The following is a 144,179-nucleotide window of genomic DNA, read 5'->3' as shown; positions in this document are numbered from 1 at the left end:
CTGATGTGTCCATTATATTATATGGACGAACCCTGCTTCCAAAGCCTTCCATCCCTGTGGGAGACCCGTTGGCTAGAGGGGGGTCCCCGTGGGAATCCCGTGGGCCAGAGGGGGGTCCCTGTGGGAGTCCCGTGGGCCAGAGGGGAATCCCCGTGGGAGTCCCGTGGGCCAGAGGGGGGTCCCCGTGGGAGTCCCATGGGCCAGAGGGGAGTCCCCATGGGAATCCCGTGGACCAGAGGGGGGTCCCCGTGGGAGTCCCGTGGGCCAGAGGGGAGTCCCCATGGGAGTCCCGTGGGCCAGAGGGGGGTCCCCGTGGGAATCCCGTGGGCCAGAGGGGGGTTCCGTGGGAATCCCGTGGGCCAGAGGGGGGGTCCCCATGGGAATCCCGTGGGCCAGAGGGGGGGTCCCCGTGGGAATCCCGTGGGCCAGAGGGGGGTCCCCGTGGGAATCCCGTGGGCCAGAGGGGAGTCCCCGTGGGAATCCCGTGGGCCAGAGGGGGGGGTCCCCATGGGAATCCCGTGGGCCAGAGGGGTGTCCCTGTGGGAATCCCGTGGGCCAGAGGGGAGTCCCCGTGGGAATCCCGTGGGCCAGAGGGGGGTCCCCGTGTGAATCCCTTGGGCCAGAGGGGAGTCCCCGTGGGAATCCCATGGGCCAGAGGGGGGTCCCGTGGGAATCCCGTGGGCCAGAGGGGGATCCCCGTGGGAGTCCCGTGGGCCAGAGGGGAGTCCCCGTGGGAGTCCCGTGGGCCAGAGGGGGGTCCCCGTGGGAGTCACGTGGGTTAGGGGGGATTCCCGTGATCCCCGTTCCCGTGCAGACCTCTGCATCTTACCTCCTCTTTTGCAAAGGTGTGCTAAACGCTAACACGTGCATGTTATCCTATGGATGTGTTAGCGGTTAGCGCACACATTGATTTACCGCATGCCAAATCTGCACTAAAACGCATAGCGCGCTTTTGTAAAAGAGGGCCTGAGCCTCGTTTCATTTATGGAGCAATTTACAAAGCTGTTATAAGCAGCTCATGTGGTGGATGGTTTGTGCAGGGCTTTCAGAATTGGGCAACTTACTTTATAAAAATAATATACGAGAGTTAAGAACATAAGAATTGCCGCTGCTGGGTCAGACCAGTGGTCCATCGCGCCCAGCAGTCCGCTCACGCGGCGGCCCCCAGGTCAAAGGTCAGTGCTCTAAATGAGTCCAGTCTCGCCTGCATCCGTCCCAGCCAAAATCCTTCTTTTCTTGGTAGGACTTGGGTATGTCTCTTACTTACAGGCACCTTTATCGAACAGGTTCCCAACTGTCCAGGGGGAGCCCCAGCTAGTCAGGTTTTCAGAATATCCCCAATGAATATGTATGAGCTTGATTTGCATACCAAGGGTTTCCCCCAGGAAAGGTTGGGAAAGTGTGGCACAGGGGTCAAAGCTACAGCCTCAGCGCCCTGAGGTTGTGGGTTCAAACCCACGCTGTTCCTTGTGACCCTGGTCAAGTCACTTAATCCCCCCCCCCCCCATTGCTCCAGGCACATTAGACAGATTGTGAGCCTGCTACGATAGACAGGGGAAAAATGCTTGAGTACTTGAATAAATTCATGTAAATCGTTCTGAGCTCTCCTGGGAGAGGAGGTTCTTCCTGCCAGGAGGTTCTTCTTCACCCAGAGAGTGGTGGACACATGGAACATGCTCCCAGAGGTTGTGATAGGGCAGAGCACGCTACAGGGATTCAAAGAAGGATTGGATAAATTCCTGAACGATAGGGGGATTGAGGGGTACAGATAAAAGTAGAGATAGGTTAGGAAGAGTATAGATAGAAGAAAAAGGGGGATCATAGGGCTAAGTCAAGGAACACCTGACAGGTCGTAGACCTGCTGGGCCGCCGCGGGTGCAGACTGCTGGGTGCGATGGACCTCTGGTCTGACCCAGCGGAGGTAACTTCTTATGTCTTATGTTCTTATGAGGCATAGAAGGATGACTAAAAATTACGCCAGATGTACACCTGGCAGGGCTTCCGCGTGTGCGGATCGCCGGACTAGATGGACCGAAGGTCTGATCCGGAGATGGCGCTTCTTATGTTCTTATGTAACAACATAGAAAATTGAATAACTAGTGTGCAAAGTGTCTGTCTCTGGTAACCAGAGCTGGTGCTTTGATGTCACAATGCCTCATTCCACCAATAAGAGCCAACCTCATCAGTGATGTCACAATGGCTTCATTGTCCTAGACTTGGCTCACTTTTGCTCCAGTTTGATTTCTAGAGTGGTGCAGTGGTTAAAGCTACAGCCTCCTTATAGATGCCATCTTATGACAACCATAGACCTGGCATAAGTGGATACATCAATGCCAACATACACATTAGTATTCTATAACAAAGCTTTGGCACCAATTGGTGGCACTGAGGGACCCAACTTTAGACGCTTAGTTAGAGAATTGCCCTCTACCTGAGGCCATGGAGGATTAGGCGACTTGGCCAAGATCACAAGGCATTTCCTCGAAAGTTGAACTCCATTGGCTGCAGCCACTTCCTAACCACTAGGTCACGCAATGAACAACAAACCGTGTAATGATTGATGAAAAGCTGCAGTGTGATTGGCTAATAAACTTAGCCTGTGATGTATCACAAATCTTTAATTTAAGCATCGTCGAGAAAATCAACAAATGCTTTCCTCGTTCTAATAACATCAAGACCCTCCAGGGCAGGCTTTACCTTTAGACTTTCCATCTTGGTTTGTCTTAGGCTGGTTTAATAATACACTAATTGCAAATTTACAAGTATATTTTGTGACAGGGTCGCTGAGGTATAATGTAATTTTAACTGTAACAAGAACATTGTTACTTATGAGCAGAATAAGTTGCACTTAACCCGATTACTTTTGAACGAACTGAGGATGTAGTGAGTGAGATAAAGCGACTTGCCCAAGGTTAAACGTGGAGCGGTGGTGGTAGGTTATATGAATTTATGTCACATATATTCTACGAATACATAATTCAATGCACTAACTTCTAAACCAAACTGTTCTTTTAGCACTGCTGTATCTGTTTAAAAAGAAACAGCCCAATGCAGGCACCAATTCTCTAATCTAATCCACAATTTATTAATCACACTATACCAAAAAGGTTCAAAGCGATTTACACTCAAAGATGCCTACGAGAATTATATGTAGGGTCAAAGGCATATTCCAGACACTCTCCTTCTCCCTTTCATTCTCACTATTCCCCTCTCTTTCTATTTTTAAATAATGTTAAACCACCCGTTTCCCTTGGTGACGGGACTAAAGCGCACCAGACAATCGCGCGCGGACAAAGGAGCTCAGACAAATGCGCACTGGCCATCAGCGCGCCGGATTAAAAGTTAAATTTAAAGCGCTCCGAGGGGTTGTGTGAGGGGAACCCCCCCCTTTGCTTAGAAGTGTTGGTGCTGCCATTGGGAGGGGGGGGGGAACCCAAAACCCACCACCACCACTACTTAGAGAGGAAACTGTAATTTTTCCCTAAAATAGGGAAAAATTACACTTTCCGGTGTAATGGGGTGTTCCCCCAACCCCCAACTGGCAGCACCATCATTTCTAAGTAAACTGGGGAGTTCCCCACACACCCCTTGGAACACTTTAAATTTAACTTTTAATCTGACGCGCTGACGTCCTGCGCTCATTTGTCTGAGCTCCTTTGACCTTGCGCGATTATCCCACACGCTTTCATCTATGTATTGTTTCCCTTCTCTGCCATGTCCTGTCAGTAGTATCTTGTGGTTTGTATTGTAATTTCCCCATTTTTACTTAAATTTTAAATTTTGTATGAGATTAACTGCTGTGGTAATTAAAGCGGTATATCAAGCCTACATAAACTTGAAACTAAAAATCTATGGGACAATACAAAAACAATCGATAATTAAAATATCATCATAACATGAAAATTACAATAAGTCATATAAAAAAGTTTTCATATGTTTAAAAACCACTGGGAGGTTTTAAACCACTTTTCTTCACGCAGAGAATAGTTAAACTCTGGAACGTGTTTGCCAGAGGTTGTGGTAAGAGCGGATAGCATAACTGGTTTTAAGAAAGATTTGGACAAGTTCCTGGAGGAAAACTCCATATTCTGTTATTGAGAAATACATGGAGGAAGCCACTGCTTGTCCTGGATTGGTAGCCTGGAATGCTGCTGCTCTTTGAGATTCCAGAATCTTGTTACTCTCTGGGATTCCGGAATCTTGCTATTCTTTAGGATTCTGTATGGAATGTTGCTACTCTTTGGGATTCTAGAATCTTGTTACTCTCTGGGATTCCGGAATCTTGCTATTCTTTAGGAATCTGTATGGAATGTTGCTACTCTTTGGGATTCTAGAATCTTGTTACTCTCTGGGATTCCGAAATCTTGCTATTCTTTGAGATGTTGGAATGTTGCTACTTCTTAGGTTTTGGCCAGGTACTAGGGACCTGGATTGGCCACCGGGCGAACGGGCTACTGGGCTTGATGGACCATTGGTCTGACCCAGTAAGGCTATTCTTAGGTTCTTAATTGATATCCGTCCTAATATAAACTAGGATGAAATCACTGCAGGGTCTCATAAGTATCCAAAGTGAGAGAAGAGTTTGGATATTTAAAAAAACCACTACAAAATGTCACCTTTTCTTCACATTGTAAGTCTTTTCTCCCAGTGGACGTTATCACAACCACCAACATATTCCTTGTTCAAAGAGGGCTCAAATCACATCCAAGCCAGCTTCTTCTCCATGTCTAATTTGAAAGCAGATGCTGGGCTGCTTTTTTGAGCAGACGTGTTGGTTCTCCTTTAAAGCTGTTTTACTTTCGACTGTGAACTCCTACCACAAACCCATTGTCAGTAAATGGCCTGTCTACTGGGGATTGATGCTGGAGAGCTCTTTCACTGTCTTTAATTGAGACAGATGACATCGGCGGATTTTCTCCTATTAAGCTTTTTCCAGAAGAAACAATGTTTCAACATGCTTTGTTTCCCTTTCAATGCCGTGAGCAGTCAAATCCTTTCAGTGGAAGTTGAGAGGACCCTAAAAAGGATTAGTATAAAGAAACAGCTAAAAAAAAAAATGGTATTGTGAATGTCAATGTTTCTTGTTTCTTGCAAAGTTCCAAACTCTCAAAGACACGTATAATTTCCAAATGTCTGTAAAAGTCACGAGTGTTTCAAATTACACCTCCCTGTCTTAGTGAATCAGCACTCTGCTGACCCTTCGCTCAGCTTGTCTCCCATTCCATGTCCTTGAGTTTCCAATTTATAACTGTCTCTCCCAAGTAATTCACATTTCGGTAGGTGATCGATATGCGGCGTGGTTCTGTGCAAGGTTCTTAGGTAACCGCCTTTGGCTGGCACTGGGAACACACAGAAAATGAGATGTGACACCTGCCACGTGGGGGGTCACAATGGGTTGTAAATGCATTTTGTTATGCTCTCCCCAGGGGGGGGGGGAAATAATTTAAGGTGGAAAGCTTGCATACCAACTGATGCCAGCTGGTTAGTATTGGTTGCATTTTTATAGGGGGGGAGAAGGGAAACAATATTTTAGTTGAAATGCAAGAAAGGTTTGGACAATTTCCTGGAGGAAAAGTCCATAGTCTGTTATTGAGAAAGACACGGGGAAAGCCACCGTTTGCCCTGGATCGGTAGCCTGGAATGTTGCTACTCTTTGGGGATTCTGCATGGAATGTTGCACTCTATGGGGTTCCGGAATCTTGCTATTCTTTGAGATTCTGTATGGAATGTTGCTATTCTTTGAAGATTCCGCATGGAATGTTGCACTCTATGGGGTTCCGGAATCTTGCTATTCTTTGAGATTCTGTATGGAATGTTGCTATTCTTTGAAGATTCCGCATGGAATGTTGCACTCTATGGGGTTCCGGAATCTTGCTATTTTTTGAGATTCTGTATGGAATGTTGCTACGCTTTGGGTTTTGGCCAGGTACTAGTGACCTGGATTGGCCACCGTGAGAACGGGTTTCTGGGCTTGATGGACCATTGGTCTGACCCAGTATGACTGTTCTTATGTTCTTACGTGAGCCGTGTTCTTACGTAAGGCTGTGGGTTCAAATCCCTCGCTATTCCTTGTGACCCTGGGCATGTCACTTAATCCCCTCATTGCCCCAGGTACACTAGATAGAGTTTGGGACAGATAGGGGAATATGGTAAAGTAACTGAATGTAAATCACGTGGAGGGGCATAATCAAAAGAAACGTCTAAGTCCATTTTGGCCTAACTTAAGATCATCCAAAGTCAGACACGGGAAAAGGTCCATTATCAAAAAATACGCCCATCATATTTTTTTTTTTCAAAAATCATCCAACTGTACGTCCATCCGTCTGATCATCCAGACCGCTAAGTCATCCGTCTTTATACTCCATTTTCGACCGAAATTTGTCCAACTCAAAAATGCTTAGAAAAATACCTTTTGGGCATGGGAGGAGCCAGAAAAGTAAGGGACTGGACACCCAGACATGGCAACAGAGTAGTGGGGCACCTTACAGGGCACTGCTGTGAACTTCACAAAAAGGGTGCCACATAAACATCTCACTACAGCTCCCTTATAGGTCATGGTGAGCCCCCCAAAACATCCCCAGAATCTACTAGACCCACCTATCTATGACCCCAATAGCCCTTATGGCTGCAGGAGCCACTTATATGCCAGTACAAAAGGGTTTGGGTTTTTTTTGGGGGGGTGCACATTTTTCACCATGAATGCAGTGATTAGAGTGGCTTATGGGCCTGGGTCCTCCTCTCCATGGGTCACTAACCCACCCCCAAGACCACTTAAGCCACCTCTGTTCAGCTCTACTAGGCTTTCCTATGCCAGGTGCTGATGTTCTGGAGGCAGATATGTAAAGTTGTTATTACGTTTTTTATGGGGTGGGGGGGTCAATGATCACTGGGGCTGTGTGTGGGGGTCTGTATTTTGTGTCTGCAGTGTTTATCTGGTCACTTTGGATACCTTTTGTGGACTTAGACCTGGTTTAAGATGGTCACAACATCCAAGTTCCGCCTAGGCAGTGTTGTAAAACCTTTGGTTATACATGCAGTAGGACTACGTCTAGGACGGCCCACGTCCTGCCCAAATCCCGCCCTCACCACTCCTCCTAAAACACCCCCTTTAGCTCTGGTCGTTCAGCAGCACTGTGAAGGCCTAAGTCATTTTGAGATACATCTAAAACCCTGCTCGATTATCGTCACTTTGACATCTTTTGTTACTGATCGTCCAAGTGCCGAATTAGGCCGGTTTTTAGATGTTTTTCTGTTTCGATTATTATTATTATAGAACAATCTAGCCATTGTGACATCACTAATGAAGTTGGCTCTTAGGCATTGGTGGAACGAGTCATTATGACATCACAATCTCAGCTCTGGAATGTTGCTCTCATTGGGGTTCCGGAATCTTGGTATTCTTTCAGATTCTGGAATGTTGCTACTCCTTGGGTTTTGGCCAGGTACTATGGAGCTGGACTGGCCACTGTGAGAACGGGCTACTGGGCTTAATGGACCATTTGTCTGATCCAGTAAGGCTATTCTTAGGTTCTTATGAAGGCAGCAGGAAAGAGATGGGATTTGGTATACTGCCTTTCTTTGGTTACAATCAAAGTGGTTTACATTACATATATATATATATATACTACCGACTCCAGTATTTGATTATTGCAATTCATTGTATCTTGGCTTACCCAAATATGTGATGCAGTGGCCCCTGTTCCTTCCTGACCTCCCCTTTCCTTGTACCTCTTTAGTTTTCCCGGCAGAAGCAGCATCACAAACTTGCTGTCCATGTCAGTGTCAGCCCTCTCTGATGTCACTTCCAGGTCCCCCGCCTAGGAAGTGAAATCAGAGGGAGAGCCGGCACGACATGGGCAGCAAGTTCGTGATGCTGCTCATGTTGGGAAAATTAATGAGGTACGAGGAAGGGAAGAGGGATGCGCCGGGGAGGGGGGGGGGGAGTTCATGAAGGAGCTCGGGGTGGAGAAAAGGGTGGGGGAAGGGTTCTACCACCCAGGCACCGCTCACCCTCACTATAGAAACATAGAACATAGAAACATAGAAGATGACGGCAGAAAAGGGCTACAGCCCATCAAGTCTGCCCACTCTGCTTACCCACCCCCTGTCTATGCCCTAATGACCCAATTTCCTTATCTTGACCCTCGTAGGGATCCCACATGGGTATCCCATTTCTTCTTAAAGTCTGGCACGCTGTCTGCCTCGATCACCTGCACTGGAAGCTTGTTCCAATGATCAACCACTCTCTCTGTGAAGAAATACTTTCTGGTGTCGCCATGAAATTTTCTGCCCCTGAGTTTGAGCGGGTGCTCTCTTGTGGCCGAGGGTCCCTTGAGAAAGAAAATATCATCTTCCACTTCGACACGTCCCGTGAGGTACTTAAATGTTTCGATCATGTCTCCCCTCTCCCTACGTTCCTCGAGAGTGTAGAGCTGCAATTTGTTCAGTCTCTCTTCGTACGAGAGACCCTTGAACCCCGAGATCATCCTGGTGGCCGTCCGCTGAACCGATTCAATTCTGCGCACATCTTTACTGTAATGTGGCCTCCAGAATTGCACACAGTATTCCAGATGAGGTCTCACCAAGGCCCTGTACAACGGCATTATGACTTCAGGCTTTCGGCTGACGAAACTTCTATTGATACAACCCAATATCTGCCTTGCCTTAGATGAAGCCTTCTCCACTTGATTGGCAGTTTTCATGTCTGCACTGATGATTACTCCTAAATCTCGTTCTGCTGAAGTCCTAGTTAAAGTTTCTCCGTTCAAGAAGTACGTCCTGCATGGATTTCCGCTTCCGAGGTGCATGACCTTACATTTCTTAGCATTGAAGCCTAGCTGCCAGGTTGAGGACCAACTTTCCAATGTAAGCAGGTCCTGCGCCATATAATTCTGTAAACTGCATTCACTTACTATATTACATAGTTTGGCGTCATCGGCGAATAGTGTTATTTTACCTTGAAGCCCTTGAGTCAGATCCCCTATGAATATGTTGAAAAGGAGTGGACCCAGGACCGAGCCCTGCGGCACTCCACTGGTCACCTCCGATGTTTTAGAGAGGGTACCATTAACCACCACCCTCTGAAGTCTGCCACTCAGCCAATCATTGACCCATGCAGTTAGTGTCTCTCCTAACCCCATCGATTCCATCTTGCTTATGATGCACTGCCACTGATGCAATACATGCTCTACAAATTGTGCAAAATGTGGCGACCTGGCCTGTGAATTATAGTGTGAGCCTCCAGATATGAGTGTATTACACCAATTTTGTGTAGTTTACAGTGGCTGACTGTTGTCCGGTGTGTTGCATTTAAGAATTAAGAACATAAGACTAGCCTTACTGGGTCAGACCAATGGTCCATCAAGCCTAGTAGCCCATTCTCACAGTGGTCAGTCCAGGTCCCTAGTACCTGGCCAAAACCCAAGGAGTAGCAACATTCCAGAATCCCCAAAGAGTAGCAACGTTCCATTCAGAATCAGAATAGCAAGATTCTGGAATCCCAGAGAGTAACAAGATTCTAGAACACCAAAGAGTAGCAACGTTCCATGCTACCAATCCAGGGCAAGCAATGGCTTCCCCCATGTCTTTCTCAATAACAGACTATGGACTTTTGTTTCAGGAACTTCTTTCTTAAAACCAGCTACACTATCTGCTCTTACCACAACCGCCGGCAATGCGTTCCAAATCTTAACTATTCTCTGAATGAAAAAATATTTCCTCTTGATGAATTTTCCCCCCGCCCCCTCCCCCCCCTTTAGTGATATAACTTTCCAGCTTCCCCCACCATTTCTACAATTTGTCCCTGGAATTAACTTTAATTGATGTAAAGCTCTTCAAATTTTCAGATAAGGGCATTCTGTAACACTTAAGTGGATTCAGTTCTTCCAACAATTCACAATGACTTTCAAACACCAAGGAAATGAGCGGATTAAGAAAGTATACATTATTAAATGGAACAGTCTCTAGAGCAGTATCCATTTCCAAATAATTAGCTTAAAGAAACGAAAAATCTCAACAGCTAAAATACCGTAAACCCTCCACCAAAAGGAATTGATTAAGACAATAATACATCTTACGGGATGAGGAACTAATAGGCAGTGGCGTACCAAGGGGGGGGGGGGGGGGGGGGGAGGTCCGCCCCGGGTACCAAGCCCTGAGGGGGTGCTCTCGGTCCGGTCCAGTTCCTCCCCCTGCGCCGGGTGTCGCGTCTGGAAACAGCCTGCAGCAAGATCGCGATGCCAGAGATCGCGCGATCTTGTTGCAGGCTGTTTCCCCAGGGCAGTAGCGTACCAAGGGGGGCGAGGGGGAGGTCCATCCCGGGTGCCGCCTTAGGGGGGGGGGGTGCACAGCTGGCCCGGTCCCTATCGCGCTCCTACCCTCCCAGCGAAAGCAGCATCGGCGCCATTATCGAAAAAGGTAATGGCGCCAGGCCTTGGAGCACCAAGGCAGACCGCTTCTCCCCCCTCCCAGCCGAAACCCCGCTGACCATCCTATCTCTCCTCCCCCAAGTGAACCTTTCCGACCCTCCCAGCGAAAGCAGCAAACCTCCCTCCAGTAGTGTCGGCTTTATCCTCCCTCTGCCGCATCACTGATGACGTCATCAGTAACGCGGCAGAGGGAGGAGAAAGCCGCGAAGGAGGTTTGCTGCTCTCGTTGGGAAGGTCGGAAAGGTTCACGGGGGGGGGGGGAGATAGGAGGGTCAGCGGGGGTTCGGCTGGGAGGGGGGAGAAGCGGACTGCCTCGGTGCTCCATTACCTTCTTCGGGCAGCAGCAGCGTTTACAATTCGCTGCTGTTGCCGGCTTCAGGCCTTGTTCTCTGCCTGGTCCTGCCTACTTCCAGTTTTCATGAAGACAGGACCCGACAGAGAGGAAGGCCTGAAGCGGGCAACAGCAGTGAATTGTGAATGCTGCTGCTGCCCGATGAAGTTCAGGACATCAGGACATCGGGGAAGGAGCAGGGAGAAATCGGCTGCTGGCTTGGGGGTGAGGGTAGGGAAAGAATCGTGGAAGTGGAGAAATCGGCACGATGGCTTTGTGCGGGCTAGGGGGAGAGAGAAAGAAAGGAAAAAATAAAGAGGGGGGGGCAGGGGGAGAGAGAAAGAAAGGCAGAAATAAAGAGGGGTCAGGGGGAGAGAGAAAGAAAGAGGGGGACCAAGGGGAGAGAAAGAAAGGCAGAAATAAAGAGGGGGTCAAGGGGGAGAGAAAGAAAGGCAGAAAGAAAGAGGAGGGCCAGGGGGAGAGAGAAAGAAAGGCAGAAAGAAAGAGGGGGACCAAGGGGAGAGAAAGAAAGGCAGAAATAAAGAGGGGGAACAGGAGGAGAGAGAAAGAAAGGCAGAAATAAAGAGGGGAGCCAGGGGGAGAGAGAAAGAAGAAGGACCAGAAGAAGGACCAGAGACTCATGAAATCACCAGACAAAAAAGTAGGAAAAATGATTTTATTTTCAACTTAGTGATCAAAATGTGTCCGTTTTGAAAATTTATATCTGCTGTCTATATTTTGCACTATGGCCCCCTTTTACTAAACCGCAATAGAGTTTTTTAGCGCAGGGAGCCTATGAGCGTCGAGAGCAGCGTGGGGCATTCAGCGCAGCTCCCTACGCTAAAAACCGCTATCGCAGTTTAGTAATAAGGGAGGGGGAATATTTGTCTATTTTTGTATAGTTGTTACTGAGGTGACATTGCATAAAGTCATCTGCCTTGACCTCTTTGAAAACCCGCGGAATATAAATGATAATTAACATTTTCTCTGCGTACAGCGTGCTTTGTGTTTTTAAAATTTTATTGTTGGTAGATAATTTTGACTTGGCCACAAAGGTAAGGGGGAGGGAGGGAGGGGAACTGCTGAAAGACATCTAGTAATCCTTGCAGGCTTGACTGCAGGGAATTATTTTTGTAAAATCATGTTTTGTTATGTGACTGGCATTATCTAGACTTTAATTTCTATGAATGAATAGAATGAAAATGATATAAAATTACTTGCTTGTTTTTATGTGCGTGCGCTGAAGGAAAGTGGAGAGAGAGTGGGCTGAGGATGCTGAAGGGAAATGGGGAAGAGAGTGGGGAGAAGACGCTGATTTATAAATTGACAATTGTACAGAATATTGTTTCTTTTTATACTTTAATATAAACAATTCAAGGCTTGCGTGGATGGAATCAGGTGGTTTGCGGGGATGGGGACCGAGCTTACGGGGATTAGTCCAATAAAATGGTATTTTTTTATTTCTCATTATTTGTTTTATTTTTATTTGTTAATTTATAAAGTGGTGATTGTTATGTATCAGTTTTTTCAAATTTACATCTACTGTCTTTATATTTTGCACTGTATTAGAGGACATGTGTTACTGTTTTTTGTGGTGTTGCATTGTATCCAGGGTCTGGTTTCTTGGCGGATCAGTTTAACTTTTGTCTACATATTTCTATTTTTAGTTTGTGATTATTCCATTTTGGGCGAGGGTGTATCTCTGTTCTGTGTGTTCTGAAAAAGACATAGTTTTCAGTTGGCATTGACTACAGGACCAATTGACTGCGGGATCTGGCTTGTTTAGTTTTGCAATGTATGTGTTGGTGTTCTAGTGCTCACTGCAATGTTTAAGATGCAGCCTTTTCCTAGGTACACTCTTGTGGTGCGATATGTAGATTGGTACTAAAAATCATATTTTTCATATAGATGGGGGGGGGTGTCAAAAAATGATGGGCCCCGGGTGCCACATACCCTAGGTACGCCACTGCTAATAGGTTGCTTACAGGGACAGTATCTATCCCCTACTTGTGGATTACTCTGAATCTGCTTTACAGGGATCCATAAAACCTGTTGATAAGAAAAATATAGGGACTGAGGGCCAGATTCTCAACACTTTAACTCAGTCGCTAAACTGATTTCCGACGGTTTAGCCTGCATGCATTTTAGCGGTGGATTATCGTGGTCTTTAGTGAGCTTTCTAGCAGTCTCTGACACTGCCGTGCAATTGGGCTCTTCAACATCAAAATGAGCACTCTGGTGGATTATTAAAAATATCTGTTTTAAACTATTGTACCCTTATTTTTATCAATATTGTACTTTCACCTAGAATTTTGATAGATGTGTAATCAAATTTTAAATAACTATTTTGGCCATTCTGCATTTAACGATTGCTTCACCTCCCGAGCTACAATACATTAAATTCGACAAACTCAGAATTGTAGTCCCCTGGCCCCGCCATGTCAGCTAGAGCCTAGGGGGTAGGCATGGACCTCCATGCCCCCTTTTAGGGTCACCTGACTCAAAGCATCGCCACTCACCTGAGCTCACTACCAAATAAACGCTCATCTTCTGATGAGCCGAAACCTTGCAGCGCGGGATTTGCGCAGCTGTGACCGCTCCAAGCACCACCTCCCATACGAACCCAACTACATGGGGAGGGCGGGAGGGAAAGCCTCAGAGGCAAGAGTCCTCATACTCCCACCCATCATGCCCTGTGCCTCCTCCAACAACCAATCAATTCTAAGCAGACCGGCGGGAAGCAGAGTTAGGCCTCGCATTTCCCACCACCCCCTTTCCTAACACTCTCTCCCCAATCACCTCACTAAGGTGTCTCCCCACGGGTGACCAACACAGGCCATCTAATCCATTGTTACAGTCGCCCATCGAGACTAGCCCTTGGGCTCCTAAAAACGTTGCAGTTCAGACAGCACTAACGCAAGCTTTCTTGCATCAGCCCATCAGCCCCTCTGTCACCCCCAAGCAGGTCCGGCTCCAAGGGTTATGGCATCCTGAGTCAACTTTGATGGCAGTGCCCTCCTACCCCAAGCTTAAGCTTCTCCCCCCCCCCCCCTCGGTCCAACGTTTTTCCTCTTCTCTCTCCAGCCCCTAATCTGGCACTGCTCTCTCCCTCCCTTCTCCTTCCCCCTCGTACCTCTCCACGGTACCTCGCATGCACAATAGGGGCTGCTTTCAGCATTTGCAACAGAGGGAAGACCCAGTGCTGGCAGGTGTTAAAATGTGTAACGCATTGATGGGGCAATTAAGCCTCTGTGCTGACAGACTGAAATTTAAAAATGCAGCTATTTGTATCTGCTTTCATGTAAGTGGAAGTGGGCAAGAAATGTCGCAAAGCTTTTTGTATGTTTTATAAGGAAACTGTCTACTCTAGATATAGATGGTATATAAATTTTAAAAATAAAATAGAAATCCATCATTCATCTGCTTTAAGGGTACATCATGGATCGGAAAGAAAAAATTTTTATGATCTCGGGCTACACCGTCTAAGCCAGGGGTGTCAAAATCCTTCCTCGAGGGCCGCAATCCAATCGGGTTTTCAGGATTTTCCCAATGAATATGCATGAGATCTATTTGCATGCACTGCTTTCATTGTATGCTAATAGATCTTATGCATATTCATTGAGGAAATCCTGAAAACCCGACTGGACTGTGGCTCTTGAGGAGGGACTTTGACCCCTGGTCTAAGCGTTATTCTGTAAATTTCAGAATCCCACACTTTCCCTCTTTTACAAAATCTTGGAAGCGGTTTTTAGTGCTGGCCGGCACGCTGAATGCTCTACGCTGCTCCCGACACTCATAGAGTTCCTACCTTGGTACCATCCGCAAAAAGGCACACTTTTCCTTCTAACCCTTCAGCAATGTCACTCACAAACATATTGAACAGGATTGGCCCCAGCACTGAACCCTGAGGGACTCCACTAGTCACCTTTCCTTCCTTCGAGCGACTTCCATTAACCACCACCCTCTGGCGTCTGTCCGACAGCCAGTTTCTGACCCAGTTCACCACTTTGGGTCCTAACTTCAGCCCTTCAAGTTTGTTCAACAGCCTCCTATGAGGAACTGTATCAAAGGCTTTGCTGAAATCCAAGTAAATTACATCTAGCATATGTCCTCGATCCAGCTCTCTGGTCACCCAATCAAAAAATTCAATCAGGTTCATTTGGCACGATTTACCTTTTGTAAAGCCATATTGCCTCGGATCCTGTAACCCATTAGATTCAAGGAAATACACTATCCTTTCTTTCAGCAACACTTCCATTATTTTTCCAACAACTAAAGTGAGGCTTTCCTAGGGTTACCAGACGTCCGGATTTGTCTGGGGGACCGGACAGCTTTTCAAAACCTGGCACTTTATCCAGGTTTTGAAAAGCCGTGTCGGGTATGTGTGGCCGGCACGCAATGATGCCATGCACATGCATGCGCATTACATTATCACGTAGCGTCCGCGCATGTCTGGATTTCCTCCCTGCCCGATATGAGCAGGCGGGGGGGGCGGGGCTAGGGGGAGCTTGTGGGGCAGGATTAGGGTGGGGATGGGCGGAACTAGGTGGGCCTGGGGATGGGCCTATAGTTTCTCCCTTCGTTGCTCCAACTAAAAGGCCACCTTTTCGAGGCTGCTTTTAAGTGCTCAACATCACTCATTTGTATACTACCCATGTCTGAGAAACTCCCTAAGTCTGTACTTGTCCTGTTTGTCTGTTTGATTAGATTGTAAGCTCTACTGAGCAGGGACTGCCTCTTGAATGTTTTAATTTACCCAGCAGCACTACAGAAATGATAAGTAGTAGGAGTAAAGAGGATGAAAGGGTAAAGAAGTCAGATGCTGGCCATCTGAGGAGGATAGGAAGGGAAAGAGGAGATGCAGGACTAGAGAGGTTAAGGACCTTGACCTTCCCAAGGGGCACAGGACACGGCCACTTCTTTACTACTATTACATACATACAACTAGTCAAAACGGCAACGCCTCCACAACTCAGCAGCCAGACTAATTTTCCGACGAAGCAAATTCAAGTGCGTCTCCCCTCTCCTGAAAACTCTACACTGGCGTGATGGTCCACAAGGCCATTTACGGCGACAACACCACAGGACTGAGCTGAGAAATCACTACTGCACACTCTTTTCTCATCGCCAGACCACAGCAACGTTTCAAACTAACGCCCCCTCCCCCACCACCCCATCCTGCACGGGTCATTCATAAGAAACTACATGAATCCACATTCAAGGACCCAAGCCCTGGAACAACCTCCCACGCCATCTACGACAAATACATTCATACTGTATCTTCAGGAAGAGGCTAAAGCAGGGGTAGGGAACTCCGGTCCTCGAGAGCCGTATTCCAGTCGGGTTTTCAGGATTTCCCCAATGAATATGCATTGAAAGCAGTGCATGCAAATAGATCTCATGCATATTCATTGGGGAAATCCTGAAAACCTGACTGGAATACGGCTCTCGAGGACCGGAGTTCCCTACCCCTGGGCTAGGGAATGCTGTAGGACAGGGATAGGGAACTCCGGTCCTCGAGAGCCGTATTCCAGTCGGGTTTTCAGGATTTCCCCAATGAATATGCATTGAAAGCAGTGCATGCAAAGAGATCTCATGCATATTCATTGGGGAAATCCTGAAAACCCGACTGGAATACGGCTCTCGAGGACCGGAGTTCCCTACCCCTGGGCTAGGGAATGCTCTAGGACAGGGGTAGGGAACTCCGGTCCTCGAGAGCCGTATTCCAGTCGGGTTTTCAGGATTTCCCCAATGAATATGCATTGAAAGCAGTGCATGCAAAGAGATCTCAGGCATATTCATTGGGGAAATCCTGAAAACCCGACTGGAATACGGCTCTCGAGGACCGGAGTTCCCTAACCCTGGGCTAAAGACTCGCCTCTTCTCCCCAAACACATAACGACGGCCCTAAGCAGCCTATATTACCTTGACCGGTGTTCACACCCTTCAGTAAGACTCTTGTCAGGAATCTACCACATCCTATTGTGAATCTTATCCATCTTATCAACCTTACTATAAATCTATTCACTTTTATTGTAAACCACACGGAATCCCAGTTGAAATTTGCGGTATAAAAGAAATTGTATGGTATGGTAAAGTTTGCCTAGACCAGGGGTAGGCAATTCCGGTCCTCGAGACCTAGAGCCAGGTCAGGTTTTCAGGATATCCACAATGAATATGTATGAGATGGATTTGCATGCACTGCCTCCTTGAGCTGCAAATCTATCTCATGCATATTTATTGTGGAGATCCTGAAAACCTGACCTGGCTCCGGCTCTCGAGGACCGGAATTGCCTACCCCTGACCTAGACCATCAGCTACCCTTGGGCTGGCCTTGGAGATTGGTAGAAGGATCAGGTTAAATTAGGGACTCATATACTGTATTTTGTAATTATTTGTTCAGAGAAACTGTTTTTTATGTTTATTTAATGTATTTATTAGACACCTTATTATAACGCAATTATGTAAAGCAACTTGCATGATATGATTGTTTTGTTTCTCATAGTTTGATGATATATCATTCCGTGTATTATAGCATGCATTGTATGGGCTTCTGACGCAGACAGACAAGCGTAACGAGAAAGTAAATAAAAGGTTTTCATTTTGAACGTTTCCTAAGGGATATTAGTCTCTCTGTTGGAAAGAGTCAAGACCTAAGTGGGAAAACACCTGTTCGACGACAACCAATTTTAAGGTCAAAATTCTACTTTTCTGGTAAGCGCTACAACACATCTCAATACTTGAATTTTGTTCCAACCTAGCGTCTTTACTCCCTCAAAGTACAACAAGAATGCTTGGGACAAGTACATAAGAACATAAGAAGTTGCCTCCGCTGAGGCAGACCATAGGTCCATCCTGCTCAGCGGTCCGCACCCGCGGCGGCCCATCAGGCCCATTGCCTGAGCAATGGTCTATACCTATCTATACCCCCCAATCCCTTTTTCTTCTAGGAATCTATCCAAACCTTCTTTGAAACCATTTAATGTTTTCTTGTCTACAACAGCCTCTGGAAGCGCGTTCCATGTGTCCACCACCCTCTGAGTGAAAAAGAACTTCCTAGCGTTTGTTCTAAACCTGTCCCCTTTCAATTTCTCCGAGTGCCCCCTTGTACTTGTGGCGCCCCTTAATTTGAAAAATCTGTCCCTGTCTACTTTTTCTATGCCCTTCAGGATCTTGAAGGTTTCTATCATGTCTCCTCTAAGTCTTCGCTTCTCCAGGGAGAAAAGTCCCAACTGCTTCAATCTGTCGGTATATGGGAGATTTTCCATTCCCTTTATCAGTTTGGTTGCTCTTCTTTGTACTCCCTCAAGTACCGCCATGTCTTTCTTGAGGTACGGCGACCAGTACTGGACACATTTAGGGTTCCTTTTATCAAGCTGCGGTAGGTGGTTAATGCGCGGAATATCGCACGTTCAACCGCCTCCCGTGCTAGTCGCTAACGCCTCCATTGACAAGGCGTTAGTTTTTTGGTGTGTCGCAGGGATTAGCGCGTGATGAAATGTCCAACGCGCTAACCCCCATAGCGCACCTTGATAAAAGGAGCCCTTAGGGTTACCATATGGCTCCATAAAAAGGAGGGTGGATTGATACATCCTGGTTTTACTTCCATTGCTTTTCGTGGAAGTAAAACCCAGATGTCTCTCTGTCTGTTCTCACTTTTATGGAGCCTTATGGTAACCCTATGTACGTTGACTCTCTTAGAGAGAGGAGGGCATAATGAATTGCATGGATCGGCAAACTGGGTAGGCTGTTTGGTCAATTTGGTCTTTATCTGCCTTCATTTTTCTCCGTTTCCTAGTTCCATAAGAATTGCCGACTGCAATGTGTACCCTGAGATCTACTTCACAGTGAAAAGAAGTGTCACATCCATTGCTCGCCTTGACAGATAAATGTATTAATGATATTTCCAGATGAGCTGGTTTTTCTGAGAATGAAGAGTCTGTAGTGGAAAGTCAGCATTTTCCGTCCCGAAGTAAATCACTTCATAAAGATGAGGCTCTGGGGCGGTGAAGGACATGAGCCTTAAATCCCTAGTTAATCAGTAACACAGATATATAATGCTCACGCTATTGATCGATCGAAAGCAGTGCCTAGGTTTGCTGTTTGAAGCTACTGTTGACAAGCGTCTTCCAAATAAGAATGAAAAATCTTAACTCTTCGAAACTGCGCTACAGCTGAATATTCTTATTAAAACCTGTTACCATGACAGAAATATATAACATTTGGCAGCTACAAAACCAGCTGAAGTGTGCAGGCACAAAACCAGGAAGTGTTAGGGAAATCGAACTTCTACGTAGGAATTTACAAAAGGCAATGATTTTCAGTATGTTTTACTTTGATTGGTTCTATTATTTTTAAATCAAATAGTGGCTTCCTTTTTTGATTTCATTCCTTTATTCGTTTTAATTTTTTAAAAAAGTATGACGTGCATCAGAATTTTCTAACGACTGCGAATTGATTTTAACGTGTAAATTCACAAGTTAACACAAGCTAAATTGGTTTAGCACACCCTAAGGCAGCACTTCTATAAATTGTATCAGATTATGGCACGGCCGCAGTTCTGGTCGCCGTATCTGAAAAAAGATAGAGCAGAATTAGAAAAGGTACAGAGAAGGGTGCCAAAAATGATAAAAGGGATGGGTCGACTTCCCCATGAGGAAAGGCTAAAGCGGCTAGGGCTCCTCAGCTTAGAGAAGAGACGGTTCAGGAGTGATATGACAGAGGTCTATAAAATACTGACTGGAGTGGAAATGGTAGATGTGAATCACTTGTTCACTCTTTCCAAAAATGCTAGGTCTAGGGGGCATTCAATGAAGCTACTAAGTAATAGATTTAAAACAAACTGGAGAAAATATTTCTTCACACGTGTAATAATCTCTGGAATTCGTTGCCAGAGAATGTGGTGAAATCAGTTAGCTTAGCAGGGTTTTAAAAAGGCTTGGATAATTTCCTAATAGAGAAGTCCATAGGCCATTATTGAGATGCACTTGGGAAAATCCACTGCTTATTCCTAGAATAAGCAACATAGAATCTGTTTTACTGCTTGGGATCTAGGTAGGTACTTGGGACCTGGGTTGACCACTGTTGGAAACAGGATACTGAACTTAGTGGACTTTTGGTCTGTCTCAGTGTTCTTATGTGAGTCAAGTATAGGACAATCGAGCCATTGTGACATCACTGCTGAGGTTGGCTCTTAGGCATATGACATCACAATCTCAGCTCTGGAATGTTGCTACTCTGAGTTTCTGCCAGGCACTTGGGACCTGGGTTGGCCACTGTTAGAAAAAGGATACTGGGCTTGAGGGACCTTCAGTCTCTTCCAGTATGGTAACTCTTATATTCTTATATTCTTATGGCATCAAGATTTAGGGGCACTAATGCCATACGTTGAGTACAAATTCTACAAGATGCCATTATAAACTATTAGTGTAAGTGAGCGCTGGTGAGCTGAAAGGTAGGTGCCAACAGTTCTGCCAAGTCAATGGCACTTGTAACTGTTGGCGCCTGTGTGCCCCTTATAGTATTCTATTTGAATATCTGAGCGATGAGCCCTTGACCCGACCATTCTCGCTATGCTAATGTCCCCTCGCACTTACTAGAGAAGCAACTTTTGTGTGCATTTTATGAACTAGTGACTAAATCTTACCCATTAATGTCTACCCAGAATTGGTATTAATGGGTAAGATTTAGTCACTTAATGTGTAAGGGCTAGTCTCGATGGGCGACTGTAACAATGGATTAGATGGCCTGCGTTGGTCGCCCGTGGGGAGACACCTTAGTGAGGTGATTGGGGAGAGAGTGTTAGGAAAGGGGGTGGTGGGAAATGCGAGGCCTAACTCTGCTTCCTGCCGGTCTGCTTAGAATTGATTGGTTATTGGAGGAGGCACAGGGCATGATGGGTACACATTAAGTGACTAAATCTTACACACATTAATACCAATTCTGTTTATGTTTATTAAAAACTTTCTATACCACATAACAGCCTAAAAAAGGATCCAAGCGGTGTACAATATACTGTATAATATACATTCATTTAGAAAGGAACTCCATTTAAAAATAGGATAGAAAAGAAAAAATAGCAAAAGTTAAAAATTAATAATAATTTTTTTCCTAAAATACGTAGCAGTTAACATCTCCACGCGGCATCCACTATTCAGGCAAACTGGGAAAATCCCTTCTCTTCAAAATCACAGGTCTTTGGAACGACCTCACCACCCCGCTGCGGAACCTGAGCTCCCTTCAATTATTCCGCAAACAACTGAAAACCTGGCTTTTCAGCAAATTGTAGCTCTATCCTTCCCCCCTTTCTCTCCCCCCTTCTACACATAAGTTCATGTAATCCTTTTTCTTCTTCTCTACCCACTATTTTAAGTTCTTGTAAACCGTGTCGAGCTCCATTCTCATGGAGATGATGCGGTATATAAACTTAAGGTTTAGATTAGATTAATAATAATTCTAATAAGAATTCTAATAAAAACAATCAAATCTCAGTAAACCATAATTAATACATACAGTTAAAAAATTTTCCATATCAAAAATTAATCATTATATAAATACAGATTACAGTCCCAAACTCAATTATTCAATTTGAGAAAGCCAATTGAAAAAAATGTGCTTTTAGGTGTCTTTTAAAGTTTATATATGACTAGTGTTTAAGCCCGTTACATGAACGGGTGCTAGAATAGATGTGTAGAATTTCTTTCTTTTTATTTCTCTCCCTGCCCCCGTCTATCTTTCTGCCTCTGTCCCTGCCCCCTTTACTTTCTTTCTGTCTCTCTCCCTGCCCCTTTACTTTCTTTCTGTCTCTCTCCCTGCCCCCTTTACTTTCTTTCTGTCTCTCTCCCTGCCCCCTTTACTTTCTTTCTGTCTCTCTCCCTGCCCCCTTTACTTTCTTTCTGTCTCTTTCCCTGCCCCTTTTCTTTCTTCTACAGAGGCACAGAGTTTCAAGTGTGCATGTGCGGCTAGGGTTTTATTATTATAGATTCTTCTTTGCTCAAATCTATGGGCAAATTATTCCATAACCGTGGAACTAGATAAAAGTACACACAATCTCTAGTTGACGCAAGATGTGCCTTCGAGATATGAGGAACGTCTTGGGGCATAAAATAACATCAAGTTAGAAAGATATGAAGGCTGCAGCTCAAATAATGCTCTTTGTGCCAACATCAAGATCTTAAATTTAATCCTGAATTCCATTGGTAACCAAAAATATATGCACGGCCTAATAATCTAATCGCAGTGTTTTGTATTTATCCACATAAGTGGCCCATATCTTTAAAAAATGGTGTGAACAGATGGGTCCTGATTCTATAAAGTCTTCCTAAAGTTAGGTACCGATATTGAGGCCAATTCTATAAAACTTAGATGCCCGCTATAGAATCACGCTTAGCGCTACTCAGCATCCCCAAATTATGCCAGGGATTTCTTCGCCTAAAACTATGAGCCTTTCTCGGAGCCTGACGGTATCGAACTCAAAAACACGTCCATGATCTGACCCTAACCACGCCTACTTTAGTGTAGGCACTTTGGGCTTGACGCCTACTTTTTAGAAAATCAAGTTTATCAAGTTAGGTGCCTAACTTTCAATTACGTCCAATTAAAGTTGACTGTGAGGTGTTGAGCGCCAGTATCAGCACTGATTTAGCCCATTGATCAAGTTAGGCGCCAACATTGGCGCCGAACTGTAGGAGGACTTTATGGAATCAGGGCCATGGTGCCTAACTTTAGAGGCACCACATAAAATCAGTGGGTGTAGTAAGGGTTGGCGAGGGGGGGCGGTCCGCCCTGGGCACCATGTTGGTTGTGACGCCAAAACTCCTCCTCCTCTCCACCGTCCCGCCTCTTCCCATTCCTCCCCTCCACGTGCATGACCCCCTTCCTTTCCCCCATACCTCTAGTTGAAGTTGTTGCTCGCGTTGGTCACTTCCGGGTGCTGTGCACAGGAAGTGATGTCAGAGAGAGAGCCGACGGGGTCGTGAGGAGCATGTTGGTGGCCGCCGTGAGCAACAACTTCAACTCGAGGTACAGGGAACAGAAGAGAAGGGGGGTGCGTGCGGCAGGCGGGATCAGGGAAGGAGGGGGGGAGGGAGCACACACAACAGGCGGGATCAGGGAAGGAATGGGAGGGCAGAGACAAGGGCAGGGGAAGGGCTTCTGTAAAGGTGTTGCAATACATGAGTTAGTTTTCTGAGATGGTTTTTAATATAGACACATTTATACCATAGTCAATCATCCTACGTATATACACATGTAATGCCAGTATCATGGACAGTCGACTCCACCATGGTCCCGTTTTTTTTACATTAAAGTCAATGGACGTAAACTCCAGATAATTGCAATTCTGATAAGCACACAATCTGCTTATGCGCACTGATGTCGTAGGTCCCACCTGTATTTTTTCACGTAATGTTCACTCCGGTTAAAAGCAATCATGTAGATGAGCTGCGTGTTTCGGAACAGCAGTCTAGGCCTGGCCATGTGTTTGAACTTTCGGAACTGCACCGTGGCGTCGCGTGGACAAAAATCATTGTCTTTGGCTGAATGTGACCACCATGCTGATGTCAGATGCCGCTTTGGCGTTGTTATTACAGTACTTGTACATAAATTGGAAGGGCCTGTCCCCTGAGAGTAGTGTACTCCAGGTCCATCTGCAGTTGCTCACGTATGGTCTCCCAATAAAAGTGATAGTGACCTATACACCACTTTCAAACGTAGCGAAGCTGTTGGCTTCAAGGTGCCTGCCTGTTGAATATGAAAGCAACACAAAACAAGGGATAATCGCAAACTTCAAACGTGATTACAGGTCACTCGTCCTAAGATATGTGATGGCAGTGATCGATGCAAGCACAGAATCCTGCCCCCGCTCTACTGATCTCGCGAGAAAAATTGACAGTGCTCGACTCTCTTCACATGGTACTCCGATTAAGTGCACGCTCCTTTTAAGCGCACGTGGCAAACTGGTCCGAGGGGCTTGCACTTAAGTGGAGTCGACTGTACTATGTTCATACTAAATCTTACTTATTTGCACTCCATGCTTTAATGAAACCATCTCCAGTCTACCTTTCTTTCTTGAAACTTCTTCCCCTTGTCCTCAAGAGCTGATTCCACCTAACAGTTATTTGACCTGAAAAGACGAAGTCCTTCCTTTGGTCTACCAGTCTCTATGCAATGAATTCACCCATTGCAGATTTGGAACATAAGAATTGACGCTGCTGGGTCAGACCCGTGGTCCATCGTGCCTAGCAGTCCGCTCACGCGGCGGCCCTCTGGTCAAAGACCAGCGCCCTAACTGAGACTAGCCCTACCTGCGTACATTCTGGTTCAGCAGGAACTTGTCTAACTTTGTCTTGAATCCCCTATAACAGCCTCCGGAAGAGCGTTCCAGTTTTTTACCACTCTCTGGGTGAAGAAGAACTTCCTTACGTTTGTACGGAATCTATCCCCTTTCAACTTTAGAGAGTGCCCTCTCATTCTCCCTACCTTGAAGAGGGTGAACAACCTGTCTTTATCTACTTTGTCTTTAGTCCCTGGAGGGTGTTTCCCCCCTATAACAGACTCCGGAAGAGCATTCCAGTTTTCTACCACTCTCTGGGTGAAGAAGAACTTCCTTACGTTCGTACGGAATCTATCCCCTTTCAACTTTAGAGAGTGCCCTCTCATTCTCCCTACCTTGAAGAGGGTGAACAACCTGTCTTTATCTACTTTGTCTTTAGTCCCTGGAGGGTGTTTCCCCCCTATAACAGACTCCGGAAGAGCATTCCAGTTTTCTACCACTCTCTGGGTGAAGAAGAACTTCCTTACGTTCGTACGGAATCTATCCCCTTTCAACTTTAGAGAGTGCCCTCTCATTCTCCCTACCTTAAAGAGGGTGAACAACCTGTCTTTATCTACTTTGTCTTTAGTCCCTGGAGGGTGTTTCCCCCCTATAACAGACTCCGGAAGAGCATTCCAGTTTTCTACCATTCTCTGGGTGAAGAAGAACTTCCTTACGTTCGTACGGAATCTATCCCCTTTCAACTTTAGAGAGTGCCCTCTCAATCTCCCTACCTTGAAGAGGGTGAACAACCTGTCTTTATCTACTTTGTCTTTAGTCCCTGGAGGGTGTTTCCCCCTATAATAGACTCCGGAAGAGCATTCCAGTTTTCTACCACTCTCTGGGTGAAGAAGAACTTCCTTACGTTCGTACGGAATCTATCCCCTTTCAACTTTAGAGAGTGCCCTCTCATTCTCCCTACCTTGAAGAGGGTGAACAACCTGTCTTTATCTACTTTGTCTTTAGTCCCTGGAGGGTGTTTCCCCCCTATAACAGATTCCGGAAGAGCATTCCAGTTTTCTACCACTCTCTGGGTGAAGAAGAACTTCCTTACGTTCATATGGAATCGATCCCCTTTCAACTTTAGAGAGTGCCCTCTCATTCTCCCTACCTTGGAGAGGGTGAACAACCTGTCTTTATCTACTTTGTCTTTAGTCCCTGGAGGGTGTTTCCCCCTATAACAGACTCCGGAAGAGCATTCCAGTTTTCTACCACTCTCTGGGTGAAGAAGAACTTCCTTACGTTCATAAGGAATCGATCCCCTTTCAACTTCAGAGAGTGCCCTCTCATTCTCTCTACCTTGGAGAGGGTGAACAACCTGTCTTTATCTACTAAGTCTTTCCCCTTCAGTACCTTTGAATGTTTCGATCATGTTATCTGAGTAGCATCAAATGACTAGGTATTAGTCAAAGAAGCAATAACAGCTATCAATAAAAATGCATCCCTGCTAAAAAGGAGCTTGCAAATTATATTGTGGCACTTTCTAAAGCCTTAAACTGTGTACAGACACTGTGATGACTCATTCAGCAGCGGCGGCGGAAGGAGGAAGGAAGGCTCGAGCAAAACCGAGGAGCTGAAAGTGTTTACTGTTGCCAAGGGATTCATCTGTGGAACAGAAATTAGCGTCTGAACTAAGAGGGTAAATTACCGCATGAACTGAAAATCATTATCCCAAGTCTAGTTCAAAAACACAGAACAAAGAGCATTGAAGGGTAATTAAGCGTACCGGTTAGTTACTGTAAATGCTGAAGAAAGACGGAAATTCAAGTCCCTGTCACGTCGACTAATTCATAAATACCTGCTTTTATGTTCATTTTTTGGGGCCTGATTGATGAACTGAATTTTTCTGGGATTTTTTTTGGGGGGTGGGGGTTGCCGTAGGGATGGAACAGGCCTTGCTACATAAACTCTTTGATTTTTAACAGTGACTGGATACCCTGAACAAACTCTGGCAAAGAGTTTGGCCCTTAGCGTCAGAAAACGTGTCTGAAACCAGAGGCAACAGCAGCAGCTCAAAGAAGAAAGCAAAAAAGAAAAAAAATAAAGTCCTTCAGAGATCTTTTTCTATCTTCAATAATATTACTCGCTTTCTCCATGACTACCAAAGCTATTTTGCCTTCATACTTTCCCTTCGGCAAGGCAACTTAACCATTACCGCATTTTCACTCATATACCGCGCACCCGTGTAAAACGCGCACACGGGTATAGCGCGCGGGAAACTGTAATTTATGTAAAGAAATTTTTATATAGCGCGCACACCCGTATACCGCGCATGCTGCCCCGACTCTCCTTTTGCCCGCCCCGACTCTCCTTTGGGCGGGACCGCCGGAAGAGGAAGCAGCGCATACGCAGGGCTCAGAGAAGGGGCGGGACCGCCGGCAGAGGAAGCAGCAGGACAACGGTAGGCAGCTTCACAATGATGGGGGGGTGGGAGGCTGTGGGGGTGCGAGCGGTCCTTCGGGGTGGGGGTGCGGGTGCGAATGCGAGTGCGAGCGGTCCTTCGGGGTGGGGGTGCGAGCGGTCCTGCGGGGTGAATCGGACTTCGGGGGGGGGGAACTATGTAAAAAAAAATTTGGACAACGCGCTCACGAATATAATGCGCATGGTTATACTCGGTTTGTAAAATCGTGTATAACGCGTGCGTTATATGCGTGAAAATACGGTAGTAAGTATGGGGGGGGTGCGGTCTTCCTCCTGATTTTCACACACACCCTTCTCACTCCTCCCCCTGCCGCTCACGCACCCCTTTCCTTCCCCCCATACCTTTTAAACTTTGGCACGAGCAGCCATAGCTGCTCGCGTCGGCTTCAGCGCTCTCTCTGACATCACTTCTGGGACCTGCGCCATAGACAGCGATGAAGATAAAAAGGTACAGAAAAGGGGCGCATATGGCATAGGGGGCAGGGAAGAGCACGGGAGAGGAGCGCCACCCCCCTCCCCCGCTTCGCCAATGTCTGGATCCCTCACTGTAATATGAATACATCTGTAAACCCACACAAATGTGTGAACGCCAGTATATTAACCCCTGCCCTATAACGGGCAAAATCAATTTCATCATCTCCACCCGACCCTCCCGCCTGATTCTTTCCAGTTGACAGGACAGACGGACAGCGAGACCCTGATTGCATAAATGGCGCCTAGCTCAGTAAGCGCCATTGGAAGTGGCACCGTTTGTAGAATCACATCTTACTGGCGACTTTCCCAACACAGGCACTGGTACGTGTCATAATGTTAGGCATCAGTATATTTTATTGGTGCCTAAGACAGAAACCTACCGATGCCTAAGAGGCTCATAATCAAAAAAATATAAATGTCCAAAAAGCATCCTAAATCGGCACTTGAAAGTCCTAAAACGCCAGGACATTTAAGTGCCGATAATCGAAACAGCCTTTCTGGATGTCTAGCGAGGTGTCCCAGCCTCTGTGCATCCAGAGCTTGAGATGAGCATGGTGGAGGCATGTTATGGGTGGGCTTTGGGCATGCCTAAGGGCAGGTTAGACTTGGACGTCTTGCAGCAATAATCGAACGTTTTGCAAGATATCCTGGATGGAACTTAGACATTTGGAACTAGACCTCTTCCTTCTTTTTCAGGTTATACTCCTCTCTATGCCCCTCTTCTGGTGTTGTCATATTGTTTCACCACCTTGAAATAAGAACATACAAATTTAAGAGCTGCCCTACTGGGACAGACCAAAGGTTCACTAAGTCTAGTATTCTGTTTCCAACAGTGGCCAACCCAGGTCCCAAGTACCTGGCAGAAACCCAAAGAGTAGCAACATTCCAGAGCTGAGATTGTGATGTCATAATGCCTCATTCCACCAATGCCTAAGAGCCAACCTCATCAGTGATGTCACAATGGCTCAACTGTCCTATACTGGGCTCATATGAGTTACCAGACTGGGACAGACCGAAGGTCCATCAAGCCATGTATTCTGTTTCCAACAGTGGCCAACCCAGGTCCCAAGTACCTGGCAGAAACCCAAAGAGAAGAAACATTCCAGAGCTGAGATTGTGATGTCATAATGCCTCATTCCACCAATGCCTGAGAGCCAACCTCAGCAGTGATGTCACAATGGCTTGATTGTCCTATAATTAGCTCACATAAGAACATAAGAATTGCCATACTGGGACAGACTGAAGGTCCATCAAGCCCAGTATCCTGTTTCCAACAGTGGCCAACCCAGGTCCCAAGTACCTGGCAGAAACCCAAAGAGTAGCAACATTCCAGAGCTAAGATTGTGAGGTCATAATGCCTCATTCCACCAATGCCTAAGAGCCAACCTCATCATTGGTGTCACAATGGCTTGATTGTCCTGTACTTGGCTCACATAAGAACAGAATAATTGCTATATTGGGACAGACAGAAGGTCTATCAAGCCCAGTATCCTGTTTCCAACAATGGCCAAGCCAGGCCTTATGTACATAGCTAGATCCCAAGTAATAAAACAGATTTTATGCTGCTTATCCTAGGAATAAGCAATGGATTTCCCCAAGTCATCTTAATTATGGCCTATTGGCTTCTCTTTTAGGAAAGTATCCAAACCTTTTTTTTAAAACATTGCTAAGCTAAGTGCTTTCGCCATAGTCTCTGGCTACCATTTCCAGAGTTTAATTACACGTTGAATGAAGAAATATTTTTTCTATTTAGTAGCTCCATCGCTTGCCCTCTACTTCTAGTATTTTAGGAAAGAGTAAACAAGTGATTCACATCTACCCTCTCTCATATCTCCCCTGAGCCATGTCTTCTCCAAGTTGAAGAGTTCTAGCCGCTTTAGCCTTTCCTCATAGGGAAATCATCCTATCCCTTTGATCATTTTTGTTGCCCTTCTCTGTACCTTTTCTAATTCCTCTATCTTTTTGGGGATGTGGCAACCAGAATTGCGCACATTATTCAAGGTGTGGTCTCAGACACTAGCGCTCTGGGGTCTCTATCCTGGAAAGTGCAAATCAGACTTTTACCTACTACAGTATTACACATGACTGATGTACCAGGACCAGAAAGTCTGTCAATCGAAATGTTCATAATCAAGGTGGGTCACGAAAAGCAAAGCAAATATAACCAGTAACAGTGAAAAAAAACATGATTGAAACGGTAGGTCCAAAAACCTCAACTTCCTTTTGAAGCAGGATAAATAATCAGATTCCACGTGTGTGTGAGCTGGTAATGAGTTACATAACCTCAGGCTGGCAACTGAAAAGGTGTGATTACAGGTCATGGCTAAATGTATGTGTTTAATAGAAGGAACCTGACAGCAACCCTGTATCAAAGGAATGTCAAGCCAGAGAGTTAAAATGAGGCTCCAAGATATCTCTAAAAAATAAAAAAAGGTCTTCTCTTTCTGTGACCTTCAAGAGGAGAGCAATGTCACTGAACGTCCCCTGCCAGGCATCAGTTATCCAAGGCAAATCTTCCAAATAAGGATCACAGTAATGGTGTCTTATATACCGCTATCAGAGCGGTTTACAAAAAAATTACTAAAAGCTTACAAAGAGTAAATGAAGAGAAAAGAGTGAATAAGGATGAGAAACTAGAAATTAAAGACAGCGTTACAAGGCATTGTGCGTTGAGGAAGGCTCATTTCTCAAAGAAGAAGGTTTTCTCATATCAGCCGGTAGGCCCTTCCAGATTTTATGAAACAGTATTTAGAGAAAAATCTTTTTTAAAAAAATGATATAAAGATTGTTAATTTGTGCTCACAGTCAAGCTATTTTGAAGGTTTCTTTAAGGATCAATGAGTGAAACCTCCATCCACAAATAAGCCTATAGAGATTGGAATGATCTTTTGGTGTGGATCTCTGAGATCCTTTTTCCTTCGCTTTAGTACCATCTGCTACAGTATAAACCTCTTTCCCAGTATCTGGTATTGTTATTGGTTTATGCACATTTTCGCCAAATATATTGAGGCCCCATGTCAATTAGCGGAGTCTTCTCTACTGGCTAGGGCACCATGCCAGGTTTATGCCACCCTCTGAATTATGCCACCCTAGCCATACTTCTACTCTACCTAGCAGTAAGGCCGGCCCTGTTCCATATTCAAATTCTTGTCACGTGAAGGCACTTCCAAGCAGCACAGAGCACTTAGGTGCATTTTATCTGACGCAAGCACACACCAGCAAATAGGGCTGGAGGTGTAGTACATCTGATCGATTTTCATAGCATTCTGTTTGCGAGGAGCTCATTAAACTAAAGGTGAACAAAGCAATGGGGCCGGATGGTTTACATTCGAGGGTACTTGAAGGAACTTAGGGAAGTTCTGGTGGCTCCACTGGGTGACCTTTTCAATGCTTCTCTAGAGTTGGGAATGATATCGGAGGACTGGAGAAGGGTGGAAGTAAGGAGGACTGGAGAAGGATGGAAGTAAGGAAGAAGTAGGGAACTACAGGCTGCTAAGTCTGACTTCTGTGATAAGTAAATTAATGGAAATGCTTTTAAAACAGAGAATAGTGACATTTCTGGAATCCAGTGGATTACAGGATCTGAGGCAACATGCATCCAGTAGAAGCAGGTCTTATCAGACAAATCTGTTCAATTTCTTTGACTAGGAAACCAGAACATTGGATAGAGGAAGAGTGCCAGATGTGGTCAGTTTAGATTTAAGCAAAGTGTTCCACACAGACATCTTATAAATAAACTGAGTGCCCTAGGTATGGGCCCCAAAGTTTAGGGCTGGATCAGGAACATGCAGAGGGTAGTGATCGATGGAAATCGCTCTGAGGAAAAGAGTGTTACCAGTGGTGTTCATCAAGGTTCGGTTCGTGGGCCTGTTCTTTTTAACATTTATTTAAGCGGTATTGCTGAAGGGCTGTCTGTTTTAGACTTGCCTCTTTGCAGATGATACCAAAATCTGCAATAGAATAGACACCCCTGATGGTGTGGATAACAGGAGGGAGGACCTAGTGAAGCCTGAGGAATGGTCTGAAATTTGGCAGCTAAGGTTTAATGCTAAGAAATGCAAGGTCCTGCATTTGGGCTGCCATACCCTGAGGGAACGGTACAGTATAGGGGATGAATATTTTTTGTTCATGAAAGAGGAGAAGGACTTGGGTATGATGGTATGTGATGATCTTAAGGTGGCCAAACAGGTTGAAAAGGCAACGACGGAAGCTAGCATGATACTTGAGTGCATAGAGAGAGGAATGGCCAGTCAGAAAAAGGAGGTATTGATGCCCCTGTATCTGGTGAGACCTTATTATGCACAATTCTAGAGACCGCATCTTCAAAAAGATATAAACGGGATGGAGTCAGTCCAAAGGGAGGCTATGTACGTCATAAGGCATATGGAGACAGACTTAGAAATCTTAATATATATACTTGACCCTCGTAGGGATCCCATATGGGTATCCCATTTATTCTTAAAGTCTGGCACGCTGTCTGCCTCGATCACCTGCACTGGAAGCTTGTTCCAATGATCAACCACTCTCTCTGTAAAGTATTTCTTCACAGAGAGAGTGGTTGATCATTGGAACAAGCTTCCAATGCAGGTGATCGAGGCAGACAGCGTGCCAGACTTTAAGAATAAATGGGATACCCATGTGGGATCCCTACGAGGGTCAAGATAAGGAAATTGGGTCATTAGGGCATAGACAGGGGGTGGGTAAGCAGAGTGAGCAGACTTGATGGGCTGGAGCCCTTTTCTGCCGTCATCTTCTATGTTGCTATGTTTCTATGATGGGTCATTTGGCCTTTATCCGCCATCATGTTACAATGTTTCTATAATCAGAAAGTTCTATGACATCACAATGCAGGTGTAAAGAGCCTTAGCCTATAGGAAGAGGAGATGCAAATGTTAAGAGCCTTAGCCAATAGGGAGAGGAGGAGAGAGTGGCTGCTGCAGACACCAGAAAGTATTTCTTCACAGAGAGAGTGGTTGATCATTGGAACAAGCTTCCAGTGCAGGTGATCGAGGCAGACAGCGTGCCAAACTTTAAGAATAAATGGGATACCCATGTGGGATCCCTATGAGGGTCAAGATAAGGAAATTGGGTCATTAGGGCATAGACAGGGGGTGGGTAAGCAGAGTGGGCAGACTTGATGGGCTGGAGCCCTTTTCTGCCGTCATCTTCTATGTTTCTATATGTTTACTTTGGAGGAAAGGGAGGACTGGGGAGATATGATAGAGATGTTTAAATACCTTCATGGCATAAATACGCATGAGACAAGTCTCTTTCAATTGAAAGGAAACTCCAGAGAGGGCATAGGATGAAGTTATGAGGTGACAAGCTGAGGAGTAATCTAAGGAAATACGTGGAATAGTCTCCCAGTAGAGGTACATAAGAACTGCCACTGCTGGGTCAGACCATTGGTCCATCGTGCCCAGCAGTTCACTCACTTGGCAGCCCCCAGGTCAAAGACCAGTGCTCTAAATGAGTCCAGCCTCACCTGCGTACATTCCAGTTAAGCAGGAACTTGTCTAACTTTGTCTTGAATCCCTGGAGGGTGTTTTCCCCTATGACAACCTCTGGAAGAGCGTTCCAGTTTTCTACCACTCTCTGGGTGAAGAAGAACTTCCTCACGTTCGTACGGAATCTATCCCCTTTCAATTTTAGAGAGTGCCCTCTCGTTCTCCCTACCTTGGAGAGGGTGAACAACCTGTCCTTTTCCACCAAGTCTATTCCCTTCAGTACCTTGTCCCCGCTCAATCTTCTCTTTTCATGAGAGAAGAGGCCCAGTTTCTCTAATCTTTCGCTCTACGGCAACTCCTCCAGCCCCTTAACCATTTTAGTCGCTCTTCTTAGGACCCTTTCGAGTAGTACTTTGTCCTTCTTCATGTACGGCGACCAGTGCTGGACGCAGTACTCCAGGTGAGGGCGCACCATGGCCCAGTACAGCGGCATGATAACCTTCTCCGATCTGTTCGTGATCCCCCACTGTGTCTTGAGTTCAAAAAAGCGTGGGAGAAGAGATAGTGGATGTTGCGGATGGGCAGACTGGATGGGCCATTTGGCCTTTATCTGCCGTCATGTTCTTTGTTTCATTGAATATGATTAAAGATGTGAGTATTAAGACCCTGATTCTATAAATGGTGTCTAACATGTAGGTACCGAGGAGCGCAAGTGTCAATCATAAATTAGGCGCCATTTATAGAATTGCGCCTAGAGTGTCTTAAGTGGTCTTAGATACCAGTAAGCAGTGAAATCTTAGACTCATTCTATATATATCAGGGCTTTCTTGGTCTAAATGAGTGAGTCTAAGTCAAAATACGCCCATAATCTCCTCCATAACCACACCTACTTTCTGGAGATGCCTACTTCGATGTGGTAGGCACCTAACATCTAATTTAGAGAATGACACAGGGACAAATTTGTCCCTATCCCCACGGGAACTCATTTTCTGTCCCGTCCCCACGAGTTTTGTCCCAGTCCTCATCTGCACAAGCCTCAAATGCTTTAAGATCCTAAGTAGCAACATTCTAGAGCTCAGATTGTGATGTCATAACACCTCATTCTACCAATGCCTAAGCACAAGTCTCAAACTCTTTAAAATCATAAGTAGCCAGACTCAATTAGGGCACTGGTCTTTGACCTAAGGGCCGCTGCGGGAGCGGACTGCTGGGCACGATGGACCATTGGTCTGACCCAGCAGCAGCAATTCTTATTTTCTTATTCTAGAGCTCAGATTGTGATGTCATAACGCCTCATTCCACCAATGCCTAAGCTCCGTCCTCATCTGCACCAGCCTCAAACCCTTTCAAATCCTAAGTAGTAACATTGTAGAGCTCAGACTGTGATGTCATAATGCCTCATTCCACCAATGCCTTAGCTCCGTCCTCATCTGCACCAGCTTCAAACCCTTTAAAATCCTAAGTAGCAACATTCTAGAGCTCAGATTGTGATGTCATAATGCCTCATTCCACCAATGCCTAAGCTCCGTCCTCATCTGCACCAGCCTCAAATGCTTTAAAATCCTAAGTAGCAACATTCTAGAGCTCAGACTGTGATGTCATAACGCCTCATTCCACCAATGCCTAAGCTCCGTCCTCATCTGCACAAGCCTCAAACCCTTTAAAATCCTAAGTAGCAACATTCTAGAGCTCAGATTGTGATGTCATAATGCCTCATTCCACCAATGCCTAAGCTCCGTCCTCATCTGCACCAGCCTCAAATGCTTTAAAATCCTAAGTAGCAACATTCTAGAGCTCAGACTGTGATGTCATAACGCCTCATTCCACCAATGCCTAAGCTCCGTCCTCATCTGCACAAGCCTCAAACACTTTAAAATCATAAGTGTTCACAGCTTGTGCGGTTAAGGCTGAGCTTACAGGAATGGGGCGGGGACAGGGACAGTGACAAAACTCGCAGGGATGGGAAAATTGAGTTCCTGCGGGAACGGGGACAAATTTGTCCCTGTGTCATTCTTGAATCGAAATAACTGCGATTAACTTAAAATTTAACTGTAATTTTCAATAAATAATTTAAAATAATTAAGCTAGCCGTCTAGGTCAGCTAGCCATGCCGATCTGGGTACCTAGCTGTAGGCGCCTTTGATAGAATCTGGGTCTTACCATTAGTACAGGACATAGCAAGTAAATTCCAAAGCAAGCCTTCAGATGAAAGGAAACTAAAATGGTGCCCCCAAGCAGGTATCAAAAGCAAACATAATTTCCATTTCATTCCTTTTGCAGGAGACACATTAGTGTAGATGAGAGAGAGCTTTGCCAGCCCAAAGACGGACCTTTGTCTTCTAACCCGCTCACTCGGCCCTTTGCAAATTTCTTTTGGAGAAAGAGCCTGAGCTGGAAGTCACTGAAGCACCGTGGATGTTAGACACCAAAAGCCACGGCAGAGAGAAGGAGCTGGAGGAGAATGCCGCTTTGTGGGGATGGCAGGATCTCCAAGGAAACAACCTCAAGGATTCCTTGAACTGTTTAACGCTCGGCTTAAAATTCCCACTTTAAGTGCGGAAACGTGCAGCCACAGGTGTGTTGCCTCACCGCTTTGCAATGCCAGGTCTCTTTTTTCCAAGCTTTCACTTGCTTTTTGCTTTGTTTTTTTTCTGTTTTTAAGGGCCCTTGAGCAGAGCAGAACACACAAACTGCTGGCAGTGCTAGCCTCTCTTGCCTGTCTACATAGTAACATAGTAAATGACAGCAGATAAAGACCCGGGTGGTCCATCCAGTCTGCCCAACCATAAATGCTCCACAAATTAATTTGGTTTAAATGGTCCTTTTCCTTAGATATTACTGGGCTCAGTAGTGTGCTTAGGTTCCATCTACTGGAGTCTCCGTCAAAGCTCCCTCCAGCCCCTCTTAACCATCCCAGCCATCGAAACCCTCCCCAGCCCGTCCTCAACTGAAAGTCCACATATGGGACACAGGCCGTGCAAGCCTGCCCAGTACTGGCCTTAGTTCCTTCAATGTATACCCATTATTTTCTGTTTAGAGGTCCTCGGTGCTCATCCCACACTTGTTTGAACTCTGTCTCCACCACCTCCCTCGGGAGCGCATTCCACGCATCCACCACCCTCTCTGTAAAGAAGAATTTCCTAACTTTACTCTTGAATCTACCACCTCAAATTATGCCCTCTGGTTTTACCATTTTCCTTTCTCTGGAATACATTTTGCTCTACGTTAATACCTTTGAAGCATTTGAACGTCTGAATCATATCTCCCCTGTCTCTCCTTTCCTCTCTAGGGTGTACATATTCAGGGCTTCCAGTCTCTCCTCATACGTCTTCTGGTTCAAACCTCCTACCATTTTTGTCGCCTTCCTCTGGACTGCTTCAAGTCTTTTTATGTCCTTCGCCAGATACAGTCTCCAAAATTGAACACAATACTCCAAGTAGGGCCTCACCATTGACCTGTACAGGGGCATCAACACCTTCTTTCTTCTACTAGTCACACCCCTCTCTATACAGCCTAGTCTTTGGAATTCATGTGTCACACTTCTCTCTATACAGCCTAGTCTGCGAAATTCATGTGTGTGAATGGCATCATCCCCATCTTCGGGGGTCAATCAACAGATTCAGTGAAAGAGAGCTCACACAGAGCTACCTAAAAACACCATTTTTGTTGTTTCTTGTACATCTGAGTATGAGGGAGCAACTGGTTCTTTTTACCTCCACATTCTGCCCTAATATCCAAACAGAAGCTACAAATGAACTTTTGCTTTGAAACCGGGCGCCAACAGACGCTTGTACCTGCCTTTTCTGTAGGTTGGGTTGACGGTAGGTTTCATTGACGTTAAGGATAGGGAGCTGCAGAATTTTTGTTTCTTGTTGCTTCTGAGAATGTTTTTTATTTTCTTCATTTTTTTCCTACTCATTTGTTTGTTACCGGACCTCTGTCATCGAGAGTGCACACTATGCCAGATTCTGTAAATGTTACCGGAAAAAAAAAAAGATCACCGATCACAGTTCTATAAATGGTGCTCCATAGCAACGGGTTCCATGCCCTGCTCCAGCCCATCCAAATCTGCCTAGCTATGATCAGGGCACAGAACGTTTGCCCAGCATTGGCTTCCTATCTTAATTACTGCTGTTGCCATCTAATCACCACTAAGCTTGTTGGTTCCATGCCTTTTGTACAGAACCATAGAAATCTGATGGCAGATAAAGGTCAAATGGCCCATTCCAGGTATCCACCACCCGCTGAGTAAAGAAAAACTTCCTAGCATTTGTTTTGAATCTATCCCCTTCCAATTTTTCCGAATGCCCTCTTGTTCTTTTATGTTTTGAAAATTTGAAGAATCTATCTCTCTCTACTTTCTCTATGTGTACGGATGTTAAGTGCTGGGGGGTTTAAAAACTTTAGCCAATGACCTAATCATACGTAATTTATAAAAGCCGGTTTTAGCTGTTTGGCTGATGTGTTCTTGATCGGTAAGTTTATGGTCTAATATAACACCAAGAATTTTAATGCTTAGTACCTCTTGTAAAGGGGTGTTATCTATCTGGATTGGCGCTGGCCAACTAAGCCCTTCCCTCCAGGGAAAAAATAGTGATTGAGATTTATTAATGTTAAGGGCTAACATTAACATTGGCTGATATGTTCCATTTTCCTATTTAAGTCTAGAAGTTCGTTAAAGTTTTCCATATGCATACGCATAGGAGGTAAACCCAATGGATTGTGCCAGCGTAGTTAATGGGGCAAGAAAGATGTTAAAAAGAAGTGATGAAAGGATGGATCCTCGAGGGATTCCGTAGTTACAGGGACTAGTTAAGAACATAAGAATAGCCTTACTGGGTCAGACCATCAGTCCCAGTAGCCCGTTCTCACGGTGGCCAATCCAGGTCACTAGTACCTGGCCAAAACCCAAGGTGTAACAATATTCCATGCTGCCAATACAGGGGAAGCAGTGGCTTCCCCCATGTCTATCTCAATAGCAGACTATGGACTTTTCCTCCGGGAACTTGTCCAAACCTTTCTTAAAACCAGCTACGCTATCCGCTCTTATCACATCCTCTGCCAACGCGTTCCATAGCTTAACTATTCTCTGAGTGAAAAAAAAAATTCCTCCAATTGGTTTTAAAAGTATTTCCCTGTAACTTCATCGAGTGTCCCCCTAGCCTTTGTCATTTTTGACGGAGTGAAAAATTGATCCACTTGTACCTGTTCTACTGCACTCTGGAGTTATTGAAGTTGACTTTTGCAGAGCATTTGGAAAAATAAGAATGGAACTACTGAAGAACTTCATCACTAATGCCAATGTTTGCTAATCTGGAGAGCAGGACTGAATGATCTACCGTATCAAATGCTGTAGAGAAGTCCAATGATATTAGAATGGTGGTCAAGATGGTATAAGATTGTTGTCATAAGACCGATGATAGAGTGTTCAGTGGAATGGTGAGCTCTGAAACCAGTTTGATTCGGGTGAAGAACATGTGTTTTATCGATGAAATCCAAAATCTGATTGAAAACAATTTGATTGACAACAATCAGGTTACTGATCAGGTTACTTTCTCTATGCCCTCATTTCAGATAAAAGTTCAAGAAATATTTGTGAACATAGAAAGATAAGAACAGCCTTACTGGTTCAGACCAATGGTCCGTCAAGCCCAGTAGCCCGTTCTCTTGGTGGCCAATCCAGGTAACTAGTGTCTGGCAAAAACCCAAAGAGTAGCAACATTCCAGAATCTGAAAGAGTAGCAAGATTCTGGAACCCCAAACAGTAGCAACATTCCATGCTACCGATCCAGGGCATGCATTGGCTTCTCCCATGTCTTTCTAAATAACAGACTGTCGACTTTTCCTCCAGGAAATTGTCCAAACCCTTCTTAAAACCAGCTATGCTCTCCGCTCTTACCACATCCTCTGGCAATGCGTTCCAGAGCTTAACTATTCTCTGAATGAAAAAATTTTCCTTCTATTGGTTTTAAATGTATTTCCCTGTAACTTCATCGAGTGTCCCCCTAGTCTTTGTAATTTTTGTTGGCGTGAAAAATCGATCCACTTGTACCCATTCTACTCTACTTTGTAGACTTCAATCATATCTCCCCTCAGATGTCTCTTTTCTAAGCTGAAGAGCCGTAACCTTATTAGTCTTTCCTCATACAAGAGGAGTCCCATCCCCTTCATATCTTGGTTGCTCTTTGAACCTTTTCTAGTGTCGCTATATGTTTCTTGAGATAAGGAGACCACAATTGAACGCAATACTCCAGGTGAGGTCGCACCATGGAGTGATACAGAGCATTATAACACTCTTTGTCTTGTTTTGAACCGAAAGGTAATGGCAGAATAGAAATCTGTAATGTAATGTAATGTTAACCATCCATTTTTTAATAATTCCTAGCATCCCCGTTTGCTTTTTTGGCCACCCCCACACATTGGGCAGAAAGTTTCATCATATTTTCTACAGTGACACCTAGATCCTTTTCTTGGGCGCTAACCCCCAAAGTGGACCCTAGTAATAAGATTTTTTTGGTCTGATTGTTTCCACATTTGGTGTGTGTATAGTAACATTAATGCATGGCCATTAATTTTTTTTTAAAAAATAGAAAATTGGCCATTTTACTGCTGTGATAAAAAAAAATGGCCTTAGTGCATGGAAAAAAACCCATGTAAGGGCGTGCTAAGACCATTTTATACCATAGCTTAGCAAAAAAAAAAAAAAACCAACCCCTTGATGACTTAACTATGCAGATGAAATTTAACAGGGGTTGGGGGAGCTCTCACCACGTTGCTGGTTTTTGAGAGGAATCCAGAGCCAATTATGGGAGCTCCATCTATCCTCTGGATTTGCGTTTCATCTCCTGCTTTGAGGTTGACTAGAAATAATTCACACCTCTCACTCTAGGGATTATTCTGATGTTATTGAAAGAGAACTTATTTAGTGTCTGGGAGCATCTCGCCTGCACCTTAACAGATGCAGTAACTCGGGTGCCACTTTGAATTTATTTGTATGTAACGTACTTGGTAGACTGCCCAGTGTTGCAAGAAATCAAGGCAGTTTTCAATTTACTTTGCTAATAAACTGAAAACATCAGATTTCACCAAGTAGAGATCAGTGATACAGAAACGAGGACATTGCAATCATTTGATAAAGGAAAGAGAAGGACCGAAAGAGACATGAAAGACAAAGACAGAGATTAAGCCGTAGCCGTCACTGAGCACGTTGAATGTTCTTGCCAAAAGCAAGGCTATATAGCCAAGTTTAAATCCTATCTGAAATTTATGATCACAGTTTTAATTTCTAATGATGGGGCTAGGTAGCAGAATTTAAGAATATAGTAGCTTCACTGGGTCAGACTAATGGTTCATCAAGCCCAGTAGCCCATTCTCAGGGTGGCCAATCCAGGTCACTAGTACCTGGCCAAAACCCAAGGAGTTAGCAACATTCCATTCAGAATCTCAAAGAATAGCAAGATTCTGGAATCCCAGAGAGTAACAAGATTCTAGAATCCCAAAGAGTAGCAACATTCCATTCAGAATCTCAAGGAATAGCAAGATTCTGGAATCCCAGAGAGTAACAAGATTCTAGAATCCCAAAGAGTAGCAACATTCCATACAGAATCCCAAAGAATAGCAAGATTCTGAAATCCCAGAGAGTAACAAGATTCTAGAATCCCAAAGAGTAGCAACATTGGAAGGAGTCAATATTGAGACCCATAATAAAAGACTACTCAGAACCTACTGATCAGGTTACAATTTTAGACCAATTGCCAATCTCCCATTTCTCACAAAGGTAAGAGAAAAATTGTTTTCAATCAGATTTTGGATTTCATCGATAAAACACATGTTCTTCACCCGAATCAAACTGGTTTCAGAGCTCATCATTCCACTGAACACTCTATCATCGGTCTTATGACAACAATCTTATACCATCTTGACCACCATTCTAATATCATTGGACCTCTCTACAGCATTTGATACGGTAGATCATTCAGTCCTGCTCTCCAGATTAGCAAACATTGGCATTAGTGATGAAGTTCTTCAGTAGTTCCATTCTTATTTTTCCAAATGCTCTGCAAAAGTCAACTTCAATAACTCCAGAGTGCAGTAGAACAGGTACAAGTGGATCAATTTTTCACTCCGTCAAAAATGACAAAGGCTAGGGGGACACTCGATGAAGTTACAGGGAAATACTTTTAAAACCAATTGGAGGAATTTTTTTTTTCACTCAGAGAATAGTTAAGCTATGGAACGCGTTGGCAGAGGATGTGATAAGAGCGGATAGCGGTAGCTGGTTTTAAGAAAGGTTTGGACAAGTTCCTGGAGGAAAAGTCCATAGTCTGCTATTGAGATGGACATGGGGGAAGCCACTGCTTCCCCTGTATTGGCAGCATGGAATATTGTTACACCTTGGGTTTTGGCCAGGTACTAGTGACCTGGATTGGCCACCGTGAGAACGGGCTACTGGGACTGATGGTCTGACCCAGTAAGGCTATTCTTATGTTCTTAACTCAAGATTAGATACTAGTCCCTGTAACTACGGAATCCCTCGAGGATCCATCCTTTCATCACTTCTTTTTAACATCTTTCTTGCCCCATTAACTACGCTGGCACAATCCATTGGGTTTACCTCCTATGCGTATGCATATGGAAAACTTTAGCGAACTCCTAGACTTAAATAGGAAAATGGAACATATCAGCCAATGTTAATGTTAGCCCTTAACATTAATAAATCTCAATCACTATTTTTTCCCTGGAGGGAAGGGCTTAGTTGGCCAGCGCCAATCCAGATAGATAACACCCCTTTACAAGAGGTACTAAGCATTAAAATTCTTGGTGTTATATTAGACCATAAACTTACCGATCAAGAACACATCAGCCAAACAGCTAAAACCGGCTTTTATAAATTACGTATAATTAGGTCATTGGCAAAAGTTTTTAAACCCCCAGCACTTAACATCCGTACACATAGAGAAAGTAGAGAGAGATAGATTCTTCAAATTTTCAAAACATAAAAGAACAAGAGGGCATTCGGAAAAATTGGAAGGGGATAGATTCAAAACAAATGCTAGGAAGTTTTTCTTTACTCAGCGGGTGGTGGATACCTGGAATGCGCTTCCAGAGGACGTAATAGGGCAGAGTACGGTACTGGGGTTTAAGAAAGGATTGGACAATTTCCTGCTGGAAAAGGGGATAGAGGGGTAGAGATAGAGGATTACTGCACAGGTCCTGGACCTGTTGGGCTGCCGCATGAGCGGACTGCTGGGCGCGATGGACCTCGGGTCTGACCCGGCAGAGACATTGCTAAATTCCCTTGTCATTGCAAAACTGGATTATTGTAATTCACTGTTAAAAGGCATTACTCAAAAACAAATACCGCAATAAAAATCATAACCAACTCAAAAAAAATGCTCATTGGCTACCAGTACCGCGCCGTATTTCTTATACAATTGCATTACTGTCTTTTAAGATTTGCCAGGTTAATCTTCCAACTTTTCTCAATAGGTTACTGATTCCTTACACTCCCTCAAGAACTCTACGTTCATCAGATCAAATCCTCCTTTCTATCCCATCCCTTAAGTACATAGGCGCAAGATGGACAGAAATCTTCTCAGTAACCGCACCACAGCTAGGGAACTCTCTTCCTGGATATAAGAGAAGAAGCGGCACTAGATAGCTTTAAAAGCTCTTTGAAAGCTTTCCTTTTTAGAGACACATTAGATAATTAGACTTCATATCCGCCGATCGCGTCCCAGCAGAATGTGCTTTTAGCATACAAATTTCCCTTCTACCCCTGTCCTAGTGCAGGGGTAGGCAATTCCGGTCCTCGAGAGCCGAAGCCAGGTCAGATTTTCAGGATGTCCACAATAAATATGCTTGAAATAGATTTGCATCTCAAGAAGGCAGTGCATGCAAATCCATCTCATGCATATTCATGGTGGATATCCTGAAAACCTGACCTGGCTCCGGCTCTCGAGGACCGGAATTGCCAACCACTGTCTTAGGCCAGAACTGGGATAGAATGGGAGGGACTAGGGCAGGGGTGGACAAAGAGGGCTGGAATCCAGTCGGGTTTTTAGGATTTCCCCAATGAATATGCATGAGATAGATTTGCATCTCAAGGAGGCAGTGCATGCAAATCCATCTCATGCATATTCATGGTGGATATCCTGAAAACCTGACCTGGCTCCGGCTCTCGAGGACCGGAATTGCCAACCCCTGTCCTAGTGTATGAACCATTATTGTTGCTGTCCTATAAAATATTTGTAGATCAACCCCCTTTCCTCATGTAGTCTGTATATTTGTCCTTGGAATGTTACTGTAATTAGATTAAATGTTATTGTAAATCCCGTTTTTTCAGTAGATTTGTAATTCGCTTTGAAATTTTATTATAAGCGTTTGCATCAAATTTTAATAAGCATGAAACAAACATTCCATGCTACCGATCCAGGGCAAGCAGTGGCTTCCCCCATGTCTTTCTCAATAACAAGACTATGGACTTTTCCTCCAGGAACTTATCCAAACCTTTCTTAAAACCAGCTATGCTATCCGCTCTTACCACAACCTCTGGCAAACGCGTTACAGAGCTTAACTATTGTCTGAGTGAAAAACTATTTCCTCCTATTGGTTTTAAAAATATTTCCCTGTTTAGCTAGAGTCTAATCCTTGATGGTAGGTGTCAGCCCTAGCATTGCTAGCAGTCAGCAGTTTTGGTTGCCCTAACCAATGTCAGCAAAGGCCTATGGGAAATTATATCAATCTGACTCTGGAATGTTGATGCAGAATTCTGGGCTCCTGCATCAAATTCACATAACATTAAGCATCCAGCCAGATTGGATTGTTTATCAAGAAGATAGGCTGCTTGAATGGGACAAAGAAGCCAGAGACTAATCCCATCTACCATGCCTGCAAGTGTCACACCCTCCTTATCAATTTCAAACAGTTTACAAATTCTAAACAGAAAGATACTGGGAAATACAATAGTTTCTATATTTAGAATAAGATTCCAAGCTATAAAAGCCTCCTCTCTGCAACACACATCTGTCTCCCTCTCTCTTTCTCTTGCTCTCTATCTCTGGAACCTGAAGCTTAGATTATCACCCCCACCCCCTCTTTTTTTTTCTCTCTCTCTCTCTCTGCCTCTCTCTCTCTCTGCCTCTCCCTGGAACTTTACGCTTCTCTCTGGACTCTGTAAGGCAGGGAAACTGCTTTGCTCTCTCCTTAATTGTAATGTTTATGAATCTTACTTTTCTGTAAGCCTATTTCTATAATATATTCTTTATGCCATCACCTCTGGCTGTGCTTCTCATTTGAGTCTACTTCCTGGTGAATCTTCTGTGAAGGTATTGAACTCGGGACCTGGCGTTTGTAAGGGCGCCTCACATAACCCCCTACAACCTTACATTGTGGGGGCACTACCATCTTTACAGTAGGGTATATAAAATCAAGTCAATGCTCTAGCACCGAAGGATGGTCCTTTACTTGGCAGGGCAGAACCACGGCAAGGGTATCCATAGTGAGTCTATTCCAATGCGGTCAGTCTTGAGAAGCTGTAGTATAATCATCCCCGCAGAGGTGGCTCAATTTTGCTTCAACCTCAATGTGCCTTTTGCACACGTCTAGTCAATGGCTGATATGTGGCCAAACTAGTACAAGTATGATTGTCTTATCTTTTCTTCCACCGTAGATTGTTGCAAATTTCTCAAGTAGTTCAATTGTGGTGGTCAAACAGCGAGATGCCAAGAATTGTGCATTTCATCTGAAGCACTTTTAGCTTGTGGAAGTCCTCAGCTAGCAATGTCCATTTTTCTGATTCATTAGAGAAGGACTGGAATGAGTCTCATCTTGGTCTTCAGTATAACACTCTGCCTCTTCCACTGGCACCATTTTAGTCTAGCAAATGCCACTTTGGCACTACCAAATCTGGCTGCAATATCATCTATTGGCTCACAACCCACACCGGCAGGCCCATTTTCTAATTGTCTGATGTCACGTATTTGGTTTTCCTTGCATTGATCTGAAAACCATAGTAAATGACAGCAGATAAAGACCCGAACAGTCTGCTCATTAGTTATACCCATTAAAAACACACGATTAAATTAATTGGCTCTTCTTTGATATTTCTGGGTCTTAGACTGTAAAGTCCACCTGGTATTCTCCTAGGTTCCAAATGCTGAAGTTGCCTTCCAAGCTCACTCCAACCAATAGCATCCCTAGACAGAAATATTTGGAATGGTCACAGGGAGGCAAGCTAGGTATTGAGGCGGGCAAGCCAAACTGATAATTCCACACATCTTTCCCCCCCCCCTTTTTCTAAATTAGATAAGACACCAGGGTCTTCTTTGCATAAAGAAATCCTCTCCCTCCAGCTAGTTTCAGCTACTAGGTAAAACAGCAATTATAATTGATTCAGGAAAAAACAGCATTGAACCAATTGCACTCCTTCATCGATGAACAAAGAGCCCCTACCCTCCTTCCAGTAGGGATAAGGGTAATGATGTCCATCTGGTGCTGCTGGATCTCAGCGCAGTGTTCAACACTACTGACCATCCTCTCCTCATTGCGCGGCTCTCTGAAATCAGAATCCGAGAAACTGCGTTACGATTGTCCATCTCCTTTCTGAATAATAGATCCCCGAAGCAAACTGCTCAACAATGCTGGTTTCTCATTGTTCACATAAGCAGAAGCTGCTTCCTTGTTTTCTAGATCAGTGGTTCCCAACCCTGTCCTGGAGGAACACCAGGCCAATCGGGTTTTCAGGCTAGCCCTAATGAATATGCATGAAGCAAATTTGCATGCCTATCACTTCCATCATATGCAAATCTCTCTCATGCATATTCATTAGGGCAGTGGTTCCCAACCCTGTCCTGGAGGAACACCAGGCCAATCGGGTTTTCAGGCTAGCCCTAATGAATATGCATGAAGCAAATTTGCATGCCTATCACTTCCATCATATGCAAATCTCTCTCATGCATATTCATTAGGGCAGTGGTTCCCAACCCTGTCCTGGAGGAACACCAGGCCAATCGGGTTTTCAGGCTAGCCCTAATGAATATGCATGAAGCAAATTTGCATGCCTATCACTTCCATCATATGCAAATCTCTCTCATGCATATTCATTAGGGCAGTGGTTCCCAACCCTGTCCTGGAGGAACACCAGGCCAATTGGGTTTTCAGGCTAGCCATAATGAATATGCATGAAGCAAATTTGCATGCCTATCACTTCCATCATATGCAAATCTCTCTCATGCATATTCATTAGGGCAGTGGTTTCCAACCCTGTCCTGGAGGAACACCAGGCCAATCGGGTTTTCAGGCTAGCCCTAATGAATATGCATCAAGCAAATTTGCATGCCTATCACTTCCATCATATGCAAATCTCTCTCATGCATATTCATTAGGGCAGTGGTTCCCAACCCTGTCCTGGAGGAACACCAGGCCAATTGGGTTTTCAGACTAGCCCTAATGAATATGCATGAAGCAAATTTGCATGCCTATCACTTCCATCATATGCAAATCTCTCTCATGCATATTCATTAGGGCTAGCCTGAAAACCCGATTGGCCTGGTGTTCCTCCAGGACAGGGTTGGGAATCACTGTTCTAGATCTTGGTCAAGTAGAGTTGGCAAGTCACAGTTTAGCAGTGATTCAAAGTGCCTCAGTACTTGGTTTTGATTCTTCCTGATGCATCTTGGACATTCATAAATGGCTGGTTAAACTTGATTGTGAGGGGTTTTGAGCATTGACAAAAAGTGTTCTTTGATTGCCCCATCCAGCAGCAGCTTCCATGTCCATGGCAACTTTGTTCCAAAAATCTTCTCTATCATGTTCAACGTCTTTCAGATTTGTTTTGCTAATTCTCTTGATTTTGTTGGATTCATAAATTGGTCGGCATTCTTTTATTCTACAAGCTCAATGGTCTTGTATGACATCCATTTCTGTTGCCAATTTTTCTCAGCCCTAGAGGAAAGAAACTGCCATCACAGTTTCACTTAATGCGCTTTTGGTTCTTGCTCATTGTTCTTCAATGTCTTCTGGAGTTCGATCCGAAATTGTTTATCATGTGGCAAATGCAGGATATACCATGTTGTAATCAAGTTTCACTGTCAGTTTGACTGCATTTTATGAGATAGTGATCAGATCCTACTTCTGCATCACCTAGAACTCAAATATCATTCACAGACAAATTGAGACTTTGGTTTATCAGGAAATAGCTGCTCTAATCACTAGATCCCTCCTAAACCAATGGACTGGACCATAGGCAAAATGTACCAATGAACTTGCCCAAAAGAAAAACTGTGTGAAAGTTTCCCTCCCTCTTGAATGGATACCATACCATACATTTTGTTCTATACCACAATTTTCCACTAGGATTCACTGCGGTTTACAACAGATTTAAGATCAGGACATGTACATTGGATGTAGAATTGGGGGAATCAAAGGGTTACAACAAGATTTAGGGGCTGGACATGAAGAAAGAGCAGAGGGTTGGCTTCTGGGATTTCGCTATAGGTCCAAGGAGAAAAGATGGGTCGTAAGATTCTTTGTGAAGGTTTTGTACTTGCATTGTTGTCACAGATGAAGGGGAAGACCATTCCATGTCCTGTGTCCCTGGTATGGAAATGTTGAGTTGTACAGCTTCTTCCTACGTTGGAGTGTTCTTGCCTTGAGGAAGGAATGTTTGACTGTGATGTCTGTGACAAGTCCTGTGGAGTTCTCCCCGTAGATGGCTTTGTGTACCATGCATGCTGTCTTGCACTGTCTTCTTCTCTTCACAAGGAGCCAGCGTAACTCCTTCAGGAGTGGAGAGACGCTTTCATACTTGCCTTTCTGGAAAATCAGTCATGAAGGCTGTGCTTGCACACTCCTTAAAAAGGAAATGTATTGATTTCATTTTAAAATGTATACATCATCTCACAAAGGGCTAAAAGTCTTTCCCCATTACTGTGTATACTACCAGTCTTAAACAATGCCCGGCTTTACCGAATCTCCCACACAAAGCATCCATCCAGAGAAAGTAAAGCTGTGTATGTGATAAATCTGAGAATCTACCGACGAGAAAACAGCTATCATTCCGTAATGGAAGGCATTAGAGGTTTTGACAAATTAATCTCCTATGCGAATTAATAAGGTGGGCGCTACTTTAAGGAAATGTTCTTTAAATAAACTTGCTGGACTTCATGAAGCAGATAAATCAGTGGTGGTTTCAATTAATATCAAATATAACAAGGACTGTGATTCAAGATAACCCTCAGGCAGTACTTAATTTCATTCATCTCGTCTAAGTTTTCCATAGAGTGAATACATCAAGAGTAAAAAGTGAAAAGCAATTGCTCGACCCTGGTCAACCTCCCATCAAGAAGGAATATCCCTCAAGACCTCACTTACACAAACATGTTGATGCTGTCAGATAAAGTGTTGGCCTTTATTATCTCTAAGAGCATGCTTTAATTCAAGAATCCCATCAACAGTCATCCCGATGATTACATCTTTTACGTCTTCTTAATAACTCATAGAAAAAACGAAGGCAGATAAAGGCCAACTGACCTATCTAGTCTGCCTTTCGATGCCAACTACTGTCCTTTCTCCCCCCCTTCAGTAAGGTTTAGTTCTGGGACAGGACTTCAAGAACCTCAAATCTAACCCTTTGGATGATTTAAAACTTGATGTCAGTAAATGGTGGAAGATACCTGGGCAAAATTATATTTTTTATTTATTCAATTTTCTATACTGTTCTACCAGGGGGGCTCAGAACGGTTTACATGCATTTATTCAGGTACTCAAGCAGTTTTTCCCTGTCTGTCCCAGTGGGCTCACAATCTATCTATCGTACCTGGGGCAATGGGGGGATTAAGTGACTTGCCCAGGGTCACAAGGAGCAGCATGGGTTTGAACCCACAACCTCAGCACCAAACTCTCCTGAAGATATAGGGGTCAATTTTCAAAGTGACAAACAAACAGCGAAGGAAGACTCTGGTGCTCAAATGTCTTTTATTGACATGTTGAGACTCGACACGATCGAGTTTCGGCCCCAAATGGGCCTGCCTCAGGAGTCTGAACAAATAGAAAAATACATATAAAAACATATAATAATCAAACAATGAAGAATAATTATAAATAACCTCATAAAATATTGAAAAAACTTAATAAAACCTATGGTGCTGGTGTCACAGGAAGGATTTTTTTATTATTATTATTTTTGTAATTTGCAGGGCATAAAATAGTGTATCGCAAATTGCGTGCCTTCTGAGATTTCAGGTGTGCTGCGACACACCGGGGAAGAGGAGAGGCGCCGGCCGACTGCCAATCAGCCAGCGCCTCCCTTGCTCTCCAGCCCTTTTCCTTGCTGACACCCCCCCCCCCCCCCCCCACAGCTGGCACAGGGCCTGTCTGAAGAGCCTTTGCGCGGACGTCAACATGATGTCACACGTGCTGTCATCGTGGTGACGCCGTGCACCTCCGGGGGTCTGGAGCCACGGACACTAGGTTTAGCGTGCTGCGGCTCGAGGAAGATTGCAAGCCACTGGCATAGAACAAAGTTTGGTCCAATGAGAATGGATCTTGGGACTCCCCACCCCACTCATCCCCGCCCCCACCAACCAGTGAAACCAGTTCCTTGATTTCAAGATGTCCTCAACTGAGTTATAACTGAAAAGCTAAGGGGTGGAAGAGGAGTGATGAAGCTGCATTAGGGCTTTAGGTGGCTTTATGGACCCCTTTAATGGAACTTAAAGGGCTCCTAATGCAGTTTGAAAGCTTGACTCCAAGTCACATAATTCTCACTATTAGGCCTAGGAGCATTGTTCCCTCTAAGCCAGTGGTATCAAACTCGCGGCCTGCCAGGTACTATTTGAGGCCCTCAGTGTGTTTATCATAATCACAAAAGTAAAATAAAACAGTTTCTTGATCTTATGTCTCTTTAGCTATAAATGACAATATGATTATTAAGACTTAGCCAAAAGGAAAGATTTATAAACTCTATAGAGTTTTACCTCATGCAAATTTGACATTTCTTTAATAAGACATTAACTCTTTTTTCTGAGGCCCTCCAAGTACCTACAAATCCCAAAATGTGGCCCTGCAAAGGGTTGGAGTTTGAGACAACTGGCCTATAGGAAGAGGAGATGCAAATGTTAAGAGCCTTAGCCAATAGGGTGAGGAGGAGATGGGCCATTTGACCTTTATCTGCCATCATGTTTCTATGTTTCTCTAACCATAAAGCTCTATGACCTCACAATGCAGGTGTAAAGAGCCTTAGCCAATGGGAAGAGGAGGAGATAGTGGATGCTCTGGATGGGCCATTTGGCCTTTATCTGCCATCATGTTTCTATGTTTCTATAACACAATACCCCAGCAGTATATATAAATATATAGTAGAGAACCAATGCAAATACTGCTATTACCCAGCACTACACTTCTACATATAAGCCCAGACAACTAGAAGGGCTTGGGTCTCAGAAACGGAGCCTACGCGCAGCAGTGACACTCACAAACTGGAAGAAATCAGCGTAGTACAATTGCTCCAACTCCAATCATTGACCCACATACATATTTTTTTAAAGCATTTTCAAAAAGCACTTAAAACAGCTAACCCACAATCGGGTCGCAAAAAGGAAGTGTAAGCTAGACACTAAGAAAAACAGCAACCAAATTACTTAGCTTTTTAGTGGTTGACTTTGCTGATTTGGCTGATTTAACTTTATAAAGGAGTGCAGTCACTAGTGTAGATTTGCCGACGCGGCCAGCGTTTCGCGGAATCATTAATCAAAAGTATCCGCTGCGTCAGGGCCACCAGGACATTCAAAAAGTCAAAGCTTCAATTCCAGCACTCGGTCACAGAATTTCAAAGCAAAAATTTGCTTTGAAATTCTGTGACCGAGTGCTGGAATTGAAGCTTTGACTTCTTGAATGTCCTGGTGGCCCTGACGCAGCGGATACTTTTGATTAATGATTCCGCGAAACGCTGGCCGCGTCGGCAAATCTACACTAGTGACTGCACTCCTTTATAAAGTTAAATCAGCAAAATCAGCAAAGTCAACCACTAAAAAGCTAAGTAATTTGGTTGCTGTTTTTCTTAGTGTCTAGCTTACACTTCCTTTTTGCGACCCGATTGTGGGTTAGCTGTTTTAAGTGCTTTTTGAAAATGCTTTAAAAAAATATGTATGGGGGTCAATGATTGGAGTTGGAGCAATTGTACTACGCTGATTTCTTCCAGTTTGTGAGTGTCACTGCTGCGCGTAGGCTCCGTTTCTGAGACCCAAGCCCTTCTAGTTGTCTGGGCTTATATGTAGAAGTGTAGTGCTGGGTAATAGCAGTATTTGCATTGGTTCTCTTCTATGTTTCTATAACCATAAAGCTCTATGACCTCACAATGCAGGTGTAAAGAGCCTTAGCCAATGGGAAGAGGAGATGCAAATGTTAAGAGCCTTAGCCAATAGGGAGAGGAGGAGATAGTGGATGCTCTGGATGGGCCATTTAGCCTTTATCTGCCATCATGTTTCTATAACCATAAAGTTCTATGACATCACAATGCAGGTGTAAAGAGCTTTAGCCTATAGCAGTGGTCTCAAACTTGCAGCCTGCCAGGTCCTATTTTGAGGCCCTCGGTATGTTTATCATAATCACAAAAGTAAAATAAAATCGTTTCTTGATCTTATGTCTCTTTAGCTATAAATGACAATATTATTATTAAGACAGCCAAAAGGAAAGATTTATAAACTATAAAGAGTTTTACCTCATGCAAAATTGTCATTTCTTTAATAAGACATTAACTATTTTCTCTGAGGCCCTCCAAGTACCTAGAAATCCCAAAATGTGGCCCCTGCAAAGGGTTTGAGTTTGAGACCACTGCTCTAAGCTAAGTAGGAGTCCTCCACCTACAGTCCTGCCAGTGGAGGGCGCCGTTTCACGATCACATTTTCAAAAGGCAGGTTCTGCAGGACTCCAGGTTACCTTCCTGCCCCTAGGGATTGGAAACAGGATTTTAAAGCACCACTCCCTACTTGTAGCAATGTGTTTGGAGGATACCTGCTCAGCTTAGAGGAAACAGTGCCCTGGAGTTTGGGGCTGCAGCTTCCAGACCCAATGTTCTCAGGCCCATAGAATAAATCTGCTTAAAGGGGTTACCTTTTATCATACCTTGATACCTACCACCCCCCTTAAGAAATGTGATCTGAGAAGAAATTATAATTTCCAGGTTGAGAATCACTGCCCAAATCTGAAGAATGATTTCCTTCTTTGGATGTAGGTCGAGAGTCTATGCAGTAGCTCAAGGGTGTCAAAGTCCCTCCTCGAGGGCCGCAATCCAGTAGGGTTTTCAGGTTTCCCCAATGAATATGCAGGAGATCTATTTGCATGCACTGCTTTCGCCCACTACTTATGAGGAATTCAGAAAACGTCCAAAACACTCAACTGTTCCTAAAGTATCTAGACAACTGACCCACTCATCTTCTTTCTCCTCCAAAGTGATTCCTCTGTCCTATTAATCTCTTTCTCCTCAACAACGCATTTTGCCACCTAAGTTGAGAAATTTCAACACACAAGTTCCTCAGAATGCCACACTAGATATTCGTGTGGTAGCCGTCCTCATAGGAACTTTTAAGTGTCTTACATATCTTACCAGAGCAGTTTGAAATCTGAGCATGTTGCTAGATCCCTGTTGAGAGTGCCGGGTTTGTAAAATGGCCGCGGCATAGAGGTGGACTTGATAAACCAAATCCCCGGATCATGTGACCCCATGGTGGCCAATGAACAGCTGACAAGACATTTTAGACTAAATGGATAGGACTGAACCAAGGAACAAAACAGGGAGAGTCACAAGGCTGTTGTTAACCAATCACTGGTCAGATTTAGACCATGGGGATACATTGTATTGAGCTGATACATCCAACGAAGCTCTTTGATGTTTAAGTTATGTTCAAGATTCAGACCAACTGTAAATCTGATCATGTTATTTACATGATCATGTGCCCCTGTCCAAAGCTATACATTGGGCGTACCACTAGACCTATGAATGTCAGACTTAATGAACACAAGTCTCGTGTCAACACTGGGGTAGAAACGGCCCCTCTGGTTCGCCATTGGTCTCTTTTGAAACATAAAATTAATGACCTCAAATGGCGCATCATTGATAGTGTTCATGTCGGGTGGGAGGGAGGAAATCTTGAACATAACTTAAACATCAAAGAGCTTCGTTGGATGTATCAGCTCAATACAATGTATCCCCATGGTCTAAATCTGGCCAGTGATTGGTTAACAACAGCCTTGTGACTCTCCCTGTTTTGTTCTTTGGTTCAGTCCTATCCATTTAGTCTAAAATGTCTTGTCAGCTGTTCTTGGCCACCATGGGGTCACATGATCCGGGGATTTGGTTTATCAAGTCCACCTCTATGCCGCGGCCATTTTACAAACCCGGCACTCTCAACAGGGATCTAGCAACATGCTCAGATTTCAATCTGCTCTGGTAAGATATGTAGCAATTGCTTAGTCTTAAATTTTCAGTTTACTGGGGGTTTTTCATTATTAACAACTTTTTTTATTCTCTATTCTTTATAGCTCTCCCTATCCCCGACCCTGATGAAATTATGAAACGCGTCGGTGGGGATTGAGGCAGACCCAGTTTTATAAAGCTAAGTATTTGCTTTTGCAGTAATTCTTTAAAAATATAACAAAAATGATAACGATTTAAAAATACAACAAAAATGATAATTATTTTAAAATACAACAAAAATGATAATTATTTTAAAATACAACAAAAATGATAACGATTTAAAAATACAACAAAAATTATAATTATTTAAAAATACAACAAAAATGATAATTATTTATTGAAGCACTTGCACTTTATGAAACGTTAGAAAACAACAAACTCACACACTTAAAAGTTCCTATGAGGACGGCTACCACACGAATATCTAGTGTGGCATTCTGAGGAACTTGTGCGTTGAAATTTCTCAACTTAGGTGGCAAATTGATGCTTAGTGGGCCCATAAAGAAGCAACATTGTTACATAAAGTTGAATCTCTCAAAAGAAACGTTTCCCCAAAAATAAATCGGGAAACACGTAGACCCTCTTTTACAAAGGCGCACTAAGCGTTTTGGCGCGGATTTAGCCCACGCCGAATCAACGCGTGCACTAACCGCTAACGCACCCGTAGGATAACACGCACGTGTTAGCGTTTAGCGCGTGCTTTGCGTGCGCCAAAAAGCATAGCGCACCTTTGTGAAAGAGAGGGTTGGATTTGCAGCTGTGAAAGCCGGCTTGGACACGGAGCCGCAGTTCGCAACAGCTGCGTCGAAAAGCCGAGCGGCAAACCTTTATGAGCCACAGAACCCGAGTCCCCTTGATTCTGACAGCTTCCAAACTGCTAAGACCAAACCTTTAAAAGTTTCCGAAACGCTTTCATATGTCATTCACCTTTGGTACGCGGTGTCTGATAAATGTTAGGCAAATTTCTATTCCCCCGTCCCCCGTTAAATATACTTGCGCCCCTAGGCCAGATTAAAGTTGGAGAACAAGAAGCCTTTGTTAATGCAGAGAATGGAAATAAACGATGCATATGAATTAGCCTGACACCACCGAAAGCCAACACTTGCAAATGTGATATTTATTTATTAACTTTTCGATACCGTTCTTCCAGGGGAGCTCGGAATGGTTTACATGAATTTATTCAGGTACTCAAGCAGTTTATCCCTCTCTGTCCCGGCAGGCTCAGGCTGAGGCAACGGGGAGATTAAGTGACTTGCCCAAGGTCACAAGAAGCAGCGTGGGATTTAAACCCACAACCTCAGGGTGCTGAGGCTGTAGCTTTAACCACTGCGCCACACTCTCCCCGATATGGCAGCCCAGGAGAGGAAACAGGTGAGCAGCCAGCTGCAGCATTAATGATCACATGTTGGTATGAAATTCTTGCGACCAACAAAATTTAAACGCGTCTCCTCTGCAGTGTGCTACACGGACCGAGTCTGTACTGATTGTGCATTCAGAGCTGTGCTTCACATGCATTTTTATAGCAAAACGCTGCCATCTGTCATTGCATGCTGATGGCTAATATTTCACGGCCTGAAGCTACCTTTAATGTCCAGCTCTGGCTGTTCGTCACAGACCTGTCTATTATACTTAGATCTTTATGCTTGGAAACCCGGAGTCTTCCAGATTCTTGCAAAAAATGTTACTGCCTCCCCCAGCATCCAAACTGTTCTGCTACATCCCATAATGCAACTAACTTGGGGAGAGAAAGGGAAATGCCAAAATTTTTAAACTAAGTCCTTGTTGTTTTCTGTTTATTCTCAGTGTGCTTGGTATGTATCTTCGACCCAAAGCTCAATGTGGTTCGGATAAAGGGTCAGGCAATGATCATCTGAATCCCTTCCTCACCTCTCTAGTAATGTGTGGAGTCCAGCTAGAAGTTAGTTCTTTCCTCACGAGTTTAACAAAATCTTTTAAAAAGAATGAAACACCAGACTCCGTCCCGTCTGATTTGCTGTGCCATACGCATGGAACAAGCTGCCCGAATCCCTACGGCGGGCTCCATCTCTGACAGTGTTCAAGGCCCAATTAAAAGCCCACCTCTTTGAGAGTGCTTTCAACTCCTAACTCCTCTCACCTTGCTACCCTATATATCATGCCTGTCTGTCCAACTTAGATTGTAAGCTCTTTTGAGCAGGCACCGTCTATAAATGTCAGCCCACCTCTTTGAGAGTGCTTTCAACTCCTAATTCCTCTCACCTTGGGTTCTGCATTCCCTACCCTCTATGTCATTTCTGTCTATACAAGTTATGTAAGCTCTTCTGGGCAGGGACCGTCTATAAATGTCAGCCCACCTCTTTGAGAGTGCTTTCGATTCCTAACTCCTCTCACCTCAGGTTCAACACCCCCAACACTATATCTCATGTCTGTCTGTCCAGGTTAGATTGTAAGCTCTTCTGACCAGGGACCATCTATTAAATGTCAAATGCACAGCGCTGCGTACGCCTTTCTGCGCTTTATAAGTGATACGTAGTAGTAGTTATTTGTTTTCAAAATGCTTCATACCAACAGCTGACTCTTGCCACTCTTCTCCCCCAAGCTTGTGGCTGTCCATTCATTCCACCCCCTCCCCCCACCCACCGAGCTCTACAAGTCCAAAAAATACCTCAGTTGTACCTGCCTTGATGGTACTTTATTTCAAAATGGAGGAGCTGACCCATGGCTGATGTTTGCCCTGGATCGGTAGCATGGAATGTTGCTACTCTTTGGGGATTCCACATGGAATGTTGCTACTATTTAGAGTTCTAGTATCTTGTTGCTCTGTGGGATTCCGGAATGTTGCTACTCCTTGGGTTTTGGCCAGGTACTAGGGACCTGGATTGGCCACTGTGAGAATGGGCTACTGGGATTGATGGACCATTGGTCTGACCCAGTAAGGCTACTCTTATTTTCTTATGATAGCTTGTGGGGGGGAGGGAATTAATTACTACATTTGCATACATTTAAATACGGTCTGTGGTAATCGTTTCAACAGCTGCACAAAGTAGTATGCACACAAGCCCGGTGTCAACAGCATGTTAATGCTGGCTGTACTTTTGAGCATCGGTTTCCCCTCCCCCCCCTTCAGGGTCCTTCCAATACCATCCTGGGGAACTAGGTTCAATTCCCATTGCAGCTCCTTGTGACCTTAGGCAATTCACTTAACCCTCCGTTGCCCCCAGGTACATAACTTACCCCACCCCACCCCTTTTATCAAATTATACTGCTGAGCAGAGTAAACAAAAGGCCGAGCCTCCCATAGGAATAGAAAGGGCAGCTCGGCATTTAGCTCGCACTCCTCAGCAGTGCAGCATGATAAAAGGGGGAGGGGTAGATTGTAAGGCTAAGGGTAAATTAGATGCACATCTCCCTTGAGAAGCATACAGTGATATGGGGACTAAAACTAGGCCAGGGTACACCTGGCAGGGCCTCCGCGTGTGCGGATCACCGGACTTGATGGACCCAGGGTCTGATCCGGAGATGGCAATTCTTATGTATCAAGATTCCGTGCAGAATCTCAAAGTGTAGCAAGATTCCAAAACCCCAAATACTAACAGCATTTCGGAACCCCAAAGAGTATCAAAACTGAGAGGGGACAGGTCCAGGACGACTATCAGGAAGTTCTGTTTTACGCAGCGAGTGGTGGACCCCAGGAATGCTCTCCCAGAGGAAGTAATTGCAGAATCCACCGTTCTAGGATTTAAGGGTAAACTAGATGCACATCTCCTTAAGGGTGGCATAGAGTGATACGGGTAAGGGTAAATTAGATGCGCCTCTCCCTTTAGACTAAAACTATGCCAGGGTACACCTGGCAGGGCCTCCGTGTGTGCGGATCACCGGACTTGAAGGACCCAGGATCTGATCCGGAGATGGCAATTCTTATGTTCTTATGTATCAAGATTCCGTGCAGAATCTCAAAGTGTAGCAAGATTCCAAAACCCCAAATAGTAGCAGCATTTCGGAACCCCAAAGAGTATCAAAACTGAGGGGGGGACAGGTCCAGGACGAATATCAGGAAGTTCTGTTTCACGCAGCGAGTGGTGGACCCCAGGAATGCTCTCCCAGAGGAAGTAATTGCAGAATCCACCATTCTAGGATTTAAGGGTAAATTAGATGCACATCTCCCTTGAGACTAAAATTATGCCAGGGTACACCTGGCGGGGCCTCCGTGTGTGCGGATCGCCGGACTTGATGGACCCAGGGTCTGATCTGGAGATGGCAATTCTTATGTTCTAAACTTCGGACAAGTGCAGAGGATCTCACAGGAAGTGAAAGAGAGAATAGATGGCATGGACGGGCAGACGCGATATGCCATATGGTCTTCACCTGCCTTCATTTGTCTCTGTTTCTCTGATGGCAGCTGACCAGCAATGGCATGGCAAAGCTTAATTTCTGCTCATCTTTTTCACATTTCCATCTGTACAAACACGCCCTTCCCACATGCCCACAGAGCCATTTCGTCTCGCAAACAACGCTTTTGTGTTGCCATGAAAATGCTTTATTTCCTCTCCTGCTCCAAAGCCACTCATTCCAGAAGATTCTGAGGTCCTGGGAGCACTGTAGCATCTGCTTAGAGTCGGGCTTCACAGGCGGGTGAAAAATGGTTTTCTGCACCCTGCTAGAAAAATTGTTCCAACTCCTCTGTTTCAATACTAGTTACAGAATGCTGCAATGAAACCCCAGCTCTGTACAGGAAGCAAACACAGTATCACGCTCTGTTTAATACAAGGAGCCCTTCCTTCTGAAAGGTCATTGAATGGGCCACATTCAGATATGGTAAGGCAAGGTGAATTGCGGCCTGCTTTTGGACTGTACATTAATTACTAGGCAGGGAAATAGAATGGTGTCTGTAAATTGCAGCTTCTCCTGCCCTCTGGACATGCGTTAGCTAAGTATTTTCATATATATTAATGAAACATTTTAAATAATAGAAAGAAGAATATTTTCTGAGTTTGGTTTAGGACAGAGAAAGATACTAAGGAGAGTTTTAAGGCAACTGCAGAACCATCTAGATATGAGTGGCAGGCACTGATAATATATATGAGGCAGTGAGAATTTCATCCCCTTTGATTCATGAAATCAAAAATTAAATCTCTAGACCTCATCTGTTCATGACAAAAATCCAGCCTGGGAAAGGCCTACAATCTTCTACATTAGATGGAGCTGGGCTGTCATTCACATCTCAGCTCCCCCTCCCTTCACTCATCTAACACATACTCAAAGTCGGTTTTTAAAGTCCGCATTGCAGACTTCATCCCCCATAAATACCCGGAACCAGATGCTCTAAAATCGCCATTAAAATCCTGTAGGTCGCTATGGTGCCGGCAAATTGTCCGATTTGAAAATGGCGATCGACGCTCAAAACAATTTTGCTTGCAAATGAGTTTTGCGGAGGTCCGCTGTAATACCATTCGATCAGCTGCAGGAGAGAGCAACTTAGGCGTGCGCAGAATAGCTATGTTGCAGGGACTCGTGAGCATCAATCATAGGCTTGCCTTTTTGTAGCACGTCATTGGCGCATGCCATAAGAGGGGAGGGAGCGGAGAAGTAGCAACAAACCATGCAAACGTGAAAACGCAAGATATATGTTCTTTTTTCTACACTGCTTTGGCAAGACATATGCACTCGACAGCCTCAGACCAGCTGGTATACGCTTTTAACAGATACGTAAATGTGCATAAGACGCACCTTTACACACATGCGCATGAGACATGCTCTTTGTTGTTGGGTGCCATCGACTCATATGACTTGATGAATTGTGGATCTAAAAAGACATCAGTTTTCTGCTAGTCCAGAAAGGTCCTCCAGCGTCATCCCCATGGTTGTTTTCAACGTGTCCAGCCATCTGATTGCAGGTCGCCCTCTTCGCCTGGTTCCTTCGATCTTTCCAAACAAAATGTCATAGAAACTAGAAAATGACACAGTGACAAAATTCATCACCGTTACCGTCCCTGCGGATAACTGCGGGAAATAATCCCATGTCATTTTTTATTATCTATTTCAGCCTCAGTCCTTCTACACCAGCATTCTTCAAAGCAAAGCTTGCGGGTCAGTGGTTGTGGCCATTCATACTCTGATTCTTCCCTCTCTCCTTAAAGAATGACATGAAGATGGTTTCCCGCGGGGATGGTAACGGTGATGAATTTTGTCACCGTGTCATTCTCTAATAGAAACATAGAAACATAGAACATGACGGCAGAAAAGGGCCACGGCCCATCTAGTCTTGCACACCCCCTAACTACCTCCATGAAGAGATCCCACATGCCAATCCCATCTTTTCTTAAAATCTGGCACGCTGCTGGCCTCAATTACCTGTTGTGGAAGATTATTCCAGCGATCAACCACCCTTTCGGTGAAGAAATATTTTCTGGTGTCGCCATGAAATTTCCCACCCCTGATTTTCAACGGATGCCCTCTTGTTGCCGTGGTTCCTTTAAGGAAAAAGAGATCCTCTTCCACCTCGATATGGCCTGTCCTTCTCCAATGATCTTTCTCTTTTGACAGTATGATCAAATTAGAGAGTCGTAACATCATTTGGGCTTCGAGTGACCTAGCCAGTTTGATCTCTTCCAGAACCGATTTGTTAGTTCTTCTGGCGATCCACGGCACACATAAAATCCTTCTCCAGCACCAAAGCTCAAATGAGTCAATCTTCTTTCTGTCTTGTTTACACATGCATATATTATGATCCCCCACCAATCGCATAAAAAGTATTTTTATGAACTTCCACATGCAATCAGCAGCCCAGACCTGCTAATGTATGCTTCTAACACACGTATTTCAATGCTGTCGCACCTTCTGACCTGTCGCCAAATTTGGATCATTAAAGGCCGGAACTTCTTTGTGTGCATCGGCTGGGCATCGGTTGGAGTGCTCCATTTAAAATTAATGAGCTCATTGTAATCCATTTACATACAATTATTGGAGGCTGCTACAAATCACGGAAAAAAAACGCGATGAGCCGTTTTGGGCATCGATAGCTAAAATCCTGCTCAATAGTTAAATGCCCGGTGAGTTTTGAGCCTATGGGCCCTAGTTTTCAAGAGTGTGGGGGAGAGCAGTGTGGCTGCCGTGGCAGGTCCACGTGAACACGTGGACAGAAAAATAAATAAACAAAAAGAAAGAAAATAATGTGATAAGTTTAAATTGGGCTAAATGCACTTTTTGCCTAGATTTCTGGTGGTGAGACTCCCTTCCTCTGCTCAAAGCCAAATGAGTGGGTAAGTACTAGGGGTTTCCAGGCCAGACATGTCCTCTTTTGAGAGGACCTGTCTGGGCGTCCAGACGGCTTTTCAAAACCCGGCACTTTGTCCAGGTTTTGAAAAGCTTCCAACTCAGGACCGCTTCGGGAGGGCATCTGGGCATGCATAGATGCCCTACTGACGTGGTTCTGAGCATAAGAACAGGTTGAGGGGGTGGGGCAGAATGGGGCATGACTTGAGCAGAACAGGGCGGGGCCATGGGTTCAGAGTTTACAATAGTAAAATCTGGTAACCCTAGTAAGTCCGAAAGATTATGTCCCAACATACAGATATTCAAACAACATCAGATTCAAACAGCGATTGGATAGACGTGAGCATGTAACGGAATATTTTATAAGGTTGTATTGGCTGAAAGTAAGGGACAAGATATGTTACAAGCTCTTGGTAGATATTTTCACGTGCTTACAGACGTCGGCCCCTAAACACCTGGTCCAGAGCATCTTGCCGCGTGACTCGGCTCGAGGGCTTCGCTCAATTGAGCATTGCGATCTGTGCGGGACTTAAGGCCTTCCTCTTCCAGAAACAGGGTCTTTCACTGCATCGGCCCCAGGGAGTGGAGCAACCTTCCTGGATACATTCGCCAGCAGCAAAATCTACAGAACTTTAGGAAAATGCTGAAAAAAGACCTGTTCTGTCAGATGATTTTAAAAATCTTTATTGATTTTATAAACATACCAAAAGTGCAACAAATATACATTCAAAATGCAAAAAACAGCACTTACATACTTCTTTTTTTTTTTTTAATTCTTTATTCATTTTCAAATCAAAACAGCAAGTGCACAAAAATACATCATACAAGTAATTCCAATATAGCACTATAATATCTAACACATAAAATCTAATAGTGTAATAACCCCATCCACCCTTCATCACATTTTCAACTAAAATAAAATATACACGTTATATACCATATTATAACATATCTTATAAAATTACCCTCCAACTCCACCCTCCCCCTTGAGTGTGCTAAATACAGAAAGAAAATAAAATAAGAAAGAAAAGAAAATAACTGATGACTATTCATCGCAATACTTTGCCAATGGCCCCCATATCTTTACAAAGTTATTATATGTCCCTTTTTGTATCGCTATTGCTCTTGCATACTTGCATATTTCTGAAAACGCTTTACCCATCCCTCCCTTCCTGGATGTGCATGGAACTACAATCAAATCTGGCAGGAGCGACTAATCATTAAAGTTTTTAACAAATGACTCCAATGGACTCCAAATTTCTTTAAATTTCCTAATTTGCCCAGATTGCTCCGCTAACATTTTTTCATAATGATAATATAAGCAAAGTGTTTCCCAGCAAAAAGTAAAATTCAGCCTATCCCAATTTTTCCAATTTCTGGTGATTAATTGTATGGCCACCCCAGTCATTCTAAGAAGAAGTCTATCCTTGGTTTTGTCAATTGGACTTTTAGATTGTAACGATGTTACAAATAAAACCACATCATAGGACAACGGAAAAGCGACACTTAAGACAAAATTAATTTTACCCCAAATTGATTTCCAAAAATTAAATATGCCTGAGAGGGTCCAGAGAAGAGCGACGAAAACGATAAAAGGTATGGAGAACCTTTCATACGCAGACAGGTTAGAAAGGCTGGGGCTCTTCTCCCTGGAAAAGCGGAGACTCAGAGGAGACATGATAGAGACCTTCAAGATCATGAAAGGCATAGAGAAGGTAGAAAGGGACAGATTCTTCAGGCTATTGGGAACCACAAGTACAAGGAAACTGAAAGGGGACAGGTTTAGAACCAATGCTAGGAAGTTCTTTTTCACTCAGAGGGTGGTGGACACCTGGAATGTACTTCCGGAGGTTGTGATAGGACAGAGTACATTATGGGGTTTCAAAGAAGGATTGGATAAATTCCTGAAGGATACAGGGATTGAGGGATACAGATAGAGGTAGAGGCAGGTTATAGAAAGAGTATCGATAGAAAAAAAATGAGAGGAATTAAAGGGCTTAGACAAGGACCACCTTACAGGTCATGGACCAGATGGGCCGCCGCGGGTGCGGACTGCTGGGCACGATGGACCTTTGGTCTGACCCGGCGAAGACAACTTCTTATGTTCTTATGTTCTAATGGACAATAAAATAAAAGATGATCCAGTGTCCCAACTTCAAGATGATGTTCTATAAGATGAAATATAAGGTCTGAGTTAGGCCGAGGGAGATGGAGTGACGACTGTTGAGCGCTGAGTGCTGGTCACGGAGGCGTTCGATTGTCTGGTCTGTTTTATCTGGCATAATGGTGTCTCCAATGAGGCATCTTGTATGCTTTATGTAATTTTATATTTTGATCTATGTTAGGGTTTTGCTAGTTTTTGCCTTAATTGATATTCGTCGATGATGCGACGTGTATGTCATATGCAATTCGATTTTACGAGTGTAAATATGTAATTTGTTATAGTGTATTTTTGTATTGATTTGTACGACAAATGTTAATGTCTTATTTTGTATAAGAAAATAAGAATAGCCTTACTGGGTCAGACCAATGGTCTATCAAGCCCAGTAGCCTGTTTTCATGGTGGCCAATCCAGGTCACTAGTACCTGGCCAAAACCCAAAGAGTAGCAATATTCCATTCAGAATCTCAAAGAAAAGGAAGATTCCGGAATCCAAGAGAGTAACAAGATTCCGGAATCCCCAGAGAGTAACAAGATTCTAGAATCCCAACGAGTAGCAACATTCCATATGGAATCTCAAAGAACAGCAAGATTCCGGAATTCCAAAGAGTAACAAAAGATTTCTGAACCCCAAAGAGTAGCAAGATTCTAGAATCCCAAAGTGTAGCAACATTCCATATAGAATCTCAAAGAACAGCAAGATTCTGGAATCCCCAGAGTAGCAACATTCCATGCTACCGATCCAGGGCAAGCAGTGGCTTCCTCCATGTCTTTCTCAATAATAGACTATGGAATTTTCCTCCAGGAACTTGTCCAAACCTTTCTTAAAACCAGCTACGCTATCCACCCTGGATAAGGGCGGGGAGAAATAAACAAAGAAACAACATCACCTTTTGCCCTCACTGCTCCTTCTGACTTTAACCCTAATGAAAGGAACATTGGCATACAAAAAAATGCTTCAAAATTGTACCAAGTTAGTCCAACCTATACCAGCTTCTTGCATATAGGATTCATGGTGTCGTTTTATCTAAGGCCGCATTTCAACTAAACTTTTAATCACAATTAATTGTACAATTAAAGGCATGTTATTTATTTACCCCCTGTGATAGAAGTGGGCAGCGTGCTCCAGAGAAGGGTTGCACAGACAGACCACACTGAGCATTCAAGAAAAACTCCTTAATGAAACAGTAGTGCAGAGCCTGTTTCTTCAAAGAAAACAAGTAGGCCTTTCCCGTCTTTTCCCAAAGACAAGTCCCATTCTCCGTAGGGCTTGATAGGCCCCAAACAGTCTTTATTTTATGTGCAGGAAACAGTTAGGCAGCATTTGGTCCCAGGTCTTAACAGGCACTAGAACAAAGGCTGCTTTTACCTCCTACAAACTCTGTCAGTGCCAAGCCCTTCCAAGCAGCTTCTTCAGCTCCTAGGTTCCCTCTAGCATGCCTCTCCTCCTGGGTCTGGCTTGGCCTTTTAAGTTCCCCTGAGTCACTTTCTGGTTTCCTACTTTTCTCCCCTACCCCCCCCCCCCCCATCCTGAGGAAACCTCTTTCTCACTGCTGCTGTGGTTGTGAGACAGTTTAGCCAGGAGGTGAAGTGCCGGGTTTTCCTGAGGTTTATTCCGAGTCTGAGCAGCAGTGTCAAGCCAGGGAAGTGGCAGGATTTCATACACTCTGTCACACCCCCCTTTTACAAAACCATAGCAGATTTTAGCGCTCATGAGCATCAGAGCTGTTACCCCGCCATGGCCGGCGCTAAAAACCACGCTACAGTTTTGCCCCAGCTTCTTGCAACTCTGGGCAAATAACTTAACCCTCTATTGACCAAAATCACAAGGAGCTGCAATCGGAAAAAATAACTAAACAAACAACATCTTTCATTGCACAAATAATTGTGATAATTAACTTTAATTGAAATGCTTCCCTACAAAAATTAAAGAATAAAAAGTCATGAAAAGATAAGAACTGCAAAAAACAAATTGGAAAACAACAAATGAAAGATTCTAATGTGACATACAGAAGAGCTCATGGTTTTCACAGCCTGCTTCAGACAAGCAAGCTGAGTTTTATCAAATGGAAATAATATTTTCCCACTGTGAGGTAAAAGGCATTTGCTGTGCAGGGTGGATCTATTCACTACACAGAACAGCAGGGCAAAGATGTCGCTTATCAGTCTGAAAATACAAACATGTCAGTGTTTGAACTCTATGGCCGACATTTCTTTTAAACCCTGCTATGGTGTTTAAACATATCCGCAGATGTTCATGCAACAAGTGAGGGCTGATCCTGAGAGCCCCCTAGGAACACGAGGTTGGGGGTTGGTGGGCTGATGCTCTCGTGAGGAATTTGGAGGGTGGAATTAAAGGAGCCTTTTTGAGGATCAGGTCTGGCTCCTGATCCTCGAAGGTGGCTTTTCTTCCCACCTACCCTTTGCTCTTATTGTCTGGTGGTTGGGGGTGTGCATTTAAGCCTTTCAGCCTTCTTTCTGCCACAGCTGGCGATACACCCAAGCAAATTTCTTATTATGGAGGGGGTGACAAGCTGTGAATCTTAATTTTACCAGGCAGTAAAATTAAAGTTATATTGTTGGGTCATTTGACTTGGTGGCTGTGTGCCTGGAGGTAGAGAATGACATGGGACACACACGGGGAAGAATGGGAGTATTTTACTAGGATCAGTGGCGTAGTAAAGGTAGGAGGCGCCTGGGGGGTGGTGCACCGTCGTCCCCCCCCTCCGTGGCCCCCCAGCTCCCTCATCTCTGTGCCCCCACTTCTTCCCACCCACCCCCACTTCACACTCAATCTCTCCCTTCCCCCATACCTCTAAATCTTTGCTATCACGAGTGGCTTCTGCGTCATGCTCTTTGCGCCAGCATTGGATTTCCCTCTGATGTCACTTCCTGGCCCCGTGACCCGGAAGTGATTCATAGGGGAACCAGGCAGGAGAAGTTGCTCAAGGTAGCCAAGATCTACAGCAGTACGGGGTGGGGGCAGGGCGTGGCATAGCGGGACGGAGAGGTGCTGGCACGGCGCCCGGAACGGGCCGCTCCCCCCATTCCCCATTACTATGCCACTGACTAGGATGATAGGAGGAGATAGCCCCAGCTTCCTATGTTAATTGCTAACTAACAGAGGAATTTCAGTGCCGCCATTAACAGTAGCGTTCACCACCGGGATCCGGATAATTATCCATTTAACCTTGGAGTATGTTTTATTGTTCATATCTAGAGATAAGTCAACATGGCAAAAAGGGACTCTTCCTGTTGAAATGTGTCTCAACCTAAACCTTTCTTAAATCCAGCTTTGCTACCCGCCTTGACCACAACACCTAGTAAATTGGATGTTGAGTGAAAAAGTAGACTTCCCTTGCTTTGCGTTAAACGTGCTTCTCCCTCCGCATTCGCTGTGATGGGGGATTAACAGACCCGCGAATAACTTTTCCATATATTTTTCTATTAAAAACCATCGTGAATATGGTGAAACCGCGAATAACATGGTGGGAGACCTGGCCTGTCCCTGGAGGAGAGGCAAAACACGGTGAAGAAAGGGCTGGGAATCGGCGATTTTCTCTATGCAAGCTGATGTAATTGGGGGGGGGGGGAAGGGAGGAGCCAGCAAGCTAAAACCCGCAATTAATTGAAACTGCGATTGCTGAAACTGCGAATACGGAGGGAGAAGTGTATTTGAAAGGGAAAAACAATGTTTTCCTATTTACTCATTCCATGCCATTCATGACTTTATAGGCCTCTGTCATACCTCCTTTCAGCTGTCTATTCTCCGAGCCAAAGAGCCCTAACCTTTTTAGCCTTTCATCATCAGAAAGCTGTTCCGTTGCATTTATTATTTTGGTTACCCTTCCCTGTCTCATTTCTAGTTCAGTTTCTTTTTTTTTGAGATGGTGAAACCAGAACTGCGTGCAGTGTAACAACATAGTAAATGATGTCATATAAAGGCCTGCATGGTCCACCCAATCTGCCCGACAGTCTCATCCGTATCGGTGCAATGTTGAACCAACAGTCTAGTCGTAATAGTAGACTGTGGACTTTTTCTCCGGGAACTTGTCCAAACCTTTCTTAAAACCAGCTACACTATCCGCTCTTACCACAACCTCTAGCAATGCGTTCCAGAGCTTAACTACCAACAGAAGGTGCCGCAGGGATCTTGGTCGGGCCGGTGTGGGAGACGAGCCTAGAGGAGCACTGGCATTCAGAGCAACGTGCGCCTGTGCGCCGTGACGGAGAGCAGCGACATTCAGACAGAGAAACTAACCATCTAGCCTTCAAACATAACCTCATCACCCCTTTCAGTCAAATTTCTCATCAGTCCAGTGGTTCCTCCCCCTCAAGCATATGGCGGCCCTCCATGCTCCCAACACATCTTCACTCTCTCTTAATTTAAAAAAAAAAAAAAGACTCTCCATTTCTTCTAGACTCTGCCTAAGATCTTTAAATCCTCAAAATGAAACTTCCACTCGCCCAATTCCTCCCTATACTTTGCCTCTCCAGCCTAGTGGTAATACACTACACACCCTCTAATAATAACCCTCACTCCTTTTGGCACCCTAAACAATAACGTTCAAAACCCCTAGAACCCCACAACGCCACTTCGAAGAGCGTTGAAACCCACCAAAATGCCATCCCTATACTTTGGAACAAAAACAGCAACAACAAAAAACAGAGAAGCAACCCCTCGTCAAACCTTACGCCAAATCGCAATCTGCAACTCCATAGGCAGCATCAAATAATAGAACCCCCCGCCCCCTTTCCATCCACTGCATGTATATCAACGAAAGATCAGTAGTAAACAAATTACTCCTCCTAAATGACCTCATCAAAACCAACAAACCTTGACCACTCATTTATAAGGGAAACATGGCTAAAAGACCTAGACAGCCCAGAAATCCTCCACCTCTGCCCTCAAGGATACAACATACTTCGATTCCCAAGGAAGCACAGGAAAGGAGGCGGCCTATCAATAATCTACAAAAGGCCTTATATCATCACGGAATTAGACTCTGCAACCTACCCAGAACATAGAAACATAGAACATGACGGCAGAAAAGGGCCACGGCCCATCTAGACTGCCCACCCTAATGGCCCACCCCCTAACTACCTCCATGAAGAGATCCCACATGCCAAATAGAAACATAGAAGATGACGGCAGAAAAGGGCCATGGCCCATCTAGTCTGCCCACCCTAATGGCCCACCCCCTAACTACCTCCATGAAGAGATCCCACATGCCAAATAGAAACATAGAAGATGACGGCAGAAAAGGGCCACGGCCCATCTAGTCTGCCCACCCTAATGGCCCACCCCCTAACTACCTCCATGAATAATAATAATAATAACTTTATTCTTCTATACCGCCACAATCTTGCGACTTCTAGGCGGTTTACAATCAAGAGAGCTGGACATTCAGCGAATTACAGTATGCAGATAGTCAGAGGAAATACAGAGTACATAGACTTTAAGAAGGCAAAATTATAGAAGTACAATTTGCTGAGCAAGTATAAGATATATATTGCTTGGTAAGTGATGTCTGAGAGGACCTGTTTGGAATCGGCCGCACATTTCAAAGAATACAGCGAAATAAAATTACGATATGGTATAGATAACAGTTTGAAGGTATCACAGTACCGTGAAATTCAATGCGGGCCTTTGAGGGGAGAGAGGAAAAGGGTAGGAGGTCGGGAGGACCGTTATTGATGAGAGAGAGAGGAGAGCGGCTCAGTTGTTTAGGTATTTCATGAACGGGTATGTTTTTAGGCGCTTCCTGAATTCCCCGTAAGTAGTGGGCGAAAGCAGTTGATCCCACATGCCAATCCCATCTTTTCTTAAAATCTGGCACGCTGCTGGCCTCAATTACCTGTTGTGGAAGATTATTCCAGCGATCAACCACCCTTTTGGTGAAGAAATATTTTCTGGTGTCGCCATGAAATTTCCCACCCCTGATTTTCAATGGATGCCCTCTTGTTGCCGTGGGTCCTTTAAGGAAAAAGAGATCCTCTTCCACCTTGATACGGCCTGTGACATATTTGAACATCTCGTTCATGTCTCCCCTCTCTCTGCGTTCCTCGAGTGAGTACAGCTGTGACTTAGCCAGTCGTTCCTCATACGGGAGATCCTTGAGTCCTGAGACTAGAATACCTTGCCCAAATCCACACAAAGCAATATTGTAATCCTATTAATATACAGACCTCCCAACTCTCCTTCAAGTTCTGTCCCCAAATTAACTGAAATAATAACGAACCTGGCATGCCATTACACCAAACTGCTCATCCTCGGAGATATCAACCTCCCTCTCGAATCCACCGAGAACAAAGATGTCTCCAAACTCAAAACACTGCTTGAAGATTGCGAAATCACAGTCATACCTTCGGGCCCCACACATGAGAAAGGACACACCGTTGACATACTTTCTTCTGCCCCCCTTCAATCTTACTACCAACATCAAATGGACTCCGGTGCCATGGACAGACCATTACCTACTAAACTTTTGCCTAAACTTCACATCAGCAAACCTGAACAACAAAGCCACCAAGGAAGTAAAACTAGTTAGAGAAAAGAAAAGACCAGACCTCTTCTGGAACATAGTTGAGAATACCTTAGTTCCCCCCCCCTTCAGATTGCACTACGACTATGCTAACAAGCTGGAACCAATCCATCACCAACACTTTGAATACTCTCACCCCCTTCCATCCCCACAAAACAAAACAAAATCATAATTCCCCCTGGTTCACCGAATCACTGAGATCTGACAAACAACTATGCAGGCGATTGGAACGGAAATGGCGGAAAAGTGGCAAACTAGAACTCAGAACACGATGGCGTAAGGCAGTAAACAAATACAAATCCAACATAGCAGAGACCAAGAAAAACTACTATGCCAGCAAATTAGGTACCAAAACGTTGGACAATAAAACGCTGTTTCACCTGGTGCGACAACTCACAACTCCACTGAAACAAGAATCCACTGGGCACCCCACCAAAATCACAGCTCAGGAACTAGCAGACTTCTTTCTCAACAAAATCAAAATTTTCAGTCTGAGGTAACCAAAGCTCCCACCACCAGGACACACACTCTCGATGCATCTCAACTCCTCACTGAACCCACCAAAGCAGATCAAATCTGGACTTCATTCTCCAACCTGTCCATCCCTGACACAAAAACTACTATCCAAATTGTCCATGTCACTCTTATCTCCTCACTACCGCTCCTTAACAGATCACCAGCTGGATTACCAACCTCCTAAATAACACCATAAATCAAGGCTACTTGCCAGAAACAATGGGTAAAATAGCACTCACCCCTATACCGAAATCACCAAAGGCAGATCTCTCCTCAGCCTCAAACTATAGACCCATCGCAGGCATACCTATCCTGACAAAAATCATTGAGACCCACTTGTGCAAACAGCTCACAACCTACGTTGAACAACACTCATGCCTCCATCCATCCCAATTCGGATTCTGTCAACAACACAGCACAGAACTTCGCCTCCTCACCTTGATCACAAAAACCAAACAACTGCTCAGTACAGGAAGTCAAGCAATACTCCTCCAATTTGACATCTCAGCAGCCTTTGACTCAGTAGACCACCACCTACTACTAACAAAACTGTTAGAAATTGGTATAACAGGTACAGAGCTAAGATGGTTCTCAGATTTCCTGCAAAACAGGGAATACATCGTCAAAATGAACAGAGAGATCTCCAACCCCTGGAAGGCCTCCTGTGGCATGCAACAGGGCTCCCCACTCTTCCCCATCCTATTCAGTCTCTTCATGAGCTCACTTACTAACATCAAATTTGAAGACGAAAGCATATTATCCTGCGCAGATGACATCTTTCTCCTTATTCCCATAACCAACAATCACTCGGACATCACCAACAAAGTCTCACATAATATTGAAAGAATCCAAATCTGGGCGACTACCAACAAACTAAAATTAAACACAACTAAAACCAAAGTTCTATACTTTCACACACCCCAACAGACAGCACCAACAAGCATCACTCTTCGATCTGGCAAGATCCTCAATGTAGAAGAATTCTTCAAAATCCTAGGTTGTATACTGGACTCCACACTTACCATGGAGCCACAAATCTCCAGTCTCCGAAAGAAATCCCTCTACACCTTGAGACAACTAAGATTAATCAGACCATACTTTCACCAACCCCACTTTGTCCTAATTGTACAACTGATGATACTACCACAACTGGACTACTGCAACTCCATCTACATGGGAATCAACACTGCCTTAATCCACAAAATGCAACTCATCCAAAACACCGCTGTTAGAATAATCTTCAACCTGAGAAAATATGACTTGATTACAGCCTTTACCAGGCAACTGCACTAGCTACCCATCCCATCACGAATAATCTTCAAAACTTCATGCATCATTCACCGTATACTTTACAGAAACTCAGCAGCTCCTCTCATCTAGCTCTTCTACAAGGCATGGTCTACTTCCCGCAGAACCCAAAGAGTAGCAACATTCCAGAGCTGAGATTGTGATGTCATAATGCCTTATTCCACCAATGCCTAAGAGCCAACCTCATCAGTGATGTCACAATGACTCGATTGTCCTATACTTGGCTCACATAAGAACATGAACTGCCATATTGGGTCATACCGAAGGTCCATCAAGCCCAGTATCCTGTTTCCAACAATGGCCAACCCAGGTTCCAAGTACCTGGCAGAAACCCAAAGAGTAGCAACATTCCAGAGCTGAGATTGTGATATCATAATGCCCCATTCCACCTAAGAGCCAACCTCACCAGTGATGTCAAGTTTCAATTTTCAAGTCTATTTTTAACTTATTGAATCGCTTATTTAATTTACTAAGCGATTTACAAATTAAAACAAAAAGGTATACACATATACTAATTTTTACAATAAATTGCATAAATTTGACAGATTGACATACAAACTAACAGATACATAAGGAAAAGAGGGCAGAACAACAATAGTATTTATTAGAAAAGAAGACATGAATGGTAAGAAGGGGGAATAAAATATAAAAAAAAAAACGATAATCATTAGATGTGATTATAAATTAAAAGCGTTTTTAAAAAGGAAGCTCTTCAGATAGCGTTTAAAGTGATTCAAGTCATTTTCTTCTCTTAAATACTGAGGTAGGGTGTTCCATAATTGTGGGGCTATCACAGAAAAAAAAAAAAATGGCTTGACTGTCCTTTACTAGGCTGACATAAGGAAACTGCAAATAATCGAAATCGCGAGTCCTAAAACCACAAATCGGGAGGGGGAAGTGTATTTAAAAAAATAGAGAAAACAAAAATTGTTTAAAATACTATGACAAAACACAGACATAGACGAACCTGACACAAAGGGATGACGGTAGGACTACAATTTTTAAGGAGAAAAGGAACAATGAGGGTTACAGCAATAGGATGGGGGGAAACAGGTGCAGCAAATCACATTTGAAATAGATAAGATTGCGTGAGCGGGCAAAGTAAAGGTTGTCGAGACCCAGGCTCCAGGTTTAGTCTTCGAACACGTCCCTTTATAAAAAGGCTTTTTTTTTTTTTTTAATTATTATTTTTTTTAATTATTATTATTTTTTTTTAATTATTATAAAAAGGCTTTTAAGGAACTCTTGAATCTATCTAAAGCAGATTCTTCTCTAAGATAAGAAGGGAGGGAGTTCCATATCTCATTGCGTCTGGTGCCAATGATCTTAAATGAGATTTTGGTTGCTTGAACGTAAGGATCTGGTATTAGTAGTCTGTCCAAAAATAGAGGAAGATTTGACTGACAAATTTTAAACGATAAAAGGGCTATTTTACATAAGAACATAAGAATTGCCGCTACTGGGTCAGACCAGTGGTCATTCGTGCCCAGCAGTCCGCTCATGCGGTGGTCCTATCTGGGTCTAGCCTTATCTGCGTACGTTCTGGTTCAGCAGGAACTTGTCCAACTTTGTCTTGAATCCTTGGAGGGTGTTTTCCCCTATAAAAGAGTGTTCCGGTTTTCTACCACTCTCTGGGTAAAGAAGAACTTCCTTATGTTCGTACGGAATCTATCCCCTTTCAACTTTAGAGAATGCCCTCTCATTCTTCCTACCTTGGAGAGAGTGAACAACTTGTCCTTATCTACTAAGTCTATTCCCTTCAGTATTTTGAATGTTTCGATCATGTCTCCTCTCAGTCTCCTCTGTTCGAGGGAGAAAAGGCCTAGTTTCTCTAATCTTTCACTGTACGGCAACTCCTCCAGCCCCTTAACCATCTCAGTCGCTCTTCTCTGGACCCTTTCGAGTAGTACCATGTCCTTCTTCATGTACAGCGACCAGTGCTAGACACAGTTTTCCAGGTGAGGATGTTCCGTGGCCCGGTACAGCGGCATGATAACCTTCTCCGATCTGTTCATGATCCCCTTCTTTATCATTCCTAGCATTCTGTTCGCCCTTTTCACCGCCGCTGTGCATTGCGCAGACGGCTTCATCGAGATACGATGAGAAACTGGAAGAGCTACCGATCTCTCTCTTACGCAAGCCTGAAAATATGGCCTGTAGATTCAATTTTGTTTTTGATTTCTGCCTTGGCTAAGACACGTTCTCCTGTAATTAATAATGTTGTTCCCTGAGTAAACGATGTGGAGAAAAAAAATTAAAAGCCCGGAACAAGAATTCTCTACAGATGCAGACCCTGCAGCAGTCTTTGGTGCAAATACAAACCCTGCAAGCTGCATGTCAGACCTCTTTGCAATTCACTTTAAGTTTGACAGTGTTAAAAATAGCATCAGAAGTGGGTTTTAATTTTCCCCAGTTAATAAATATATCAGTTCAATATCTTATAAAAAATCTGAAATTAACATCAGATCAACTTCCATGTCGGTGCACAACGTAAGACGCCAGCTACAGAATTTGGGCCTGAACAATGGCATCGTAAGGGAGTCAGGGGGACGGACTGCTTCGGGCGCAGTCTTGGTGAGGGCGCAGGTACCCGTCCGCTTCCCCGCCCACCCCCACTTCTACGCATGTGCGTTTCTTCCATTCCCCTGCACCTCTGTAACGTTGCTGGCACGAGCAGTAACCCCCCAAGCTGCTGTCGCTCCAGCGTGGGCTCTTCCTCTGACATCACTTCCTGGGTGCGGGTCCACAAAGTGATGTCGGAGGAGGGCAGGAGATTGGGGGTTGCTGTTCACACCAGGAACGTTACAGAGGTGCAGGGGAAGGGAAGCAGCGCACATGCGTGGCAGTGGGGGAGGGGCAGAGAGGTGGACGGATGCCTGCGCCCTCACCAAGACGGCGCCCAGGGGAGGACCGCCCCCCTGCACTCCAATTCTGGAGGTGATGTCTTACATTGTGCAATCAAATCAGTGCGCATAGCTGATTCGCAGGCACAACAAGCCAATCGGCGCCAAGAATGGATGCTAATTGACACGGATTAGAAGATACGCGCACAGCTTCCTAAGCGCATTCTATAAAGTGACGCGGGAAGAGCATGGGTGAATCGTGGGCATTCCTAAAAGTTAGACATCTTGTTATAAACTATCCCCGATCCGCACACAACTCAAGCGCAGGTACTTAGGGCCTGGCTTTCATTGGCCTAAACGTGTGGGCCTTTTTTTTTTTTATAGAATCGGACTAAGCCCCATCCTTTTCGGTGCCAATCTTTTAGTCGCCATACATAGAATAGGACCCTCAGTGCATAGAACCTCACCTTGTAGACATGGAGCCACCAGTCAATGCCACAGAGAGATGCTTCCGCCCACTCATGTACAGTCTGGCTGCAGCTCATCCGTAGGATGGTAGATTGGATGAGATTGCTATAATGCTACTACTATTCATTATTTCTATAGTGCTGAAAGGCATACACAGCGCTGTACATTTAACATACAATAAACGGTTCACACTCAGAAGAGCTTACATAGTAGAAGACAGCAGACAAAGACCCGCCCAACCTGATTCAATCTAAAAATTTGTTGGGGGGATTTTTCTTCTTCTCCTTAGCTATTTCTGGGCAAGAATCCAAAGCTTTACCCGGTACTGTGCTTGGGTTCCAACTGCCGAAATCTCCGTTAAAACCTACTCCATCCCATCTACACCCTCCCAGCCATTGAAGCCCTCCCCAGCCCATCCTCTACCAAACGGCCATACACAGACACAGACTGTGCAAGTCTGCCCAGTCCTGGCCTTAGTTCAATATTTAATATTATTTTCTGATTCTAGATCCTCTGTTCATCCCATGCTTCTTTGAACTCCGTCACCCGTTTTCCTCTCCACCACCTCTCTCGGGAGCGCATTCCAGGCATCCACCACCCTCTCCGTAAAGAAGAATTTCCTTACATTGCTCTTCAGTCTTACAATCTAATTTCGACAGACAGGACGTCTCAGGGTTGGGGAGATTCAGGTAGAGGAAATGACGCAATGGGTAAAGTTTCTTACAGTGGGTGGGAGTTGGAAGCAGCTTCAAAAAAGTGGGCTTTACGCTTGGATTTGAAAACTGCTAGAGACGGAGCATGACGTATGGATTCCGGCAGCCTGTTCCAGGGATAAGGCGTGGCAAGAAAGAAGGGACGGAGTCTGGAGTTGGCAGTGGAGAAGTGTACAGATAAGAGAGACTTATCCAATGTACAGAGTTCATGGGGAGGAGCATAGGGGGAGATAAGTGAGGAGAGATATTGGGGGGCTACTGAGTGAATGCACTTGTAAGTCAGTAAGAGTTTGAGCTGTATTCGGACACGGAGCAGAGGGGTGATGTCAGCAGAGCGACTTTCGTGGAATATGTCAAGCGGCAGAATTTTGCACGGATTGACGGGGAGTGATATGGTTGAGTGGAAGACCTGAGAGAAGAAGGACGTTGCAGTAGTCTGAGCAAAAGGTGATGAGAGCGCGGATAAGGGTTTTTGGCGGTGTGTTCAGAGAGGAGAGGTCGAATTTTGGTGATATTATAGAGGAGAAATAGCAGGAACGGGTGTCATGAAAGGATCAAAGGCTTATCCCAAAATTATTGGCTGCAGATACAAGACTTTTTGGGATAGGACTCCTGCATTTCAAGCAAGTAAGCAGCAGGCCTGGTGGAGTTTTGCTGTCTTATGGTGCATTTCGAAAAGTAATTAAGTCAGCGTTGTTTGATATATTCATTTCCTAAACGTGGAGATTACTGTTAACAAAATGTGACATTGAACATACAGTGGAACTTTGGTTTACGAGCATAATTCGTTCCAGAAGGATGCTTGTAAACCAATTTACTCGTATATCAAAGCGAGTTTCCCCATAAAATGTAAGGGAAACTCGCTTGATTCGTTCCACCTCCTTCCCCCCCCCCAAGCCACCGGCGTTGCTCCACCTTACCCCCCTGAGGCCACCGGCGCTGCTCCACCTTAACCCCCCCCAGGCCACCGGCGCTGCTCCATTCCCCCCCCCCCCCCCCGCGATCCAGCATTCCCCCCCCCCCTCGCAGATGCTCAAGGCCCAGCACAAGGAAGAGGGAAGATCTTCGGGCACCGGCACCGGCATGTCCTGTGCGTTGGTGTTGGTGCTGGTGCCAGATAGGGGTAAGAAAATGTGTTTGGGTGGGTGGGTGAGTGGGGGATGCCAGATCATGGCGGGGGGGGGGGCGATGCGAGCGGGGGGATGCCGGATCGCGGCGGGGGGGGGGAACGCTGGTAAATCGAGTCAAGCTCGGTTTCCGAGCTGCTGATTTTGCGAATGTCTTGCTCGTCTTGCAAAGCACTCGCAAACCGCGGCACTCGTAAACCGAAGTTTGACCGTATTTAAGAAACTTCTTGTATTTTAATTATTTGTATTGTATTTTGCTGATTGTCCCGCCTTCTTTTGTGTAAACCGCCTAGAAATTGTTTGATTATTGCTTTATAGAAGAATAAAGTTATGCTATGTTACAGTTTTCAAATCCCTGCCCCGCTCGAGCTCCGTACCCTGCGTGAACTCTCTATCGGCACCGGTGATAAACCCCTCGCACATCTGCCAGAGCGCAGCACGAGAGCCGTGTTGGACAAAACAGGCGCCCATTACATGAAAGCTTTCGGTGCAGCCGGAGAACACCGTCTCAAAGAAGTCATTTTTCATGCGGCTGACAGCGAGCAGCTCTTGAGTTAACCTTGCTTTAAATGCTTCATCAGCTCGATATATGCCAGTTCAGCTCTCCTGTACTTAATATATTCATTAATGCTCGTTTCCGTATGGGTGAAGGGGAGTTGTTACTGTGGACCTAACAGCAGACGTCGGCAGCAGGAAACTGAGATGCCACATAAAAGAGATTCTTTCCCATCCAGAACCTTTCCAAAGCGGAATGAAAGGGGGATAGACACGGGAGCGCTGCTCCCTGCGGGCTGCCTGTCAGTGATGTATGTTCATTTTAATATGAATAAAAGATGCCCACCTTCAGAGGCTCATAGATATGGGGCCGTAATCAATCATTTATAGTGTTTAATCCTGGAGCTAGAGCTGACATCATTAGAAGGTGAGCGCTTCGGGCTGACTTGTCACTCAGCTGGCCTGGATGGATTTTCAGGGCGCTTCATCTCGGACTTTGGATGCATTTACCAGACAGTTTTATACACATGCTGCGGCGGAAAAAGTCAGGAGCGCTTCCACGAAGGCAGATAACACACACAAAATGCTCACCTTTCGTGGGTTCCATCTCTTATTTAAAAGGAACAAGCCAGCTGAAACATCCGGCCAGAAGAATCATTCAGCACAGCCGCAGGAGGTCATAGAAGGGTCATATCTCAACTGATCTTGAATGATTTGGGACATGCACTTCCCCTCGCCAACCTTTATAACATAGGTTTGGTTTTGGGGGATTTTGTTGTTTCATGCAGGCTTGTGCTTTATTGTGCTGGATTGGGAATGTTGGAAAGGCCATTTAAATCAGCTGCCCGGGGCTAAATGGACATAGTCACTGGTGCATTACCTGAGAGTGCTACTGAAAATGTACCCGAGCCAAAATTGACTAATCTGGGGGGCTGGAGGTGGAGTCATCACTTGGCTGGTTAAATGCCTATATTCAACATTATAAGAACTTAAGAATAGCCTTATTGGGTCAGACCAAAGGTCCATCAAGTCCACTAGCCCAGTCTCACGGTGGCCAATCCAGGTCACTAGTACCTGGCCAAAACCCAAGGAGTAGCAATGTTCCATACAGAATCTCAAAGAATAGCAAGATTCCGGAATCCCAGAGAGTACCAAGATTCTAGAATCCCAAAAAGTAGCAACATTCCATGCAGAATCTCAAAGAATAGCAAGATTCCGGAATTCCAGAGAGTAACAAGATTCTAGAACCCAAAGAGTAGCAACCTTCCATACAGAATCTCAAAGAATAGCAAGATTCCGGAATCCCAGAGAGTAACAAGATTCTAGAATCCCAAAAAGTAGCAACCTTCCATACAGAATCTCAAAGAATAGCAAGATTCCGGAATCCCAGAGAGTAACAAGATTCTAGAATCCAAAGAGTAGCAACCTTCCATACAGAATCTCAAAGAATAGCAAGATTCCGGAATCCCAGAGAGTAACAAGATTCTAGAATCCAAAGAGTAGCAACCTTCCATACAGAATCTCAAAGAATAGCAAGATTCCAGAATCCCAAAGAGTAGCAACATTCCATGCAGAATCTCAAAGAATAGCAAGATTCCGGAATCCCAGAGAGTAACAAGATTCTAGAACCCAAAGAGTAGCAACCTTCCATACAGAATCTCAAAGAATAGCAAGATTCCAGAATCCCAAAGAGTAGCAACATTCCATGCAGAATCTCAAAGAATAGCAAGATTCCGGAATCCCAGAGAGTAACAAGATTATAGAATCTTAAAGAGTAGCAACATTCCATGCAGAATCTCAAAGAATAGCAAGATTCCGGAATCCCAGAGAGTAACAAGATTCTAGAACCCAAAGAGTAGCAATGTTCCATTCAGAATCTCAAAGAATAGCAAGACTCCGGAATCCCAGAGAGTAACTAGATTCTAGATCCGAAAGAGTAGCAACATTCCATGTAGAATCTCAAAGAATAGCAAGATTCCAGAATCCTAGAGTAACTAGATTCTAGAACCCCAAAGAGTAGCAACATTCCATGCTACCGATCCAGGGCAAGCAGTGGCCTCCCCCATGTCTTTCTCAATAACATTCCAAATACTGCTGCCAGATTTTTCTGTGGAAATGGGATTTAATATACTGCCTTTCTGCAGTGTGCTGCAAATCTTTTTACTCAGCGGCACACTAAACTCTGGACCGTGGCTGGATGGCACCTGGAAATGCGTGGACGTCGATGTGATGATGTCACACGCAAGTGTGACATCACCATATCTGTGCATGTGCAAAGGCCCTCCAGATGGGACCCTGAGCCGCCAGTAGGCCGCCAGTAGGGGGTGCTGGAGCAGGAGCGGCACGGGCGAGGAGAAGAGAAGAGGTGCGAGTGCCAACTGACTGCCTACAGGACACGCCTGAGACGCACGTCTTGTAGGCAGCCAGCCAACACCTCTCCTACTTGCTGGCATCTCATGGCACACCCGGAATCTCACTCATATATAGGTACCTATCTTGTATCTGGCGCAACAGAAAGTTCAGTGACTTGCCCAGAGCCGCAGTGAGAATGGAACCCAATTGCCCAGATTCTTAGCCCATTAGACCACTCCTCTATCTGAAGGGAATTCTGAAAAGTGATGAACCCAGAAGAAATGTGAAACGCCGTATAAGGCATGACTGTTTAGGATGGGCTGCAGAGTGTAAGGACTAGAGAGTGACGTGGGGTCAAATATTCCTCTCCCATTCCCTTCCTACCCCTACTCCTTATCACTTATCTAGTGCTGAAAGGCGTACGCAGTGTTGTCTTCTTTTTTCTGAAACACGTCCTGTTTGGTTTCTTACTGAAAAGTTAGACACCCTGCTCCCCCCCCCCCCACCCCTCCCCCCCCCATACCCACACTATAGGCTTAAAATTTTTATTTGCAATGACATGGGCCTATAAAATTGCATAAAATCATCTTTTTGTTTTGAGCGGGGAAGAAAATTAATACTGCAGGGACGGTGAGGGGATGAAAAAAGTGCTTCACTGCAGGGATAGGGTGGGAACAAGAAAAACCTTTGGTTGCTGGAACAAACTACCCGAATCCCTAGGGGCTCCGACTCTGGCAGTGTTGAAGGCCCAGTTAAAAGGCCGCCTGTTCGAGACTGCTTTCAACTCCTAACTCCTCTCACCTCGGGTTCTGCATCCCCCAACCCTCTATATCATAGAAACATAGAAGATGAGGGCAGAAAAGGGCTACAGCCCATTAAGTCTGCCCACTCTGCTTACCCACCCCCTGTCTATGCCCTAATGACCCTCGTAGGGATCCCACATGGGTATCCCATTTCTTCTTAAAGTCTGGCACGCTGTCTGCCTCGATCACCTGCACTGGAAGCTTGTTCCAATGATCAACCACTCTCTCTGTGAAGAAATACTTTCTGGTGTCTGCAGCAGCCACTCTCTCCTCCTCTCCCTATTGGCTAAGGCTCTTAACATTTGCATCTCCTCTTCCTATAGGCTAAGGCTCTTTACACCTGCATTGTGATGTCATAGAACTTTCTGATTATAGAAACATTGTAACATGATGGCGGATAAAGGCCAAATGACCCATCATAGAAACATAGCAACATAGAAGATGACGGCAGAAAAGGGCTACAGCCCATCAAGTCTGCCCACTCTGCTTACCCACCCCCTGTCTATGCCCTAATGACCCAATTTCCTTATCTTGACCCTCGTAGGGATCCCACATGGGTATCCCATTTCTTCTTCAAGTCTGGCACGCTGTCTGCCTCGATCACCTGCACTGGAAGCTTGTTCCAATGATCAACCACTCTCTCTGTGAAGAAATACTTTCTGGTGTCTGCAGCAGCCACTCTCTCCTCCTCTCCCTATTGGCTAAGGCTCTTAACATTTGCATCTCCTCTTCCTATAGGCTAAGGCTCTTTACACCTGCATTGTGATGTCATAGAACTTTCTGATTATAGAAACATGATAGCAAATAAAGGCCAAATGACCCATCATAGAAACATAGAAACATAGAAGATGACGGCAGAAAAGGGCTACAGCCCACCAAGTCTGCCCACTCTGCTTACCCACCCCCTTTCTATGCCCTAATGACCCAATTTCCTTATCTTGACCCTCGTAGGGATCCCACATGGGTATCCCATTTCTTCTTCAAGTCTGGCACGCTGTCTGCCTCGATCACCTGCACTGGAAGCTTGTTCCAATGATCAACCACTCTCTCTGTGAAGAAATACTTTCTGGTGTCTGCAGCAGCCACTCTCTCCTCCTCTCCCTATTGGCTAAGGCTCTTAACATTTGCATCTCCTCTTCCTATAGGCTAAGGCTCTTTACACCTGCATTGTGATGTCATAGAACTTTCTGATTATAGAAACATAGAAACATGATGGCAGACAAAGGCCAAATGACCCATCATAGAAACATAGAAACATAGAAGATGAGGGCAGAAAAGGGCTACAGCCCATCAAGTCTGCCCACTCTGCTTACCCACCCCCTGTCTATGCCCTAATGACCCTCGTAGGGATCCCACATGGGTATCCCATTTCTTCTTAAAGTCTGGCACGCTGTCTGCCTCGATCACCTGCACTGGAAGCTTGTTCCAATGATCAACCACTCTCTCTGTGAAGAAATACTTTCTGGTGTCTGCAGCAGCCACTCTCTCCTCCTCTCCCTATTGGCTAAGGCTCTTAACATTTGCATCTCCTCTTCCTATAGGCTAAGGCTCTTTACACCTGCATTGTGATGTCATAGAACTTTCTGATTATAGAAACATAGAAACATGATGGCAGACAAAGGCCAAATGACCCATCATAGAAACATAGAAACATAGAAGATGAGGGCAGAAAAGGGCTACAGCCCATCAAGTCTGCCCACTCTGCTTACCCACCCCCTGTCTATGCCCTAATGACCCTCGTAGGGATCCCACATGGGTATCCCATTTCTTCTTAAAGTCTGGCACGCTGTCTGCCTCGATCACCTGCACTGGAAGCTTGTTCCAATGATCAACCACTCTCTCTGTGAAGAAATACTTTCTGGTGTCTGCAGCAGCCACTCTCTCCTCCTCTCCCTATTGGCTAAGGCTCTTAACATTTGCATCTCCTCTTCCTATAGGCTAAGGCTCTTTACACCTGCATTGTGATGTCATAGAACTTTCTGATTATAGAAACATGATGGCAAATAAAGGCCAAATGACCCATCATAGAAACATAGAAGATGAGGGAAGAAAAGGGCTACAGCCCATCAAGTCTGCCCACTCTGCTTACCCACCCCCTGTCTATGCCCTAATGACCCTCGTAGGGATCCCACATGGGTATCCCATTTCTTCTTAAAGTCTGGCACGCTGTCTGCCTCGATCACCTGCACTAGAAGCTTGTTCCAATGATCAACCACTCTCTCTGTGAAGAAATACTTTCTGGTGTCTGCAGCAGCCACTCTCTCCTCCTCTCCCTATTGGCTAAGGCTCTTAACATTTGCATCTCCTCTTCCTATAGGCTAAGGCTCTTTACACCTGCATTGTGATGTCATAGAACTTTCTGATTATAGAAACATTGTAACATGATGGCGGATAAAGGCCAAATGACCCATCATAGAAACATAGCAACATAGAAGATGACGGCAGAAAAGGGCTACAGCCCATCAAGTCTGCCCACTCTGCTTACCCACCCCCTGTCTATGCCCTAATGACCCAATTTCCTTATCTTGACCCTCGTAGGGATCCCACATGGGTATCCCATTTCTTCTTCAAGTCTGGCACGCTGTCTGCCTCGATCACCTGCACTGGAAGCTTGTTCCAATGATCAACCACTCTCTCTGTGAAGAAATACTTTCTGGTGTCTGCAGCAGCCACTCTCTCCTCCTCTCCCTATTGGCTAAGGCTCTTAACATTTGCATCTCCTCTTCCTATAGGCTAAGGCTCTTTACACCTGCATTGTGATGTCATAGAACTTTCTGATTATAGAAACATGATAGCAAATAAAGGCCAAATGACCCATCATAGAAACATAGAAACATAGAAGATGACGGCAGAAAAGGGCTACAGCCCACCAAGTCTGCCCACTCTGCTTACCCACCCCCTGTCTATGCCCTAATGACCCTCGTAGGGATCCCACATGGGTATCCCATTTCTTCTTCAAGTCTGGCACGCTGTCTGCCTCGATCACCTGCACTGGAAGCTTGTTCCAATGATCAACCACTCTCTCTGTGAAGAAATACTTTCTGGTGTCTGCAGCAGCCACTCTCTCCTCCTCTCCCTATTGGCTAAGGCTCTTAACATTTGCATCTCCTCTTCCTATAGGCTAAGGCTCTTTACACCTGCATTGTGATGTCATAGAACTTTCTGATTATAGAAACATAGAAACATGATGGCAGACAAAGGCCAAATGACCCATCATAGAAACATAGAAACATAGAAGATGACGGCAGAAAAGGGCTACAGCCCATCAAGTCTGCCCACTCTGCTTACCCACCCCCTGTCTATGCCCTAATGACCCTCGTAGGGATCCCACATGGGTATCCCATTTCTTCTTAAAGTCTGGCACGCTGTCTGCCTCGATCACCTGCACTGGAAGCTTGTTCCAATGATCAACCACTCTCTCTGTGAAGAAATACTTTCTGGTGTCTGCAGCAGCCACTCTCTCCTCCTCTCCCTATTGGCTAAGGCTCTTAACATTTGCATCTCCTCTTCCTATAGGCTAAGGCTCTTTACACCTGCATTGTGATGTCATAGAACTTTCTGATTATAGAAACATAGAAACATGATGGCAGACAAAGGCCAAATGACCCATCATAGAAACATAGAAACATAGAAGATGAGGGCAGAAAAGGGCTACAGCCCATCAAGTCTGCCCACTCTGCTTACCCACCCCCTGTCTATGCCCTAATGACCCTCGTAGGGATCCCACATGGGTATCCCATTTCTTCTTAAAGTCTGGCACGCTGTCTGCCTCGATCACCTGCACTGGAAGCTTGTTCCAATGATCAACCACTCTCTCTGTGAAGAAATACTTTCTGGTGTCTGCAGCAGCCACTCTCTCCTCCTCTCCCTATTGGCTAAGGCTCTTAACATTTGCATCTCCTCTTCCTATAGGCTAAGGCTCTTTACACCTGCATTGTGATGTCATAGAACTTTCTGATTATAGAAACATGATGGCAAATAAAGGCCAAATGACCCATCATAGAAACATAGAAGATGACGGCAGAAAAGGGCTACAGCCCATCAAGTCTGCCCACTCTGCTTACCCACCCCCTGTCTATGCCCTAATGACCTTCGTAGGGATCCCACATGGGTATCCCATTTATTCTTAAAGTCTGGCACGCTGTCTGCCTCGATCACCTGCACTAGAAGCTTGTTCCAATGATCAACCACTCTCTCTGTGAAGAAATACTTTCTGGTGTCTGCAGCAGCCACTCTCTCCTCCTCTCCCTATTGGCTAAGGCTCTTAACATTTGCATCTCCTCTTCCTATAGGCTAAGGCTCTTTACACCTGCATTGTGATGTCATAGAACTTTCTGATTATAGAAACATAGAAACATGATGGCAGACAAAGGCCAAATGACCCATCATAGAAACATAGAAACATAGAAGATGAGGGCAGAAAAGGGCTACAGCCCATCAAGTCTGCCCACTCTGCTTACCCACCCCCTGTCTATGCCCTAATGACCCTCGTAGGGATCCCACATGGGTATCCCATTTCTTCTTAAAGTCTGGCACGCTGTCTGCCTCGATCACCTGCACTGGAAGCTTGTTCCAATGATCAACCACTCTCTCTGTGAAGAAATACTTTCTGGTGTCTGCAGCAGCCACTCTCTCCTCCTCTCCCTATTGGCTAAGGCTCTTAACATTTGCATCTCCTCTTCCTATAGGCTAAGGCTCTTTACACCTGCATTGTGATGTCATAGAACTTTCTGATTATAGAAACATAGAAACATGATGGCAGACAAAGGCCAAATGACCCATCATAGAAACATAGAAACATAGAAGATGAGGGCAGAAAAGGGCTACAGCCCATCAAGTCTGCCCACTCTGCTTACCCACCCCCTGTCTATGCCCTAATGACCCTCGTAGGGATCCCACATGGGTATCCCATTTCTTCTTAAAGTCTGGCACGCTGTCTGCCTCGATCACCTGCACTGGAAGCTTGTTCCAATGATCAACCACTCTCTCTGTGAAGAAATACTTTCTGGTGTCTGCAGCAGCCACTCTCTCCTCCTCTCCCTATTGGCTAAGGCTCTTAACATTTGCATCTCCTCTTCCTATAGGCTAAGGCTCTTTACACCTGCATTGTGATGTCATAGAACTTTCTGATTATAGAAACATGATGGCAAATAAAGGCCAAATGACCCATCATAGAAACATAGAAGATGACGGCAGAAAAGGGCTACAGCCCATCAAGTCTGCCCACTCTGCTTACCCACCCCCTGTCTATGCCCTAATGACCTTCGTAGGGATCCCACATGGGTATCCCATTTATTCTTAAAGTCTGGCACGCTGTCTGCCTCGATCACCTGCACTAGAAGCTTGTTCCAATGATCAACCACTCTCTCTGTGAAGAAATACTTTCTGGTGTCTGCAGCAGCCACTCTCTCCTCCTCTCCCTATTGGCTAAGGCTCTTAACATTTGCATCTCCTCTTCCTATAGGCTAAGGCTCTTTACACCTGCATTGTGATGTCATAGAACTTTCTGATTATAGAAACATAGAAACATGATGGCAGACAAAGGCCAAATGACCCATCATAGAAACATAGAAGATGAGGGCAGAAAAGGGCTACAGCCCATCAAGTCTGCCCACTCTGCTTACCCACCCCCTGTCTATGCCCTAATGACCCTCGTAGGGATCCCACATGGGTATCCCATTTCTTCTTAAAGTCTGGCACGCTGTCTGCCTCGATCACCTGCACTGGAAGCTTGTTCCAATGATCAACCACTCTCTCTGTGAAGAAATACTTTCTGGTGTCTGCAGCAGCCACTCTCTCCTCCTCTCCCTATTGGCTAAGGCTCTTAACATTTGCATCTCCTCTTCCTATAGGCTAAGGCTCTTTACACCTGCATTGTGATGTCATAGAACTTTCTGATTATAGAAACATAGAAACATGATGGCAGACAAAGGCCAAATGACCCATCATAGAAACATAGAAACATAGAAGATGAGGGCAGAAAAGGGCTACAGCCCATCAAGTCTGCCCACTCTGCTTACCCACCCCCTGTCTATGCCCTAATGACCCTCGTAGGGATCCCACATGGGTATCCCATTTCTTCTTAAAGTCTGGCACGCTGTCTGCCTCGATCACCTGCACTGGAAGCTTGTTCCAATGATCAACCACTCTCTCTGTGAAGAAATACTTTCTGGTGTCTGCAGCAGCCACTCTCTCCTCCTCTCCCTATTGGCTAAGGCTCTTAACATTTGCATCTCCTCTTCCTATAGGCTAAGGCTCTTTACACCTGCATTGTGATGTCATAGAACTTTCTGATTATAGAAACATGATGGCAAATAAAGGCCAAATGACCCATCATAGAAACATAGAAGATGACGGCAGAAAAGGGCTACAGCCCATCAAGTCTGCCCACTCTGCTTACCCACCCCCTGTCTATGCCCTAATGACCTTCGTAGGGATCCCACATGGGTATCCCATTTATTCTTAAAGTCTGGCACGCTGTCTGCCTCGATCACCTGCACTAGAAGCTTGTTCCAATGATCAACCACTCTCTCTGTGAAGAAATACTTTCTGGTGTCTGCAGCAGCCACTCTCTCCTCCTCTCCCTATTGGCTAAGGCTCTTAACATTTGCATCTCCTCTTCCTATAGGCTAAGGCTCTTTACACCTGCATTGTGATGTCATAGAACTTTCTGATTATAGAAACATAGAAACATGATGGCAGACAAAGGCCAAATGACCCATCATAGAAACATAGAAACATAGAAGATGAGGGCAGAAAAGGGCTACAGCCCATCAAGTCTGCCCACTCTGCTTACCCACCCCCTGTCTATGCCCTAATGACCCTCGTAGGGATCCCACATGGGTATCCCATTTCTTCTTAAAGTCTGGCACGCTGTCTGCCTCGATCACCTGCACTGGAAGCTTGTTCCAATGATCAACCACTCTCTCTGTGAAGAAATACTTTCTGGTGTCTGCAGCAGCCACTCTCTCCTCCTCTCCCTATTGGCTAAGGCTCTTAACATTTGCATCTCCTCTTCCTATAGGCTAAGGCTCTTTACACCTGCATTGTGATGTCATAGAACTTTCTGATTATAGAAACATAGAAACATGATGGCAGACAAAGGCCAAATGACCCATCATAGAAACATAGAAACATAGAAGATGAGGGCAGAAAAGTGCTACAGCCCATCAAGTCTGCCCACTCTGCTTACCCACCCCCTGTCTATGCCCTAATGACCCTCGTAGGGATCCCACATGGGTATCCCATTTCTTCTTAAAGTCTGGCACGCTGTCTGCCTCGATCACCTGCACTGGAAGCTTGTTCCAATGATCAACCACTCTCTCTGTGAAGAAATACTTTCTGGTGTCTGCAGCAGCCACTCTCTCCTCCTCTCCCTATTGGCTAAGGCTCTTAACATTTGCATCTCCTCTTCCTATAGGCTAAGGCTCTTTACACCTGCATTGTGATGTCATAGAACTTTCTGATTATAGAAACATAGAAACATGATGGCAGACAAAGGCCAAATGACCCATCATAGAAACATAGAAACATAGAAGATGAGGGCAGAAAAGGGCTACAGCCCATCAAGTCTGCCCACTCTGCTTACCCACCCCCTGTCTATGCCCTAATGACCCTCGTAGGGATCCCACATGGGTATCCCATTTCTTCTTCAAGTCTGGCACGCTGTCTGCCTCGATCACCTGCACTGGAAGCTTGTTCCAATGATCAACCACTCTCTCTGTGAAGAAATACTTTCTGGTGTCTGCAGCAGCCACTCTCTCCTCCTCTCCCTATTGGCTAAGGCTCTTAACATTTGCATCTCCTCTTCCTATAGGCTAAGGCTCTTTACACCTGCATTGTGATGTCATAGAACTTTCTGATTATAGAAACATAGAAACATGATGGCAGACAAAGGCCAAATGACCCATCATAGAAACATAGAAACATAGAAGATGAGGGCAGAAAAGGGCTACAGCCCATCAAGTCTGCCCACTCTGCTTACCCACCCCCTGTCTATGCCCTAATGACCCTCGTAGGGATCCCACATGGGTATCCCATTTCTTCTTAAAGTCTGGCACGCTGTCTGCCTCGATCACCTGCACTGGAAGCTTGTTCCAATGATCAACCACTCTCTCTGTGAAGAAATACTTTCTGGTGTCTGCAGCAGCCACTCTCTCCTCCTCTCCCTATTGGCTAAGGCTCTTAACATTTGCATCTCCTCTTCCTATAGGCTAAGGCTCTTTACACCTGCATTGTGATGTCATAGAACTTTCTGATTATAGAAACATGATGGCAAATAAAGGCCAAATGACCCATCATAGAAACATAGAAGATGACGGCAGAAAAGGGCTACAGCCCATCAAGTCTGCCCACTCTGCTTACCCACCCCCTGTCTATGCCCTAATGACCCAATTTCCTTATCTTGACCCTCGTAGGGATCCCACATGGGTATCCCATTTCTTCTTAAAGTCTGGCACGCTGTCTGCCTCGATCACCTGCACTGGAAGCTTGTTCCAATGATCAACCACTCTCTCTGTGAAGAAATACTTTCTGGTGTCTGCAGCAGCCACTCTCTCCTCCTCTCCCTATTGGCTAAGGCTCTTAACATTTGCATCTCCTCTTCCTATAGGCTAAGGCTCTTTACACCTGCATTGTGATGTCATAGAACTTTCTGATTATAGAAACATGATAGCAAATAAAGGCCAAATGACCCATCATAGAAACATAGAAACATAGAAGATGACGGCAGAAAAGGGCTACAGCCCACCAAGTCTGCCCACTCTGCTTACCCACCCCCTTTCTATGCCCTAATGACCCAATTTCCTTATCTTGACCCTCGTAGGGATCCCACATGGGTATCCCATTTCTTCTTCAAGTCTGGCACGCTGTCTGCCTCGATCACCTGCACTGGAAGCTTGTTCCAATGATCAACCACTCTCTCTGTGAAGAAATACTTTCTGGTGTCTGCAGCAGCCACTCTCTCCTCCTCTCCCTATTGGCTAAGGCTCTTAACATTTGCATCTCCTCTTCCTATAGGCTAAGGCTCTTTACACCTGCATTGTGATGTCATAGAACTTTCTGATTATAGAAACATAGAAACATGATGGCAGACAAAGGCCAAATGACCCATCATAGAAACATAGAAACATAGAAGATGAGGGCAGAAAAGGGCTACAGCCCATCAAGTCTGCCCACTCTGCTTACCCACCCCCTGTCTATGCCCTAATGACCCTCGTAGGGATCCCACATGGGTATCCCATTTCTTCTTCAAGTCTGGCACGCTGTCTGCCTCGATCACCTGCACTGGAAGCTTGTTCCAATGATCAACCACTCTCTCTGTGAAGAAATACTTTCTGGTGTCTGCAGCAGCCACTCTCTCCTCCTCTCCCTATTGGCTAAGGCTCTTAACATTTGCATCTCCTCTTCCTATAGGCTAAGGCTCTTTACACCTGCATTGTGATGTCATAGAACTTTCTGATTATAGAAACATGATGGCAAATAAAGGCCAAATGACCCATCATAGAAACATAGAAGATGACGGCAGAAAAGGGCTACAGCCCATCAAGTCTGCCCACTCTGCTTACCCACCCCCTGTCTATGCCCTAATGACCTTCGTAGGGATCCCACATGGGTATCCCATTTATTCTTAAAGTCTGGCACGCTGTCTGCCTCGATCACCTGCACTAGAAGCTTGTTCCAATGATCAACCACTATCTCTGTGAAGAAATACTTTCTGGTGTCTGCAGCAGCCACTCTCTCCTCCTCTCCCTATTGGCTAAGGCTCTTAACATTTGCATCTCCTCTTCCTATAGGCTAAGGCTCTTTACACCTGCATTGTGATGTCATAGAACTTTCTGATTATAGAAACATAGAAACATGATGGCAGACAAAGGCCAAATGACCCATCATAGAAACATAGAAGATGACGGCAGAAAAGGGCTACAGCCCATCAAGTCTGCCCACTCTGCTTACCCACCCCCTGTCTATGCCCTAATGACCTTCGTAGGGATCCCACATGGGTATCCCATTTATTCTTAAAGTCTGGCACGCTGTCTGCCTCGATCACCTGCACTGGAAGCTTGTTCCAATGATCAACCACTCTCTCTGTGAAGAAATACTTTCTGGTGTCTGCAGCAGCCACTCTCTCCTCCTCTCCCTATTGGCTAAGGCTCTTAACATTTGCATCTCCTCTTCCTATAGGCTAAGGCTCTTTACACCTGCATTGTGATGTCATAGAACTTTCTGATTATAGAAACATAGAAACATGATGGCAGACAAAGGCCAAATGACCCATCATAGAAACATAGAAACATAGAAGATGAGGGCAGAAAAGGGCTACAGCCCATCAAGTCTGCCCACTCTGCTTACCCACCCCCTGTCTATGCCCTAATGACCCTCGTAGGGATCCCACATGGGTATCCCATTTCTTCTTAAAGTCTGGCACGCTGTCTGCCTCGATCACCTGCACTGGAAGCTTGTTCCAATGATCAACCACTCTCTCTGTGAAGAAATACTTTCTGGTGTCTGCAGCAGCCACTCTCTCCTCCTCTCCCTATTGGCTAAGGCTCTTAACATTTGCATCTCCTCTTCCTATAGGCTAAGGCTCTTTACACCTGCATTGTGATGTCATAGAACTTTCTGATTATAGAAACATGATAGCAAATAAAGGCCAAATGACCCATCATAGAAACATAGAAACATAGAAGATGACGGCAGAAAAGGGCTACAGCCCACCAAGTCTGCCCACTCAGCTTACCCACCCCCTGTCTATGCCCTAATGACCCAATTTCCTTATCTTGACCCTCCCATTTCTTCTTAAAGTCTGGCACGCTGTCTGCCTCGATCACCTGCACTGGAAGCTTGTTCCAATGATCAACCACTCTCTCTGTGAAGAAATACTTTCTGGTGTCTGCAGCAGCCACTCTCTCCTCCTCTCCCTATTGGCTAAGGCTCTTAACATTTGCATCTCCTCTTCCTATAGGCTAAGGCTCTTTACACCTGCATTGTGATGTCATAGAACTTTCTGATTATAGAAACATGATGGCAAATAAAGGCCAAATGACCCATCATAGAAACATAGAAGATGACGGCAGAAAAGGGCTACAGCCCATCAAGTCTGCCCACTCTGCTTACCCACCCACTGTCTATGCCCTAATGACCTTCGTAGGGATCCCACATGGGTATCCCATTTATTCTTAAAGTCTGGCACGCTGTCTGCCTCGATCACCTGCACTAGAAGCTTGTTCCAATGATCAACCACTCTCTCTGTGAAGAAATACTTTCTGGTGTCTGCAGCAGCCACTCTCTCCTCCTCTCCCTATTGGCTAAGGCTCTTAACATTTGCATCTCCTCTTCCTATAGGCTAAGGCTCTTTACACCTGCATTGTGATGTCATAGAACTTTCTGATTATAGAAACATAGAAACATGATGGCAGACAAAGGCCAAATGACCCATCATAGAAACATAGAAACATAGAAGATGAGGGCAGAAAAGGGCTACAGCCCATCAAGTCTGCCCACTCTGCTTACCCACCCCCTGTCTATGCCCTAATGACCCTCGTAGGGATCCCACATGGGTATCCCATTTCTTCTTCACGTCTGGCACGCTGTCTGCCTCGATCACCTGCACTGGAAGCTTGTTCCAATGATCAACCACTCTCTCTGTGAAGAAATACTTTCTGGTGTCTGCAGCAGCCACTCTCTCCTCCTCTCCCTATTGGCTAAGGCTCTTAACATTTGCATCTCCTCTTCCTATAGGCTAAGGCTCTTTACACCTGCATTGTGATGTCATAGAACTTTCTGATTATAGAAACATGATGGCAAATAAAGGCCAAATGACCCATCATAGAAACATAGAAGATGACGGCAGAAAAGGGCTACAGCCCATCAAGTCTGCCCACTCTGCTTACCCACCCCCTGTCTATGCCCTAATGACCTTCGTAGGGATCCCACATGGGTATCCCATTTATTCTTAAAGTCTGGCACGCTGTCTGCCTCGATCACCTGCACTAGAAGCTTGTTCCAATGATCAACCACTCTCTCTGTGAAGAAATACTTTCTGGTGTCTGCAGCAGCCACTCTCTCCTCCTCTCCCTATTGGCTAAGGCTCTTAACATTTGCATCTCCTCTTCCTATAGGCTAAGGCTCTTTACACCTGCATTGTGATGTCATAGAACTTTCTGATTATAGAAACATAGAAACATGATGGCAGACAAAGGCCAAATGACCCATCATAGAAACATAGAAACATAGAAGATGAGGGCAGAAAAGGGCTACAGCCCATCAAGTCTGCCCACTCTGCTTACCCACCCCCTGTCTATGCCCTAATGACCCTCGTAGGGATCCCACATGGGTATCCCATTTCTTCTTAAAGTCTGGCACGCTGTCTGCCTCGATCACCTGCACTGGAAGCTTGTTCCAATGATCAACCACTCTCTCTGTGAAGAAATACTTTCTGGTGTCTGCAGCAGCCACTCTCTCCTCCTCTCCCTATTGGCTAAGGCTCTTAACATTTGCATCTCCTCTTCCTATAGGCTAAGGCTCTTTACACCTGCATTGTGATGTCATAGAACTTTCTGATTATAGAAACATGATAGCAAATAAAGGCCAAATGACCCATCATAGAAACATAGAAGATGACGGCAGAAAAGGGCTACAGCCCACCAAGTCTGCCCACTCTGCTTACCCACCCCCTGTCTATGCCCTAATGACCCAATTTCCTTATCTTGACCCTCCCATTTCTTCTTAAAGTCTGGCACGCTGTCTGCCTCGATCACCTGCACTGGAAGCTTGTTCCAATGATCAACCACTCTCTCTGTGAAGAAATACTTTCTGGTGTCTGCAGCAGCCACTCTCTCCTCCTCTCCCTATTGGCTAAGGCTCTTAACATTTGCATCTCCTCTTCCTATAGGCTAAGGCTCTTTACACCTGCATTGTGATGTCATAGAACTTTCTGATTATAGAAACATGATGGCAAATAAAGGCCAAATGACCCATCATAGAAACATAGAAGATGACGGCAGAAAAGGGCTACAGCCCATCAAGTCTGCCCACTCTGCTTACCCACCCACTGTCTATGCCCTAATGACCTTCGTAGGGATCCCACATGGGTATCCCATTTATTCTTAAAGTCTGGCACGCTGTCTGCCTCGATCACCTGCACTAGAAGCTTGTTCCAATGATCAACCACTCTCTCTGTGAAGAAATACTTTCTGGTGTCTGCAGCAGCCACTCTCTCCTCCTCTCCCTATTGGCTAAGGCTCTTAACATTTGCATCTCCTCTTCCTATAGGCTAAGGCTCTTTACACCTGCATTGTGATGTCATAGAACTTTCTGATTATAGAAACATAGAAACATGATGGCAGACAAAGGCCAAATGACCCATCATAGAAACATAGAAACATAGAAGATGAGGGCAGAAAAGGGCTACAGCCCATCAAGTCTGCCCACTCTGCTTACCCACCCCCTGTCTATGCCCTAATGACCCTCGTAGGGATCCCACATGGGTATCCCATTTCTTCTTCAAGTCTGGCACGCTGTCTGCCTCGATCACCTGCACTGGAAGCTTGTTCCAATGATCAACCACTCTCTCTGTGAAGAAATACTTTCTGGTGTCTGCAGCAGCCACTCTCTCCTCCTCTCCCTATTGGTTAAGGCTCTTAACATTTGCATCTCCTCTTCCTATAGGCTAAGGCTCTTTACACCTGCATTGTGATGTCATAGAACTTTCTGATTATAGAAACATGATGGCAAATAAAGGCCAAATGACCCATCATAGAAACATAGAAGATGACGGCAGAAAAGGGCTACAGCCCATCAAGTCTGCCCACTCTGCTTACCCACCCCCTGTCTATGCCCTAATGACCTTCGTAGGGATCCCACATGGGTATCCCATTTATTCTTAAAGTCTGGCACGCTGTCTGCCTCGATCACCTGCACTAGAAGCTTGTTCCAATGATCAACCACTCTCTCTGTGAAGAAATACTTTCTGGTGTCTGCAGCAGCCACTCTCTCCTCCTCTCCCTATTGGCTAAGGCTCTTAACATTTGCATCTCCTCTTCCTATAGGCTAAGGCTCTTTACACCTGCATTGTGATGTCATAGAACTTTCTGATTATAGAAACATAGAAACATGATGGCAGACAAAGGCCAAATGACCCATCATAGAAACATAGAAACATAGAAGATGAGGGCAGAAAAGGGCTACAGCCCATCAAGTCTGCCCACTCTGCTTACCCACCCCCTGTCTATGCCCTAATGACCCTCGTAGGGATCCCACATGGGTATCCCATTTCTTCTTCAAGTCTGGCACGCTGTCTGCCTCGATCACCTGCACTGGAAGCTTGTTCCAATGATCAACCACTCTCTCTGTGAAGAAATACTTTCTGGTGTCTGCAGCAGCCACTCTCTCCTCCTCTCCCTATTGGCTAAGGCTCTTAACATTTGCATCTCCTCTTCCTATAGGCTAAGGCTCTTTACACCTGCATTGTGATGTCATAGAACTTTCTGATTATAGAAACATGATAGCAAATAAAGGCCAAATGACCCATCATAGAAACATAGAAACATAGAAGATGACGGCAGAAAAGGGCTACAGCCCACCAAGTCTGCCCACTCTGCTTACCCACCCCCTGTCTATGCCCTAATGACCCAATTTCCTTATCTTGACCCTCCCATTTCTTCTTAAAGTCTGGCACGCTGTCTGCCTCGATCACCTGCACTGGAAGCTTGTTCCAATGATCAACCACTCTCTCTGTGAAGAAATACTTTCTGGTGTCTGCAGCAGCCACTCTCTCCTCCTCTCCCTATTGGCTAAGGCTCTTAACATTTGCATCTCCTCTTCCTATAGGCTAAGGCTCTTTACACCTGCATTGTGATGTCATAGAACTTTCTGATTATAGAAACATGATGGCAAATAAAGGCCAAATGACCCATCATAGAAACATAGAAGATGACGGCAGAAAAGGGCTACAGCCCATCAAGTCTGCCCACTCTGCTTACCCACCCCCTGTCTATGCCCTAATGACCTTCGTAGGGATCCCACATGGGTATCCCATTTATTCTTAAAGTCTGGCACGCTGTCTGCCTCGATCACCTGCACTGGAAGCTTGTTCCAATGATCAACCACTCTCTCTGTGAAGAAATACTTTCTGGTGTCTGCAGCAGCCACTCTCTCCTCCTCTCCCTATTGGCTAAGGCTCTTAACATTTGCATCTCCTCTTCCTATAGGCTAAGGCTCTTTACACCTGCATTGTGATGTCATAGAACTTTCTGATTATAGAAACATAGAAACATGATGGCAGACAAAGGCCAAATGACCCATCATAGAAACATAGAAACATAGAAGATGAGGGCAGAAAAGGGCTACAGCCCATCAAGTCTGCCCACTCTGCTTACCCACCCCCTGTCTATGCCCTAATGACCCTCGTAGGGATCCCACATGGGTATCCCATTTCTTATTCAAGTCTGGCACGCTGTCTGCCTCGATCACCTGCACTGGAAGCTTGTTCCAATGATCAACCACTCTCTCTGTGAAGAAATACTTTCTGGTGTCTGCAGCAGCCACTCTCTCCTCCTCTCCCTATTGGCTAAGGCTCTTAACATTTGCATCTCCTCTTCCTATAGGCTAAGGCTCTTTACACCTGCATTGTGATGTCATAGAACTTTCTGATTATAGAAACATGATGGCAAATAAAGGCCAAATGACCCATCATAGAAACATAGAAGATGACGGCAGAAAAGGGCTACAGCCCATCAAGTCTGCCCACTCTGCTTACCCACCCCCTGTCTATGCCCTAATGACCTTCGTAGGGATCCCACATGGGTATCCCATTTCTTCTTAAAGTCTGGCACGCTGTCTGCCTCGATCACCTGCACTAGAAGCTTGTTCCAATGATCAACCACTCTCTCTGTGAAGAAATACTTTCTGGTGTCTGCAGCAGCCACTCTCTCCTCCTCTCCCTATTGGCTAAGGCTCTTAACATTTGCATCTCCTCTTCCTATAGGCTAAGGCTCTTTACACCTGCATTGTGATGTCATAGAACTTTCTGATTATAGAAACATAGAAACATGATGGCAGACAAAGGCCAAATGACCCATCATAGAAACATAGAAACATAGAAGATGAGGGCAGAAAAGGGCTACAGCCCATCAAGTCTGCCCACTCTGCTTACCCACCCCCTGTCTATGCCCTAATGACCCTCGTAGGGATCCCACATGGGTATCCCATTTCTTCTTAAAGTCTGGCACGCTGTCTGCCTCGATCACCTGCACTGGAAGCTTGTTCCAATGATCAACCACTCTCTCTGTGAAGAAATACTTTCTGGTGTCTGCAGCAGCCACTCTCTCCTCCTCTCCCTATTGGCTAAGGCTCTTAACATTTGCATCTCCTCTTCCTATAGGCTAAGGCTCTTTACACCTGCATTGTGATGTCATAGAACTTTCTGATTATAGAAACATAGAAACATGATGGCAGACAAAGGCCAAATGACCCATCGTAGAAACATAGAAACATAGAAGATGAGGGCAGAAAAGGGCTACAGCCCATCAAGTCTGCCCACTCTGCTTACCCACCCCCTGTCTATGCCCTAATGACCCTCGTAGGGATCCCACATGGGTATCCCATTTCTTCTTCAAGTCTGGCACGCTGTCTGCCTCGATCACCTGCACTGGAAGCTTGTTCCAATGATCAACCACTCTCTCTGTGAAGAAATACTTTCTGGTGTCTGCAGCAGCCACTCTCTCCTCCTCTCCCTATTGGCTAAGGCTCTTAACATTTGCATCTCCTCTTCCTATAGGCTAAGGCTCTTTACACCTGCATTGTGATGTCATAGAACTTTCTGATTATAGAAACATGATAGCAAATAAAGGCCAAATGACCCATCATAGAAACATAGAAACATAGAAGATGACGGCAGAAAAGGGCTACAGCCCACCAAGTCTGCCCACTCTGCTTACCCACCCCCTTTCTATGCCCTAATGACCCAATTTCCTTATCTTGACCCTCGTAGGGATCCCACATGGGTATCCCATTTCTTCTTCAAGTCTGGCACGCTGTCTGCCTCGATCACCTGCACTGGAAGCTTGTTCCAATGATCAACCACTCTCTCTGTGAAGAAATACTTTCTGGTGTCTGCAGCAGCCACTCTCTCCTCCTCTCCCTATTGGCTAAGGCTCTTAACATTTGCATCTCCTCTTCCTATAGGCTAAGGCTCTTTACACCTGCATTGTGATGTCATAGAACTTTCTGATTATAGAAACATAGAAACATGATGGCAGATAAAGGCCAAATGACCCATCATAGAAACATAGAAGATGACGGCAGAAAAGGGCTAGAGCCCATCAAGTCTGCCCACTCTGCTTACCCACCCCCTGTCTATGCCCTAATGACACAATTTCCTTATCTTGACCCTCGTAGGGATCCCACCTGGGTATCCCATTTATTCTTAAAGTCTGGCACGCTGTCTGCCTCGATCACCTGCATTGGAAGCTTGTTCCAATGATCAACCACTCTCTCTGTGAAGAAATACTTTCTGGTGTCGCCATGAAATTTTCCGCCCCTGAGTTTGAGCGGGTGCCCTCTTGTGGCCGAGGGTCCCTTGAGAAAGAAAATATCATCTTCCACTTCGACACGTCCCGTGAGGTACTTAAATGTTTCGATCATGTCTCCCCTCTCCCTACATTCCTCGAGAGTGTAGAGCTGCAATTTGTTCAGTCTCTCTTCGTACGAGAGACCCTTGAGCCCCGAGATCATCCTGGTGGCCGTCCATTGAACCGATTCAATTCTGCGCAAATCTTTACTGTAATGTGGCCTCCAGAATTGCACACAGTACTCCAGATGAGGTCTCACCGTGGCCCTGTTCAACGGCATAATGACTTCAGGCTTTCGGCTGACGAAACTTCTGTTGATACAACCCAATATCTGCCTTGCCTTAGATGAAGCCTTCTCCACTTGATTGGCAGTTTTCATGTCTGCACTGATGATTACTCCTAAATCTCGTTCTGCTGAAGTCCTAGTTAAAGTTTCTCCGTTCAAGAAGTACGTCCTGCATGGATTTCCGCTTCCGAGGTGCATGACCTTACATTTCTTAGCATTGAAGCCTAGCTGCCAGGTTGAGGACCAACTTTCCAATGTAAGCAGGTCCTGTGCCATATAATTCTGTAAACTGCATTCACTTACTATATTACATAGTTTAGCGTCATCGGCGAATAGTGTCATGTCTGTCTGTCCAAGTTAGATTGTAAGCTCTTCTGAGCAGGGACCATGTATAAAAGTGAGCCCACCTCTTTGAGAGTGCTTTCGACTCCTAACTCCTCTCACCTTTGGTTCTGCATCCCCAACCCTATATGTCATGTCTGTCTGTCCAAGTTAGATTGTAAGCTCTTCCTAGAAGGGACCATCTATAAATGTCAGCCCACCTCTTTGAGAGTGCTTTCGACTCCTAACTCCTCTCACCTCGGGTTCTGCATCCCCAACCCTCTATGTCATGTCTGTGTGTCCAAGTTAGATTGTAAGCTCTTCTGAACAGGGACCATCTATAAATGTCAGCCCACCTCTTTGAGAGTGCTTTTGACTCCTAACTCCTCTCACCTTGGGTTCTGCATCCCCATCCCTATATGTCATGTCTGTCTGTCCAAGTTAGATTGTAAGCTCTTCAGAGCAGGGACCATCTATAAATGTCAGCCCACCTCTTTGAGAGTGCTTTCGACTCCTAACTCCTCTCACCTTGGGTTCTGCATTCCCAACCCTCTATGTCATGTCTGTCTGTCCAAGTTAGATTGTAAGCTCTTCTGAGCAGGGACCATCTATAAATGTCAGCCCACCTCTTTGAGAGTGCTTTCGACTCCTAACTCCTCTCACCTTTGGCTCTGCATCCCCAACCCTATATGTCATGTCTGTCTGTCCAAGTTAGATTGTAAGCTCTTCCTAGCAGGGACCATCTATAAATGTCAGCCCACCTCTTTGAGAGTGCTTTCGACTCCTAACTCCTCTCACCTCGGGTTCTGCATCCCCAACCCTCTATGTCATGTCTGTGTGTCCAAGTTAGATTGTAAGCTCTTCTGAACAGGGACCATCTATAAATGTCAGCCCACCTCTTTGAGAGTGCTTTTGACTCCTAACTCCTCTCACCTTGGGTTCTGCATCCCCATCCCTATATGTCATGTTTGTCTGTCCAAGTTAGATTGTAAGCTCTTCTGAGCAGGGACCATCTATAAATGTCAGCCCACCTCTTTGAGAGTGCTTTCGACTCCTAACTCCTCTCACCTTGGGTTCTGCATCCCCAACCCTCTATGTCATGTCTGTCTGTCCAAGTTAGATTGTAAGCTCTTCTGAGCAGGGACCATCTATAAATGTCAGCCCACCTCTTTGAGAGTGCTTTCGACTCCTAACTCCTCTCACCTTTGGTTCTGCATCCCCAACCCTATATGTCATGTCTGTCTGTCCAAGTTAGATTGTAAGCTCTTCCTAGCAGGGACCATCTATAAATGTCAGCCCACCTCTTTGAGAGTGCTTTCGACTCCTAACTCCTCTCACCTCGGGTTCTGCATCCCCAACCCTCTATGTCATGTCTGTGTGTCCAAGTTAGATTGTAAGCTCTTCTGAGCAGGGACCATCTATAAATGTCAGCCCACCTCTTTGAGAGTGCTTTCGACTCCTAACTCCTCTCACCTCGGGTTTTGCATCCCCAACCCTATATGTCATGTCTGTCTGTCCAAGTTAGATTGTAAGCTCTTCAGAGCAGGAACCATCTATAAATGTCAAATGTACAGTGCTGCGTACGCCTTTCAGCACTATATGTGATAAGTAGCAGCCGCAGCATTTTCTCCATCCCTTTCCTAATAATTCCAAACATTCTATTTGCTGCAGACTGAGAAGAAGGTTTGATATCATCCGTGATAACGCCTACAATAAATCCTTTGAGTTAGGGTTTTTTTTTTTTTTTTTCCACCTGATGTTCTTGTCTGAATATCCCCATTGTTTGGACACAGAAACTCGGCTCATCCATTGCGAGGAGAGGCAGAAATGTTACTTCCATTTCTTTTTTAAAAATACCGTGACCGCATTATCTTGACTTCTGAGCGATAGAAAATGGCCTCCCCCGCCCACCCACCCCCGTGCAGTGTAAAGATATTTGTGAGGCAAGGATCATGGAGTGCTTTGTGGGTACCGTTACATAGCACCAGAGGAGGGCTGCAGGACCGATGACAAACACTCGGACGACAGAATGAATTTCTTTACAAACGTAACACTTGTCGCTTCACAGTGGAATGTATATACAATGCTGTCTTTTAGACATTTGGGGGAAAAAAGGTTAGACTCAGTGGGCTGCAACGTTCATTGTACTCCATAAAAGACACCCCCGCCCCCCTCCCCACTCCCCTCAGCTTTATAGAGAATTTAACCCAGAGTGGCAGCTGAATGGTACCCACTAAAATTCTTGCTTTTGAGTAAGAAGGTTTTACACTTTGCAACGGCGTTCGCTTCCTTTTGGCATTTTTGAGCAATGAAGGTGGCACCTCAGAGTCCCATTTCTGTTTTTGTCTTTAGAGCAGGGGTGCCCACACTTTTTGGCCTTGCGAGCTACTTTTAAAATGACCAAGTCAAAATGATCAACCAGCAATTAAATTTAAAAAAACACAAAGCACACTGTGTGCAGAGAAACTGTTAATTATCATTTGTATTTGGGGGTTTTATCAGAGGTCAAGGCAGATGACTTTAAAATATGCAATGTCACCTCAGGAACAACTATACAAAAATAGACAAACATACCCCCTCCCCTTTTACTAAACCGCAATAGAGGTTTTTAGCGCAGGGAGCTGCACTGAATGCCCTGCGCTGCTCTCAACGCTTATAGGCTCCCTGCGCTAAAAAACGCTATTGCGGTTTAGTAAAAGGGGGCCATAGTGCAAAATATAGTCAGCAGATATAAATTCTCAAAACAGACACATTTTGATCACTAAATTGAAAAAATCATTTTTCCTACCTTTTTGTCTGGTGATTTCATGAGTCTCTGGTAGGACTTTATTCTTCTGACTGTGCATCCAATATTTCTTCCCTTCTTTCAGCCTCCTGTATGCTTCCTCTTGACCAGAGCTCATTACCTCCCACTACTTTTTATTCCTCTCTCACTGCCCCCTCCCCCTTCTTTATTTCTGCCTTTGCGATCTACTGGTCGATCGTGATCGACCATTTGGGCACCCCTGGTATAGAGTATTTAAGCTCCTTTGTTTTTCCCAGTTTAGTATTTTTTTCCTTAAGATAAAAGTAATAAAGGAAAAGACTCTGAAATGCAAATTGCAATGACCTTGATTTTGTGGAGTCATTTTCACTCTACTTGATATTACAAAAAAATTGAAAATAAGTGAAAACATTGAGTAAACTCTTCTTGTTAAGTCACTTTAGTCTCTGTGGTGGTACTTAACAGCAAAATGAGAAGAACTTAGAGTGTCAGTACTTGACTTTAAAAACAGAGAAACCTGATGGCAGATAAAGGCCTATTGACCCATCCAGAGCATCCACTATCTCCTCCTCTCCCTATTGGCTAAGACTCTTAACATTTGCATCTCCTCTTCCTATAGGCTAGGGCTCTTTACACCTGCATTGTGAGGTCATAGAACTTTATGGTTATAGAAGCATGATGGCAGATAAAGGCCAATTGACCCATCCAGAGCATCCACTATCTCCTCCTCTCCCTATTGGCTAAGGCTCTTAACATTTGCATCTCCTCTTTCCATTGGCTAAGGCTCTTTACACCTGCATTGTGATGTCATAGAGCTTTATGGTTATAGAAGCATGATGGCAGATAAAGGCCAATTGACCCATCCAGAGCATCCACTATCTCCTCCTCTCCCTATTGGCTAAGGCTCTTAACATTTGCATCTCCTCTTTCCATTGGCTAAGGCTCTTTACACCTGCATTGTGATGTCATAGAGCTTTATGGTTATAGAAACATGATGGCAGATACAGGCCAAATGGCCCATCTAGTCTGCCCATCTGCAGTAACCATTATCTCTTTCTCTCTCCGAGAGATCCCAGGCATCAAAGCAACAGGTATTCTTGGCTCAAGTGCAGGATGCGTGCTGGCCTATGGTCATGTAGTCTGGCTGCTAGATATCATGGCTCTGAGAGATGGATGATTTTCTGTGTCAGCACAAGATCTTGAATTTCACCCTGTTCGGGAGCTGGTGTAACTCTTTCAATAGCGAAGTGGCATTCGGCAAACCAAAGAAATACTGGACATAAGAACATAAGAATAGCCTTACTGGGTCAGACCAATGGTCCATCAAGCACAGTAGCCCATTCTCACGGTAGCCAATCCCGGTCACTAGTACCTGGCCAAACCCCAAGGAGTAGCAACATTCCATACAGAATCCCAAAGAATAGCAAGATTCTGGAATCCAAACGAGTATCAAGATTTCGGAACCCCAAACATTAGCAACATTCCATGCTCCCGATCAAGGACCAGCAGTGGCTTCCCCCATGTCTTTCTCAATATCAGACTTTAAAGACTCCCTTACACTAGAAGTGAAATCAATCTTTTCACAATTATTCCAGGGTTACTTTAAAAGATAGCTACCACAATCTCTAGTATTTTGGTTTAAAATCGGTGCCCATTTTAAATTTTATGAGCAAGCGGACTTAATAGCATTCCACCCTCTTAGTGAGCTGCGATTTGGAGCACAAGGAAATCAGACTTACAAAAGAGCGAATATTGCTTCCCTTTTGTTCTTTCAGCAGAGAAACAGGATCCATATTACCAGCACAATTGCATCGAGTTGATATCAATCTTGCACTTTATTGCAAGTCGGCCAGCGAGATCCGTGGAGGATTAAACACTGGTTTCTTTTGCGTTGTTTTCATAAAACTATAGGTGTTCATTTCAAAGCCTCTCGCTGGCACGTCCCCTGCTGAACATCCAGGCTGAACTGTGCAACTTAGCGCAAATGGGACGGGATGGACACAGGCCAGCTTAATATGTTACTAGCAGCAGAGCGAGGTAGTTCAGTTACAGAGAACAAATTTTGCTGTTGCTGTCTTGAAGGAAGAAATTCTACTTTGAAATCAAATAAACACTAGCCTACTACTTCTACTACTACTGGTTATTATTTCTATGGTGCTGAAAAGGCGTACGCATGCCTATACATCTTTCTTCTATATATATAAAATCGGATGTATGTATGTATGTGCCGCGATCACGCAAAAACGGCTTGACCGATTTGAATGAAACTTGGTATGCAGATCCCTCACTACCCGGGATGATATGTTCTGGGGGTCTCGCGGCCCACCTGCACACGTGGGCGGAGCTACAAACAGATAATCGTATTTCACCCATTCATGTCAATGGAAAAAATGTAAAACAGCTGCCAACGCAAAAACGGCTTGCCCGATTTGAACGAAACTTGGTATGCAGATCCCTCACTACCTGGGGTGATATGTTCTGGGGGTATCGCGGCCAACCTGCACACCTGGGCGGAGCTACAAACAGAAAATCATATTTCACCCATTCATGTCAATGGAAAAAATGTAAAAACTGCCTCCGCAAAACCGGCTTGCCCGATTTGAACGAAACTTGGTATGCGGATCCCTCACTACCTGGGGTGATATGTTCTGGGGGTATCGCGGCCAACCTGCACACCCGGGCGGAGCTACAAACAGAAAATCAGATTTCACCCATTCATGTCAATGGAAAAAATGTAAAAACTGCCTCCGCAAAACCGGCTTGCCCGATTTGAATGAAACTTTGTATGCGGATCCCCCACTACCCGGGTTGATATGTTCTGGGGGTCTCGCGGCCCAACTGCACACGTGGGCGGAGCTACAAACATAACTTCAGATTTCACCCATTCAAGTCAATGGGAAAAATGTAAAAAGCTGTGGGACCGATTTGAACTAAACTTGGTATGCAGATCCCTCACTACCTGGGGTGATATGTTCTGGGGGTCTCGCCGCCCACCTGCACACATGGGCGGAGCTACAAACAGAAAATCAGATTTCACCCATTCATGTCAATGGAAAAAATGTAAAAAACTGCCATTCTCACAGTAATTCCAACTACCTGGGGTGATATGTTCTGGGGGTCTCGCGACCCACCTGCACACGTGGGCGGAGCTACAAACAGAACATCAGATTTCACCCATTCATGTCAATGGAAAAAATGTAAAAAGCTGCCATTCTCACTGTGACCAATTTGGACGAAACTTGGTATGCAGTTCCCTCACTACCTGGGTTGTTATGTTCTGGGGGTCTCGCGGCCCACCTGCACACGTGGGCGGAGCTACAAACAGAAAATCAGATTTCACCCATTCATGTCAATGGAAAAAATGTAAAAACTGCCTCCGCAAAACCGGCTTGCCCGATTTGAACGAAACTTTGTATGCGGATCCCTCACTACCCAGGTTGATATGTTCTGGGGGTCTCGCGGCCCAACTGCACACGTGGGCGGAGCTACAAACATAACTTCAGATTTCACCCATTCAAGTCAATGGGAAAAATGTAAAAAGCTGTGGGACCGATTTGAACTAAACTTGGTATGCAGATCCCTCACTACCTGGGGTGATATGTTCTGGGGGTCTCGCCGCCCACCTGCACACATGGGCGGAGCTACAAACAGAAAATCAGATTTCACCCATTCATGTCAATGGAAAAAATGTAAAAAACTGCCATTCTCACAGTAATTCCAACTACCTGGGGTGATATGTTCTGGGAGTCTCGCGACCCACCTGCACACGTGGGCGGAGCTACAAACAGAACATCAGATTTCACCCATTCATGTCAATGGAAAAAATGTAAAAAGCTGCCATTCTCACTGTGACCAATTTGGACGAAACTTGGTATGCAGTTCCCTCACTACCTGGGTTGTTATGTTCTGGGGGTCTCGCGGCCCACCTGCACACGTGGGCGGAGCTACAAACAGAAAATCAGATTTCACCCATTCATGTCAATGGAAAAAATGTAAAAAGCTGCCATTCTCACAGTAATTCAAAAACGGCTTGACCAATTTGAACGAAACTTGGTATTCAGATCCCTCACTACCTGGGGTGATATGTTCTGGGGGTCTCGCGGCCCACCTGAACACGTGGGCGGAGCTACAAACAGAAAATCACATTTCACCCATTCATGTCAATGGAAAAAATGTAAAAAGATGCCATTCTCACAGTAATTCAAAAACGGCTTGACCGATTTGAATGAAACTTGGTATGCAGATCCCTCACTACCTGGGGTGATATGTTCTGGGGGTCTTGTGGCCCACCTGCACACGTTGGCCGAGCTACAAGCAGAAAATCGGATTTCACCCATTCATGTCAATGGAAAAAATGTAAAAAGATGCCATTCTCACAGTAATTCAAAAACGGCTTGACCGATTTGAACGAAACTTGGTATGCAGATCCCTCACTACCTGGGGTGATATGTTCTTGGGGTCTCGCGGCCCACCTGCACATGTGGGCGGAGCTACAAACAGAAAATCAGATTTCACCCATTCAAGTCAATGGAAAAAATGTAAAAAGCTGTGGGACCGATTTGAACGAAAATTGGTATGCAGATCCCTCACTACCGGGGGTGATATGTTCTTGGGGTCTCGCGGCCCACCTGCACACGTGGGCGGAGCTACAAACAGAAAATCAGATTTCACCCATTCAAGTCAATGGAAAAAATGTAAAAAGCTGTGGGACCGATTTGAACGAAACTTGGTATGCAGATCCCTCACTACCTGGGGTGATATGTTCTGGGGGTCTCGCGGCCCACCTGCACATGTGGGAAGGGTGGGTTCACCCAATAATGTATATGTTCTTGCTCCTGGAGGTGAAACTAAAAATGTTGTTTATAATCAAGTTTTGTGTTAGTTGTATTGTATTCATTTTGTCAAATATTTCACATTATAATTTGAATATTGTACTTTTTATAAAGTAAAAAAATATTTTCATTCACCACTATAAAGTATCTTTATTTGAATCCATTTACAGTGTTATTGCTATAATTAAATACCCATGCAACGCCGGGCCATCAGCTAGTTTTAATATATAATAGACAGTCCCTGCTGAGAAGAGCTTACAATCTAATTTAGGCAGGACATTTCAGGGTTGGGGAGGGAGATAATAGTGGGTCTAGGTATCTGACAGTAGTGAGGGGGAGTTAAGAGTTGAAAGCAGTTTCAAAAAAGTGGGCCTTTGGCTTAGATTCGAACATTGCCAAGGGCGGAGCATGACGTATTGATTCAGGCAGCCTGTTCTAGGAATACAGCGCCGCAAGAAAGAAGGGACGGAGTCTGGAGTTGGCAGTGGAAGAGAAGGGTACAGATAAGAGGGGCTTGCCCGATGAGTGGAGATCACAGGGGGAGGGGTAAGCATAGGGGGAGATAAGTCTAATTTTGTCTTATTCTAGTTCTACCACCTCTTTATTTTATTTTAACCAAATTTCTATATTAGATCTTTCCAATTTTTAATATCGTAAACTGTCCAGATACATGTGATGGTCGGTATATCAAGCAATAAATAAACTTGAAACTTGAAACTTGTAAGTCAGCATGAGGAGTTTAAACTGTATTCGGAAATGGAAGGGGAGCCAATAAAGCGACTTGAGGAGAGGGGTAATGTGAGAATAGCGGCTCTCACGGAATATGAGTTGCGCAGCAGCATTTTGAACGGATTGAAGAGGCGAGAGACGGGTGCGCTGGAGGCCCAAGAGAAGTACGTTGCAGTAGTCTAAGTGTGAGGTGATGAGAGCATGGACAAGGGTTTTGATAGTGTGCTAAGAGAGAAGAGGATGGATTTTGGCAATATTATAGAGGAGGACGCGACAGGATTTGGCAGTTTGTTGGATCCGAACAGAGAAGAAGAGAGAGGAGTCAAAGATCACCCCAAGGTTGCAAACCGACAAAACAGGGAGGGAGTTCAGTGTTAGCCATATTCAGTTTCAGATGGCGGTGAGACATCCAAGCAGAAATGTCGGATAGGCAGGTTGAAACTCGGGCCTGAACTCCTGTAGAGATATCCGGTATGGAGAGATAGATCTGGGAGTCATCAGCACAGAAGTGATATTGAAAACCATGAAAGGAGATCAGCATACCAAGAGAGCGGGTATATTTGGAAAAGAGAAGAGGGTCCAGGACAGAGCCTTGGGGTACGCCAATATACAGAGGGATGGTGGCGGAGGAGGATCTACACTGAAGGTACAATGAGAGAGATAGGAAGAAAACCAGGAGAGAGCAGAGTCCTGGAATCCCAGGGAGGTCAACGTGTCGAGAAGGAGATGGTGATCCACAGTGTCGAAGGCAGCGGATAAATCAAGAAGAATTAGGATAGAGTGGAGTCCATTGGATTTGGCCAGGAACAGGTCGTTAGCTAAAGTTAGCTAGGGCAGTTTCTGTAGAGTGAAGAGGGCGAAAGCCTGATTGAAGTGGGTCAAGAATATTATGAGAAGAAAGGAAGCCCAGGCAACGGTGGTGAACAGCGCGTTTGAGTAGTTTGGATAGGAAGGGGAGGAGGGAGATAGGGCGGTAGTTGGCGTCTAGCGAGGGCTTTTTAAGTAGGAGTGTAACTACAGCATGTTTAAAGACAACAGGAACTGTAGCAGTGGAGCGTGAAAGGTTGATGATGTAACAGATGGGAGGGATTACAGCGGGAGCGATGGACGCGAGTAGGCAGGTAGGAATCGGATCAAAGGGACAGGTGGTGGGTTTGGAGGAGGAGAGAAGGTGAGCAGTTTCTTCTTCTGTAGCTTCAGAAAAGGAAGAAAGGGTTGTAAGGGTTGTTGAAGGGAGGTTGACAGAGTGGATAGTCGGAAGGGGTGGTGGGGGAGGCGACATTCTGAAGAATTCAAGGTGGATCTTGTGGATCTTGTCGCGGAAGAACTCTGCTATTGTCTGGGGGAGAGTGAAGAGGGGATGGGGGCACTTTGAGTAGAGAGTTGAGCTTGGCAAAGAGACAACAAGGGTTGGCACTAAGAGAGTTAGTTAAATGGTTGTAGTAGTCCGGTTTGGCAAGCGAGAGGGTAGATTGGAAGGACATCAGCATGATGTCATGAATGTCATTATGTATTGTTTTGTATTGTATTGTCTCCCATTAATTGTAATTTTAATTTGTTCATCGCTTAGAAATATGATTAAGCGATTAATCAAAACAATTATTAAACTTGAAACTTGATGAATTTGAAATGAACGAAGTCAGAAAGCGTGCGGGATTTAAGCCAAAGACGTTCAGCAGCTCGGGCACACTGAAGCAAGATCCTGTTTATTGTTTTGAGAGACACCCAAAGTATAAGACTTTTTTGGTCTTATCAGCCTTATCGTTTGGCTTCTTGAAGAAGTATCGAAACATGGCACGTCGAGGCCAAAGAAATAATATCACAAGATAAGTGCTTGATACTCGTTAAAATTTTTCATACAACTTTATTATTAGTGTATTTTGGAAGAGATGCAATGATTGGGTGGTGAAGGTTTTTGGTAAAGTTATATATTATATGCTTTTGGTAAGCCTGTTGTTTATTATTTTGATTTTTGATTTTTTTTTTTTTTTCATGCTTCCAACATTAGAGGTATTGAATTTTTTCCTCTGTTTTTGGTCTAATTTTTATTGGCATTATTGGAAAAAAAAAAACTGTCCAAATTAAAACTGTTGAAAACAAGCTATTTGCATTTAGGACAGCATTTTTTTTAAAGTTCATGAAGTTTTAGACTGGCCACACAGAGATGCCAGGAGAGCATCCATCATCCTATCCAAACTCGTTTACTGTAATGCCATTTATCTATGCCTAACAACAGTGGCGTACCAAGGGGGGGGCGGGAGGGGTGCTCCCGGCCTTGCCGTTCAGTCCCCCCACACCCCCGAAGGACCGCTCGCCCCACTGACCTTCCTGCACCACCTGTGAAGCAGCAAGCAGCAGGATCACGAGGTCAGCTATCCCTGAGCTGCTTGGGCGCTGCTTCCTGCGCCGCGGTCCCGCCCCTCCTCTGACATCAGAGGAGGGGCGGGAACGCGGCGCAGGAAGCAGCGCCTAAGCAGCGCAGGGATAGCTGACGTCGCGATCCTGCTGCGGCTGCTTCATAGGTGGTGCAGGAAGGTCAGTGGGGCGAGCGGTCCTTCGGGGGTGGGCCAAGTGTTCCCGCTAAGGTGCGCTGGCCTGCGCTCGCGCACAAAATATTACATCGCAGCGCAAAGTTTCTCTTCACAGCGCACACACGCGTCGCAAAGGTAAGGTAAGGGGAGGTAAGGTAAGGGGACGCATTGGGGGGATTGCACTTCCCCACAATTGCCATGCTTCGGTTCCTCTTCTTCCTTCCTTCCTCCCCCCCCCCCCCCGCGGGACCCTGCGGCACCATCAACTCTTACTCCCTCTAATGTCGGCCCTGCAGCTCCAGACTTCCTCGCACCTTCTCCCCTCCCCCTTTGGATCGCTATTATTTTAAATGTTATAGCCGCGGAGCTGTATCCATCAGTGGAGATGTCTAACCTCGGCCTGCCCCGGAACTCTTACTGCAGCAGCCGCCCGTCTAGGCAGGAACAGGAAGTCACTGTTGCAGTAAGAGTTCCGGGGCAGGCCGAGGTTAGACATCTCCACTGATGGATACAGCTCCGCGGCTATAACATGTAAAATAATAGCGATCCAAAGGGGGAGGGGAGAAGGTGCGAGGAAGTCTGGAGCTGCAGGGCCGACATTAGAGGGAGTAAGAGTTGATGGTGCCGCAGGGTCCCGCGGGGGGGGGGGGGGGGGAGGAAGGAAGGAAGAAGAGGAACCGAAGCATGGCAATTGTGGGGAAGTGCAGAGCTGCAGGGAAGAGTGTTGCGGTACCCAGCTGGAGGGAGAAGGAAGATGAGGGAGGGAATTAAAGGAGATGCCAGGGCTTGGAGCATAGGAGGAAGGTATGCCAGTCTAAGGGAAAAGGAAGGGGGAGATGTGAGAGCATGGAGGGGGAGCGAAAGATGGAAGAAAAGGAAAGGAGAGAGATGCCAGAGAATCAGGGAAGGGGAGATACCAGACTATGAGGAGAGGTGTGGGAGAGGGAAGGCGAGGAGAGAGATGCCAGACCAATGGGGTGAAAGGAGAGATGGAAGGGGGAGGCATACAGTTTCTGGAAGGGGCATAGAAGGAGAGAAGATGCCATATAGGGGAAGAGAGACGGCAGACAGTGAATGGAAGGAAGAGAGTTACAAGAAGATGAGGAAAGGAGAAACCACAGAAGACAAAGGTAGAAAAAAATTTCTATTTATTTATTGCTTTAGGAGACATGTGTCACTGTTTCTGTGAAGCATTGTATGCAGAGTCCAGCTTCTTGCTGGTTCAATTTAACCTTTGTCTATGTATTTTTATTTTATCCCCCCTTTTACAAAACTGTGAAGCGTTTTTAGCACCAGCCTTGGTGGTAGCAGCTCTGATGCTCAGAATTTTATGAGCATCAGAGCTGTTACCTCCGTAGCTAAAATCCACACTACAGTTTTGTAAAAGAGGGAGGGGTTAGTTTGTGATTACATATTCCTTACTAGGCGAAGGTGTTTTCTGTGTTCTGTGTGTTCGAAAGACATGGTTTTCTGTTAGGATTGACGGTGTAGGATTGATCTGTGCTGGTCTGGCTTGTTTAGTTTTACAATGGGTGTATTGATGTACTGCTCACTGCAATATGTAAGATGCTGCCTTTTCCTAGGTACTCATGTGTGACGTGTGGTTTGTTACTAAAAATCATGTTTTTCTTACAGATGGGGGGGGGTGCCAAAAAATGATGGGCCCCGGATGTTACATATGCTAGGTACGCCACTGTATGTAAAGATACCAGAAAGCTGGCGTAGCAAAAACTTCTAAGTTTTGAGTATTTAACCCTCCCACAATCTCACGGGCACTCGTTTCAAGTTTATTGAGATTTTGATTTAAACGCAATATCAAATATTTTCAATGCGTATAACAAAAATAAATTTGGGGAAATAAATAAAACCATTTGAACCAGTGTTCCCGCTAAGCTGCGCTGGCGTGCGCTGGCGCACAAAATATTACATCGCAGCGCACACGTTTCTCGTCACAGCGCACGATCGGAAGAGGCGTACGGCAGATGGCAGGGCGGCGAGAGGAGAATCGGGCGAGTTGGCTCATAACTTGCTGGCGCCCGATATTTTTGGCTCACGGTGAAAAAAGTTTGCTCACAACACCCGCCCGCTTAGAGGGAACACTGGTGGGGACTGAACGGCAAGGCCGGGAGCATAGGTAGTGCTGCTTCATAGGTGGTGCGGGGAGGCCAGGGGGGCGAGCGGTCCTTCGGGGTGGGGCGGGTGGGCAGGCAAGCAGGCATTCAAGGGGGAGGGGGGTGACAGGCAGGCAGGCCTTCAAGGGGGGGGACAGGCCTTCGGGGGGGGTGTGCAGACCTTCAAGGGGGAGGGACAGGCCTTCAAGGGGGAGGGACAGGCCTTCAAGGGGGGGGGGCAGGCAGGCCTTCAAGGGGGGACAGGTCTACAAGGGGGGACAGGTCTACAAGGGGGTGGGCAGGCCTACAAGGGGGTGGGACAGGCCTTCAGGGGGGGTGCAGGCCTTCAGGGGGGGTGCAGGCCTTCAAGGGGGAGACAGGCCTTCAAGGGGGGGGACAGGCCTTCAAGGGGGGGGGGCAGGCAGGCCTTCAAGGGGGGACAGGTCTACAAGGGGGTGGGCAGGCCTACAAGGGGGTGGGACAGGCCTTTAGGGGGGGTGCAGGCCTTCAGGGGGGGTGCAGGCCTTCAAGGGGGAGACAGGCCTTCAAGGGGGGGGCAGGCCTTCAAGGGGGGGACAGGCAGGCAGGCCTTTAAGGGGGGGAAAGGCCTACAAGGGGGGGGACAGGCCTACAAGGGGGTGGGACAGGCCTTCAAGGGGGGGACAGGCCTTCAGGGGGGTGCAGGCCTTCGGGGGGGTGCAGACCTTCAAGGGGGGGGACAGGCCTTCAAGGGGGGGACAGGCAGGCAGGTCTTCAAGGTGGGGGGACAGGCCTACAAGGGGGGGGCAGGCCTACAAGGGGGTGGGACAGGCCTTCAAGGGGGGTGCAGGCCTTCAAGGGGGGACAGGCAGACCTTTAAGGGGGGACAGGCCTTTGGGGGGGACCCTGGTTTAGAAGTACACGGAGGGAATGGGGTGTTCAAAGAGACGTGCATATGCCAAACTTTGGGGGGGGGGGATGGAGAAATAATGGGTCTGAAAATAGAGGAGAGGGAGAGAAATGATGGACCATGGGATTTAGGGAGGGAAGGAACTGAAAGGAAGAGAAATTGGACACAAGGGATGGTGTGGAGGAGGGATAGAGATACTGGATAGGAGGGTAATTGGGAAAAGAAAGGGAGAGATGGTGGACTCTGGGGTGGTGGAGAAGGAGGGAGAGATGCCGGATGAAAGGGTAGTTAAGAAAAGGTGGATCTGTGGAGGGAGATGAAAAAAAGGAAAGATACCAGATTTCCTGGGGAGGGAAGGGAAATGGAAAGGGAGGACAGAGTTGGCAGATGGATGGTTAGCATGCAGAAAGAAGGAGACCCTGGCAAGCAAGTTATCAGAAGAAAACCAGAGCCTTGGACCAACAAGATTTGAAATATAACCAGACAACAAAAGGTAGAAAAATTAATTTTATTTTCTGTTTTGTGATTATAATATGTCAGATTTGAAATGTGTATTCTGACAGAGCTGGTGTTGGACTGCAAACGTGAGCTAGGATTTAACAGAGAGAGGAAAAGTCCTTTTTGTTTCTTTATTTTATTTACACCACAGCGCCAGTGTGGTTAGGAGAAGCCAAAGGGGGTGAAAAAGCTATAAAACCCACCAGGAGTTTTGAAAAAAATCACCCAACTGGGCAGGAAAATCGAATTGAAAAACCAATTCAATAGGCTGAATCGAATCGAAATTTTTTTTCCTGAATCTGGCAGCATTAGTTTGCGCTACTGTCTTAGACTTTAGGACCTGGGATTGGAGAGAGATGGCATCCTCAGTACTTTATAATGCAAGTGAAACGAGGATTTGGTCAGACTTTTGAAGGGTCTGCAGAAAACAAATATTGTATAGGCCGGGGACATGAAACAGCAGGAAATGGGAACTTTTCTTCCTTCTATTTTTGTGAATGGAAAGGCTGAGGATGTCAGAGAGTTCAGTTAAAATATGTGCTTTATAAGAAAATATAATAATGTGTTTTATAAAGTTTATAGCATAGCTGGCCTACCCAGTGAGGTGTTCCTAGTGGTGGTGGTGGCAGCGTGTCAATGTGTTGAGAGGAAGAGGTGGTCTGGGAAATTCTGCTGAGCAAACTCCGGGCCTATTTCCACCCCCCAGTTAGTCCACTCCACTCAACTGGTTCACACACTGAGTGGGTCTTTGGGTGTTGTGTTGGGATCTCTTCCAGTGGTTTATCAGTATCTCCTTCTGGTCCAAGGAAGGAAACTTTGTTATCCTTAGCATTGACCTACAGAATATGTTTGTAACAGCGCTGCTTGTGTGGCATTAGGCTATGTAGTGATCGAAAGAAAAAAACCAGACCTTTGCACATTTTTGCACTATATGGTGGGTGTATGAGGAGATTCACATTTCCTGCACAGCTAAGTCCATGTGAAGTTACCTTGTGCTGTATTTGACATCTAGCAAGGTCTCTGTTTGAAAGGAAAGATCTAAACTTAAAAATGAAGTGGCCAGAAGTTATGGTAAAAGCAGATAGCATTGCTGGTTTTAAGAAAGATTTGGACAAATTCCTGGAGGAAAAGTCCATAATCTGTTATTAAGACATGGGGGAAGTGTCTGCTTGCCCTGGATCGGTAGCATGGAATGTTGCTACTCTTTGGGTTTTGACCAGGTATTAGTATCCTGGATTGGCTACCATGAGAATGGGCTACTGGGCATGATGGACCATTGGTCTGACCCAGTTAGGCTATTCTTATGTTAAGTTCTCATCTGTAGGGGCCTTTGTTTTCACTTCTTATTTTAATGTATTTTTTTTCTGGGAACTTATCAGTGTTTTTTATAATGGGAACAAGAATGGAAGAGAATTAATGTGTGTGGAATGGGGGGTAACTAATTTCTTCAGCTAAATAATTCAATCCACTTCAAACAGACATAGGAGAACTCACGCACCATTCACACACCCTCCAACCAAAAACGTCAAAAGAAAAAAACTGTTCGACAACCTCCTAGCCATTCGAGCTGCAACACTCGACCCCCAACCCTACAACCAATTGACATCGACCACAGACTGCAAAACCTTCAAAAAGAAATAAAAACCCTTCTATTCAAAAAACACATAAAACCGAACTAACACAATCAGAACTGTCCCAAGCATCACCTGCAACTACTCCATATGTACTTCTGATGTCATGACAATTCAGACATAATTTATGTTATGTTATGTTTGGAATATAAGAAAATTTTCACTGCCTGTTTCTATTCTGACCATTTATTCCGTTTCATGGTCATTACAAAAAATATTTTTTTACATGGGGGGGTGTCAAAAAATGATGGGCCCCGGGTGCCACATACCCTAGGTACGCGACTGCCTACCAAAAAAAAGTCTTCGCAGACTCTAGCTTATCTAAAATACTGCTGCCAAGCTGATTTTTTCAAAACGCAAATCTGATCACGTCTCCCCACTACTTACCAATCTTCACTGGCTTCCAGTATTTTCCAGAATTCATTTCAAATGCTCCTGTCTGGCTTTCAAGATCATTCATGGCATCCTTCCGCCCCTAATCCTAATAGAGGGATTAGGGGCGGAAGGTAACTCGCCCTGACGTCTGCCACCACCAGATCCGCCCACAGACATAAACTATCCTTCCCCTCTCTACACGGCATCCTCCACGCAGGCAAACTGGGAAAATCCCTCCTCTCCAAAATCACGGGCCTTTGGAACGATCTCACTATCCCGCTGCGGAACCTGAGCTCCCTCCAACTATTCCGAAAACAACTGAAAACCTGGCTTTTCTCTAACATATAACATCTCTTCTCCTGTTTACATCCCCTCTATTCATATGCTCTTGTAAATCTTTCTCCTCTCTCTTCTTATATTTTTAAGCTTGTAAAGCCGAGCTCCGCTTCCGTGGAGATGATGCGGTATATAAACTTAAGGCTTAGTTTAGTTTAGTTTAGCAGTGGGGAACCGTAAGGGGCACCCCTAACCAAGCCTACATCTGTGTTACGTATCACTAAGCATTGCTATGTGCCAGGGTTGTAGGCGCCGGTCACGGAAGACGCGTAGCGCAGCCTTTTTTTAATGTTAATTGTTTTGTAATTGGATTTTAATGGTGCATTCAATTATCACACCGCTTACAGCTGATTAAAACCAAGTTAGGCGCCGGCAGACGTGCTTCAGACACCTCCTAAGGGCCCGATTCATTAACCTACCCGATCATGACCGATCCATGTCCGATCCGGGCAGGGTCGATCGATTCTGCAACTAAGAATATTCTAATGGGGGCGATCAGAGCCACGCCCCCCACAAACCGCGATCCTTGAGCATGCACAGACCATCTTCCTTGACTGTAGATGGTCTGTGCATACGCTGGTCCTTCGTGCCCGTCAGAGTTTTTTTTTCTTTTTTACTTTACTGTTTTTTTACTTGGCAAGCCTGTGGTTTTAACCAGCGGGTTAAAACCACAGGCTCGCACTGCGGGGAAGGGCAGGCGAGTCGGGGCTGAGCAGGAAGCAGGGCGGCCGGAGCAGGAGGGTCGGGGCAGAGAGCAGGGTTTTAGCACAAGCGACTGGTCCTCACTAGCCGCTAGTTTTTTGATCGGCCAGCCAGTCAGTGTGCCCGAAAAAGTTTTGCCAATCGTGTCCTTTCTTTTTTGCATGCCGATTCCCCTCATTTGCATGCACGGATCGGGATCGGATCGGTACACAGGTTAGTGAATCGGGTCGGAGGGAAATCGATTCGCAAAGGGCTCGCAAACCAATCAGTACACGATTGGTTTGCTTAGTGAATCTAGCCCTAAGTCCCCCAATACCAGACATTCCCCTCTTGATGAAAAAGAGTTAATTAGTTTGAATCTTGCCGTTCTAAATCCATTTTCATTCTGTTCTCTTCTTTCGCTGTTTTTGGCTTTGTCAGCCTGAACGGAGCAATTTGCTTAGAAAGCCTAGCTTTAGGGCTGAAGCTTTTCCGTGAAATAAAGCAGGCTCTGATCTTCAAAGAATCAACGTGATCGAGTCAAATGCCAGCCGTGACACTTGGCGTGATTAAAAAGAGTGTTGTTTCCTGTATAAGCTGATTACAGAGCAACACAGCTAATTCTCTACGATGGAGAGGTTTCATGAATGTTAAAACGTGGAGGGTAAATGCTTGCTTTCCTTTCTTTATTTACTTCTCTAGCAACGTCAGTTCTAATGCAAAATCTAATAAGAACCTGGAATTAGCTAATGCTAATATCGGCATTCTGTTCATCTCCTATTAACGTCAACGCTCATGTCAACAGCCATACGGTAGTGCATAATAGACCATCGTCGTGTAGATGTGATCAGTGATAGAAACACGGCTCGTGCTGACAACTTCAGGACAAAAATCAGGAGGAACATTATTTCTACTGCGGTCTTCACATAAATATTGATATTTGATAACCGTAGGGTAGGGCACCCCTCCAAGCAAAGCGATTCGACAGAATAGGTCAACAGCATTTCCTGTAATACCCACAGAAATCACTTCCATGGCCACGGCAATATCGAAACACTCTTAGGTATGTATATCATTACTTCGCACTGGAAGAATGCATGGCAAGCCAAAAGTTGGAATATAAAGAAAAAGTCGGATGAAAAGCCAATGCCGAAAAGCATTTGTTTAGAACAGTTTTCCACAGTGGATTACATAGAAACATAGAAAAAGACGGCAGATAAGGGCCGCGGCCCATCCAGTCTGCCCACCCTAATGACCCTCCCCTATTTAGCTCTGTGCAGAGATCCCACGTGACGATCCCATTTCTTCTTAAAATCAGGCACGCTGCTTGCCTCGATCACTTGAATTGGAAGTCTATTCCAGCGATCAACCACTCTTTCGGTGAAAAAGTATTTCCTGGTGTCGCCGTGCAATTTCCCGCCCCTGATTTTCCATGGATGTCCTCTTGTCGCCGTCGGACCATTAGTGTATGGGGAATGTGGTAAAGGATATGTGTCAGGGCTGGACTGACCGTTATCTGGGCCTTCGGGCAATAAGTGTCACAAGTCCCTAACTCCTATCAAAAGTGATTAAAGTTAGATGGAATTTAGGGGAGATTGGGTCCCCCATTACTGTGGGCCCTCAGACATTGTCCTATTGTTCCAGTGCTGAGATCCTAGCGAGGACTACAGCAGAATGAGACTTAGGGGTGATCATCAGTGAGGACATGAAGACTGCCAAGCAAGTGGAGAAAGCTTCATCTAAGGCTAGACAAATCATAGGTTGTATACGTAGGCCCGAAGTCATTATGCCATTGTATAGATCCATGGTGAGACCCCATCTGGAATACTGTGTACAATTCTGGAGGCCGCATTACCGCAAAGATGTGCTGAGACTTGAGTCGGTCCAGCGAATGGCCACCCGGATGGTCTCGGGACTCAAGGATCTCCCTTATAATAATAATAATAATAACTTTATTCTTATATACCGCCAACAATCTTGCGACTTCTAGGCGGTTTACAATGAGGAGAAACTGTACAGACAGCGAATTACAGAGTATAACAGTGAACATCTGATATTAACAACATTAATAATAACAACAGTTTATATACTGCCGGACCGGGAAGTTCCGTGCTATTTACAATGAGTTAGAAAAGTTTCATAAATTGATTGGAACATTCATAGTTTAGAGATTAGAGGTTAACAGTTTACAAGATCAGATTTGGGGTGGAATTACGAAGGGGGCTATTGTCCTTATTCGTTACCTATGTAATTCGAGAACAGGTATGTTTTTAGGTGTTTCCTAAATTCACTATAGTTGTTTGAGTGTGTGATTAGTTTTCCTAGGTCTTTGCCCCATAAGGCTGCTTGGTACGATAGAAGTTGTTGATGATGTCTCTTAAATTTGCATCCTCTAGCCGGTGGGGAAACGAATTTCAGGTGTGTTCTTCTCTCATGTCTGTTAGTTGGGAATGAGAAGAGGTCTATTATATATTTAGGGGCTAGATCTGATAATACCTTGAAGCAGAGACATCCTAGCTTGAACTTCGTGCGAGCCTCCATTGGCAGCCAGTGCAGGAGTCGGTAGGAAGGTATTATGTGATCGGACTTCTTCAACCCGAAGATCAACCTGACTGCTGCATTTTGTATCAGTTGTAGTCTCTGCATTTGCTTCCGGGAGATTGCCAGATGGGTAATGTTGCAATAATCAAGGTGGCTTAGTATTAGGGATTGTACCAGAATTCTGAATGCTGAGGTGTCGAAGTATGCTCTAATGGACCTAAGTTTCCAGAGAGTAAAAAATCATTTTTTGACTAGGGAGTCTACATGGTCTTTCATAGTTAGACCTTGGTCCAGTATTACCCCCAGAACCTTCATTGTTGGTTGAATAGGGTAGTTGAGTTTGTTAATGCGTAGTGATTTTGTCGTGATATGTGGGTGTGGCGAGGCTATAAAGAATTTAGTTTTATCTGAATTGAGCTTGAGTTTGAATTCTGTGGTCCATTGTTCCATCAGGTTTAGCGCTTCTGTTGCTGTGGGGGTGATTTCGGAGGGAGACGTATTAAACGGGATAATGATTGTAAAGTCATCCGCGTAACTGAATACTTTTATACCTCGCTGGGCCAGCTGCATGCCTAGTGATGATATATAGACGTTGAAGAGTAGAGGGGATAATGGGGACCCCTGTGGAATGCTTGATGGGTTTCTCCATGTTTTAGAGAGGTTGCATTTGAAGCGTACCTGATAGGTGCGGGCCGTAAGGAATCCTCGGAACCAGTCAAGTACCTCACCTCCAATGCCGATTGCCTCACCTCCAATGCCGATTGCGTCTAAACATTGTAGTAATTTTTTGTGATCCACCAAGTCGAAGGCCGAGCTCATGTCAAATTGCATGATTAAGGCATTATGGCCCTTGGTGAATAAGTTGCGTAAGTGTTCTAGGATCGCTGCTATCACCGTCTCAGTGCTAAACAGAGGTCTGAAGCCAGACTGGGTTTCATGTAGTAGAGAAAACTGATCAAGGTAGTCCATCAATTGGGTATGTACTAAACCTTCCATTATTTTTACGAAGAATGGAATGGACGCTACTGGTCTATAGTTGGTTAATGATGTTAGGGAATGTTTGCGATTTTTTGGAATTGGGGTGATTATAATGTGACCGTTATTCGTTAGGAATTTCCCGTTTTTGAACTTATTGGTCATACAACTCCATAGTGTTAGTTTAAAGTCTAAAGGGGCTGCTTTCATAATGTTGGGGGGACAGGGATCTGAATGCAGTGTGATTTAGTATATTTGTTATAGAGTTTTATGAAGTTATTCCATTCTAGATCCCCTTCTCTCAGTCTCTCCATCCACCACAGGCCCATCTTTCTCCCTTCCTCACCTTTCCGATTTTGGCAACAAGATCGGCAAGGCCTCCCCCCCCTCTGCAACGGCACTCAACGGCATTGGCGCCCCCCACCCCCCTGTGACAGCACTGAAGTTCGGCCTCCTTCTCCCGGCATCAACAGAACTTCAGATCGGCAACAGGTGCTTAGTCAAAAGCTTCCCCTAATTCAGCTTCCTGTTTCCACCCAGGCAGTTCAGTCAGAGGGAAGCTTTTGACTGAGCACCTGTTCTGTTGATGCCTGGAGAAGGAGGCCGAACTTGAGTGGTGTCGCGGGAGTGGGGCGCCGATGCCGCTGAATGCCGTCGCAGAGGGAGTGGGCGCCGATGTCACTGAGTGCCGTCACCGGGAGGGAGAGCGCCGATGCCGCTGAGTGCCGTCCCTATTGCAGCCCCAAAATTTTCCGGACCTGGCCGGCTGTGCACCACCCTAAGGCTGCACCCGGGGCGGACCTACCCCCCCCTTCCTGGTACGCCACTGCTCGTTGGGTTTTTGCCAGTTAACAGGGACCTGGATTGGCCACCATGAGAACGGGCTACTGGGCTTGATGGATCATTGGTCTAACTCAGTAAGGCTATTCTTATGTTCCATTGATCCCTGAATGCTTGTTTCGTGCCCTCTCCTGAGGAAGAAGGGTGTTAGAAACCTAGACACAAGTGTGACTGTGAACTAAGCAGGCAGAGAGTATTTACAAATTTTAGGAATGCATTTGACTATTGGTTTATAGCAAGTATCAATAGCGCACTTACCCAGTTGAGGTATTCAACTCCTTGACGTATAGCCATGCAAAAAAGCAGCAGAAAATGAAATAAATAAGTAGAGGAACCAAGCCCACTGCTAAATTATCAGATAGGAGAACATGTTTTTATATCCCCTCCTATATCCGCCCCTCATCCATCTCTATCTCCCAATAGGTCTTTCTTTGTTTCACTCTCTGGGAAGTGGGGGGGGGGGGGGACTTTCAGTCCTGAGCCTTCGCCCAACCTCTGTTCAATCATCAGGGGTACCCATTTTTTCCTCAGCCCCCGGTTGCAGTGCCAGTCTGGGATAACCCCCTTTTCCGCACAGGTCTTGGTGGGAAACCAAAGACCATGTGCTCAATAATGCCGATGCTTTTCATCCCATCCAAACTCCACCTCTTGCATAAGAATGCTGTCAATCATATTTTCACATTCACAAACTCTATCAGTCTCCTTAACTCCACCCCCTATGGCAACTCACCAGCTCCCACCGCCATAGCGACCCCTAGGAGAACCTCCTACCTCCTGCTCTGCAGCAAAGGCATCCTCCTGTGATAAAAATCACATTCACATGTCTAACACAGCTTAGTAAATAAATGTCTAGGATTTATTAAACTTCAGGTCTCAATTCTACAGAGTTGAACTCGGTGAAATCTTTGTCTTCTGATCTAGGTGTGCCAGAAGGAAGCAAACATGTGACACCCCACTAAGAGTGTTTAATTAAGGCAGACAAAGACAAGCTTCATGTTCCATAGCGCAGTCACGGATTAAATATTATTATTTTTCATTGATGCGTTCCATTATCTTTCACTGCTATGCGATTTCTGCCATGAAATTTCTATTTTCTCAGATCATTAAAACAAATCTGTTCTTAAGAACATAAGAATTGCCGCTGCTGGGTCAGACCAATGGTCCATCCTGTCCAGCAGTCCGCTCACGCGGCGGCCCCAAGGTCAAGACCAGATCACATTGGGGCCCAGAGCATATCAATATCTATCATTATGAAAATGTTAAGGCGCTTTCAACAAGCGAAACCATGCAGCTGTTTGGAAATCGGGCAAAAGTGCGCTGCTATCTATCCCTCCTGCTCTTTTTGGCTCCCAGTTCAATCAGAATGGGAGTCTACTGGTGCTATGGCTAGGTTTACCAGATGTCTGGATTTCCATGGGCATGTCCTCCTTTTGGGGTCGGTGGGGGTTCAGCAGCAGAGGGGGATGGGAGGAAGGGATAGAAAGATGCTGCACTTGTTGGGGGGAGGGATAGAGGAAGGAAAGAGGAAGAATTGGGGTGGAGGAGAGGAAAAAAATGCTATCACCCGAAAATAAGCCCTAATGCAATTTTTTTTAGCTAAAATTAATATAAGACCCTGCCTTATTTTCGGGGAAACACGGTAGCATTCCTTTACTGATGGAAAAGCGAAATAAGTAATGTTTTGCAAAGATTGGTTTGGTAAAGAAAATGAAAGATGAGCAAATAAGGAGGAGCTAAACCAAACTAGATCATCTAACAAAGGTTGGTAGAGATGACCGAGCTTAAAGATTGTGTCATCGTTATTTTGAGACCTCTAAAGTTGCTTTGAGCCCTAGATATGTGAAACTCAAGGCTTCCAAAATTGCATTTTATGCCAGAGATGCCAATATATACTTGTTTTCTTAACCTTGCACTCATGAAATCTGCAGGAAATTCCAAGTATCCATTACAAATTATAATAATAATACCAGTTAGAATGTGAGCCTGCGGGAACAGATAGAAAAAAATTCTTAAAGAATACTTGATTGTAAACCGCTTTGGGTGAATCTCTTCATGAAAAGGTGCTTAATAGACTCTAATAAAAAAGTAAAAAGACCCTCGCGGTGCATCCAGTCTACCCAACAAGGTGTTCAGAGCTTTGACCACCACTCCATGCAGGCCCAGGTCACCCATGCATAAATGCTGGTTGTGAAGTCACCGCCATGCCAACCAAATAGGTGGCCACACATGATGGGGATGATACTTGGTTATAACCAAGACTCCAAGAAGAGAGGGGAGATATGATAGAGGCATTTAAATACAAAATATGAAGAAATGTTATTAGCCAAGTGATGGTGACATCCACTGAAAAAACATTGACTTAAAGAGGAGAAAAAGCCTCACTCTCATTTAATATTTAGACGGCAACTCACTGGGTTTCCAGCTGTTCAACGTATGTATCATGAGCAAAAAACTCCACAAATAGCAAAATGCAATTTTCAAAAAGGGATATACTCCCTCCACTATGCACAGGAAACAATGTTGAACTTATCTTCACGGGAGAACCAAAAAAAGAAGAGACAAAGCCTAGGACTACTATGAAGAAAACAGCGAAGAGGCCCTGGAGATGTCACAGCCAACTGATGGTCACGAGTCTTTTATTTGATAATAAACAATTAAAATATATTTTTTTAAAAATACCAAAGTCCCGAATAGGATTCAAGTTTCGACGATATCATCGCCTTCTTCAGGGGACAGTATAAAACTGGAGAGAGCGAGAGCTTTTTGGAAATTTTCCCTGACGCAGCCACTCGGCGAAACAAGAGCCTTTTTGGAAAGAAGAACTGCTTTTCTTCACCACAACGCTGTGAATCTGATGAGGACGCTATAGCAGAAAGATCAGCATGCTGGGTTGGAGCACAACGTTTTGGGAGAGTGACATCATGATGTGAAGATAAGTTCAACATTGGTTCTTGTTCTTTTTCCCTATTTTCCTGTGCACAGAAACACTTTTCAAACCAATAGGAGGAAATTTTATTTTTCACTCAGTGAATAATTAAGCTCTGGAACGCGTTGCCAGAGGATGTGGTAAGAGCGGATAGCGTAGCTGGTTTTACGAAAGATTTGGACAGCCTGTTATTGAAAAAGATATGGGGGAAGCCACTGCTTGCCCTGGATCGGTAGCATGGAATGTTGCTACTCTTTGGGATTCTAGAATCTTGTTATTCTCTGGAATTCCGGAATCTAGCTATTCTTTGAGATTCTATATGGAATGTTGCTACTCTTTGGGATTCTAGAATCTTGTTACTCTCTGGGATTCCGGAATCTTGCTATTCTTTGAGATTCTATATGGAATGTTGCTACTCTTTGGGATTCTAGAATCTTGTTCCTCTCTGGGATTCCGGAATCTTGCTATTCTTTGAGATTCTATATGGAATGTTGCTACTCTTTGGGATTCTAGAATCTTGTTCCTCTCTGGGATTCCAGAATCTTGCTATTCTTTGAGATTCTGCATGGAATGTTGCTACTCTTTGGGATTCTAGAATCTTGTTACTCTCTGGGATTCCGGAATCTTGCTATTCTTTGGGATTCTGGATGGAATGTTGCTATTCCTTGGGTTTTAGCCAGTCACTAGTGACCTGGATTGGCCACCATAAGAATGGGCTACTGGGCTTGATGGACCATTGGTCTGACCCAGTAAGACTTTTCTTATGTGTGCCAGTAAGCAATATGTGATGCAGCCCAAGAGGAAGGGATGTAGAATCCTGTTTCCCTGCTCAGATAGCCTGAGAAAGATTTAGGGGAAATGGAAATATACCCTACCAGTTAAGTTCCACTGAGTATTAACGGCTAACCCAGACCAAGCCATGTAACCAAATGGCTAAATCACTTTCGCACAAGGTTTCAAAATGGCCATCCTGAACGCTACTACTAAAGAAAAAGGCAAAAAATAAAACAGAAGAAAATATATTTTCACTTAATACACAATTAAGGTCTGAAATTCATTGCAGAGGGATATGTAGATAGGGTAACCCTCCCCCCTCTCCCCCCCCCCCCAAAAAAAAAAGCAAGGCTCTTGGACTGTGGATTTTCCCAACCCCCATGAAGGCCCTGACAGTACTGATCTGAATTTGATTGGCCAAGCAGCAGCTGCCTGTTGCCTGCTCAACCAATACAATTCAGAGCAGAGCCCTTAGGGGGTAGGGTGAATCCCCTGAAGGTCCTGACCACACGTCATCGCTTGATCAACAACCCCTTTGAATACAGACTTTGCAAAGTGAGATATTCATCTACCTGACTCCATTTTGTTACAGTTTCATTCACTGTCGGAGAACGCACCCAATAAATAATAATAGTAATCATTTATTTTCTCGTATACCGCCCTACCAGCAGTTCTAGGTGGTTCACAGCAGAGAGAAAAAACATTTCAATTAAAAAATGCTATCTCATATACATTACATCTAATAAACAGATTAATACAACGTAGTTAAAATACAGTTTCAAACACACTGCAGTAATACCTCAATTAAATACAACGTAATTAAAAAGGAGGTTAAAAAAAAACAGCCCGATAAAAATACCGTTGTAAACATAGGCATAGAAACATAACAGCATTCAGGAGGCCCAGAGAGGAAGTGAAGGATTCTTATTTTGGTGTTATGCCGTTCAAGAGATCCAGCTTCTTAGCACATCCATACAGCAAAGATTGAACTTTCCGACATTACCTGATGGAAGAATCCCCTGGAGCATTAACTGTAAAAAAAAAAAAAGAGCTTTCGGAAGAGAAGAAAGATTACTGAGTTTCTTCAGGTCTAATTAAGACTCAGGTGAACAATAGTGATTAAATTTAAAGTAGAAAAGGAAAAAGCTGAGAGTAGAAGCGGTTGGCGACCCTGTTTAATTAGAAGAATATAGCGACAAATCTCATAGATTACATGGTTTATTGTTATGTTATGTCAGTGAATTCAGTAATTATGTGATATGAAATCACACACATCATATATCAGGTAACTCATTGTATTTATTTAGATTTTTATCCCGTCCTCCCAGTAGCTCAGAACGGTTTACAAGTAAACATTCACAATGGAGTGAATTGGACATACAGGATTATACAGTAGATTTAAATACTTGGACATACGAGACTGAGCAGCAGTTTAAATATAGGGACTATACAGCAAATTAAGAACAGTAGTTTAAATATAAGTAGATTAGTTTAGATACGAGTTATTTGAGTATAGGCTGAGAGTAGACTATACAGAAATTTAGGCAGAAGATTAGAATGGAGAAAGAAGGGTAGAGGTGGGGTTTAAGGGGGTTGGGTGTAGACTGAGGGTGACCTTTAGTTGAAGAGGAGGGTCTTTACCATTTTCCGGATTCCAGAGTTGGGGAATGAAGTGGTTGTAGGAGCGTTTGCGGGCGGTTTCTGAGAGGAGGGACCTTCCGGGGGGAATGCATAGGCGTATCTCCGTTTCTGAGCGGAGGGTGCGGGTGGGGATGTAGATGGGTAGCTTGGATTTTATGTAGGAGGGGGTGGTGGCATAAATTATTTTGTGTGCTATTGCCAGGGCCTTGAATGCACAGCGTTGGCTAATTGGGAGCCAGTGTTCAGCACGGAGTGCTAGGGAGATGGGATCCTGGTAGTTGAGGCTGTGTAGGAGGCGGATAGCTGCGTTTTGGACCCGTTGGAGGCGCTTGAGATCTTTTTTGGTTATTCCATTAAATAGGGAGTTGCAGTAATCCATTCTGGAGAGGACATATGTGTAGAGGAGTTGGGCTAGGTCATGTGTGGAGATGTAGGGTTTGATCCTTCTCAGTTGGCGGAGGTAGTAGAAGGAGGTAGAGACTACTTGGGATATGTGGGTGGAGAGGGATAGGTGTCCATCTAAGGTTCATCTAAGGTACTTGATCTGTTGCCGTTAGTAGAGTGGAGTCCCATGATAGTGTTGAGCGTGTGTATTTGGTGTTTTTTTTCCTGATCCATAAGAGTTCGGTCTTAGAGGCGTTCAGTTGTAGTTTGTTGTTTGTCATCCAGGTTTTCATGTCAGAGAGACAGTGTTGGAGGTTAGCAATTTGGGACGATCGGTTTTCGCCTAGTGGGAGGAGCAGCTGGATGTAATAATAATAATAATAACTTTATTTTTCTATACCGCCATAGTCAGGTGACTTCTAGGCGGTTCACACTGTAAGAAGGCTGGACATTCAGCGAATAACAAGGTCACAATACAATACAATAAGTCAACATACAATACAAGACAAAACAATACAATACAGTACAATACAATACAATGAGTGTATACAACACAGTACAATATAATACAACGAGTCTAAATTTACTACAATACAATAAGTCTAAAGACAACACCATACATAAGTCTAATACAGTATCGTACAATGAGTCTAAATATAATACAATAGTGAAGAGGGGAAAGTTACAGATTGGGGTTCAATGGGTAATGAGTAACTGAGTATTTCTTTAGAACTTCCATTTGAATTGGAGTACTATGGATAGCGAATATCTGAGTACATGAGGGGCATCTTGAGAAAGAAAGAAAGGCGTTTAGAGGGAGGGGAGTCCTAGTGCGGGAGGGGACAATTTTAGTCCGTGAATTTTTCGAATAGTCTCACATTCAGCCAGTGGCAAAGTAGGGTGGGGTGGGGCGGGTGCCAGCACCTAACCTCCTCTCCGGATGGACCATGGAGGTCATTATTTGCCATCATCTACTATGTAACTATGGGCTCCTTTTACTAAGGTGCGTTAGCGTTTTTAGCGCACGCAGCAGAATAGCGTAAGATAACCCCATGCTACGCGGCTAGAACTAACGCCAATGCTGGCATTAGCGTCCAGCGCGTGAGGCATTGTAGCGAGCGCTAATCTGTGCGTTAATGCCCTAACGCAGCTTAGTAAAAGGAGCCCTATGTTAATTTAAGGAAATTTGCACATGAAATCCAAAAGTGTGCATCAGGTTAGAGTAGGAGTAGATAAGTTGAACTTATGGTTACGTGGTTTATAAGTATGATGTTATGTTATATTATAAGCAAGTCGTGTGTGTGGCCAATCCAGGTCACTAGTACCTGGCCAAAACCCAAGGAGTAGAAACATTCCATATAGAATCTCAAAGAATAACAAGATTCCGGAATCCCAGAGATTCCGGAATCCCCAGAGTAGCAACATTCCATGGTACCGATCCAGGGCAAGCAGTGGCTTCCCCCATGTCTTTCTCAATAACAGACTATGGACTTTTTCTCCAGGAACTTGTCCAAACCTTTCTTAAAACCAGCTATGCGTTCTTACCACATCCTCTGGCAACGCATTCCAGAGCTTAACTATTCTCTGAGTGAAATAAAATTCATCCTATTGGTTTTAAAAGTATTTCCCTGTAACTTCATCGAGTGTCCTAGTCTTTGTCATTTTGGCTTCCTGAAGTAGAAATAATTCTTTTGTTATGTGAAGTCTTTCAGGATGTGCATTTCTGAGAGTAGAGGCTTGCTGGCACATCTTACATTGTATGATTTAATTTGGAAAAGGTGTGGTTAGGAATACTCCTCGGGAGGACCTTAGCAACCTTAGAGCTACACCGAGGTAGAACCTGCTCTTTGAATATTCTAGGCCTCTTCCGTTAAGGGCCTTGAAGATCAGGCATTTACGTTCAGTCCTATGTTGTACTGTTATCCAGTGAGATCTTTACAGAAATGGTGTGATGTGATCATATCATCTAGAACAGACATGAGCAACTCCAGTTGTCGATGGCCGCAATCCAATTAGGTTTTCAGGATTTCCCCAATGAAAATGCATGAGATCTATTTGCATATACTGCTTTCAATGTAAATTCATTGGGGCAATCCTGAAAACCCGACTGGATTCCAGCCCTCGAGGACCGAAGTTGCCCAACCCTGGTCTACTGTGTCCAAAGGTTCCTGACTTGTGATTTAAAGGGGAGTTTTATCTCCTGAAACATATTGTGATGTAATGTATGTGGCCCTTGTGTTAAAGACCCACCGGAGCTCATTGTTACTTGGGTTCAGGCACTGTTTGATGTTTTGAGCCCATTCATGAACTGATGTTGGACAGGTAATCTGTTTATTCGGGCCTGTAGGAAAGTCAGGTTCAAGGGTATGAGCAGCTTCCCATTATCTGCGTTGATGTAGAACTGAATGTCCATCAACCGAATCAACTCACAGTGGCTTGAAGTAGACGTCAACACAGAATTTCATTACAGATATCCCCTGACATGGCCTCCTTTTGAAGACATGTTTGGGGGTCTGGACGGCTTTTCAAAACCTAGCACTTTGGCCGGGTTTTGAAAAGCTTCTATCAAATCGCTGTCAGGCAAGAGGGCATCTGCGCATGCGTGGATGTGATGATGTCACACAAGTGCAGATACACCATTCGTAGACCTGGCATAACCACGGACACCTAAATGTGGCGTCCATGTTTCAGCCTGCTGGTGAAACATGAATTCATGTTGGGGAAAACCTGTTTCCACTAGATAAGAAGATGATTTGAAACACAAAACAGATAAGTTACTTGTTAAATTTTCATTTTGAAGATCATATTCATAGAGTTTTTAAAAACATTAAAAAAATATATATAAGAATCTCGCCGACCTAATGAAGATGATGGAAAATTCTTTAAAGGTTTTAGTGGTGGTTGTCTGACCACGTTACCTTGAAGGCTATTTCTCAGAAGGTCAATTATCATAAGTGACATCTATTTATAGAGAAGAATTATATATATACTAGTCTTTAAGCCCGTTACATTAACGGGTGCTAGAATAGATGTGTCTGTCTGTCTTTCTTTCTGTCTCTCTCTCTCTTCATGGCTGCTGTCTGTCTGTTTTTCTTTGGCTTTCTCTCTTTGGCTGCTGTCTGTCTGTCTTTCTGTCTGTCTCCCTGGCCCCCTGTCTGTCTGTCTTTCTTTCTCGCTCCTTGGCTGCTGTCTGGCTGTCTATCTCTCTCTGGCCCCCTGTCTGTTTGTCATTCTTTCTGTCTGTGTCTCTCCCTGGCCCCTTGTTTGTCTGTCTTTCTTTCTTGCTCCTTGGCTGCTGTCTAGCTGTCTGTCTCTCTGGCCCCCTGTCTGTTTGTCATTCTTTCTGGCTGGCTGTCTGTCTCTCTCCCTGTCCCCCTGCCTATCTCTCTCTGGCCCCCTGAGCAAACCAAGATTGCTGCCTGCCTCCCACCACACCCCTCCCCCCAAAGCAGCCCCCTTTCCCTCTCCCCATCCACTTCCCTGTGCAGCAGTAGCAGCCGGACGCCTCGCAGCACCGCACCCGGTTCGTTTCGTCCAGGCCGAAGGACACCCTCCTGCCGTTGCTCTCACCGCCACTCATACCGCCGTACGTGCCACATGCCAACGCACGCCACCATAATGCATTTGTGTGATATCATCACATCAACGTCTGTGCATTTCTGCAGCACAGGGTTTTGTGCGCCGCGGCTTCCGGCAGTTTGCGGGACACTGCTCTAAGGACCGGGAAACACAGTACTTCTTTGCCTTGCGCTACTTCTGAAAAAAGCTGTGATCTAAATCCGAAATCCCTTCTCTTCCTTTGGCAGATGAATCAAAAACTAGAACGTGTTAGCCTACCGTTGGGTATGCACGAAGACTTAATTACCGTTATGTGTACACCCCCCCCCACACCCACCCACACAAATAATCCTCTGATGTTCAGAAATGGAGCTCGGTTCACTCGAAATTAATTTGGGACATTGAAAAACTACACATTTCATCATTTCGCCCTGCAGTCTAGGATCTATCAGACAGTACGATCACATTTCTTTAAAATTGATTTGCCTCGGGTGCTGGCTAAAGAATAAATCATGTATCACTGTGAGCATAATGGCAAAAAACCCCCAACAACAAAAGCCTGCCACTATTTCTAAAAATATTGATCACGTTGGAAGAACTGTGCATAGCAGGCCTCCACGCCAATAATATATCAACCCAGAGAAGAGGCGTCCTCAAGGTTAATCTTTATTCCACTTATTAACTGGTATGAGGAGGTCTTTTTTTTCAGCTGTGCTCCCAAATTTGTATCCATTATGACCCCATTTTAACACTTAAAAGTTCACGTGAGCCCCGACGACGATGAAAATCGTAGCAGCCCTCCACTCCCCGCCCTTCTGCCATTCTCTTCCTCACTGGTTGCCGGTAGAATCCAGAGTTCTGTTTAAGTTTTCCTATATTTATTACAAAGCAGTTTGGGGGATGTTACCAGACTATCTTGCTTCCCATTTTTCTTTGAATTATCTCAGCAAGAGTACACGTAGAAGAAATCTATTCAACTATCCCCCTTTAAAATCCTGCCAATAGAAGTTTCCGTCCAGGCCGCCAAACTGAATACGTGGCTAGGAAAACCTATACTAGAGACCACTTCTTATTTTGATTTTAGGAAAACATTAAAGACCCGTCTTTTTGACATGTCTATATCCTAGTACTACAACTGTTCAACTCATTTTTGTTTCTTAGCTGATGCATTTCAATTTTAACTGATTAATTGATTGTTTTATTATGTCATTTCAGTTTGTATTGTTATCTTGCTTGTATGAGGAAAGACTAAAAAGGTTAGGGCTCTACAGCATGGAAAAGAGACAACTGAAGGGAGATATGATTGAAGTCTACAAAATCCTGAGTGGAGTAGAATGGGTACAAGTGGATTGATTTTTCACTCCGACAAAAATTACAAAGACTAGGGGACACTCGATGAAGTTACAGGGAAATACTTTTAAAACCAATAGAAGGAAATATTTTTTTCACTCAGAGAATAGTTAAGCTCTGGAATGCGTTGCCAGAGGATGTGGTAAGAGCGGATAGCATAGCTGGTTTTAAGAAAGGTTTGGACAAGTTCCTGGAGGAAAAGTCCATAGTCTCTTATTGAGAAAGACTGCTTGCACTGGATCGATAGCATGGAATGCTGCTACTCTTTGGATTTTGGCCAGGTACTAGTGACCTGGATTAGCCACCGTGAGAACGGGCTACTGGGCTAGATGGACCTTTGGTCTGACCCAGTAAGGCTATTCTTATGTTCTTATGTTCTTATGAACCGCTTTGAACCTTTTTTGGTATAGCGGTACACAAAAAAAATTAATTATTATTATTATTCTCTGCTTTTATCGAAAACAGAAAGACGGAAGTGGCGGCAGCACTGATGACAAAGGTCACCACAAGGCAACAGGAAGCCCTATGGGAGAAAGCTACAAAGCCTTGAATTTTCTCTGACCTACAAGCTCCAAATTGGCTGCAGTTTGCTTTGGCTGCTGTTGGAGGCGCGAGTACTATTCAAATTTTCTTCTATCTGTTTTAAGCTGATTTGGGGATTGTCCCCAACTTATTTTTTTATCTCATTTCATGTTGTACAGTCCAATGAGGACGACTAGAAGTTTACATTTATTCGCTTATGCATAGACTACTGGTTGCAGATACAAGACCTTTTTTTTTGGGATAAGACTCTCGCGTTTCAAGCAGGTAAACAGCGGTCCTGGTTGGGTAAATGCATTGGTCAAGCTATGTCGTCTTATAGTGTATTCCGAAAAGTAATTAAGACGGCGTGGTTTGACAAATTCATTTCCTAAATGTGGATGCTATTGTTGGTAAAATTCTGTACTGAGTATATTTAAGAGAGGGGGTGACATGATCGAGACATTCAAGTATCTCACGGGCCGCATCGAGGTGGAAGAAGATATCTTCTTTTTCAAGGGTCCCGCGGCAACAAGGGGGCATCCGTGGAAAATCAGGGGCAGGAAACTGCACGGGGACACCAGGAAATTCTTTTTCACTGAAAGGGTGGTTGATCGCTGGAATAGTCTTCCACTTCAGGTGATTGAGGCGAGTAGCGTGCCTGATTTTAAGGCCAAATGGGATAGACATGTGGGATCTATTCACAGAGAAAGGTAGGGGATGGTCATTGGGGTGGGCAGACTAGATGGGCCGTGGCCCTTATCTACCGTCTATTTCTATGTTTCTATGTTTCTATTTACTATGTTACCTGGAAGAAACCCAAAGAGTAGCAACATTCCAGAGCTGAGATTGTGATGTCATAATACCTCATTCCACCAATGCCTAAGAGCCAACCTCAGCAGTGATGTCACAATGGCTTGATTAGATGGCAACTTCAGCAGTTGGAACCTAAGACGATACCAGGTGGACTTTACAGCCTATGACCCAGAAATAGCAAAGAAGAGACAAGTTAATTTAATCAGGTATTTGTAATGGGTATAACTAATGGGCAGACTGGATGGACCGTTCAGGTCTTTATCTGCCGTCATCTGTGGAAAATCAGGGGTGGGAAACTGCACGGGGACACCAGGAAATTCTTTTTTACTGAAAGGGTGGTTGATCGCTGGAATAGTCTTCCACTTCAGGTCATTGAGGCCAGCAGCATGCCTGATTTTAAGGCCAAATGGGATCGACACGTGGGATCTATTCACAGAGAAAGGTAGTGGAGGGTCATTGGGGTGGGCAGACTAGACGGGCCGTGGCCCTTATCTGCCGTCTATTTCTATGTTTCTGTGTATTTTTAATCTTTTGTATTTCGCTGTTTGTCCAGCTTTCTTCTGTGTAACCCGCCTAGAAATCGTTTGGTTGTGGCGGTATAGAAGAATAAAGTTATATTATTTATAATCCCGCCCTTATCCAGGGCTTACATACAAAAATACATCACATTTAACATTACAAACAAAATACCAGCCAATAAAACATTGATGACCAGCACCTTCCTGTCATCAACCTTTATTCTTCCTTATTCATTGAGGGCTCCTTTTACTAAGCTGCGTTAGGGTTTTTAGCGCACGCAGGATTTTGGCGCGTGCTGAACTCGCGCTACGCGGCTAGAACTAATGCCAGCTCAATGCTGGCATTAAGGCCTAGCGCGCGTGGCAATTCAGCGCGCGCTATTCCGCGCGTTAAACCTTAAAGCAGCTTTGCAAAATGAGCCCCGAATCTCATACCCTGTATTTCATTACATTTTGTTGTTGACGAATATACCCAGCAAGGTTATTCTATTCTCTAGGCCCAATAACGTGGAAAGTACTATCCCTGGAATGATGTAAACCTCGGCTCTCTTACAGATAGGATATGTGGGTCCAATTGTTCTGCAGACCGAAGAGAACGACATGGAGCCTGTGGCAGAATATTCTAGACAAGTTGCTTGGGATCTAGACACTTGTGAAACAGTTAGCAATAGCTCGTAGCGTATCCTCGCCCTCACCTTCAACCAGTACAAGCTTACATAATATTCTGTCACATGCTCCCGTCTACCCAATCTAAACAAAGTCCTGCCCACTGAATTTTGGGCAACCAGTTACTCGGCATGAAGCATGTTGGATGTCCACAGGCCATCTGTTGATGAGTTGACCCCATTTGGCGTCCCGACCCACCGTTTGGAAATCACAGTTCTCTTAGATTTGTCTCACTGTATATTTTGTCCTATTGCGTGTATATCTTGCTATTCTGAGTTTCCTATGTACCACCCTGATAACTCAAATACCATGGTGTATATATTGGAAATATGAGAGAAAGGACTAGAGGAGGTCCCAGGCAAAGATCCTTCAAAACTCAGCTGCCATCATCATTCTCGTATAACAAAACTAATATGGAAACATGATGGCAGATAAAGGCCAAATGGCCCATCCATAAGAACATAAGAATAGCCTTACTGGATCGGGTCAATGGTCCATCAAGCCTGTTCTCATAATTGCCAATCCAGGTCACTAGTACCTGGCCAAAACCCAAGAAGTACCAACATTCTATGCTACCAATACAGAGCAAGCAGAGGCTTCCCCCATGTCTTTCTCAATAACAGAATATGGACTTTTCCTCCAAGAACTTGTCCAAACCTTTCTTAAAGCCAGCTACGCTATCTGCTCTTACCAAATCCTCTGGCAACGCGTTCCAGAGTTTAACTATTCTCTGAGTGAAAAAAAAAAATTCCTCTTATTGGTTTTAAAAGTATTTCCGTGTAACTTCATCAAGTGTCCCCCTAGTCTTTGTCATTTTTGATGGAGTGAAAAATCGATCCACTTGTACCCGTTCTACTCCACTCCGGATTTTGTAGACTTCAATCCTATCTCCCCTCTGCCATCTCTTTTCCAAGCTGAAGAGCCCCAACCTTTTTTAGTCTTTCCCCATCCAGTCTGCCCATCTGCAACATCCACTATCTCCTCCTCTTCCTATAGGCTAAGGTTCTTTACACCTGCATTGTGATATTATAGAACTTTATGGTTATAGAAACATAGTTGAAGCACACAAAAAAAGGGGAACAACAAAACCACAAGCAAAAATGCCAAAGATAAGAAGAATGGAACTGTCCAAAAGAAAGATGTGCACTAAAATAGTGTCCACAAACTTATCTGTAGATGTACAAATCTTTTATTCTTCCAATATCATCATGGTACAATCAATGATTCAATGACTCGACACGCACATTCACGTGAGTCGCCACACTTTTTTCCTGAGACGGTTCAACACGTGATTTTTCCAGATCTTATTTTAAAACGGGTCGCGTCCCTCGTTTCAAGCAGCTACTCATTTTGTTCTATGATTCTTAAGACTCCTGAGGCAGGCATGTTGGCCGAAACATGTACGTGCCGAGCCATTGAATCATCGATTGTACCATGATGATATTGGAAGAATAAAAGATTTGTACATCTACAGATAAGTTTGTGGACACTATTTTAGTGCACATCTTTCTTTTGGACAGTTCCATTCTTCTTATCTTTTGTATAGAAACATAGTAACATGACGGCAAATAAAGGCCAAATGGCCCATCCAGAGCATCCACTATCTCCTCCTCTCCCTATTGGCTAAGGCTCATAACATTTGCATCTCCTCTTCCTATTGGCTAAGGCTCTTTATACCTGCATTGTGAGGTCATAGAGCTTTATGGTTATAGAAACAGAGTAACATGATGGCAGATAAAGGCCAATTGGCCCATCCAGTCTCCCCATCTACAGTAACCATTGTCTCTTCCTCTCTCTAAGACAGGGGTGTCAAAGTCCCTCCTCGAGGGCCACAATCCAGTCGGGTTTTCAGGATTTCCCCAATGAATATGCATGAGATCTATTTGCATGCACTGCTTTCAATACATATTCATTGGGGAAATCCTGAAAACCCGACTGGATTGTGGCAACGAGGACCGACTTTGACACCTGTGCTCTAAGAGATCCCACGTGTCTGTCCCAGGCCCTCTTGAATTCAGACACAGTCTCTGTCTTCACCACCTCTACATCCTCCTCAAATTCCCCTTCAATAAAAGAAATTCTACCCAGAATAAAAGGAACCTGCTTCCCTGGACATACATTTGTGCATGTCCATGGTCCACGCATAGATATGAATCCAAAAAACAAATAACCCTCACATCCCCTTCCATTCCCCTCCTAATTCCAGAAATAATGTCTGGACAGGACACCAATGTTCTTATTTTTAAACTGCACAAGATTTTAATTTTTATTATTATTTTTATTTTATTGTAACCCGTTCTGATCTTCTGGGGAGGACGGGATATAAAAATGAACAAATAAATAAATAAATGTATTTTATTTAATGTCACTTATAGCCTGCTCATTAAATAAGCGAGTAGCAATGAAAATATAGAGAATAAAAATGAAAAAGAGAAACATACAATAACATAACAGACTAAACAGATGTGGAGGGGCATTTTCAATGATATGTCCAAGTCCTGAGAAGGGCATCCAAAATTCGGATGCTGAAAATGTCCATTTTTGAAAATTCTACACATCTATCTTTTTTTTCCCCAAAATGACTTAGGGCCTCGTCTATCAAACTGCGCTAGCAGTTTTTAGCGCAGAGAGCCGCACTGAATGTCCCGTGCTGCTCCTGACGCTCATAGAATTCCGCGGCTCTCTTCGCTCAAAACTGCTAGCGCAGTTTGATAGAAGAGGCCCTTAGTTAGATGTCTTGGCCGTCAGGATGCCTAACTTTTTGGGCTATTTTCAACCACAAAAATGTCCAAATTCAAAACGTTCAAACCCAAACCATTTGGACGTAGTCAGGGCCACCATTTATACTACACTAGCCACACAAAGCAGTGGGGCACCTTAGAAGGCACTGCTGTGAACTTCACATAAAAGGTGCCATGTGAGTCCTCCAAACCTCCTCTAAAACTTACTATTCCCACCTGTCTACCAACCCTATAGCCTAGGGACACTTTCCACCATAAATGTAGTGGTTAGAGTAGGATATGGGCTACGGTTCACTCCAGAGCCCACCAGGTTGCTCTAGACACCTGTTTCATTCAGATCTTTGGGGGTGTGGGAGGGGGTTAGTGACCACTGTGGGTGGCTATTACTTAATCCCTCCAGTGGTCATCTGACCATCTTGGGTACCTTTCACTTTGACGCTTCTAAAACAGGTTGGGCTCCGGACGTCTAAGTGGCATCCTGTTTTCTTTGGGAAAGGTTTGATTATCTCCACAAGACACGCACATAACATGTCTCCAACACCTCCCCCCCTTGAACTGTGGATACGTAGCACTCTCTGATTACCTCTCTTAACCTCTACAAAAGCGTGGAAGAGGTTTTTAGCGCCGGTCGGAGGCGTTGAATGCTGAACGCTGCTCTGACGGTCACAGAGCTCCTATGAGTGTCAGAGTAGCGTAGAGCATTCATAAACATAAGAACATAAGCATTGCCTCTGCCGGGTCAGACCAGGGGTCCATCGTGCCCGGCAGTCCGCTCCCGCGGCGGCCCTCCAGGTCCATGACCTGAAAGTGTTCCCTACCTAGCCTAAAATGTCCATACCCTATTCGCTCAATGTCCTGTAAGGTAAACCTCTATCTGTACCCTGTTATCCCCTTCGCTTCCAGGAAGTCATCCAGTCCCTTTTTGAACCCCAGAATTGTACTCTGTCTTATCACCTCTCCGGGAAGCACATTCCAGGTGTCTACCACCCTCTGAGTGAAGAAGAACTTCCTTGCATTCGTTATGAATCTGTCTCCTCTCAGTTTTTCTGAATGACCTCTTGTTTTAGTTGTCCCTGCTAGTCTAAAGAATCTGCCCCTCTCCACCTTCTCTATGCCTTTCATGATTTTATAAGTCTGTATCATGTCCCCTCTCAGTCTCCGCTTTTCCAGGGTAAAGAGCCCCAGCCTGTCTAACCGTTCGGCATATGAGAGGTTCTCCATACCCTTTATCATCCTCGTTGCTCTCCTCTGGACCCTCTTGAGTATTGCCATGTCCTTCATGAGGTATGGCCAGCTGGCGCTAAAAACCTCCTCCGCGCTTCTGTCTCTTCAATATGATCTACCCCCTCTTCTATGAAGCCACATTAGCGGTTGCTGTGCGGGAACGGCCCCGAAGCCCACAGAGATTTAAAGGGCTTCGGGGCTGTCGCCGCGTGGCAGCCGTTAGTGCGGCTTTGTAGAAGAAGGGGTTAATTTTCATTTTTTTTAAAATCCTATCCTTATGTGTTCTGGATAATTGATAGTCTGTTTGGATTTTACTGCTAGGCTGTTCAAGTCTCTACCCTTATCTGTTTCTAAGGTTGATTTGTTTATAGAACAGATTTACAATGTTTTCTCCAGGGTTTTTTTAATCTGGTATTGTAAACCACCTTTGATGCTATATTGCATTGAAATGAATGAATACATAAAATAACGCTCTTCAGGTTTTATTTTATCTGGAAGGTGCTATTGTTCACCCTCGAGAAGAGAAGACTGCGAGGAGACATGATAGAGACTTTTAAAATACTAAAAGGATTTGACAAAATAGAGCAAGAAACATCGTTACTCACATTATCAAATGTGACTCGGACAAGAGGTCATGGACTGAAACTGAGGGGCACCAGGCCCAGGACAAATATTAGGAAGTTCTGTTTCGCACAACGAGTGGTGGACGCTTGGAACGCTCTCCCGGAGGAGGACGTGATGGAGACCAACATTTCGGGATTCAAAGGCAAGTTGGATGCACACCTTCTTGCAAATGACATTGGGGGATACGAGTAAACAAGGTTTCTCAGCAGGGAACACCTGGCTTGGCCTCCGCGGGTGCGGGTCGCCGGACTGGATGGACCTAGGGTCTGATCCGGCGAAGCCATTTCTTATGTTCTTATGTTCTATTCTGTTCATTTCACTCCCTGCTGAAATTCTTCAGATTAGCTCTGTGATTCGGTTCAGAAAACAGCTAAAAGCTTTTCCATCTTAAAGGCTTTTAGAGCTTCTGTCTTTTTATATATATATATATATATATATATATATACTAGCTGATGCCCCGGCGTTGCACGGGTATTTAATTATAGCAATAGCACTGTAAATGGATTCAAATAAAGATACTTTATAGTGGTGAATGAAATTATTTTTTTACAGCTTAATAAAAAGTACAATATTCAAATTATAATGTGAAATATTTGACAAAATGAATACAATACAACTAACGCAAAACGTGATTATAAACAACAATTTTTGTTTCACCTCCTGGAGCAAGAACATATAAATTGTTGGGTGAACCCACCCTTGAGCAAGCAACATAGAGTTGTGGGCCGCGAGACCCCCAGAACATATCACCCCAGGTAGTGAGGGATCTGCATACCAAGTTTCGTTCAAATCGGTCAAGCCGTTTTTGAATTACAGGGAGAAAGGCAGCTTTTTACATTTTTTCCATTGACATGAATGGGTGAAATCTGATTTTCTGTTTGTAGCTCCGCCCACGTGTGCAGGTGGGCCGCGAGACCCCCAGAACATATCACCCCAGGTAGTGAGGGATCTGCATACCAAGTTTCGTTCAAATCGGTCAAGTCGTTTTTGAATTACTGTGAGAAGGGCAGCTTTTTACATTTTTTCCATTGACATGAATGGGTGAAATCTGATTTTCTGTTTGTAGCTCCGCCCACGTGTGCAGATGGGCCGTGAGACCCCCAGAACATATCACCCCAGGTAGTGAGGGATCAGCATACCAAGTTTCGTTCAAATCGGTCAAGCCGTTTTTGAATTACAGGGAGAAAGGCAGCTTTTTACATTTTTTCCATTGACATGAATGGGTGAAATCTGATTTTCTGTTTGTAGCTCCGCCCACGTGTGCAGGTGGGCCGCGAGACCCCCAGAACATATCACCCCAGGTAGTGAGGGATCAGCATACCAAGTTTCGTTCAAATCGGTCAAGCCGTTTTTGAATTACAGGGAGAAAGGCAGCTTTTTACATTTTTTCCATTGACATGAATGGGTGAAATCTGATTTTCTGTTTGTAGCTCCGCCCACGTGTGCAGGTGGGCCGCGAGACCCCCAGAACATATCACCCCAGGTAGTGAGGGACCTGCATACCAAGTTTCGTTCAAATCGGTCAAGCCGTGTTTGAATTACTGTGAGAAGGGCAGCATTTTACATTTTTTCCATTGACATGAATGGGTGAAATCTGATTTTCTGTTTGTAGCTCCGCCCACGTGTGCAGATGGGCCGTGAGACCCCCAGAACATATCACCCCAGGTAGTGAGGGATCAGCATACCAAGTTTCGTTCAAATCGGTCAAGTCGTTTTTGAATTACTGTGAGAATAGCAGCTTTTTACATTTTTTCCATTGACATGAATGGGTGATATCTGATTTTCTGTTTGTAGCTCCGCCCACGTGTGCAGGTGGGCAGCGAGACCCCCAGAACATATCACCCCAGGTAGTGAGGGATCAGCATACCAAGTTTCGCTCAAATCGGTCAAGCCGTTTTTGCGTGATCGCGGCACACACACACACACACACATACATACATACATCCGATTTTATATACTGTATATAGATATATAGTTTATGGTTTAGTAGAGCTTTGCACTATCACTTCCTCGTACATACAAGTTGATGCGGTCAACAATTCACAATTAAAAATACAAGGTAAAAAGAAAGGAAAAGAATCCTGGCGTACTTATAGGAAAGAATCAATCGCCACAGATTCATTCACTTCACAATAGGATAACGGAGAGGGATATAAAAGAAATCAGATAACAGGCTTTGTGTATCAGGAGCAAGCGAGAAGCTTTCAAATCGTTCACATGGAATTGTAAATTGTGGTTTCTTAAAAAAACGTTAAACGTTTCACTTAGAACGTAAAAGGAAAGGTAAATCATTCCGTGGTCTGGGGGCCAAAATGTATAATGCACCTTTCATACAATAAAAGTTGTTTCAAATGTAATTAGGGAACAAGCTGCAAATAATAAACCTACGGCCTCTTTTACAAAGCCACGCGGCAAGGGCCCCGAAGCCCTTTAAATCTCTACGGGCTTCGGGGCCATTAGCGCAGAGCAGCCGCTAGCACGGCTTTGTAAAAGAGGCCGATAGTCGTACGAGACAAACCCATTTGAGGGGGAGGCGGTTTGGAAAACAAAAACGGGAAGAAACAGTAGGATATGATAGGGTAGGGATTGGTAGAGAGAGAGAGAAGAAAAAAAAATCCTAGATTTAAAAAGATAAATCAGTTGGAGGCATCTTTAAAAAGAAAGCGTTTGAAACTACTCTTGAATTTATCCATATTATGTTCTGTTGAAGGAGCAGCGAACGAAAAAATAGAACCCCGACGGGTGCCAATGATTTTTAGTGATGGGACATTAAGGCTTCCTTTTACTAAGGTACGCTAGCGTTTTAGTGCACGTACAAGTTTCGCTAGCCAAAAAATTACCACCTGCTTAAAAGGAGGCGGTAGCGGTTAGCACACTAGAAATTTCAGCGCACGCTAAAACCTTTGTAAAAGGAGCCCTAAGAGTTTTGTGAGGCAGATCTAATGGTTCAGGGGGGGTGAGGGGTCATATGGAATTAGAAGTCTGTCTACGAAGGCGGGAACGTTAGTCTGTAGAGTTTTTGAAAGTTAAAAGAGCAATTTTATAAGTGATCCGATGAGGGATGGGTAACCAGTGTGGCGTTCTTTGAATTTTTTTGAGCTAGTAATGATTTTTATTGCCGTGTTTTTGCACCTGGGCAGCCAAAATCCATGCAAGACTTACACCCTAAATGGCGAGATCCTAACAAGAACTGAAGCAGAACGTGACCTAGGAGTGATCGTCAGTGAGGACACGAAGGCTGCCAATCAAGTGGAGCAAGCTTCCTCCAAAGCAAGGCAAATCATAGGTTGCATACGCAGGAGTTTCGTCAGCCGTAAGCCTGAAGTCATTATGCCATTGTATAGTTCCATGGTGAGACCACACCTGGAGTACTGTGTGCAATTTTGGAGGCCGCATTACCGAAAAGATGTGCTGAGACTAGAGTCGGTCCAGAGAATGGCCACCCGGATGATCGCGGGTCTCAAGGATCTCCCTTACGAGGAAAGGCTGGATAAGTTAGAGCTCTACTCACTCGAGGAACGCAGAGAGAGGGGAGACATGATCGAGACGTTCAAGTATCTCAAGGGTCGCATCAAAGTGGAAGAAGATATCTTCCTTCTCAAGGGTCCCACGGCAACCAGGGGGCACCCGTGGAAAATCAGGGGTGGGAAACTGCACGGGGACACCAGGAAATTCTTTTTCACTGAAAGAGTGGTTGACCGCTGGAATAGTCTTGCACTTCAGGTCACTGAGGCCAGCAGCGTGCCTGATTTTAAGGCCAAATGGGATAGACACGTGGGATCTATTCACTGAGTTAGGTGGGGGAGGGTCATTGTGGTGGGCAGACTAGATGGGTCGTGGCCCTTATCTGTCGTCTATTTCTATGTTTCTATGTTTCTATATTTAAGTTGAAGCCTTCTTATATCTTTTTGACATATCCCTTTCCTTGTGCTCTCCCACTTTGATTGAGAAGGATTTTGAAGGATTAGCTGCTTCAACTAATAACCAATCTGGCGATCAAATCGGGAAGGATTCCGGAAGACTGGAAAGTGGCTAATGTTACGCCGAACTTCAAGAAAGATTCAAGGGGAGATCCGAGAAACTACATGCCGGTGAGTCTGACCTCGGTACCAGGAAAGAGGCGCTGATAAAGGACCGCATCGTTGACCACCTTGATGGACACAATCTGATGAGGACCAGCCAGCACGACTTCAGCAAAGGAAGATCTTGCTTGACAAACTTGCTGCACTTCTTCGAGGGAGTTAACAGGCAGATAGACAAAGGTGACCCGTTTGACATTGTATATCTGGATTTTCAGAAGGCGTTTGACAAGGTCCCGCATGAACGACTACTTCGAAAAATTGCGAGCCATGGGATTGAGGGTGAAATACTCACATGGGTCAAAAACTGGTTGGCAGATAGAAAACAGAGAGTGGGGGTAAATGGACAATACTAGGACTAGAAAAGCGTGACCAGTGGAGTGCCTCAGGGTTCGGTGCTTGGGCCTGTGCTCTTCAACATATTTATAAACAACCTGGAAAGTGGAACGACGAACGAGGTGATCAAATTTGCAGACGATACGAAGTTATTCAGAGTGGTGAAGACGCAACAGGACATAAACACGCTCGAGAAATGGGCCGTGACCTGGCATATGAAGTTTTACGTGGATAAGTGTAAGGTGATGCATGTTGGTAACAAAAATCTTGTACACGAATCCAGGATGTCTGGTGCAGTACTCGGAGAGACCCCCCCATGAAAGAGACAATGCGCGGCGGTGGCAAAAAGGGTGAACACCATCTTGGTTCTCTGAAAACAGCTTCTTCCTGTGTCCTGCCACTTCCCTCTGTGGGACTTGTAGGGTTACCAGATGTCCGGGAAAACCCAGACACGTCCTCTTTATAGAGGACTATCCAGGTTTCCAGAAGGACTTTCCAAAATTCGGCAGTTTGTCCGGGTTTTGGAAAGCCCCAACGAGCTCCGGCTGCATTTGTAGGGCCTCTGAGCATGCGCGGATGACGTCGCAAACACCCGTGCATGCTCCAGGCCCTCCAGATGCAGCCAGAGCTCTTCAGAGAAGAGAGAAGGCAGTGTGGGGGTGGGGCTGGAGGCGGAACTGGGTGGGGTCATGTGTCTGGGGTTCTGTGGAAGAAAATATGGTAACCCTAGGGATTTGCAAGTACTAGCTTCCTGATTCAAGATTTAGCTGAAGAGAGAAATGGCAGCTCTATAACTGGATACAGTGATTTCATGCATCTTGCACAATTCAGTGCACGGAAATGCACCACTTACATCAGGGGTGTCATAGTCCCTCCTCGAGGGCCGCAATCCAATCGGGTGTTCAGGATTTCCCCAATGAATATGCATGAGATCTATTTGCATGCACTGCTTTCATTGTATGCTAATAGATCTCATGCATATTCATTGGGGAAATCCTGAACACCCGACTGGATTGCGGCCCTCGAAGAGGGACTTTGACACCCCGGACTTACACAGACATGTACATGACACGAAATTCTAGAACATAGCGCTTGAGTGTCCTTTTCCTACGCTGCAGTAAGCACTGGCACTCATTTTGCCGCAACTTAAAATGGCTTCCAGCACCGCGCTGAGGCATTCTGAAGTAAGTTTGAAATTGGCACAATAGTTTGCACCGAGGAGGCGTACCTGAGGGCAGAGTGGCCATTTCTACATTTTTTATTTTTTTTTAGATCTTTATTTATTTATTGTAATTTCAAGATATGACAATAAAACAAGTCATAAAGAAAAATACTATGGAAACAGAAATATAGCTAATTGCAAAAATCAAAACATTCCTGCGTAATAATTACAGGTAAAATAATACATTCCAAAGTTAGTTAGTCCACAATAAGAGGGACGGACCTGTAGAACGGCTGACAAAACTTTTAGTATCAAAGACAAGATTAGGAAAATAAAGATGGCACTTGAAAGCCTCCGAGCAATTTCAATTGGAGAGTGGCCATTTCTGTAGTAATCAGTGCAACTACATCACCACGTGCTGAATAGCGCAGGACGCTGTAGCTCTAATCACTGCACCACATTCTCCTCTGTGTTGCGAGGTGCTCTTTGGCGCTGCTGGTTATGCCAGCCATAGACTTGGCACAAATGATCATCCCTAAATTTAGGGGCAGCCATGCTGCTTACACAAGTAATATAGTGAAGGGGGGGGGGGGGAGAAATGGACTGCCCCAGGCGCCATCTTGGCGTGAGCGCCAGCACCTCTTCTCCTCGTTGCCCACCCACCTCTTCAAATCTGTGCTAGCAGCATCTCTTACCTGCTGCTCACGCTGGCCTCAGCTATTATTTTATTTATTTAGATTTTTATCCCGTCCTCCCAGTAGCTCAGAACGGTTTACAAGTAAACGTTCACAATGGAGTGAATTGGACATACAAGATTGTACAGTAGATTTAAATACTTGGACATACGAGACTGAGCAGCAGTTTAAATATAGGGACTATACAGCAAATTAAGAACAGTAGTTTAAATATAAGTAGTTTAGTTTAGATACAAGTTATTTGAGTATAGGCTGAGAGTGGACTATACAGAAATTTAGGCAGAAGATTAGAATGGAGAAAGAAGGGTAGAGGTGGGGTTTAAGGGGGTTGGGTGTAGACTGAGGGTGACCTTTAGTTGAAGAGGAGGGTCTTTACCATTTTCCAGAATGTCATTAGTGAGTTTTGTAGTCTGAGTTGATGGGAGAGTTGGTTCCAGAGTTGGGGAATGAAGTGGCCGTAGGAGCGTTTGCAGGCGGTTTCTGAGAGGAGGGACCTTCCGGGGGGAATGCATAGGCGTATCTCCGTTTCTGAGCGGAGGGTGCGGGTGGGGATTTAGATGGGTAGCTTGGATTTTATGTAGGAGGGGGTGGTGGCATAAATTGTTTTGTGTGCTATTGCCAGGGCCTTGAATGCACAGCGTTGGTTAATTGGGAGCCAGCGCGGAGTCACTGATGTCACTTCCTGATCCCGTGTAACCAGGAAGTAAAGTCAGAGGGAGAGCTGATGCCGGTGCAAGCAACAGTTAGGAGATGCTGCTGGCTTCCGGCTAAGATCTGAAGAGGTATGTGG

This window comes from Geotrypetes seraphini, chromosome 6, assembly GCF_902459505.1.
Source record: "Geotrypetes seraphini chromosome 6, aGeoSer1.1, whole genome shotgun sequence".
Lineage (NCBI taxonomy): Eukaryota > Metazoa > Chordata > Amphibia > Gymnophiona > Dermophiidae > Geotrypetes > Geotrypetes seraphini.
Note: the sequence above shows the minus strand (reverse complement) of the source record.